The following is a 120,838-nucleotide window of genomic DNA, read 5'->3' as shown; positions in this document are numbered from 1 at the left end:
TTCACTGGGGTCTTTGACTCTTGGAGAGAGAAACACTTCAGAGCTGATACAGGCACAGACATTTGGAGCTCAAAACAGAAAAAGACTGAGTGCTAAGCAAGAACTCACAGAAATAGCCAGAACCTGAAAAGAAGAGGTCTCCAGCCCCAGGAGATATTAAGATAAGATATGAAACCCAGAGTTTTGCCCCAGAGCAGCTAAGTGAGGGCCCACAGACGTTTAAAGTGGAAATCATTGGAATCTGTAGTTGGAAGCAACTGAACCGGGAACAAAGACCAGCAGAACCCAGCTAGGTGACTTTCCACGTGACGCATATTGGTCTTTCTTTGGAGTCAAGGTATCTTTCTTTGGATACCTTAGTCTAGACATTTTTTAGGCCTTAGAACTGCAAATTTGTAACTTAGTAAATCCCCTTTATAAAATCTGTCCCATTTCTGGTACATTGCATTCAAGCAGCATTAGCGAAAGGAAACACCTTCATCTCCCAAATATTCCTACACTCTCACTGTCATAGAGAAGTCCTTATAGAAAATAGATCTCTACGAACTTGGAGTAAAATGAGAATGGGGTTAGAATAAATGATGTTGATTATAATGATGTTGATACCATTTAAAATTTTACTATGTGCCAGGCAATAGGTTAGGGATTTTCTTTGTATTGGCTAATTTAATCTCAAGAATACACCTGCAATAAGTAGTTTTACTGTACCCATTTTACAAAGGAAGAAAAAGCCTAAAAAGAAGTTAACACACTTGTTTGACTTCAAAGCTAAATATCTTAACCATAATATCATATAATTTTCCCAAGATTAGGAATGAAAACGCATAATAATTTTTTTCAATTTTAATCTGATATAGTATATTACAAACCTTCTACAGGTATGTTTACCAAGCTTATATAATAACATGGATAAATGCTTGTGATATAATAAAGTTTAAAGGAAGGTATACATATTTAAATGTACCATATTATTACAGCTATGTAAATACATACCTAATGAAGAACTAGAGGAAATATATGTGGTAGGTAGAATTCCAAAATGACCTCCAATGATCCATGCCTTTGGCAAAACCTGTATATATATATGTGACAGATGTCACTCTATGATTTTTATGTCATATGGTCAGGGGATTTTTGCAGGAGTGATTAAGGCCCCTAATCAGTTGAGTTCATCAAAAGGGAGATTATTTTTGGTGGGCATTACTTAATCAGATGAGGTCTTAAGTGGAGGTGTAGAGGTTAGAGACAGAAGAAATCAGAGAGATGTTCCTGATGGCATGGAAGTTAGCAAACATCCATGTCGTAAACTGCCTATGGGGTAACAGCACTCAGAAATAAATATCTGAATGTGATTAAAAGGGGAAATGTTACATTGTATATAGGTAACAGAATAAAATTTTTATAAAAATTTATAGAAGTGTACTATACAAACAATGACTCCCCCCCCCCCCCAGTTTAACCATGGACTATAACTGATAGTAAAATTATAAAAATCTGTTTTTATCAATCACTACTAATGTTCCATCCCAAAGCAAGGTGTTAATTACAGGCTGGTATGTGGGAATCCTATTTTTTATGCATGATTATTCTGTAAAACCACAACTTCCCTAATTATAAAAAAGAAAAAAAGATGCTATAGTTCAAATGGCATTAAATTAACGGAGACAGCAAATTTATTGCTATGACACTTGTGGATATTAGGTTATCAAAACTACGATTCAAAATGATATAAGTGGGCTGGCCACGGTGACTCAGTGGCAGAGTTCTCACCTGCCATGCCAGAGACCGGTGTTCAATTCCAGTGACTGCCCATGTTAAAAAAAAAAATGATACAAGTGGAAATTTGGGAGCTGTGGTGGTTTAGAGCTGTATGTACCCCAGAAAAACATATTCTTAAACCTAATACATTCCTGTGGGTGTGAACCAATTGTAGATTGAACCTTTAATAAAGTTACTTCAGTTACCTGAGGTGGTCCACCTCAATCAGAATGGATCTTTTATAATGGAATTAAATTTAGACAAAGAAACAGGAAGCTTCCAGAAGCTAAACATCACAGAACTCAGAAGGTAATGGAGAGACCAGGAGATGCCACCACGAGCCTTGACATGTGACAAGCTAAGGACCAAAGATTGCCAACAGCCGGCCCCAGAGCACCACTGTCTTCAGGAAGAAAACACAGCCTTGATGATTCCTTGATTTGGACATTTTCCCAGCCTCACACCATGAGCAAATAAATTCCCATTATTTAAGTTGGGGTAGGGGCATGCTATGGGGGCCACATGGCAAGGAACTGTGGGCAGCCTTCAGTAGCTGTGAGCAGTCCCCAGCTGATAGCTAGCAAGAAAATGGGGACCTTAGTCCTACAGACACAAAAAACTGAATTCTGATAACAACCTGAATGAGCTTGGAAGAGAACCCTGAGTCCCAGGTGAGAATTGTAGCCCTGACCTCTTTTGCTGGGAAGCTCATCAGTGTTGGCAGAATTCATTTCCTCTCAGAGTGTTGAACTGAAGACTTCAGTTCAATGCTGGATGTTGGCTGGAGGCCTTCCTTAGTTGGACCTTGCCATGAGGGCCTCTCCACAGAGCAATTCAACAACTTGGAAGCCTGCTTCATTAGAGCCAATGAGCAGAAGAGTGAGAGAGAGTGGGAGTAAGACAGAAATTACAGTATCTTTAACCTAATCTCAGAGGTGACATCCCATCACATTTCCTGTATTCTGTTCATTAGAAGCAAAGCATGAGGGCCAATTCATACCCAGGGGAGGGGATTACTCAGGACAGGATTACCAGGAGGTAGAGAATATTGGGCACCACTTTCGAAGGCTGCTGACCACCAGATGCCAGAAACAATAGCTCTCAATAAATGCTAGCCATTATTGTTACATTAAGTACTTTCAAGAATAAGCTAAGCACAAAAACAAAATAGTAAGAGAGCATTGGGTAGGTATAAGAAACCACATATTAGAATACTATGTGCCAGACACTATCCTGAAAAGTAAAGACATGAAGATGAATAGAGTATGGATCCTTACTTTCAGGAAGCTCATTGTCTGAGGGGGTATAAATATAGACCCTCAAAAATAAAATAAGATTCAATGAGGGGTACACAGAAGAGAGTGAATGGTCATCTTATGGAGGAAGTGATAATGTTTAAACTATGTCTTGAGCAATAAATATGTATTCACAAATGGGGAAAGCACTCCAGGCAGAGAAAAGCATGAATAAAGTTCAGAATGGGCAAATGAGCATGACATATTTGAGAAAATACTGAGATCAGTATGGCTGGAAAGCAACCATGACTCAGTCTAGAAGAAAGGTTCAGATTTCTGGCAGTGAGAGAATTAGGATTTAGTGTTATAAATATGAGTATGGAGACTTGGAGGTGGGACATCAGGAAGCAAGGCTAGGAGGCAGTTGCATACAGGCTTTTAGCTGAAGGGGATATTTGCACTGGAGATGTAGAGTTGAGAATCATCAACATGTAGAGTTGAGAATCATTAACAACCAGGTGTTAATTGAAGTCCTGGGAATAGATTAAGTAATCTGGAGAAGTATCTAGGATAATGAAAGAGACCTATGTTAGGAGCCTTAGCAAACCAATATTTAAGGCTCAGGAGAGGAGGAGTCCAAGGAAAAGAAACAACAGTCAGAGGGGATAGGAGAACAATCAGGAAAGTGTGATGTCTTGGAAGATAAGAGAGTAAAGACCTTCAAGAAGGAAGTAGTCAACAGTGCCAAATGACCCAGAGATTTCAAGTAAGAGCGACCACCATGTAAGAAGCAAATGGCCAAAAGAAATCCAATTTAGTACACTTGAGGGTAAGGGTCAATTATCAGTTCATACTAAAGTCCCTGTGTCTGTTAACCCTCTGGGATAAGTATTATTATCTTTAGTTTCCAAATGCACATAATGAGTTTAGCAAGCTTAAGTGACTTATGTAATGTCATACAACTAGGGAGTGGTAGATCTCCAATATGACAGATCTTGACTTTACATATTCAGAGCCCCAAAACCCATTCTTGAACTTTGAACACAAACTAAAGTTTGGGTAAATTTGGTAGTTTTTTTTTCACCACATTTTGGGCAAAAGAATCATTCTAAATTAAAATAGTTGAATCAGATTAATTAGATGAACCATTGTTAAATAAAAACTTGATTGTTGCTATTTAAAGGACCATTACCATGTACAGTTTTTAGAGGATTCAAAGATGCATTTATCATTTTGTACTTAATATCTACACTGGTGTAACAAAACCTCATAATAAACCATCAAAACAATGACTTTCAATTAAAGCTTCTGATTGCAATTAATTACAAATATTTTTGAAAAAGCAGAATTTGAAAAAATATTTCAGCACTTTATAGGAGTAACTGTCTTTTTTATTGTATCTAACAAAGGTTTTTTTCAAAAGAATCATTTTATTCAACAATATTGAAATGTTTTATCATGTGAAACTGATTTGAATTTGGCTTTTAGAAAGAATGTTGATGATCCAAATTGAGAAATAGTAAGTGATGATCCCCAACCACTATTTTCCAATGAGTCAAATTAAAAATTCTTAGTAAGTTCCACTTTGGTATTTTTAAGTTTGTCATAACAATTTCTCCTCTATTTCAATATGTACATTTTCATTGATATGGTACAAAAGATAATATGAATTCATCACCAAAGGTATTTTATAGGTCTTTATCAACAGATTCATAAAAAATAAATGATTTTGGCATTGTATATATGTTATCATCCCCTTATTCTAAGTTACTCAACATAGTCATGCATTATTTCATAGCTTGCTATGTTGTATTTGAAAAGTGTGTTATTTATTGTGATTGTAACTTATTCATAAGACAAATGTGAATGTCTTAAGTAGTTAACATTGCCTCAAGCAAAGTACAAATAATATGAAAATTGATATTCTCTTTGACTCTCGGCAGCATACACATTATGGCAAATATATAAGAAATGACAAACTTAGAAGGTCAGTCATATTGTACTAGTATCTAACAAACAGTGAGGGTGATATCAGAAAATAGACTTTTATCTTAAGGTGACATAAAGTGAAAAAAGAATAGGAACTGGGCATGAAAAATGAGTACATTATTACTCTTTAAGGCAATTTCAAGATAGTGTAATGTTAATGGGAAGACTATGAATTTTGTACGCAAGCAGATATGATTTTCAATTACTGCTCCACCAGATAATATTGTAATTAACCTCACTGCTTTTATTTGTACCTGCATAACGGGAGAATACCTATTATGTTTCTGGGCTATTATGAAGATTAAATGAAATAATTGAGTTAGGCATCTGCTGATGATTGGCGGACAGTAAAAAATAATCACAATGTGAACACTGGTGGTGGTGGTGTAACTGTCTTTAGGATTTGAAGTGTTGAAAGGACAAATTCATGACTTGAGAGTCTTCTCTGATGTGGTATCAGTCATTTCCTCAATTCCTCTTCTCAGACTCTACCATTTCTTTGTAAACATGCCTCTTGCTCATAGGTTCTATGATCGGAAGAAATCGGATCTTAAGAAAAAATGCCACAGATATTTTACTTTTACATGATGCGAGACAATGATAAATTTTCGAGTCTTCATTGTGTACAACAGGACAAGAAAACAGAGGGCAAGACAAAACCTCAGCGGTAGATTAAGTCACATTAGCACCTCTCCTTTAAAACTGGTAACTAAGATGGAAATTTTAAATGTTTGTGGATTTCCTTCTTTTATTTTCATATGCTTAAATATTATTCTTTAAAAATACCCAATAATGTGGTATTAGTCTAAAGGTGGTACTTATCTTATCACACAAAAACCCAGGCAAAGTCATTGTGATATCATCTTTTCAGGTGCATTACCTATGATCACATTATAATATTGGCAAAGGTCCAGATTTCTCTTTTGAAAATAAGAGAAGGCAGTGTTCAATCTGGGATGGGGTTCTGGGAGACCAGCCTGGATGAGGAGATAGGTGGGGCCAGCCCTCCTATGCAGCAAGGAGCCCAGGTAGAGGTGGAGGAAAACCTTGATGATCCAGGGGAGAGCTCAGGAGCCAAATAAACTACCCACAGAGAAAATCAATCTGAAGAGGGCTAGGCGGAGTTCCAGGGCAGTAGGTCTATAACTAGAGCAACATACATGAAGACTGACATATATAAGATGACCCTGAAAAGATTAAAGTAGGTGGGTCCAGGAACCATTTTTCAGTTGCCTGGAAGGGAGCCATTCAAGATGTCAAATCAATCCAGAGAATATAATCAGAAGAGACCATCACCCTGCAACAGTTCATTTCTCAAATATTAGTTTAAAAGAGGGTCCTCAGTTCTATATTTCTTCACCAAACGTTCTTCGAGCACTCGTATTGCAGGATAATCAATTGAGTTGCATAAGTCACTTCAAGATGACACTGAAACTTTTCTTTATTAGAACATAATTCATCGTCATATCTGGGGCTGAAAGCATAATAAACAAGCCTAGAACGTTACTTCTTGTCACACTAAATGCTAGAAAGCTACTGAAGACTACTAGGGGTTGTGTCAAAAGACTTGGGGTGCCCTGTCAAGACAGCTAATGAGATGCTTCAAGAAGAAGCAAGAACTTGCAGAAACATCTTTCTCAGAGCTCCAGAAAATAGTTAAAGGAATGCAGTAAGAGGGTGAATGCTGAATCAAGAAAAAGGCTACTTGAAAGTGGTAGGACCTCCTAGAGCCCTGCTGGCCCTTCCCCCACTCCTCACCAGCTTGGTCCAAAGCATCTGTGCTCCCAGTGCAATTCCTGGTCTTGGTTCCAGAGGAAGCAAACTAACCCTCATGGACATATTGGAAGCATGTATGTCCGACACAATCTGTCTGGTAGTGGGATGAAGGACTCACTGTCTAAGAACTTACCCTGCGTGTAGAAGGCGGCTCACCAAGCTCTCCTACAGAACACTGGGAGAGCAGTTAAGTCGTGCTCCCTGGGATAAGAGATGCTGGTTATAGGACACATAGTGCAGTGTCTGGGACCATGAGGAAACTGCTTCCTAGAGAAGAGGAGATATTCGGAACTATGGTAAGGGGAGAGTTCCTAGGGAAACACGTGCATGTGTGTTGGAAGGACCAGGGTAGCCCCTAAGCCCTGGCCTAGAGCTAGTCTCCAAACTCATTGTAATGGATAAGCTCTGAGGCAGAACACTCACAGGGATCAATCTGCAAAGACTGGGAAAGGTGTTTTCTTTTTCCTTCTTTCTTCCCTTCCTTCCTTCCTTTCTCTCCCTTTCTTTCTTTTAGCTCCTGGCATTTAAAGAGAGCTCTGTCATAATACTAGCTTAAGGAATAGATGTCTCAGAGTCTAAATTACAGTCCTAATTTTGGGGGGTGTATTTATGATAATATTAGGATATCACTTAAAATGTTATCCACTAATTCATATGGTGACATTTTACTCAATTTATAAGAATTGGCTTATTTTCAAATTAAGATTGGAAGGAAGATGATGATTTTTTTTTTTTGCATGGGCAGGCACCCGGGTCACCGGCATGGCAAGTAAGAACTCTGCCTGCTGAGCCACTGTGGCCCAATGATGCATTTTTTTTTAAATCAATTTGAAACCTTAAATAAATTGTTGTAAAATCTTTCTGACCCTAAAATGAATCACTATTACATATAACACAAATCTCTGCCTACAAATTTAGTTTAGATTTAGGCAATAACTTAAATTTATGAAGGTCAATGTTACCCTAACAATACTGAATCCACAGTTTTTATAAAGTCAAAAAAAAAAAAAGGCTGAAAACAGAATTCTCCAGTTTTCTCCATGTGGTGGACATTTGGATTTACTGCCCAGCATCTGTTCCCCTACTTTGTGGTAAAGCATTTTTATTTTCCTTTTCCTTTTGGAGAAACATTTTCCCTTATGTGGAATTCATTATCTTTTATGTGCAGCGATGGCAGTAGCGTCAATCAAGGTGCCCCACTATTCATTAGCCCGGGGGTAGGTGTGTGGTCCAAGCTAAACCCATTGACCACTTTTTGCTGTAATTTTGAAACCTGAGAAAGCAAATGGTTGAAGCCAATTCACCTGAATGGCAGTGCTCAGAGTTGGATAATCAGTGGCTTACAAATGCCATCACGGATCTAAGGTCTTCCTTGTGTTAGGTCCACCATCACCAGTGTATAGGCTTTTGTTTATAGGCGGGTTCCACTTGGAGTCTCAAGATGCTCATGCATCCAGATGTCACAAGCAATGTCTAAATGCAAAAAAGTGAAGTTTCTCTTGTAGGATCGAAGAAAACCTTTTATGAAAATCCCACCACTTGATTTTTTTGTCATATCTTATTGGCCAGAATTGCCTTATAGTTTCATTCCTAAACCACTCATGGGCAAGGCAAATAGGATTACTATGATTGGGCTTGTTTGACATCACACAGGATTCTAATGTAGCCTCAGTGGTTTCTACTACCTTTCTGCTATGTTGAGAAAACATCCAAATCTTAACACTGAAATAATTTTTTATTTTAATTCAGTTGTTTTCCAGTTTCATCAGTTATGTTGTCATAGCTAGAGAAGCAATTGAGTCCAAGGCTAAGAACATAAACTCTAGAGTCAAACAGCCTGTCTCTATAGCTCTTCTCTTTATTTGTTCACAGCGTTTCTGCGTTCTTAACTTTTTAAAAAGGGACTATAAATTTAACTCTTTAATTTGTACATAGGGTTGTTGTGAGGGCTAAGTGAATCAATGTAACTTTTGTTAGGGCAGGAGTCTTGGCAGCATTCTTTCTCATATTGTTGCTTTTAGTAGCTTTAATCATGTTTAACATTGTGATTCTAAACATAAAAATTCATTCAAAAGAATGTTACCAAGATCAAGGATTAAAAAAACAACACTGCTTATTATACATTTCAAAGTAGAGAGCCTAGTATAACGAACAACCACCCATCTCTAACAATGAATGACTCAGGACCAAACTTGCTTCATCCATGCCCTCTATTTCCCACCAGATTATTTTGATGCAAATCATAAATCTAAAAGATATTAATAAATATTTGTAACATCAAGTATCAAAACTGGATTCATATTTCTCCAATTGCCTCAACTTTCCTCCCTGCCACCCTCCTCCCCCCTTCCTTTCTCCCTCCCTTCCTTCATTTCTTCTTTCCTTCCTTCCCTCTACAGTCATTAGCTTGGCACAGTCCTTGGGGTTCCTTAACTTACATCTCTTCTTCCTTTCACATGGCAACTTCCTCTTCTTTCTCTTCCAACTTACTGACTTCTGACTTCTCGCTCCTTCCCCTTTCCCTTTATAAGACCTCCAGGAGTAGCATTAAAACCATCCTGATTCAGCTGGCCACAGTAACTGTGCTGGTTTGGAAGGTTTTATGTACCCTAGAAAACCGTGTTTTAACCCTAGTCAATCTTGTGAGAGCAATGTATTATAGGTTGGAAACTTGATAAGGTTATCTCCACAGAGATATGACTCCATCGATCATGGTTATTAAGCTTGATTAGATGGAGATATGTCTCCACCCATTCTATGCGGGTCTTGATTAGTTTATTGGAATCCTATAAAAGAGGGGACATTTAGAGAGAGCTCCTTTTGAGAACCAGAAGAGAGTCACAGAACCACAGCAGAAAGACGAGAGAACCACAAAGTCCATCAGCCAACGACCTTTGGAGAAGACGAAAGAAAACACCTCCTGGGGAGCTTCTTGTAGCAAGAGGCCTGAAGTGAAAGCTAGTAGACTGTGTTTACTGTGTGCCCTTCCAGCTGAGAGAGATACTCTGAACATCATCAGCCCTCTTGAACCAAGGTATCTTTCCCTGATGCCTTAGATTGGACATTTTTATAGCCTTGCTTTAATTGAGACATTTTCATGGACTTAGAATTACAAACTAGCAACTTATTAAATTCCCCCCTTTTAAAAGCCATTCAATTTCTGGTGTATGGCACTCTGGCAGCTAGCAAACCAGAATAGTAACTAAAAATAACATCTTCAAAAGTCCTATTTACAATAGGTTCACACAAACAGGAATGGCATGAAGATTAAAACCTGTTTTTGTTGGGTACATAAATCAATCTACCATAGTTATAACTATTCTCACTGCTTTTATTCTCTGAATCTTTTATAAGCTAATCTCTAGAAGCTCTGCTGTCTTCCTGTTCTCCTCTATTTTTTTAATACTACAAGTAGAATTCATCTATTCTCCCTTTTCCTTGATTCCTCATCCTTTAATGTAAGGGTTAAAATCACAGACTTTCTGGGATAAAATCCTACTTTCACTACTTGTTAGCTCTCTGAGTTTAGATCATTTATTTCCTCTCTGTGCCTCAGTTTTTTTCATATTTACATGGGAATAACAATAAAATCTACCTCAGGGTTGATCTGAGAATCGAGTTAATAACTGTAAAGTCTTTGCTTGGTGCCTGGTAAATGCCATCGTAAATGCTTGTTAAATAAAATCTGTACTTCTTCTCTTGGCTGTATGTATAAAAAGGTATAATTAACATAGATCATTCAGTGTGAACCAAGAGGTCATTCAAGGATTCCCTAATATCAGCTAGGCTTTTGTATCACTTGTGCCCCCTGGTAACACAAGCTGCATTATCACCCCCTATAATTAGACTGCCAGCTCCTTGAAGACATGGACCATGGCTTATTCATCATTGCACCCTCACTTTTTAGCACAATGTCTGGCACATGGTAATTTCTCAGTAAATGTTTGTTGAATAAACAAACTAATAATAGATTATTCATTTCCTTCATTCATTTTTATTCTGCAGGAAACATAATATTCCATACATCTCCAAAGAAGCATACAAACGGTTTTGGGATGGTGATTTAAGCCAAAGCCATCCCCCACCACCACCACCCCGCCTCTACCACAGCAGATGGAGATGAAAGATCTTAACTAATTCAGAATTAAACAGAATCAGGTTTGTCACGGCTTATGGAAGGCTCTACCAGAAAGATACAGAGACAAGGCAAGGAGGTTGGAACTGACGCTAGGAGTAGAAGCAACAGTTTAAGACCTGGAACAACAGAAGGTCATTTTTGAAGCACTACCATCAACATTGCAAAGGAGTAGGGAAGGTCCCTAATTCCAAAAATGCTGCCAAAGAAATTGAAGCATTAATTAGGGTTTGATGGACTTGGAATTAGGTCCAGCTCTACCGTTAGCTATCTCCTCAGATCATCCTTGGATGATCTTGTGTGAGTCATCCAAGATCTCAGGGTCTCAGTTTCATCCTCTCCAAAATAAAGCATTGACTGATGATCAATAAAGTCCCTTTCAGCTCTTTCAGCCTTTGATTCTAATGGCAGATTGAGAATTTAAGCTCTGCCAAGGAAAAATAAAATATTTTCTTTTAAACCACTGAATGGTTGCAGAGTCTCTGTCTCATTAGGTATACAATAATCCTGTCTCCTTTTAAAATTCATTCTGTTTTAGACTTTTATTTACAGTGATATGGATGAGACTGGGTATAGGGTGCCTGAAAATATTATATCTATTTAGTTTTTGAACAATTTATTAGTAAAATTTAAAAGGCTACACCCATCAACAGGCTTATAGTGGCTTTCTAGACTTAAAAAATAAAAACAAACAAAATCACTAACTCTGATGTGGGTAAGTAAGAACAATGAGTCATAGTTCTTTGACTTTTACGTTTAGATGCAAATTGCACATCTCACATCTAGGAATTTGCGTCAAACTTAGGTTTAAGAAGTAGAAATTGATTTATCTGTATACTTGATTCACGGAGGCTCACTGCCTCTAGGCAATCAATTTAACACTTTGTAGAAAGACATCAGTGATTTGAATTCTTACTACAAAACTTATGATATCTCAAGGTGCTGTCTTTGATTATTCTTATGTGAAATCTCTGTTGGCAGAAAAGTACATTGTATTAAGGCTCTTAATAGCTTTTATGAAATATTTCATTAGATTCTAAAGCATTCATGCCATACCCCCAGAGCCTCTTTCAAAGATTTCTCCAGCTTAGATACTATGGGGCCCTAAAAGGTGAAGCGAGAACCACAGACTTAAAGCAGAAATCAGTTTTTTATTCTTCTGACTCCACAGGAAATATTTTTCATGTTGTCAGAAATCTTTAAAGCTCCATAAAATATCATGTTTCCGCAAACATCAAATTTAGATAAGCATTCCAAACCTGAAAGTATTTCCCAGCAACTGAAAGTCAGTTCTTTTCTTTGACATACAGCTGGGTCTTGGCATTCCCCAGGTAACATTCATCACATTAAGTATTTCTAAGCATTCCATAAAATTTGTGCCATGTATTAATTTATCAATAGTGGCCAATTTGTACACGATGTATCTGTACTAGTGAGTACATCTAGCTGAACACACAACATCTCAAACTCCACAACAGTTTAGTTGTTTTCAACTTGTAATTCTCATTAAATCATAAAACTGTTGTTATTTATTCAAAATGGCCCTTAAAATAGAATCAAATGTTATTGATGGTGACTAAAATGCAGAGAATCATAAGTTTCCCATAAAGGGATGGTTCTTGACCAGAAGACATTCTTAGGGGAAACCATACGTTTTAGTAAACTACTGTATTGTTGACACTTAAAATTTTGAAATGTAGCATATTCATATGTTAAAGGTCTGTTGTCATATGCAAAAGGCAAATGAAAGTAAGCTGGCAAATAGTGAACACTATGAAATAGTTGTTAAATCAACCATACTATAGTAAAAGTAAATATGATCATAAGACAGGCAAAATGCTTAGTATGCAGTTTATCACTTTACAAATAGAAACAATTGTTGACAGTTGTACAGGCAAAATTACAAAGATCATCACTTAAGGGATCTGGGTTTTAATGAAAGTTGAGATCATTTTTGTAATCTTTCTGAGAAATCAAAAAGTTAGTTATACTTTGTTCTGTGCCAATCAGGTTTTCACAGCTTCCCAACAGGGAACTGTATTTTTGGGAAAACTACATAAGACAAAAAAGAGAGAGAGAGAGAAAATCTAGGCCAAAGAGACATAGGACCCTTATTACATGCACTTAATTGTGGACAAGTGGAACTATAAAAAGAACATTTTATAGTCCCATAGCCTGCTTGTCATCTTTTCAAAAACTGGTGGAAGTTGTATGTTGGGTATTAGCTATGCTGACAGCAAAGTAAAACTCTGTTCAGAGAATATGTTTAAGAGTGATGAGTATATTTTGCTTTTTTAATCAGATATTAACCTTGTGATAGTTAGATTCAGTTGTCAACTTGGCCGCGTGAAGGTGCCTGGTTCTGTTGCTGTGGACATGAGCCAATGGTACGTGAACCTTATCTGCTGCTGATTACATTTGCAGTCGGCTAGGAGGCATGCCTGTTGCAAGGAATGATGTTTGACTTAATTGGCTGGTGCTTAAATGAGAGAGCTCAAAGTAGCACAGCCCAAGCATCTCAGCATACCTCATCTCAGCACTCGCAGCTTAGCCCAGGCCTTTGGAGATGCAGAAAGGAATCGCCCTGGGGAAAGTTGTTGGAACCCAGAGGCCTGGAGAGAAGGCCAGCAGAGATTACCCTGAGCCTTCCCACGTAAGAAAGAAACTCAAATGAAAGTTAGCTGCCTTTCCTCTGAAGAACTAACAAAATAAACCCCCTTTTATTAAAAGCCAATCTGTCTCTGGTGTGTTGTATTCTGGTAACTAGCAAACTAGAACAAACCTTCAACTTTATTACTTTATTATGTGTCCTAAAATCCTATTGCTGTCTGGTGATAACTTCAACATCTCAATATTGAAAGTCTATAGTTTTGTTTCTAAAGATATGTTAGTTTCTTTAAAGAAATCCAAGAAATGGATTCTAGAATCATAAAATCTCAGAGTTAGAAGATACCTATATAACAGTCTAACCTTAAGCCAAAATCATGAATTATCTCTATATTTTTTTAGGCCAATAGTGACACAGATGCTGTTTGGATACTTCACGTGTAAGGGAACCTCCTCATTTGAATTTCAAGAGTTTTATTTTTTTTTAATCCATATATTCACTTTAAATCTGCCTCTTTCTAATTTTTACAACTTAGTCCTAATTTCTCCATCTGGAGAATCAAAGAATAAACCAAATCCCACTTCCATGTGAAATTTCTATAAATGTTTGGAGATGGCTTTCATAAGCAAAAGGCTCTAGCTTTTGAAAAAGGTCTAGCACATAGTAACCATTCAAAAAATAAAGAGTCTTATCATTTTTGTCATAAAAACCATATTTTTTCCTTTCACAGACTAAGAATACCCATTTTTTTCAAGATCCCATCATTTAGAATCTTTTAAGTCCTTCATTGCCTCCTCTCTTGTTTGGATTAAGCCACATTAAGACATTCAAATTGTTCAAGCCATGTTCAAGACATTCAAATTCTGTTTATCCATTACCAATAATACATTAAAATCTATTTTCATAACCTGCTCACATGGAAAAATTATTGGCTTGAAAGAATTGTCCCAATCAAAAATAATCAGAAAGCTACTGGCATGGGACTTAAGCAAACATAATGCAAGATTAAAAGGCCAAAAGGAATCAAATAAACGATGGCACTCTTGTTAGACATAGGGATGGTGTGCTGGTTTGAGGGGATGTATGTCTCCTAGAAAGGCCATGTTTTCTTCTAAATCCCATTTCATAAGGGCAGAACAATCTCTATTCAGTACTGTATGTTTGAAACTGTAATCAGATCATCTCCCTGGAGATGTGATTTAATCAAGAGTGGTTGTTAAGCTGGATTCGATGACAACGTGTGTCTACCCTTTCAGGTGGGTCCTAATTAGTTTATGAAGTCCCATAAAAGAGGAAACATTTTGGAGAATGAGAGATTCAGAGAGAGCAGAGCAGAACAACATAGCCACAAGAAGCACAGTCCGCCAGCCAGCGTCCTCTGGAGATGAAGAAGGAAAATGCCTCCCGGGGAGCTTCATAGAACAGGAAGCCAGGAGAAGAAGCTAGCAGATGATGCCGTGTTCTCCATGTGCCCTTCCAGATGAGAGAGGAACCTGACTGTGTTCACCATGTGCCCTTCCACTTGAGAGAGAAATTCTGAACTTTATTGGCCTTCTTGAACCAAGGTATCTTTCCCTGGATGCCTTAGATTGGACATTTCTATAGACTTGTTTAATTGGGACATTTTCTCGGCCTTAGAACTATAAACTAGCAACTTATTAAATTCCCCCTTTTAAAAGCCATTCTGTTTCTAGTATATTGCATTCTGGTAGCTAGCAAACTAGAACAGATGGGGATATGATTTTCCAGGTAAAGAAAATTCACATAAATAAGAGAAATAGGAATAACTTAGGACCTGTTGATTGCAGGCTATGAAAAAAATATAGAGAATTAACCAAGTTATCAGAAATGCTTTATTAAGCATGCTTTGTTTTCTTGAAGATCCATAGCAAAATCAAATTTAGTGATCTCCTGTCTTAAAACAGCACAAATACACTGATTTTAATTAACTTTGTATTTAGAGTTCATATTTCATTCCTACCAATTTCTCAAAAATATTAATAATCTCAAAATCACTGAAAGCTTTCTGATAAGAGATCCTTGATGTGATTTGCTTAAGATGATACACGTTTATTATTAATCAGTTCTTCTACCAACTGATACTATTCATGGTTTTATTTAACTGCAATATTTATAAGGTGTGCTTGCTCATTTTTTATAGGACAAATTCCATTACAACCATACTCTCAATAAAACAGAAAATAATAAAAGTTTCTTTCTAAGACCTATTTCAAGAAATCTGCAGGACATAATAACTTCATTAAAAAGAAGAGGAATGAGGAAGTGAGTATATTAAAAAAGATTCTTAGTTTAGAACATGACTTCTTCAGAGCATAGGCTCCTTGCTTTAAGTTGAAGCAAATAAATTCTTGAGTTCAAGATGTTTAACATGGACTTTATTAGCATTCACATCAAATGGTACTTCAAAATCAAAGATAATGGTGAAGAGATATTTCTACTCAGACCTCCCTCTCAAGAGAGAACCCCTACCACCAAAAAGAAAAATGAGAAATGGAGAAGAAAATTCCATCTTTCCAATGCAGTGAATTTTGTGCTGAAGTTAGTGGAAGGATGACAAGAGCAAACACATGTCTTTTATGTTATAGGTTGAATTGTGTCTCTCAAAAAGATATGTTCAAATCCTAACCCCCCGTCCTGTGAATGTGACCTTATTTGGAAAGAGGATCTTTGAAGATATTAGTTAAAATGAGGCCAACCTGGATGAGGATGAGCCCTAATCCAATATGATTGGTGCACTTATAAGGAAAGGGAATTTGGACATACATAGATAAAGAGATGGCCATGTGGCAGAGCCAGAGACTGAGCTCTGCCAAAGCCAGGGAGCATCATGGATCACTGACTATCTCCAGAACCGTACAGACTTTAGAGGAAGCATGGCCTTGCTGATATCCTTTATTATTATTATTATTCTTATTTTGTATGCTACATGGCAGGGTCACAATTCAATCTTTTCCTATGTGACTGTCCCATTATTGCAGCACCATTTATTGAATTGTTTGTTTGTTTTGTTGGTTTCTTTGTTTGTTTGGGAAGTACATGGGCCAGGAATCGAACCTGGGTCTCCTGCATGGTGGGCGAGAATTCTACCACTGGGCTACCCTCACAACCCCCCTGATGATATCCTGATTTGAACTTCTACCCTCAAAAACTGTGAGACAATAAACTGCTGTTGTTTAAGCCAACTAGTCTATGGTACTTTGTTATAAAAAAACTGGCAATCTAAGACACTGTTGTTGTCTAACAGTAGTTATCCAAAAAGTTAATGTCAAATGCTGTGTCTTAAAACAGAGACTATATCTCTTTTTCCTTTTCAAGTGCTTGTGGATGTTTCATAAAAAATGAGCCAAATGTTAGATCATCAAGAAAACCTAAACTCATTCCAAAATTTAAAAATAGTGTGGGTCACGTGCTTTCATCCACTATAATAAAACAAGAAGCTATGCTTCAAATTTGAAAAGCAAAATCCTCCTACCTGTAATTTAGAATGAAAACTGTCTTAAATAATTTGGGGTTAAAGAGAAACAGCCAAAATTTCACATAATTAAAAAATAATAATGATTAAAGCAAGAGAGATTTGCTACCCCTGTATAGTTCATTCTATTCAAATCTGGCATCTCTTTTATGAGGAGTTATTTAAGGAGACAGCAAAGGAAAAAGTTCAAGGAACCAATCAAAAGTAAAAGCAAAAACATATGCATTATTAAGCAGCAGACAAGTTCTATCATGAAAGACAGGATTTGTCATTGAGGCCAATAAGATTTTAATTTGATGGTCATTCAATAAAATTAATGCAGTCATATAGCTGGAAATGGAGATACAAGATTCATTTGAGCTTAAAAAAGATAAACTGCTATTTTACTGCAGTACTGTTATCATATAGACAACAAAATATTCACAACTTGAAAATATGGTTTGGTCCCAGCAATACACATTAACATAGGAAAAAATTATATCTATATCTATATCTATAGATATAGATATAGATATAGATATAGATATAGATATAGATATATACAGGGGAGGGTAGCCTTAAGCATTCACATTGCTAAACAAGAACAAATGGATTTAACCAATTAAATACACAATTCAAAAAGTTAAAAATAAAAATAAATAGATTTTAATATAATGCATTTAAAAGAAAAACAGGAAATCGGTAAGTAAAATCCAAAGGCTGCTGATTTGAATAAAGCAATAAAACAGATTACTCACAACAATCAAATCAAGAAAAAGAAAAGTGCCAAAATACAAATATTCAAAATTAGAACTTAAAAGGAGAGATATAGCCAAGATGCAGGAAAATGGTAAGAATGATTTGTTCAATCTTTTCTTTTTTGAAGTTGATGTTTTTTTAATTTATTAATTTAAAAAATTAACAACAAAAACAAAACATTAAGATATCATTCCATTCTACATATATAATCAGTAATTCTTAATATCATGACATAGTTGCATATTCATCATTTCTTAGAACATTTGCATCGATTTAGAAAAAGAAATAAAAAGACAACAGAAAAAGAAATAAAATGATAACAGAGAAAAAAAAAGATTATACATACCATACCCCTTACCCCTCACTTTCATTTATCACTAGCATTTCAAACTAAATTTATTTTAACATTTGTTCCCCCTATTATTTATTTTTATTCCATATGTTCTACTCTTCTGTTGATATGGTAGATAAAAGGAGCATCAGACACAAGGTTTTCACAATCACAGAGTCACATTGTGAAAGCTATATCATTGTTCAATCATCATCAAGAAACAGGGCTACTGGAACACAGCTCTACATTTTCAGGCAGTTCCCTCCAGCCTCTCCACTACATCTTGAACAACAAGGTGATATCTACTTAATGTGTAAGATTAACCTCCAGGATAACCTCTCGACTCTGTTTGGAATCTCTCAGCCATTGACCCTTAGTCTCATTTCACTATTCCCCCCTTATGGTTGAAAATGTTTTCTCAATCCCTTGATGCCGAGTCTCAGCTCATCCCAGGATCTCTGTCCCACGTTGCCAGGAAGGTCCACACCCATGGGAGTCATGTCCCACGCAGAGAGGGGGAGGGTGGTGAGACTGCTTGTCGTGTTGGCTGGAGAGAGAGGCCACATCTGAGCAACAAAAGAGGCTCTCTTGGGGGTCACTCTTAGGCCTAAATTTTAAATAGACTTGACCTATCCTTTGTGAGGTTAAGTTTCATATGCACAAACCCCAAGACTAGGGGCTCAACCTATAACTTTGGTTGTCCACACTGCTTGTGAGAATATCAACTTGGGGAAGTTGCATTTCTCCCCGCTCTCACCATTTCCTGAAGGGGGTTTTGCAAATACTTTTCCACTCCCTGATTGAATCACTCTGGGATTCATCGGGGCATCACTCTGGACAAACCAACAAAATCTCATGTCCTACCTGAGATTCCAAGTACTTATGGCATTCAATCAAACTATCTACATAAGTTATATTAGGAAATGCACTAGTCAATATATAAATTTTGTAACAAATAAACATTTTTTGCTTTAGTCTTACACAGAAGGTGACATTTTAAAATATTAATTACCATCTATTTTCAGCACCCTGCAATAATGGCATTCCTTTGTTCTTCCTCATGCAAAAACATTTTTAAAAATTGTACATTGTACATTTCACTATTATTATACACTCTAGGCATTCCTAGATTATACCATCTCAATCTTTAGCATCTATCTTTCTTTCTGATTTCATTTATTTCCCCAGCCCTCCTCCCTCTATCATTCTCACATGCAGCTTCATTCAGTGTTTTAACATAATTATATTACAGTTAAGAAGTATTGTGCTGTCCATTTCTGAGTTTTTGTATCCAGTCTTGTTGCACAGTCTGTATCCCTCCAGCTCCAATTACCCAATATCTTATGCTGTTTCTATCTCCTGATGGTCTCTGTTACCAACGACATATTCCAAGTTTATTCACTAATGTCAGTCCATATCAGTGAGACCATACAGTATTTGTCCTTTAGTTTTTGGCTAGTCTCACTCAGCATAATGTTCTCAAGGTCCATCCATGTTGTTACATATTTCATAAGTTTATTCTGTCTTAAAGCTGCATAATATTCCATCGTATGTATATACCACAGTTTGTTTAGCCACTCGTCTGTTGATGGACATTTTGGCTGTTTCCATCTCTTTGCAATTGTAAATAATGCTGCTATAAACATTGGTGTGCAAGTGTCCGTTTGTGTCTTTGCCCTTAAGTCCTCTGAGTAGATACCTAGCAATGGTATTGCTGGGTCATATGGCAATTCTATGTTCAGCTTTTTGAGGAACCGCCAAACTGCCTTCCACAGCAGTTGAACCATTTGTTCAATCTTAAGGAAATATATTTGAAAATCTAGATGAAATGGACAAGTTTTTTTCTCTGTCATCTTTTTTTCCTCTTTATTCCCATAGCCCATTCCCATTTCTCTTACCCTTATGCATCCAGTCAATTGTGTGTGATATTTACGCTTTTGTTTGTATATACTTAGAAAATATGAATTAAGGGGGTGCAGTGGTAATTCAGTGGTAGAATTCTTGCCAGCCATGCCAGAGACCTGGGTTTGATTCCTGGTCCATGCATTTCTCAAAAAAAAAAAAAAACAGACAAACAAAAATTCAACAAAATGGTGCTGCAATAATGGGATACACACATGGAAAAACAATGAAATGTGACCCCACCATACAGCATACAACAACAAAATAACAACAACAAATGTGAATTGATGTTTCATGCTCATATATTTCTAACATATGTACATAGTGTTGTGCTATATATTTAGTTCTGTCTCTTTTAAGTGTTTTTTTTAATGTCAGGGTTTCTAAGATCCATCCATACAGCTCAGCTTACCAGTGCTTTTCACTGCTGCACTGTGTACCCACCACATTTCACCCATTCTCTCTCTTGGTTATGAGCACCCAACTTACCAACACAAGTAAGGTTATAATAAACACCCAGTAATATCTTCGCTTATGAATCTGTGTGAGAACTTAATTGGTGTAAGTATTCACAGACCAACCTACTGGTTATAGGTATGAATTTCTTTAATTTCCATAAGGAGTGTTTTCCCAGAATGGTTGAATCACTCTACACTCCCACCAGCAATGCAATAATGTTCCTATATTTCCATATCCCTACTAAATCTTGAAGTTATTTGGATTTCTTATTTTTGTTAATCAAATACATATAAAAATGATATCTCATCATTGTTTTAATTTGCATTTCTCTATATTTAACATCTTTTCTATGCTTCTTGACTTTTGGGTTTCCTTTTCTGTAAATGGCCTGTTCATACCCTTTGCCCATTTTTCTGTATGAATTATTTTCTTCCATGTGTTGATTTAAAGCTATTCCTTTTACTAAATACTAATCATCTTTTGGTTTTCTTTGGCTTTAGCAATTACAAAAACATTCTCCCTTTTTGTTATTGCTTCTTAAACCTTGTCCTTGGTGTTTATATTTTTTGAGCAGTAATTCTTAATTTGGATGTTTAAAAAGTCACCAATTTTTTTGCCTTCTGGTTTGTGCGTTTAGGTTTTAATTAACAAAACCTTCACGGCCTTGAGTTACAAAGAGCTTCATAGTTTTGCTTTTTATATTTAGGTCTTTAACCCATCTAAAATTCACCCTTGTATGTGATGTTAGGTTAGAATCCATTTCATTTTTCTCCCTAGCATAAGATTTCCCATCATCATCTACACATAACATACCTCTGCATGTTATATTTGTCACATAATAAATTCCATATGTACACAGGCCTGTTCCTGAGCTCTCTGCTCTAATCTATTGGGACTTCATGCATTCTTGTACTCATATCACACTACCTTTATAATAATGACTTGGAAGACAATTTTCCATGGGATTCTCATGAGTCCGCATGTCTTGCAAGCCAAGACCCTAACTGCCTTTGTTCTGGATTCTCTTTTCAATGGTGTTTTATAGCGAACACACTTGGAAGATAAAGATCCTATTTCTTTCCAGAGTAAAGAGCAGGACTGCTTATAATCTTGAAAGATAGGGATAATGTTTCTCTCCAGAGTAAAAGGAAGACATGCTTACCACCTATTATAAAATATTTGCATTCCCTAAGCTTAGGGTTTCTTTCTCACAGCACAGCCCATTGTGTGTGCAGGTGTCACCTGGACCTCTTCATGTCGCCATGCAGGAATCCGGGTTTGGAGAACTGGCGTAAGAAAATACTGCCCTGCTGGACATAGCTATTGCTGTTAATAATAATATTCTTTGTTTCTGGACTGAACATCTCATGTCTTTTGCCATGACATTATTGTAGGTTAACTTCCTGGATTGCTAGTAGGGTAAAATCTGACCTTTCATGTTTCTTAACACTTACTCTATGAAACAGAAACACCACGTCTAGGTATATAATGATAGAAATGTATATTCAGTAGAACCTATTTACAGGAACTCAACATTCATGAATTCAGGTATTTGTGTGTTCTAGTTTGTTAGCTGCTGGAATGCAACACACCAGAGAAGGGTTAGCTTTTAACAAAAGGGGATTTATTTCATTAGTTCTTCAGAAGAAAGACAGCTAACTGTCCACTGAGTTTCTTTCTTATGTGGGAAGGCACAGGGTCCAACAACTTTCCCTGGGGTGATTTCTTTCTGCATCTCCAAGAGCCTGGGCTGAGCTGTGAGTGCTAAGATGAGGTATGCTGAGATGCTTGGGTTGTGCTACATTGAGTCTCTCATTCAAGCACCAACCAATTAAATCAAACGTCATTCAACGCAGCTGGCACACCTCTTAGCCGACTGCAGATGTAATCAGCAACAGATGAGGTTCACATGCCATTGGCTCATGTCCACAGCAATATAACTAGGCACCTTCACCTGGCCAAGTTGACAACTGAATCTAACTACCACAATGTAATTGGCAATTGAAAAAAAAATAAAGGCAAAGAGAGAGAATTAAAATTTTTAAAAATTCCCTATGATTTTGTTTTCTTATTGTTATTAGGGTGTTTATTTGCCTAACTTATAAAAAATGAGTAATGGGTATGTTTGTTTAAGAACTAGTTGTTAAAAAATGGGATTCGCTACTATGCATGATTTTCAACTTAACGCTTAGGGTCTTGGAATGATTGGTTGCATAAAATGAGGCGCTTTTGTACATGTTCACCAGAAGATTTGCACAAGAAAACTCATAGCAGCATTTGTGCATAATAGCCCCCAAACCAGTTATAATGCAAATCTCCTTCTATTTTGGAATTGATAGATATATTTTATAGTATTCATACATTGTGTTCTAGTTTGCTAGCTGCCGGAATGCAACACACCAGAGACGGATTGGCTTTTAATAAAAGGGGATTTATTTTGTTGGTTCTTCAGAGGAAAGGCAGCTAACTTTCCACTGAGGTTCTTTCTTACGTGGAAGGCACAAGATGGTCTCTGCTGGTCTTCTCTCCAGGCCCCTGGGTTCCAACAACTTTCCCTGGGGTGACTTCTTTCTGTATCTCCAAAGGCCTGGGCTGAGCTGCAAGTGCTGAGATGAGGAATACCGAGCTACTAGGCTGTGCTACGTTGCGATCTCTCATTTAAGCACCAGCCAATTAAGTCAAACGTCACTCATTGCAGCAGACACGCCTCCTAGCCGACTGCAGATGTAATTGGCAACAGATGAGGTTCACGTACCATTGGCTTATGTCTGCAGCAACAAGATTAGGTATGCTCACCTGGCCAAGTTGACAACCGAATCTAACTAACACACATTGGAATACCATACACCAAAGGCAAAGAAAAACATTCAAAAACAGGGATGAAGCTCACAATATTTTTGTTTCAAAAATAATGAAACAAAAGGAGTTAGGTGCAAAAGAGTGCATACTTTATCTTTCCTAGGAAAATTGATCTTTGATTATAGAAGTCGAGATAGTGGTTAACTTTAGGAGAAAGATAGTAACAAGAAAGGGCCAATGGGCTGCCTGACATTCTGGAAATGTTGTATCTTCACCTAGGTGCTATTTATGTGTGCAGATTCATTTTGTCAATATTCATTGTGTTGTACACTTATTTCTGCATTTTTTTCATGCATGCTATACTTCCACAGATTTTATCAAAAATACTATTTCACTGGAAAAGAATGAATAGAAAACTATCCATGGGCCACAGTAGAAAATAGGCAATAGCTATAATTCATATGAGAAATTATTATATCTGCATAGTAAAGGTGTCATATAAATCAGTTGTGAATAATATAGATTGCACAAAATTATGTTGGAGCAACTGGACAGCTACTTGGGAAAAAATAACAGGCGCCTTTCCAAAATTCTTACACCAAAATAAATTCAACAGGTGAAAATTTAAATTAAAAAAAATGGTAATGCAGTATTGAGGGAAAAAATATCAGTATTTTATGATTTTGATGTGAACTATTTTCTGTGTGTGACACAAAGGAAAAGATACACTAATTAGACTTGAAAACAACAAAAAATGTTCTCTAAAAAAGAAACCATATAAAAGACCAAAAAGAGTTCTCAAGAGACTATTTCTCAGACCCTGCTTCTCCCCACTCATAAGGTGTATAAAATTCAATGAAGTTCTCCTTGAACAAAATGAAAGGTTCATGATGTTAAACTTTATCTGACTCCTTGTGCTTCCAGAAAGGAAGTGGCTGAGATATTCCCCACTCTTTACGTTCCAGAAAATGAATAGCCCCAAAAGACCAACATATTCTACCACATTCCCAGATAAGACCTACCTCTGCCCTTCTAAATAGTTGTCTTATTTACTTGTCCCCTTCCTTTGAGTTGTTTCTCATTAATAGATGTTCTTGATATTGCAATAGTCTATATAAAATCATCTCCTTAAAAAATAAAAATGAAAAACAAAATCATAATGTAATTCACAATTAGAATAAATACTTGGACATATAACAAAGTTCTCATTTTCTTAACAGACAACAGCATTTATAAATCAATACATGGTTAACCTCGCAAATTGTTATAAAAAATAAAAAGCTTTGCTAATGCTCAGTATCAGTGAGAATGGGAGAGAACTAGGCAGTCAACACACTTGGATTTGTGCTACTGTAATTAGTACAACTTCTTGGTAGGCATTGAGCCAAAGCTGTAAAAATTTAAAGCAGCTTTGATGCTGTGGTTCCAACGATAAGATTTTGCCTTGTGCATGTACTAAAAAATATATACCTTGATAAATGTACAAGAATATTCACTCACCATTGCTTTTTATAACAGTAGGGGAAAAGACTTACATGTCATTAAATAAGGAACTAATTAAATAAACCATAGTTCAAGTAAATACAAACAGCCATACAAAAAGAATGAAGTGCTTATATGTAGTGATCTCCAAGATTAATTGATCCATGAAGAAAACAAGATGCTGAAGCATATGGTGTGGAGACTCTATTTGTGTGTACACAACACTGCCACTAGTGATTACTTCTGCACAGCGAGAGCAGAGCTTTCTTCTGTAGAGTTGTCTTGTTTCTATTTTTGCTTTTATCCATACCTTTGCAATTATATCTAAACCATTTGCAAGTCTGATTTAATGACATTTATCCCAAACCCTTCCTGGAGCAAAATCAATGTCAAAATATAGAATCTATAGCTATCAATTTATTTACATCGCTTCTCCCTGACCTCACCAGGCTGGCCATCTACCCTCAAGCCCCCACCCCTCACCACCACCAGGACCACACTATATCATTGCAGATATTTCATCTACTATATGTTTCACCAGCCCCTTCACTCATCTGTCCCCACTTCCTTTTCCTTGCACAATTAATGAATCTGAGCATCATAGACGAAGTGGGTTAGTGTGTACAGTGACTTTTGTGGTTCAAATCATCATCAGAAGTGGAAAGGAGAGGAAAAAGATACCTCACCACAACTGATTCTCCCCTTACTGCCTCTCAGAGAGCCCAGAGCTTATGATGATGCCGTGTTTCACTAAGGGAATCTGCCAGTTATGGAGACAAATCCACCAAAATTCATCATTACTTAGTCTCAGCCCTTACGATGGCTTTCATCTGAACTTTTAAAGTTCTTCAGGATCAGCATTATTATCCTGTCTGTGAATACAGAGGAACTGAGCCATAGGTGAGATTGAATGACTTGTTAAAGGGCTCAAAGCAGGTCATGGTGACAGTTATAAATCACCTTCATGTCGTCAGATTCTGGTGTCTCTGCCAGTGCCGAGAGAATCGATATCACTTTTCACCTCTACAGCACTCTTATTTCTAAGCTCTTACTGTGCATTTCATTCAAGATTTTAAAAGTTCTTCATAAATAAATAACCTTTTCCTTTCAAACATACTCCAAATTCTGAGGCATTTCTCACTACAAAGCTCCAAGACATCTCTGCCCTTGTGAGCCTACAAGGAATGAGGGAAAGAAGGGAGGTCAATTTAATTTCCACCTCAGTCACTGAATTGCATTATCATCCAGGAAAAATGATTTTATTTATAAGCCCTGACTTAACTGTAGAGTTTAGATAAACCTTCACTTCTCCTTAGGGATATAAGAGTACCGAGGTAATTTCTTTAAAACCCTTGGAGCACAATGATACTAAATGAAAAGAAAGAACAGGTGGCCCTCTGCATTATTCCATAACTGATTTAGGGGTTAACAAATTTGTATTGCCTTGGGAAATTCTCTACCCCAGCAATGACTCTGATTTCACTTATTCTGATAGACTAAATCTCATAGGGTATTTACAAAATCAAGAAATCCAGATAATAGTAGAGAAAAATAAAGCACTTACCATCCTTCCTCTATAAGGTTCTGTTGCTAAATAACCAAGGTTCCTTCACACAATCAGGGTGAGACTAGGTGGTTTATTTATTAGTTTGTGCTGAAAGTAATACCCATATTATATGACTGTGAAATTAAATTAGTTGATATATGTAAATAACAGAAGAATGTGCAGCACATGATAAGAACTAAGTAAATGTTAACTACTATTATTGTTGTTATTATTATATGTTTAGATTAGACAAGGGTATGTATGTGTGTCTTAATCTCAAAATTGACTCAAACATTTTATCAAAGATCAATGTCCATTAAATACTCCTCTTTAAGATAAACCAGAGATCAATAATTTTTTTCTGTAAATACTTTCAGCATTGTGTGTCACACAGACTCTGTTGTAACTACTCAGAGATCGATTCTGTCATTGTATCTTGAAAGCAGCCATAAAAAGACACAAATGAATGGGCATGACGATATTCCAATAAAACTTTATCTAAAAAAATAGGCACTGGCCTGCAGAAAGCAGTTTGTCAACCCTTATAATAAGCCAAGAAATCTTTGAAAGTCATTGTTTTTGCTGATGGAAGGAAGTTTGGCCAAAGGCATGAGATAAAGCATCACTGTAGACCACGTGTCACCTCAAAGGAAGATGATGATGTTTGCAGAGTGCTCAGTTTAGAAAACAAAGCTATAGCACTGAGCACAAAGAGAGAGAAGCCACTTCCAGGGCAATAAGTGGCATTCATTTTGCAAAGGATTGGAAAGAACAGTCATCTTTGAGAATACGGTTGATGATGTTTTGGTTGTTAAAGTGAACTTTGAACAATTAGAGATACAGAAACTAAGAAAGTCCTGAAAATACCAAAAAAAGACTTTATTTAAAAAGAAGCAATATCCCACACTGGTGTGGAACATGAATAAGGTAGGGTATTACATAATAATTGAGACTTAGCAAAACATGGACCATGCAAGATGAGGAGAAATCAGGATGAGACCAGGCCAGATGACTGTTTTCATAGCTACTGAAGGACTTTCACCAGTTCTCTAGTGAAGGGAAACTAGAAATCAACATCATGATCCCTCTGTCTATCACTTAAAGTGACAGTAATTAACTTAGGAAATGTTCTATCCTTGAAGACTGAGAAGATGCTGAAACAATTACTTGGAAGCTTTGTGGTTCAAATGGACCTTATGTAAATAAGGTACTAGAGTTCCTTTGCTAAGTTCATTACTAAGTTACAGTGTGGGCAATTAATTTTGCATTATGACATTCCCATCTCAAGTATTAAATACTTGTTTTATTGAATCCCTTGGAATGGGAGGTTATTCTCAAAGAGAAGAATTCAAGGAAGAAGATGGTACAAAAATGATTAGACTATAAGCGTCACAAAGGCAAGGATCACAATATTCTGTCTGCCACCAGCGCATATGGCCTGAGACTTAGACTCTCAAATATTTGTTGAATGAATAAATGTTTTCTGTCTGTAATTATGTCTAATGAAGGTAAGTAGTAAAGTATTATTTTTCTTCCATGAAATGTGTTCAGTCATTCTCAATCCACTCAACAGTTTCATGAATCTTTATATAAAAACTCTCCTCCAGATACTATCTTGTTTTATATAGTTAATTGGGCTTTATATAACTACTGTAGTCAAGATACATTGTCCAGATAGAGTAAAACTGAATAAGCCGTGACTATTAATGAAAAATCCTATTTCTTTTTAATTGTTCTACATTTACATACATACATATACACTTTGAAGTTTTTCTCTCTTATATTATCCATAGAATAGATTTAAAATATCATAATCATGGACTTTCCCATTTAAGACACCTTTGAAACATAACACCTACAAATGTCAGGGAGCATCTTGAGGTTGACAGTGTGTTTATCAGGTTTCTAAAGATTGGGTTCTTAGAGTTAGTCCAAATGAAATTGTGCCCTTACTCATAATTATAAGACAGTATTATGAAATGGTAGGTTTCTGATGAGACATTGAAAAAGAAGATAATTCATAGCAGTTGAGCTCTCCTATGATGCCAAATTGCCAATCGCTTTTTTTGAAAACCATCTACTGAACTAGAGTAAGTGTGCATTTGATATAATCTGGATATTACTTATGTATAGTCATATATATTATGAATTTATATATTCATTATTTGTGTTTTTATTTATAAAATCCAGGTTTTAATTATATGTTATATATGTATGTTTACAACACTGGGATAATTTATGAGCTCTTTCATTTGAGCTTACTATTATGTCAGACACAGACTTAAACTGAGCCAGTCATCAAAAATATTTTGGCTTCATACCACTATATTTCCAAAAACAGAGCAGTAGTATATCCTCATGAATAATTTTTATGTGTAATACTTTTGTTTTCATTAAAAAAAAAGACTAAACAGTTCCACTTGGTCCTGTGGTTAGTTTTATTGCCAAAATCCTACATTGCTAAGAATTTTATTTTAAATACTCAACTATAACATTTCACGCTCTTTCCTGGTCTTTGAGGATTTTTAGATATACTGTGTACTTTTAGAGAAATGAATTGCCTGCAGCACTTTGCAAAGGTATAATTATATCAAGGACTTCATAAACTACAAGCCTAATGAAATTATTGTCATGTAATTCTCTGTAGGTTGTTTTAGAGTCTGTAATGCTATATTTGGTATATGCTTTTAAGTAACTAAAGAAGCAGTGGACCACAATAAGTAAATCTTCACCCAAACTGCTCTGGTGTAACCATAATTTCCATTTAAATAAATATAAATTCACATTATTGATTAATTTGAAATAAATTTAAAGAGAATTTAAAATAAATAGAGATAGAACATTTTAATATAGGTGAGATAAAGAAACAAGGCTCACTTATAAGAACTGAGTGATTTTCTTTGAACTACAAAAAGGTTTCTTAGAAATCTTTCTTCTTGTCTCCTAAAAGTTATCTTCATTATATGAAAGTGATTTAGAGTGATATTTTTTAAACTAAGGCATACATTGTAAAGAAAATAAGATTATGTCTAAGAAGAAGGTTTACAACTTTCAAGAAACACTTATACATATATTTATACACACACATACATGTTATAAAATATAAAGGTTGGTAAAACGTTGTAAATTAAAATTTTGAAAAATTAGACATTTAAATCATAGTTTGGGAGAAAAGAAAGTGGAAAAGCATTTTATCATTATCAACATTGGTTGGAAGTATTCCCAAGGATGGGGTGCTGAGAAAAGGTTACTAGAAAATGTGTGTCTGTTCTGATTAAGAATCCCTAGAACCAGACTACAGTTTTAAAATCTGACTTCTGTACTTATTAGCTGTGTTACTTTTGGGCAAATCAATTAACCTTTCTACCCCTCTGTTTCCTCTCCTATATGAAATGGGGATAAAACGTAACTCTATTAGGATGAGCTACGTTATGCAATAATAACCAACCCCCATATCTCAGTGACTTACACAAGGAACAGCTATTTCTTATTCATACAAAGTGTGCTGTGGCTTCGCACAGATCTGCAAGGCAGCCATAATCACTCAGTTAGCTCAACAGTCCAGTCTGCTTGAATCTTATGCCATTCTCATATTGACAAGGGCTCTCAGAGGGCTGTCATAGCAGGGAAAGGGCATGAAGAATCCAAACATCAACTCTTACATGCTTTTGCATACTATATTGATAACAATGTTGATTATTGCAAAGTAGGCAGAAAATAACAATAAGATTAAATTAACCTGCTGTTTCAGCCAAAGCAATTATACAAGAAAAATAAATAAAAGGCATTCAAATTGTAAAGGAAGAAGTAAAATTCTCACTGTTTGCAAAGGACATGATACTATGTGTTGAAAATTCCAAAAAATCTACAGCAAAGCTACTAGAGTTAATAAATGAGTACAGCCAAGTGGCAGGATACAAGATCAATACTGAAAAATTAATAGATTTTATACATTAGTAATGTGCAGTCCAAGGAGGAAATAAAGAAAAAAAATCCCATCTACAATAGTAGCCAAAACAATAAAATATTTAGGGACAAATACAACTAATGACACAAAAGACCTATACACAGAAAACTACAAGAAATTGCTAAAAAAAAAAAAAGTCATGGAAGATATTAATAAATGGAAGGGCATATTGTGTTCATGGATTGGAAGACTAAATATAGTTAAGATGTCAGTTCTACCCAAATTGATTTATAGATCCAATACAATACCAATTAAAATCCCAACAACTTATTTTGCAATAATAGAAAACCAATAACCAAATTTATTTGGAAGGGCAGTGTGCCCCAAATAGCTAAAAAATATCTTGAGAAAGAAAAAAGAAGTGGGAGGTCTCACACTACCTGACAATAAAGCATATTACAGAACTACAGTGGTCAAAATAGCATGGCACTGGCATAAAGATAGATATACTGATTAATGGAATTGAATTGAATGTTCAGAAATATACCCCCTCATGTACTGACAATTGATCTGTGATAAGGCGGTCAAACCAACCCAGCTGGGACAGAGCAGCCTCTTAACATAAATAAATGGTGTTTGGAGAACTGGATATCCACATGCAAAAGAATGAAAGAGGATCCATATCTCACTCCTTATTCAAAAATTAACTCAAAATGGTCACAGACCTAAACATTAAAGTTAAGACCATAAAACTTTTAGAAGAAAAAGTAGGGAAATACCTTATAAATCTTGTGAGTGAAGATGGTTTCCTAGACCTTATACCCAAAGCATGAACAATGAAAACAGAAATAGATAAATGGGATCTCCTCAAAATTAAACACTTTTGTGCATCAAAGAATCTTGCCAGGAAAGTAAAAAGGCAGCCCACGCAACGGGAGACAATATTTCAAAACCACATATCAGATAAGGATTTAATATCCAGAATCTATAAAGAAAGTCTACAACTCAACAACAAAAAGACAAATGACCCGATTGAAAATGGGCAAAAGATAAACACCCCTAAAGAGAGGGATGCAAAGGTCAAAGGTGATGGTGAAGTTATACAGGGAAGATAGGATTTAACAAATATGAATGTGGAATCATTACATCAATATCTCTTTTAGTCTCCAGTATCTAAGAGCAGCTAGAAGTAAAAGCCTAAAATTGTGGAGTTGTAACCTATATCAAACTCTGAAATATGTTCTACAACTAATTATTGTCCTGTCCTTTGAAATTTATTGCTTTTTGTATGTATGTTATTTTTCACAAAAAAAGAAGCAAAGAAGTCGACTGTGATAATAAAAAAATATTTAAGCCTTCTAGCCTCCTATATTCTGGAGTAGCTAGAAGGAAAAACCTGAGAGGACTGTATGGTAGCCCATGACAAACTCTGGGATCTGTCTTGTAACAACTTGTTGAAGAGTGCTTTGAAAACTATTGTTTTTTTATTTCTTTGCTTTGTATACATGTTATACTATACAGTAAAAAAGTTTTAAAAAATGGGCAAAAGACATGAACAGACACTTTTCATAAGAAGAAATACAAACGTCTAAAAGGCATATAAAATGATGCTCAACTTCACTGGCTATTAAGGAAATGTAAATCAAAACCATAATAAGGCATCATCTCACCCCCACTAGAATGGCCATTATAAAAAAAACAGAAAATGACAAGTGCTGAGTGGATGTGGAGAAAAAGGCACACTTCTCTACTGTTGGTGGGAATGTAAAATGATGCAACCACTTTGGAAGGCAGTTTGGTGATTCCTCAGGAAGCTAAGCATAGAATTGCCATATGATCCAGCAATCCCATTACTAGGTATATATTCAGAGGAACTGAAGGCAAGGGTACAAATGGACATTTGCACACCAATGTTTATAGTAGTATTATTTATGATTGCCAAAAATTGGAAACAGCCCAAAGGTCCATCAACAAATAAGTGTGTATAAACTCTGGTATATACATACAATGGAATGTTATGCAGCTGTAAGACAGAATAAAGTCATGAAGCATGTAACTATGTGGATGAACCTTGAGGACATTATGCTGAGTGAAATTAGCCAGAATAAATACGTATAGTCTCACTGATATGAACTAGTATTAATGAGTAAACTTTGAGAGTTAAAGTTAAGAACATAGGTTATCAGGAGATAGAAAGAGAGTAGAGATTGGCATTTGGTGCTGAAGGAGTACAGAATGTGCAAAGGGACTGATTGCAAAAAATCAGAAATGGTTAGCATAATATGATCTGATGATAGCACAATAATATAAGTTCATTGAATGAAGTGGAATGTAAGCATGCTTGATGGTGAAGGACTGGGGCACATATGACACCTGAAGGAAAGATAGAGGATAAAGACTGAGATGGTATAACTTAGGAATGCCTAGAGTGGACAACGATGGTGATTAAGTGTACAAATATAAGAATACTTTTGCATAAGGGACAGCAAATGAATGTTAACATTGCAAGGTGTTGAAAATGGGATAATATAGAGGAAAAAATACAATCAATGCAAGCTAAGTTCTGTAGTCAACAGTAACATTATAATATGCGTCCCTTGAATATTGTTAACAAAGGCATTATGCCAAAATTAAACATCAACCAGCAGGAGATATGGGGGAAGGGTATGTAATTCTTTGTGGAAGAAAAGGAAATGTCTTCACACAGATTGTGGTTGCAAAGGCATAGTTATGTGATTATACCACTGATTTTTTACTTAGGGTAGGATTGTATGATGTGTGAATAAAACTGTTTAAAAATTAACAGAGAGAAACAAGTGCTGGAGAAAATGTGGGGAAAGAGATGTACTTATTCACTGTTGGTAGGGAAGCTGAGAGGTGCATCCCCTCTGGAGGACAGCTTCGTGGTTCCACAGGAAGCTAAGGGTGGGGTGGGCATATGATCCTGCAACCCTGTTGCTAGGTATACATTTGGAGGAACTGAGTGTGGGGACACGAATGGACATATGAACACTGGTGTTTATGGGATAGTGGTTCGCATTGGATGGAGGTGGCCTAAGGGTGCAATAACTGAGGAATGGAAGGGGGAACTGTGATGTATATATATAATGGACTACTGAGTAGCTGCAAGAAGGAATGAAGTTGAGGCCTGCAGCTAGGCGTATGAACCTTAAGGACTGTATGCTGAATAAAATGTCAGAAACAAAAGGATAAATATTATCATGCCTCACTCGTGTGGACTAACTATAATATACAGACTCAGAGAAATGAAGTTGACAGAATGGAAAATCATGTTGAGGCTTATTGTAAAGAATCCTAGATTGTAAGCTTTGGCAGTCACTTCTATTCTAGCATTGTAACTATTATTTCTAAATTCTAAGATACTGAGCTATTTGTGTATAACCTGGTCATTTTCTGAAACTTATATGTACTTATGTGAAACCTGAGACTTAGAGATAGAACTCTGAAGTTATGAACGTTAGCAGTACCCCATATAGAAACTGTTAAAAGGTTGAAAAAGTGATTAGACTTTGACTAGAGATATGAATAAAATTGAATTGGATAGGACTAAGGTAAATCAGAATGCTGTGTAAAGGATGATATGGTCTACATTTTAAAACTTAACTTCTGTATGAGACTAAAGGAGGAGTTGTTTATTTGAAGTAAAATTTATATTTTGGGTAGCATGTTATCTAATTTAACATAATTACATGGACTCTTGCATAGGACATGAGATCTTGTTGATTTGAACAGCGTAGTGTGATGCACCAATACATCCCAAAGTAATTTGGGCAGGGAATGAAAAAGTTTTTGTAAAGTCCCCTAGAGGGGCTGGGGAGAAAGAAGGAAATTTTAAACTTCCCCATCTGGGGGATTCCTGATACTTTAGCAAGCAACCAATTCAATAGGCTGAACTCACGATCTTGGTGCTCACCCTGTGAAACATTCCTGCAAAGGAGAAGCTAAGCCTGCTGATAATTATGCCTAAGACTCACCCTCAGAGAACATTTTTTTTGCTCAAATGTGGCCTTTCGAAGTCAACTGGGCAGGTGAACTCACTGACCTCTTTGCCCTCTTCCCCTAAGTGGGACATGACTCTCAAGAATGTAACTCTCCCTGGCAATGTGGGACATGACTCCTGGTATGAACTTGGACCCAGCATCATGGGATTGAGAAAGCTTTCTTGACCAAAAGGGGGAAGAGAGAAATGAGACAAAATAAGTTTTCAGTGGCTGCGAAATTTCGGACAGAGTCAAGAGGTTATCCTGGAGCTTATTCTTATGCATTATATAGATACCCTTTTTAGTTTATGGTGTATCAGAGTGACTAGAGGGAAGTACCAAAACTGTTGAAGTGGATTCCAGTAGCCTTGATTCCTGAAGACGATTGTATAACTATATAGCTTTTACAATGTGACCATGTGATTGTGAAAGCCTTGTGGCTGATGCACCATGGATAAAGGTGAACAGATAAGTAAAATACTAATTAAAAATGTAAAATAGATAAATAAATAATGAAAAAATTATATCGTCGAGTTTTAGAACTGGGAATGACCTTTAAAATAATCCAGTCAAGACTCCTTATTTTACAGATACCCAGAAAATAAACGCTTTTTTGTCTTAGGTTACACATCCAGCAATGGCAGTCTCAAGTGGAATTCAAATTTCTCTCCTTGCATCTACTGGTAGTAATTTCTACCAATCCTTGAAATTGCACTGAATGCTATTCTTCTCTGCAACATCTTAGAGTTCAGAGCAACACTATATTAGGTGTTATTTTTCCAAATTTACATTTAATGAAAAATTCAAAAATGATGATAGTGTTGGGGGAATGTCCCCAGTCCTGAAACAGTATCACAACAGATATTTATTAATATCTGTTACTCTTTTCTTAACAAAGTAATACTTATTACCCAATCCAGTTAAATATCCAAGCTTAAATACTATATCGACAATTAATGTTCTTGCTTACGGAAGGAAGGATTGAAATCTGATAAAAGAAGCAGAATGGCATGACAGAGATTTCTGAAAGTGATAAAAAAAAGGGTCTACTTATGATTTTGTGCTTCCCAAAGCAACATCATTTTTAAAGGAATTTACTCTCAGACCCTTCTTCTTCTCACAGAACTGTAGGGTCTAATACCATCAGTAGGGAGAGGTAGAGGGCTGAGCCAGCTGTTACATGTGATTTTTGTTTCTATTTGCTAAGTGAAAGGGAAAATCAAACAATCAACATGCAGAGATAAGTGAAAAGCCTACTGTGTTTATTGAAGGGTATGGCTGGCAATGACTAATACAATCATTTGCCATTTGAATAGATTCGGGTTCAAAATGTGGCTTCTGTGTTTTCTAGAATGAAACAAATGATCACAGTTCTATAAGCACTTACATTCATGTAGGTCATTAGCATGCCAACTCACCCTTCACCTTCCCCAGCTTCCTTTCAGACATCCAGTACCGGATGGGGTGGGTGGAGGTGTGGGTGGGGGGACATCAGGGGTGCAGAGGGGTAGGGTGACATCAAGAGACTGACCTGAAGAAGGCATGCTACCCCAAAGCAGCCTAGGAAATGCCTGACTAGAATTATGCTGTCAGTTACTCCTTTGCTAAGCCACTCATCTTGCCAACTGACGATTCTTTCAAAAAGTTCAAAGATGCAGTTATTGTACTTTGGTTAAAAAATGTTTTGTGGAATGACCTTCCTGGTAAGCCCTATATGTCATCTGACTTGAATAACAATTAGCAGTATCACTTCTTCAAATGGCAGCCTGCTTACTTGATATTGGCAGAAAACAAATAGCTACCGGCCTAAAGCTAATTTGGCTCTGCCCAAAGATTCTGAATAATCTTGTTGCAATGTAATGAGAACCATTATGACATCCTTATTATGAAGTAGAACATTTTTAAGAAAAAGAATAAAGCTGACACAATTTATTATTGTATAAGTAGTATTGATAATACTTTGCCCCAATGGATTATGAAGCAGGGAAGCCCAGTTTAAGAATAAAAGCAGCCCCTTAGTTAGTGGTGTAACTTGGACTTCTCAAAGGTGGTATTTGTTCACATCAAGCCTGAGCAAGTATTTGGGTTAATTTTGCATGTCATAGCAAAGGGGAAAGCTTAATAAGCATACTGCTTCTTGCTTTAGATGAGGCAGGCTGAAAAGATACACAACCTTTCACTCATACACTGAGCTCCCCTCCCTTTTGTTCCTGCTTTTCTCCAGTTTAGAGCTGACTCCTCCTTCCTGCAGCTCTGAGGATCACAAGCTGATTGAAAAACACAGCAGTTCAGACTCTAGCTTGTGCTCAGGCGCCCTCTGACTGGCGCTTTCTCTCTCTCTTTCTCTCTCTCTCTCTCTCTCTCTCTCTCTCTCTCACTCAGCCCGAAGAGCTGAAACCTACCTGACAATCTGCCTGCCTTTGAATCCAGCTCTGGAACCAAATGCATCATTTCAATGCTTTTAAAAGTGCATAGAGTTTGATTACCTCAAGCTACAAACTGCTTTGCTCCATAAGAAGAATCCAAAAGGAACCAGACATCATTGTTTTTCAATCTACCTGAGGAGCTTCTGCTTTCTTGACTGAAACTTGATCGTGGGAGGGAGTTTTTTTTTTTGGTTTGTTTGCTTCTACCTGGAAGATTCAAAAGTTTCTTACAAATGTTTTAAATGGAATCCAGTTTTAAAATATGGTCTGAATCAGATCTAAAGGAGTCATGCCTGACCATTTCCTGCAGGACTAACCGAGGGAATAAATTGAGGAAAACTTGGGAGGAGAAAAATGAAATCTGATTTGCAACTAAAAGTCATGCTTTGTTTGGGGGAAAAATGACAGACTCATTGAAAAGGGAAATTAAATATTGACCAAGGACAATGTCTGTGTTTCTCAGTAACCTGCCAACCAATGACTCTAGCCTGTGGAAGGAAAATCATAATTCTACGGAACTTTCAAACCGGCCAAGAACTCTGAATATCTTTCTTTTTTGCCTGACATGTTTAATGACTCTTGCTGCCCTGGCGGGCAGTGTTTTCTCACTAGTTTCCCTACTAAAAATGCAGAAGCGAACAGTTGTCTCCATGCTGGTAGCCTCCTGGTCTGGTGATGATCTCATGAGCGTCCTGTCGGTGACAATCTTCATGTTCCTGCAATGGTCAAATGAGGTTCCCGGCTACTTCCAGTCTCTGTGCGCTACCTCTGCCCTACTGTATTTATGCCAGGGCCTCTCGAGCAACTTGAAGGCGGCTCTTTTGGTCTCCTACAACTTTTACTCGATGCACAAGGCTGTGCGAAGCCAGGCAGCCTCCAGAAGATCCGGCCAGGTGCTCGGCGTGGCGCTGACCGTGTGGGCAGCCAGTCTGCTGCTCTCCGCGCTCCCGCTGTGCGGCTGGGGCGCCTTTGTGCGCACGCCCTGGGGTTGCCTGGCCGACTGCTCCAGCTCCTACGTGCTGCTCCTCTTTGCCGTGTACACTTCGGCTTTTGGACTCCTCGCTGGCCTCTCGGTGCCGCTCACTCACCAATTGCTGTGTTCCGAGGAGCCGCCGAGACGACACGCCAACTACCAGGAAATTTCCCGCGGAGCTTCCACTCCCGGAACCCCTCCAACCAGTGGAAGAGTGATTTCTCTGTCCCCAGAGGATGCCCCCGGCCCGAGCCTGCGGTGGTCTAAAGCATGCTCCCCGAGTTCAGACACCGTGTTCGGCCCAGGCCAGCCGGCGAGGGAAGGGCCTGGGCGGGGGCTGGGGCGCGGCGCTGCCCCTGCCGCCGGGGCTGAAACCTGCAGGCGCGAGAACCCGGGGATTCTCTATGGCACCAGGAGCTTCACCGTGAGCGTAGCGCAGAAGCGCTTCTCTCTGATCCTTGCGCTGACAAAAGTCATCCTCTGGCTGCCCATGATGGTAAAAGTGCAGTTGCTCAGAGAGCGCGCGTGTGTGCCAGTGTGAATGGGTGTAGGAACGGCGTCTCTGCTTTGGAGAGTCTCAAAGAGACGCGCAGTCGGCTTCCAGATGCGTCTCGCGGGGTTTTGGAGATGCACTTGGTGGCAACCAATTCCCGGGTAGGGCTAGTTGGCTCCGAAACCTTTGCCCTCAGATGTTTCTCATTTCAAAATCGGGATGGGAGGGAGGGGCCCCCGTGGAGGGGGAGTGCTGCTTTCGGGCACGGAAGAGTTAGTTTTCCCAGATCTGTCGTGACTAACTGTGCTCTCGTTTTTTACGGTGTAATCTAGGGATATTTAGAAAAGGAGGGAGGGAGTAAAAAGGTTACTTTTTGATTTTCGTTGTCCCCCAATTTAGTGCCATCCCCTTATCACCGCTCGGTTCCTGCCTGGTGAGGACACCGCCCATCTCCAGCGGGGGAGAGAGGAAGGGCGTGATCAGATGAAGTGAAACGAGAGGAGGGGACAAAACAGGCTTTTGTTCAGGCCTCTTGGAGGGAGCCCAGTTGAGAGGTGGCAGGAATACCAGATGAAGGTCCCACGGGCGCCCGCCTGAGTCCTCAGTTTCTGTCCCAGGTTCAAGTCCCTAGTGGCAATCTGAATTGACTGAGGACACACACCGTGCTCCCAGGAGCGGGAACCCCCAAAGCCCTGTATAGCCTCGTGCAACGGGGTGCATCCCTCGGCTCCCAGGGACCCATCAAAGTCGAAGGCACCAGTCCAGGGCTTCTTGTTCTCAGGGAGAAAAGGGGCCTGGAGAAGGGGACTGGGAAAGCGTGCTGGGGGAAAAGGCTTGAGGAAGTGAAAAATGTGATTCCGAGTTAGGGCTGAAGCTCTCTCGCCTTTGCAGATCCACATGGTGGCCCAGCACGTGGTGGGATTTCAGAGCCTTCCCTTCGAGACACTCAGCTTTCTACTAACTTTGCTGGCTACCACTGTAACCCCAGTATTTGTCTTATCCAAACGCTGGACCCACCTGCCCTGTGGCTGCATCATCAACTGCAGGCAGAACTCATATGCAGTGGCAACCGATGAGAAAAAAAGTAAGTTTTCGGCAGTGCAGTGGGTGGAAGCAGGGTGCTTCCAGTCAGGTAAGTAAAGTGGTCTGTTAAGAAAGGAGATGAGCAGTCCAAGGACAAATGTAAATGGTAAATAACCAGAAGAAATTATAACGTGAAACAATTTTTAGCTTAGTGTTGGAGTAGCTTTCAAATGACCCAAGTTTAAAACTTAACCGTAGGTAGTATTTTTGCATTGAATAATTATTTTAGATATGAAAGCAAGAGACTAGAGTTCATTCAACACAGCATGAAATCAACAAAGGCCTTTAAATTTATATCCACCATAACTCTAGCCCAGAGAAGAAAATAACTCCCCATCCCAATTCTGCATATAAAATTTGCTGTGAAAAGCCTACATATGAAATTAGCTGTGAGAAATCTGCTTCTAAAAAAAGTTTAAAACTCAAGTTATATTACAGCCCATAAATTATTTAATGGAACAGAAAATAAAAGCATTTTCTTTTTGCAGTTTATATCCTTCCAGGGTTTGGGAAACTTTTCAGACTAAGCATTGGAATACCTGAAAACAATTTTTAAAATGTTTTAAATGTACACCTCTGCTGTAAAAATTAAAAACAAAACAAAACATAGTTCCAAGAAAGAATAAAGGTGATAGAGTTTGTCGATGCCTGTTCACATATGAATTTAGCCATGCTATTTGCCTAAAAAAAAAAAAAAGTTCTAGGTGCTAAAGAGCACACCTAAAATGGAGATGGGGAGGCAGGCTAAGCTACATAATTCTCTAGAGTATAATTGTTCCCATATTCTAAAACAGGAGAAGTTGAGGAATAATCTGTATACTTTGACTCTGCCAGGAAGGACAAGATATTATTACTTTGTCATTGAAGACAAAAAATAATAAGGTGTTCTAATTAATAAATCTCATTATTCTAAGCTGAATTAACTGTTCCATTACCCATGAAAAATCCTTTGCTCATAATAGTCAACAGTATGTTATTCTTTAACAGAGAAGAAGGACTAAATAAAGGTAGTTCATCTTAGGATATTTTAGGGTTGTAAAAACTGAAGGGTATCAAAATATATTCTGTAATCTATTCAACAACAGGGTTGTTTAATAAATAGTAATTAGTCATGATCTGGGTATTTGCCCATGTGTTGATGCCTTAAAATTTAGTGTGCTTAGAAACTTTTTTTATTGTTAAATATACCATGAAGATTTATTGTTAATAAATGCCAAATTCATCTATGTCTTTAAAATGAAATAACCATGCAACATATGACGTGCTTCTGGGGATTAATATAATAGTGCTGGTGATACAAATAACCTTCATGGGGCACTGTTATGGAACACATGGGAAATAATTTACAAGCCTGGAGGTTCTAACATCCTGACAAATATTAACATTTTGTCGCTAAATAAGCGTACCAGTCTTGTCTTATAACATTTAAGATTGTGAGAAAGGCAAGAAGAGTCAAGTGCCAGTGAGAATGAAAAATCTTATGGAAGTGATTTAGGGCGGTGATTTTTAAGGAGTGGAGACACCTAGACCAGAAGCAAAAAAAGCAAAGCAATGCAACAGGATTATCATTGCAAATGATCAAGGACGTATTTTTTTCTGTACCACACAAGATAAAAAGCCTACAAGTAGGTTAGCAGAGTCAACAATTGAGTTAATATCACATGCCTGAAATTAAAGCCAGGCCTTTCAAGAGAAAAATAATGTTTTCTGTAAAGTTACCATTGTTTTATTTGCATTTATTCTTAAATTCAAAAGAAGACCTTGAAATATGTTGTATATAAAAAGGAACATGGGTACAAAAGTAAAAAAGGAGGGGTGTGAGAAACATTAGTTTAAGATTCCTATAGTTCAAATGATTCCACTTTTCTTATGCTCCCAAGCTCTGCCATAGGTGAATTTTGAGAACAAGATTGGGGCGTTGTCACCATCTGAGAGCCACCATCAATCTTCCTATTGCTGGGATGACACAGCAGCAGAGTTTGGAAATCCCAAAGATGGCTGGTTTAGGTGGGCCAGGTGCTTGATCAGCTGTAATATTTTGTTTGGGAGTATTATTGGAATTTCACATTTAAGCTCTTTTTCTTTGGCAAACTAAGATATCCCCCTTTACATTCTTTATCAGTAAACTTCAGAAGCAAGGAAGGGAAAATATTTTTTCCTAATTTATGTTTACCATATATTCATGATTCTACATCTCAGCTTCACTGAATGGGAACTGAGTGACGTGCAACTAGAAAATGACTCAGTCCTGGAAAAGAATTTTCAGAAATAGTAATTTTTCCTGTTTCTAACAAAAATCTTTATTTACCAACATCTCAAAAGTGTCAAAAAATGTTAAGGTGGCAGACATATGGGCTGGATATGGCTTTCAGATTCATTTTGTTGCCTGACACACTGTTGGTTTTTTTTATATTGGGAAAAAAACAGTTAAATTACTTTATATAAAAAGTCAGACGTCCAATTTTATTTTCAGCAAAATCATAGTACTTGATTAGTGACACATTATTCTGAAGAATTATTCATTTTTATTAGCTGATATAATTATTTTATAAATTCTAAATAAATAAATAAAATTCTAATTGGCAAGATGTGACTAAAAACAAAAGACTAGAGCTGACTCATATTTTACATATTTTATTCTGAGTTTTGGAACCATGAAACTTTTGCTTTTCAGAGAAAATAGAACCTCTTATTTATTTTCAGAACTATAGTACAGATTTGAAAATATCCTGAGCTATGACTTCTGATTGTCTTTAAGGTTCTTGCAAGTTACTAATCAATGAAAGACTATTGTCTACATGAAAAAAAAATTAAAAGCAATTCAGCCAAGTTTTCAGTAGCATAAAAGTAGAAGTGAGGAGCTATAATACCTTTGACTCCCAGCTTTCTATAAATAAATCATTTTTAAAGTTATTGTTTCTCTTGGAATCATATTCCATTCATCCAGGTTTTTAAGTCAAGGCCATCCTGTCACAAATCCTCCCTCTCAAACTAGGCACGATTCTTACAGCTTGCTTCATTCAGCCAGTCACTCACTCATTCAATAAGCATTTATTAGGGGAGTAGTCCCTTTAAGTCTGGCCCTGGGTTACATGTTTGATACAGACCACAGGTTCCCAACTCATGACCCATGAGCTGAATTTGATTCAAAGACATGGTTTTATAGCTTTCCCAGGTATTTTTATTTATTTTTTATACATGCTCCACAACCACCAAGTATAAATTCTCCTTTCCCCCTCCTCCATCTTCTGCTTACCTCTAATCTTCTTTCTATCTCTGTGTATTTGCTATTTCTAGACATCTCTTGTAAGTTGCATCATATATTTGCCCTTGGGTGTCTTGCTTATTTCAATAAGCATGTTTTCAAAGTTCTTCCATATTGCAGTATGTCTCAGAACTTCATTCTTTCTTAGACCAAATTATGTTCCATTTTGTATATCTACCACATTTTGTTTACCCCTTCATTTGCTGATGAACACTTGAATTATTTTCACCTTTTGGCTATTGTGAAGAATGCTTCTATAAATATTGGTGTACACTTATCTGTTTGAGATCTTGTTTTCCCTTTCTTTGGGAATATACCTATAAGTGAAATTGCTGAGTGATATGGTAGTTCTATATTTAAATTTTTGAGAAATTGTTATAACTGCTTTCTACAATGACTGCACTATTTTACATTCCCATTAACAATACACTGGAGTTCCAATTTCTCTGCATCCTCTCTAATACTTGTTATATTCCATTTTTAAAATAATAGCCATCTGTGGGTATGAAGTGATGTTTCATTGTGGTTTTGACTTGCGTCTCCCACTGTACATGCGTACATGTACTTTTTATTAATTCTAATTAGGTGCAAAGCTTTTAAGATCAGGAGATTTTATGTCAAAATCTACATATATGGATTGTCTTGAAATATCAGAATAGATGACAACACAGCTCCTCCATCTCACAAAATTGGCTGACCCTAAGGCATCTGCTTGACATGGGAAGGAAGTGCTCCCATTTGCCACAATAAATGTGTAGACTTATTAATTATTGGTGTTATTTAACTGGCACCTACGAACATTTTTTTTTTTACTCTTGATTCATAAAAATGAATAAGACATACACTTTGTCTTCAAGGAACTTATCTGATCAATTTGGACTCTGATGCTAAGATTTTTCTTCAACATAGTTATGATTATTAATTACATTAAAAATGATTTTTAGCAAAAACAGAGGGTTTTACCCCTTATAATGAGCCTCTGGTCAAGTGTTATCAACTATGAGTGATATTGCTATAACCCATTATCTCTCTTAGTAACCTCAGTCATAATTTACCTTAAGTGCCAAGGGAACTCACTAATATGAAACGTTTTCTTTGGCTACACATTATAGTTAATATATTGCCTCTCACTTAAGGGGAGCACATTCAAGTCATTCATATCCTTTTCACTGATTAGGGTTGTTGATGTGTTAAGTGAAATTATCTGTGCGCAGTACCTGGCCCTGGCATGCTCTATCTCCTGATGGCCTTTTTGGCAATTTCCCTTTCTTCTCATAAGCTGCATCAGACCCTTTTCCACACCATAAAGTGAAAGGAGAGTGATGCTTTCTGCACATTCCTTCAAAAACTTTATTTTTATTTTATGGATTTCATAGTTATAATATGTAGCTAATAAATATATAGTTATAAACAGTGATTTTATCATATTATACCAGAAAATTGAGATTTTATGATAGTTTTCATATCTATCATGTTATGTCTTTTTTGTTAAGAGAAAGATGAATTCAAACAATAATTAAAACATCCTTTTAATTTCCTCACTTTCATGCTGTTAAATTAGGATTAAAAATACTAATTTAATTTTAATGGACTATATTACTAGAAAAAGTAAGTAGAAACATAAATTAGATTGTATATAAAATATTAACACATCTGTTTCTATTTTTCTGTCTTGAATAAAAATTCTTTTTTTTTGTATCCTGGCTCAAACAACAATGAATGATGCCTATGAACTGTATTTTCAGACAGAACTGGCTTATAAATCTTCAGTTCTGGGGACATTTCAGTAATAGAATCAGCATGTGAATCACTAGGGTGTACTACAAAATGAATCAAATTTTACCTATTTTTCCCATAGAAACGTCATAATTTTTTATACCTTTTTTCACCAAAGATAACTAAGTATCTGACTGTAAAACAGAGATATCAAAGTAGAAAATTTGCTTAAAATAAACCATATTTCAAAATATGAAAACAAAATATTATTTTGCATTTTTCTCTACTATTATGATGTAACTCCAATCTTATTTATAAAACTTGTGCGGTATTTAGTGACATTCACACATACACACAAAAGGTATCACTTTTGGTCATATCATCACTTGTTATTCTAATAAAACTTTGTGCCATTTCCACTAACTAATAGTACCATATTTAGGATACTATCACATTTCATCTGATTTAAATCCTAAAAAGTTTTATGAATTCCTACTAAACTCCCCTTGTAATTAATCAGCTTTACAAACATGTCATAAAGTGCTTCAGCTCACAGGAATATAAATCTATTCACATTTTTTACCTATTCATTCCAAATTTATTAGTACCAGAAAGGAACTTTTTGTTTTAAAAAGTTCTATATTGTAGTATGATCTATTTTTTAACGTATGCATTTGTAAACATATGTCTATCAGAAATAATATACATCAAATTGTTCCAAGAAGTTATATCTGTTAATAGTATTGTCAACTAAATAACTTATATAATATTAAAGTTATTTGCAAATTAATTACTAGCAAAATAAACTTTTTAAACACTATATGTTTATCCCAAAATAAAGGTACAGAAAAATTGGTTAGACTGAAAAGAATAGTAATAAAAATAAAATTGAATATATTTGGGAGTTTCGTTATTGATGGTTTAAATTTTTGTGTCATAAAATTGCTTTAAAGACTGAAAGGGTCCATGGGTATTGTATGTGTTCCAAGGTCCTCATTGTATAAAAGAAAAAGTAGGCCCAAGGTGATGAGATGATTTGAGCTTGTAGACCCAAATTGCTTTGCATAATTGACAACAAGTAAATAGAGGCTGCTTTTTAATTCATAGTGATCAGGTTGAATGCAGTTTCCTATTTTTATTCACTTTGTATATGCAGCTGTTATATCTATCATATTAACCATGGGATTTTGTTTTGTTTTAACTTAGACAAGAGAAGAGGCTTTGAATTCAATCTATCCTTCCAGCGAAGTTATGGAATTTATAAAATAGCACATGGAGATTACTATGATGATGATGAAAATTCTATATCCTATCACAACCTGATGAACTATGACTGTGAGACTACAAAAGACTCTCAGAGAGAAACCCAGAATTTCTTCAATACCATTAAAGTGGAAATCAGCACCACACCCTCTCCGGACAGCTCCATACTGAAAGGCATCAACAAATGCACCAATACTGATAGTTCAGAGGCTAAACATGGTTCTGACAAAGACAAGCGCATTCACCTACTGTGCTCGGACAAAACAGCAGCTGACAGTAACTATGAAGAAACTACATTTTTGGAAGGACCAGAAAGAAGACTTTCTCAGGAGGAGAGTCAGAAACCAGATCTTTCAGACTGGGAGTGGTGTAGGAGTAAATCAGAAAGAACCCCTCGTCAGGTACAGTAAAGGTTGTTCTAACTATGAAATTGAAAGTGGAATTAAATATGATAATCATGAAAAAAAATCATCTGTTGCTTATTTTATTCAATTAAGTTCAAGCTTAATGTCCCTTGCCTTAATTCCTATAATTAATTTTATTTTAAGCTGTTTTTTGGAGGACTTTTAATTTTTTTAATGAACTATACATTTTCATCCAAAATCTAAATGTTTTGGAATCAGAAGAGTTAAGTGGGCTCTTTGAGAATAGTAAAGCATTCTACTTTAACCTAAGAAGACTGGTTAAACTCAGACTCTTGATATATATGTTTTAAAGTAGTTGATTTGTGTGTTTTATTTTCCCCTCTTCCATGCAAAAAAATATCCCACAAGTCCCAAGAGAAGTTTTCTTTTTAAAATAAAGGAATATATTTATACAGCCTGCAGCGAGGGAGATTGTCCTGGGGCAGGTATACTAGATAGCTTGCCTATCAGTCTTGCTAAGGTCCAGTCCCTCCGGGACAACCAGGAAACAAAAGTTCTATTCCAGAACACACTGCTTGATGAGGCTGTCAGAGCCCTGCTGAATGTTCTATCTCTTTAAGGATGGTGGAATGGTTTTTATAATGTCTTGAAAACTAAACATTTGCACTTGAATCTTACTTCATTCTCTCTCAGATTCCAGCCTGCCTAGAATGATGAGGGATCCTACTTATTTTATTGAAACAGCAGTGTGACATTGATATTGGATTGTTCTTTCTGCCAAGCTCTCATTTCTGATAATTAAAGTTGCCTTACTTTCTACACTATTGATTTACTAGGAAGAAGGAGCCTTTTCTATATAATTTAATGCATGTCAGAAGACATTTGCATGTAGGCTATGGACTAAAAAACATAATTCTAGAAATATTATACTATAATATTTACAGATTTTTGGATCAAAATATGAAATATATAACACCAGCCATGAAGATAAGAGGAATAATCTGAGACTTTCTTTACTCTAGTTGATTAATTGAAACTTCTAAGCTCCCTATGATAGCAGCATTTTAAAAGTAAGTTGAATAGTACACTCAAGAATGCAAAATATATTATTAGAAAAGATAATTGTGCTTTTGTTTAGTAATTAGGAATATCATAGAAATAATCATTAAGTATTTGCAACAAATTCAATAATACAATGAAAGGTAGAGGTGAAATACATAGTGCATAGTAACTTTTAAATAATATGTACCCAGCTAAGAGGGAAATCTCTACAATTTCATTATTGATTTGTTCCAGAAAATATAAACTTCCTAGTTTCTTTCAGTTAAAAATTAAGTAATAGTCATGATGAAGCATTATGTATTCAATGTTTCCATACACACACACACACACACACATATATATATCCAAAAAACTTTCAATTACTCTATGTGCTCCTCCCCTGTCTCATCTTACCCCTAATCTCATGCTCTTCTCTTAGAGGTTACAGCTATCATAAATCTTGTGGGATTTTTATTTTCATCTTTTTTATTTATTATTTTAGCACAAATGTATGTACTGCTAAACTAGATGTTTTTTAGTTTTGCTTGTTTTGAGCTATCTAAAGATGATATTATACTATATTATATGTAGTCTCTGGGATTTGTTTTTTTTTTCACTCAACATTACTTTAATTGACTCCATTTTCTTGTATATTTTGTCAAAATATTTGGAAGGATCATCAAAAAAATCAGTGTGAAGCCCTCATTTGAAAGTCTTGGTTTTAGTTTGGAGATTTCATCTTTAACTACAGCTAGAAACATGGACAAAATAAGTGTTTATATATGCATATATCATCTATTAGAACAATGAAACACAATTTACCCACAAACCTCAATAAATCAAATAGCAAAATAATATATGGAAAGCACAAAAGCTTGATTAACCTACATATCTTTCAATTACAAAGACTTGCTTGCTAAATATTAATGTTCTAAGGCATCTGTGATGAGCAAGTAGTTCAGGAAACTGATCTGAAAAGGTGGCTGTGAAAAATAATGATTAGTGGGAAAACAGCTATTACAGTAATCGGAAAAAGTCAAGCATAGTATTTCCAGACAGTAATTGAAATTAAATGAAACAGTCATAAATGATATCACAAATATAAAGAAAACATTCAACTGTATAATGATGTTGCTATGGCTTTCCCTTAGCAAAATTGTTTATGGTCTATAACATTAACATTGTAAGAAAAGCTTATGGAGCATATGAAGACTGTTCTTATGACTGGAGATAGGTTTTAAGTCTTATCCTATTCTTCAGTGGCAGATATTTCACGAGAGTAGATGGTAGTTTAGAAAGCACTTACATTTTCAGCTTTTTCTTCCAAGTGCCTTCACGCATCTTAAAGCAATATTAACTTAGTATCTTACAGCAACACACTAAGAAAGCATAATAGACACTGAAGTAACTCTAAAACATTTCCTCTTTTGATTTTCTGTAATCCGACTGTGAAAAATTTAGGACCAATTTATCAGCATATATCTAATGGTACTTTGTTGACTAGTGTGCATTCATTGTTCCTGGGCTGTTTTGCTTTGTTTTTTCAAGCAAGTTTGATTTTCAAATATATTTCATGAGCCTTACTTTATTCTTACATACACTTGGCTTTAATTTTTTATTAGATTTTTATGTTGATTCTTAGCATATCTTGTTGAGAATCTGGCCCTAGTAGAAGTGAAAGCGTTAGATCAAGTTTAGGGTATAAAGCAGATGGCAGAATGGCTTCAGTGAGTTTAAATGTGACCCAATGATATTGATGGGAGTTGAGAGTGTGTGTGGGACTGACAGTCAGCCCTAAGCCTAGTCACACAACAACCTCCTTTTGGAACTCTAGAGGTAGAATCCTAAGGAGTCCACTGTTAAAATGTTCATAAGTGATACTCAGAACTACCAGAGTTCTTCAGTTGCAAAGTTTTAATATAGTAACTATGGCATGATTTTGTTTTTGAACTGAAATGATGATTTTCCAGAACCCAAAAGTTCTGTCATATGTGAATAAGGGAAACTAGATTTAGAAAATAATTTGGTGACTTCTGGGTGATCATTCTATTTTTCTTTTGTGATCATTCTATTTTTCTTCTGTAACACTAAGCTCATAAAATTACCTACAGATTCATTTATTTTTTTCTCATAATGTCTATTTTCTCTTAATGTGACTTCTGGAAACTCATTCATTTAATATTGCATCTCAGAAATTATATGCTGTAATCATGGTGCTTGAACCTATTCATAATCCTATCATAACATCTGATAGGTGAAATTGTCTTCCACTATGTCAGTACAACATAGAAAGCACATTCTGAAGAGTTATAGGAGAGACAAAGCAGAAAGAAGTGCTTTTGTTTGAATTTGCTACACAGCTACTTCACGTAAAGGATGAATGAAGCCAACGAGAACTAATTTTAAAGTTACCTGAGAATTAAGAAAATTTCACTTTAATTTTAACGGAAATGTTTTAACTATATTAAAAGAGTTTTACAAATCAAATAAAGTTCAGTGGCATTATCACTTTCTATAACCTATTTTTAATATTATTACTGTTTAAATTATTTTCATAGAAAATTGCAGAGACAGAGACCAACTTAGCGAGATTATTTCAGGTCCCTTGGACCAGAATTCTCAAATTTTAATGTGCATATAGATCAATTGGAAATCTTGTTAAAGTGCAGACCATGATTTGGTAGGCCTGGGGTCCAAGATTCTGCTAATTTGACAATCAGGCAATTTACATGGTAATATTAGGTGAAATAGTGCCCTCACCCCTGACTTTTACAGACTCAGAATCTCCTGGATGGTTAATATGCACACTAAAATGTGAGAAGTTCTGCTTTAGGTAATAGTCACTAGAGAAAAGATATTAGTTTTAAAAGCAGGGTAAATTTGATTCTTTCTCTTTAATATGCCCCATAAAGTGAAATAAGATGAGAAGAAAATACCCCCAATAAATATAATCTCTTTCCTCTCTCCAAAAAAGAGTGTGTCTTCCCTTTTCACTTTTTAAAAATAAACTTAGAAAATCAAATCGGGTACAGGATGTTAGTGTTTCCTGTGGCATCATTAGCTTAATAATTGCAGGTGCTTAAACGTATTCTCTGAGTAATTTTTGACATTTTTAACTGAAGTGACCATAGTAGAAAAATCCACTTATCACCTCCTATTTTAGCCTCCAGGAAGTCGTTCTAACACAAATGACTGTCTGGAGTGCAGGCTCCCTCCATCTGTTTGGAGTGGTTAGTTCATTGCTCATCTGGGTTTAGAGACCCAGATATTGTTACATTGCTTTTTTTAAAAAAACAATTATAATCTTTATCTTTATGATGATAAAGGTAATAAGTAATTATTGTAGAAAAATTAGAAATTGTTGAGACTCAAAGAGAAAGCACCCACTTCCAACCCCCCCCCGATTAAAGAAATCTATATTTTGTCATCTTGCACTTTAGACTCTTCCCTATACATATATATTTTTATTTTAGACAAAAAAAAAATGGGATCATGTACAGTGTTGAAATCTGCTTTTCTCCACTTAACAGTATAATTTTCATCTGATCTAAAGTGCTGGAATCCTTTATACGATTATCGGTATAGTTTAGGATAACTGTTTCTGGTGTGGCTGAAAACTCATCTATAAATATAGATTTATTTTTCAAGTATTTAAAATCTTGGAGGTTGACGCTAGGAAATTTAATTGTGAACTAGTTAAAATTTTTCATAATACATTTTTTGGTGCTAACGGTATGCATCATTTGTTGCAATAAAGTAAAAATGGAGCTAATTTCTCACTTTCTACAAATTCAGGGGAATTACCACCAAATTAAGGCTTGTATGGAATCTTGTAATTCACCTCATAAACTAAGAATTCCAATTTCATTCTCAGGAAATGGCTTGAAGGGACCTAAGGCTCTGCATTATCGTCACCTATTTATGGAATGAATCCTTTCTAAAACCTCCTGTTAAGTGCTTATCCTTTACTTGAACTTACTTGGAAAGTCACTAATTAAAACAAAAATTATTTTGAATTCATTTAGACTTACAAAACTGTTGCAGAGATAGTACAGAATTCCAACATATCCTTCATCCCCCTTCCGTTGATGTTAACATATTACATTAAAATAATGCAAGGAAATTGATAATTCTACAGACCTTATTTAAATTGTGTCACTAGTCCTACCGATGTACTTTTTGTGTTTCGGGATCACACACTGCATTTGTTGTCAGGTCTCCTTCAATCTGTAACTGTTCTTCAGTTTTCTTTGTCTTTTGTGACTTTGACACTTCTCATGAGCAAGGCTGGTTTTGCCTTATTTTGTTTTTATGATATTCCTTAATTTGTGATTATCTAATGCTTTCTAATTATTGGATTGAGCGTATACATTTTTGCTAAGAATACCTCAGAAGTTACGCTTGCCTTCCCTACTGCATCACATCAAGAGATACATGATGTCACTATGTCTTATCATGGTGATGGGAACTTTCAGCACGAGGTAAAGGTGGTATCTGCCAGATTTCTCCATGTAAAGTTTCTATTTTCCCCTTTGTAATTTCTAAGTATCTTGTGAGAAGACATTGTTTCTCATACATTTGTCAACTAATTTTAACAGTCATTTATGATTCTTGCCTGCAACAATTATTATGTGATATTTGCCTAGTGGTGAACTTCTGTTTCTGCCATCCCTTCTTTATTTATTATTCGAATTCTCCCTAAGGAAAATTTATCTCTTCTCCATTTATTTATTTATATTTGTCAGTATGGGCTAATAGATATTTGTTTTATTCTATAGGTTATAAGCCTTACTGTCTTTATTTATTTTGTTAATCCAGTTGTCCTAGATTTGGTATTGGGAGTTTCTACAGTTTAGTTTCTATATCCTTTTAATATGCTACATCATCTTTTTAAATATTTCCTTACTTTCTGTCAACACAAGGTATTCCAGCTTCACCTTATATTTTCCTTCATCCAACCCAGAGTCAAGGACCTCTGGTTCCTTTTACTGGAGAACAGTATTTAGAAACCATGATCTGGAAACCAGGTCAGCTCATTGCTCCTTGGATGTCTTGCTTCAAGACCCCATCATGGGTCAGAGCTAGGAAATATGTATAAATATGCTCACATGCATATCTATATTATTTCTGTATCAATTGCTGTGTATAAATTATTTTAAACCATGAGTTTATACTGATACCAATCAAATACCACAGGACTCATGTAAGACATCCTCCTTTTCCTTCTTTGTAATTTCTTTCTCTGACAGTGAGAAAACTTGCTCCCATTATCAACAATATATTTATTTACTAGCCCAATCCTGGTATATGCAGAGTAGTTTTAGAATTTCTAACCCATACCCCTGGGGAAAAAGTATTAACTGGAGTACAATAGTTATGCACAGTTTTCTCCTTAGCCTAGAGCATATAGTCAAAATACAGTTTTCCAAAGTTACTTAAGTTGGTTCTTTCTTCTCTATGCCCTACTTTTTAGGGTTTTTAGCAATACTGACATGATAAACCTGTGCACGTGTATTTTCACATTGTTGGAGGTGTAACTATAGGATAAATTCCTAGAATTAGAACTGCTTAGTTGAGAGGAGAGACTAAATTTTAGGTGTTGCCAAACTACCTTTCAGAAGGGACACACCCTGTTTGCATTCCAACCAGCAATGTATGAGATAATGCCCTTTTTCCTACTGCCTCAATAACAGAATTTTATTATATTTAAAAAATTTTTAGTCTAATAGGAGACATATGATAATTCAGCATTGTTTTAAATTTTATTCTTCTAATTGTAAGTATGTTTGAATATTTTTTGTATGTTTAAGGATCTTTTAAAGATATTTTTAATTAACTATCTTTTCTTGTCTTTCTCTAATTTTTCTATCAAGTTTTTTGGTCTTTTATCTCTACATTTTTAAGAGTTCTTTATATATTAAAGATATTAACCCATTTTTTCCCTAGTTTGCCAGTTTTTATTTGGCTTTATTTAGTGTTTTTCAATGTTACACTTTTTTTTTTTACATAGTGAAATTTATCAATCATTTTTTAATTAATTCTGGATTTTGAGTCATAGTTAGAAAGTCTTTCCCTATACCCAGATTAAAATGGAATGACCCATGGTTTCTTTTAGTACTTGTATGGGTCTCATTGTTTACATTTATATATCAGAGCCAAGCCACATGAAGCTTAATATTTTTTTTTCATTTTTAAACAGGTTTATTCACATCATACAATGCCAACCTAAGAAGCCATATACATGCCTTTGCCACCATATCTACATGAAGACATTTCCTTTTCTTCCACAAAGCACATACACCCCTCTCCCATGACTCCCACTTGTTGACATTTAGTTTTGGCATAATGCCTTTGTTACATTCAGTGGAAGCATATTACAGTGTTACTGTTGACTGTAGACCCTAGTTTGCACCAATTGCAATTTATTTGTGCATTTTCTCATCATCATTGCCCACTCTAGGCATTCCTAAGTTATACCATCTCAATCTTTACCCTCTATCTTTCCTTCTGGTTTCATACATGCCCCCAGCCCTTCTCCATCAATCATACTCACATTCAGCTTCATTCAGTATACATATGTTATTGTGCTACAATCAACCTACTACTATTATTTTTTTCATTGTATAGTATAGCACATATTCAAAGCGAAGAAATAAAAAAGCAATAGTTTTCAAAGCACTCTTCAACAAGTAGTTACAGGAGAGATCCCAGAGTTTGTCATGGGCTACCATATGATCCTCTCATATTTTCCATTCAAGCTGCTCCAAAATATAGGAAGCCAGAGGGCTTAAATATTTTTTTATCATCACAGTCGAGTTTTTTTTTTCCTTCTTTTTTTGTGAAAAATAAGATATACACAAAAAAGCTATAAATTTCAAAGAACAGCACCACAATTAGTTATAGAATATATTTCAGACTTTGACATGGGTTACAATTCCATAATTTTAGGTTTTACTTCTAGCTCTCTAAAATACTAGAGACTAAAAGAGATATCAATTTAATGATTCAGCATTCATATTCATTTGTTAAATCCTATCTTCTCTGAGTAACTCCAACATCACCTTTGTTCTTTCCATCCCTCTCTTTAGAGGGGTTTGGGCTATGGCAATTCTAAATTTTTCATTTTGGAAGGGTCTGTTACTAATATGGGGTAGGGAGATGGAACTATCTGATGTTCCAGAGTGGCTGGGGTAGCTTTCAGGACTTATCTGGACCAGGGACCTATCTGGAGGTTGTAGGTTTCTGAAAAGTTACTCTAGTGAATGGAACCCTTGTGGAATCTTATGTATTGCCCTAGGTGTTCTTCAGGATTGACTGGAATGGTCCTGATTGGGGGTTGGCAGGTTATGATAGGTAGCAAGGTCTAACTGAAGCTTGAGTAAGAGCAACCTCCAGAGTATTCTTTTAACTCTACTTGAATTCTCTCTGCCACCGATACTTCATTTCTTAAACTTCTTTTCCCACTTTTGATCAGGATGGAATTGTTGATCCCATGGTACCAGGTCTGAATTCATTCCTGGGAGTCCTCTCCCACATCACCAGGGACACTTCAAACCTGGATGTCATGTCCCATGAAGGGGGGGGGGGGGGGCAATGATTTCATTTGCAGAATTGGGCTTAGAGAGAGTGAGGTTACATCTGAGCAACAAAAGAGGTCCTCCAGAAGTAAATCTTAGGCATGCCTATAGGTAGACTAAACTTCTCTGCTACCTACATAAGCTTCACAAGAGTAAGCCTCATGATCAAGGGCATGGCCTATTGATTTGGGTGGCTCTAACGCTTGACACAGTATCAGGGGATTCTCTGATGGTAAGGTTTAATAGTTCCATATTCCTTCTCCCATCTTCAGGGGACTTTGCCAATACTTTCTGATTATCTGCTTAATATACTCTAGGATGTATCCAGGCATTACAATAATCTATACAGGATTAAAGGACCTCTTTCTTATTCTGGGCTCCCTGTGTTTAAATTGTTCAAATGAAGTATACCAATAGGTTAAATTAGATTATTTACTACAGAACATTTCTTTCCAGACCAAATAAACCTTTCTTCCATTGGTCTCAAAGAGTATGTGTGGTTCTAAAATATAGACACTGTCTTCCTTACCCCTACATTTTGAATTACTTTAACCCCAAACTGTTCGGCTTCATTCTTATTTCTAAATATCAGATTATATATATAAAACAGCCTGTCAAAATCGAGAAATAATAAGCACCACTCCAGACTCAATGTGTCTGCTCTAAAAGCTTACAATCTAGAGGCCCCTGTTTTCTTATAAGCATTTTCTAAAGGTGACCATACTATTCTTGTTCTTTTGTTTTTGGCTTACTTTGTCTCACCAAATGCCCCACATGTTCATTCACACGGTTGCATGCCTCATGACTTTGTTGCTTTTTGTAGCAGCACAACCTTTGTTCATAACTGTACCCCATTGTTCACCAATCTACTTCTCCATCAGTGCATCCTTTATGCACTTTATGCTGGTCATAAAAGTGGAATCATACAGTATTTATCCTTTTGTGCTGGATAATTTCACTCAGCGTCATGCCATATGCTTCAGGACGTCATTTTGTCTCACTACCTCATAATATTCCATCGCATGTATATACCATATTTTGTTGATTCACTCGTCTGTGGATGGGCATTTGATTTGTTTCCATCTTTTGGTGATTGTGAATTATGCTTCTGTGAACATCAGTGTGCAAATGTCTGTTTGTGCCATGGCTTTCAGCTCTTCTGGGTATATACTATATAGTGTTATTGCTGGGTCATAGGGCAACGCAATATTTAGTTTCCTAAGGAACCACCAAACAGTCTTCCATAGTGGCTGCACCATTGTACATTCCCACCAGCAGTGCATAAATGTCCCAGTTTCTCCACATCCTCTCCAACATTTATAGCTTCCTGTTTGTTTAACAGCAGCCATTCTTATAGGTGTGAGGTGGTATCTCATTGTAGTCTTGATTTGCATTTCCCTTATAACCAATGAAAATGAACATCTCTTCATGTGCTTTTGAGCCATCTGTATTTGCTAATAATATCTTAGCCCATTTTATAATTGAGTTGTTTGTTATTTTGCTGTTGAATTGTATGATTTCTTTGTATATACAGGAAATCAAACCTTTGTCCGATTTGAGATTTCCAAATATTTTCTCCCATTGAGTTGGCTGCTTCTTCAACTTTTTGACAAAGTCTTTGGAGGTGCAGAAGTATTTGATTTTGAGGAGTTCCCATTTATCAATTTTCTCTTTTGTTGCTTGTGCTTTGGGTGTAAAGGAAACTACCTCCTATTACTAAGTCTTAAAGATGTTTCCCTACATTTTCTTCTAGAAGCTTTGTGGTGCTAGTTTTTATATTTAGGTGTTTGATCTACTTTGAGTTAATTTTTGTGTAGGGTGTAAGATAGAGGTCCTCTTTCATTCTCTTGGCTATTGATATCCAGTTCTTTCATGCCCAATTATCGAAAAGACTATTTCGTCCCAGTTCAGAGGATTTGGGGGCCTTGTGAAAAATCAGTTGACCATAGATTTCGTGGTCTGTTTCTACACTCTCGCTTTGATTCCATTGGTCAATGCTTCTATCTTTGTGCAAGTACCATGCTGTTTCGACCATTGTGGCTCTATAATAGGTTTTAAAGTTAGGGAATATTAATCCTCCCACTTCGTTCTTCTTTTTTAGAATGCTTTTAGCTATTCAGGGTTGCTTTCCCTTACAGATGAATTTGGTAATTAGCTTTTCTAAATCTTCAAAGTAAGTTGTTGGAATTTTGATTGGAACTGTCTTGAATCTGTAGATCAATTCGGGGTGAATTGACATCTTAGTTATATTTAGCCTTCCTATCCATGAGCAGGGAATCTCTTTCCACCTATATAGATCTTCTTTGATTTCTTTTAGCAATGGTATGTAGTTTTCTGTGTACAAGTCCTTTACATCCCTAGTTAAGTTCATTCCTAAGTACTTGATTTTTTTAGTTGCTATTTTGAATGGAATTCTTTCCTTAACTGACTCCTCAGCTAGCTCATTGCTTGTGTATAGAAATGCTGCTGATTTTTGCACATTAGTTTTATATCCTGCCACCTTGTTGAATTTGTTTATTAGCTCAAGTAACTTTCCTGTAGATTTCTCACAATCTTCCAAGTATAGTATCATATCATCTGCAAATAATGAGAGTTTTACTTCTTCTTTTCCAATTTGGGTGCCCTTTATTTCTTTGTCCTGTCTGATTGCTCTAGCTAGAACTTCTAGCACAATGTTGAATAATAGTGGTGACAGTTGGCATTCTTGTCTTGTTCCTGAATTTAGGGGAAAGCTTTCAGTCTCTCTTCATTGAGTATGATGCTGGCTATCAGTTTTTCATATATTCTCTTTATCATATAGAGGTAGTTACCTTTGCTTCCTGTCTTTCGGAGTGTTTTTATCAGAAAAGGATGCTGAATTTTGTTGAATCCTTTTTCAGCATTAAACGAGATGATTGTGTGATCTTTCCCTTTCAATTTGTTAATGTGCTGTATTACATTAATTGTTTTTCTTGTGTTGAACCATCCTTGCATTCCTGGTATAAATTCCACTTGGCCATAGTGTATAATTCTTTTAATGTGTTGTTGGATTCGATTTGCTAATATTTTATGGAGAATTTTTGCATCTGTGTTCATTAGGGAGATTGGCCTATGGTTTTCCTTTCTTATAGCATCTTTACCCGATTTTGGTATTAAAATGATATTTGCTTCATAAAATGAGATAGGTAGAGTTCTTTTTCCTCAATTTTTTGGAAAAATTTGAGCATGATTGGTGTTTGTTCTTTCTGAAATGTTTGGTAAAATTTCCCCATGAAGCCATCTGGCCCTGGGTTTTTCTTTGTAGGAAGATTTTTTTTTTTAATAATTTTTTATTAATAAAAAAATTACAAGAAAGAAACACAAACATCCTTAATATATGCTCATTCCATTCTACATATATAATCAGTAATTCACAATATCATCACATAGTTGCATATTCATCATCATGATCATTTCTTAGAACATTTGTATCAATTCAGAAAAAGAAATAAAAACACAACAGAAAAATAAAACAAAAACAGAAAAAGAAAAAAAAATTTTACATACCATACCCCTTACCCCTGTAGGAAGATTTTTGATGACTGATTGTATCTCCTTCCTTGTGACTGGTTTGTTGAGATCTTCTGTTTCTTCCTGAGTCAGTGTAGCTTGCTTGCATGTTTCCAGGAATTTGTCCATTTCATCTAAGTTGTCTAGTTTGTTGGCATATAGTTGTTCATAGTATCTTCTTGTGATTTCTTTTATTTCTTCAGGGTCTGTAGTAACACAACCCTTTTCATTTCTGATTTTATTTGTATCCTCTCTCTTTTTAAATATGTCAGTCTTGCTAGTGGCCTGTCAATTTCATTGATACTCTCAAAGAACCAACTTTTGGTTTTATTGATTCCTTCTTTTGTTCTCCCATTCATTTATCTCTGCTTTAATCTTTGTTATTTCTATTCTATTTACTTTGTGGTTAGTTTGCTGTTCTTTCTCATGTTCCTCCAGGTGTGTTGTTAAGTCCTCAATTTTTGCTCTTTCTTGTTTTTTGATATAGGCATTTAGGACAATAAATTTCCCTCTCAGCACAGCCTTTGCCATATCCTATAAGTTCTGATAGGTTGTATTCTCATTTTCATTCATCTCCAGATAGCTACTGATTTATATAGCAATTTCTTCTTTGACCCACTGGTTGTTTAAGAGTGTGTTATTCAATCTTCATATATTTGTGAATGTTCTCGTTCTCAGGTGGTTATTGAGATCCAGTTTCATCCCATTGTGATCAGAGAAAGTACTTTGAATAATTTCAATGTTTTTAAATTAATAAAGACCTGTTTTGTGGCCCAGCATATGATCTATCCTGGAGAATGTTCCATGAGCACTACAGAAGAATGTATATCCTTGTGCTTTGGGGTACAATGACCTATATATGTCTGTAAGGTCTAATCATTTATCAAGCTATTTAACTTCTCTATTTCTTTGTTGACATTTTATCTGGTTGCTCTTTCTATAGAGGACAGTGGTGTATTGAAGTCTCCTACTATTACTGTTGAAACATCTATCACTCCCTTTAGTTTTCCAATGTCTGTCTCATGTACCTTGGAGCTCCTTGATTGGGAGCATAAACATTTATGATTGTTATATCTTCTTGGTGAATTGATCCTTTAATTGGTATATAGTGTCCTTCTTTGTCTATGATGTCTTTACATTTAAAGTCTATTTTGTCCAATATTAGTATAGCTATTCCTGCTTTCTTTTGGTTACAACTTGTGTGGAAGATCTTTTTCCATCCTTTCACTTTCATTCTGTTTGTATCCTTGTGTCTAAGATGAGTCTCCTGCAAGCAGCTTATAGCTGGATTATGTGTCTTCATTCATTCTTCCAATCTGTGTCTTTTAATTGGTAAGTTTAGTTCATTAACATTCAAAGTTATTACTGAAAAGTCATTTCTTCAGTCCACCATCTTACCTTTTTAATTTTATTTGTCAGATCTATATAGTCTTTTCCATCTTTCTCCTTGTATTCTTTAAATTACCCTTAGTGATGCTCTTCAGTTCTGTGCCCTCCTCCAGACTTCCCTCTCCTGTATTTTTTTTTTTCAGTTGGAAGGACTCCTTTTAGTATTTCTTGTAGGGTTGGTCTCTTGTTGACAAATTGTTTCAGGACTTCTTTGTCTGTGAAAACTTTAATTTCTCCCGCAGTTTTGATGGACAATTTGGTTGAGTACAGAACTCTTGGCTGGAAATCTTTCTCTTTCAGGATCTTGAATATATCATACCACTGCCTTCTCACTTCCAGGGTGCTAGACGAGTAGTCTGAACTCAGTCTTATTTGGTTCCCCTTGTATGTAGTAGATTTTTTTTCTCTTGCCACTTTCAGGATTTTCTGCTTCTCTTCAACATTTGACAGACTGATTGGTGTGTGTCCAGGGAAGACCTATTTGGATTTATTCTGTTTGGAGTTCTTTGGGCTTCTTTGACTTGTACATCATTTATGTCCTTTATGAGGTTTGGGAATTTCCCCCCCATTATATCTTCAACTATGCTTCCTAGCCCTTTACTCCTGTCTTCTCCTTCTGGGACACCAGTGATTCCTATATTTGTGCACTTTGTTTTGTCTATCATTTCCCTGAGAGCCAACTCAAATTTTCCCACATTTTTTTGGTATTTGCTGTTTTGAGTCTTTGAAGTCAGTTATCCTGTCCTCTATATCACTTATTCTTTCTTCTATCTCTTCAAATATGATGTTGTGTGCCTCTAGTAGGTTTTGTTATTTGGTCAACAAAGTCTTTAATCTCTGTGATATCCACTATTTTTCTATTTATTCTTTCAAATTCCTCTTTATGCTCTTCTGCTGTCTTCTTGATCTCCCTTATGTCATTTGCTATCCCACTTATTTTATTAACTTTACATCTTTGATTAGTTGTTCCAACGTCTGTGTCTCCTCAAGTGTTTTAATTTGGTCATTAGGCAGGGCTATATCTGTCCGCATTCTGATATGCTTAGTGATCTTCTGCTGTCTTTGTGGCATGTAAAGATCTTGACTGATTTACTTTGGAGTTGATTTCTTTCAGCATTCTAAAGCTTTGTGTTGTGGGGTGGTTGTACAGCAGGGAGCAGGGTATAGGGTGGGGCACTCAGTGCAGTGATTTTTTTCAGGGCAGGTATAGGTGCAGGTTGGGGATGTTATGCTGATGCTTGTGAACATGGGCGCCCAGTGGCCAGGGAGGATGTAGCTACGCAGGTGCACCAGTTGCAGGGCACAACCCTGGTATGCCCTGGTCTAAGGCACAGGGCCCTTTGTGTGCATGCATAGAGCTGTGGCAGCAGGTCCACGTTAGGCCTTTATTAATTGGGGGCAGATGTAATCTGGCTGCTCTGGTAAGCACTTTCTTAGAGCTGGAAAAAGAAAAAGAAAAGCCTTAGTGTGGCTGAGGGCCATGCGCATGCACAGTTCTAGGACTGCTGTAAACTTCCCAGAGCTGAATGATGTGATTGGAGGCCCGTGCACATGCATGGGCCTAGAAGTGCCCTAAACTGATGTGCAGAGCTTGGAGGGGGGCAGGGTGTGGTTGTATGACACTATGGGCAGGGGGGCAGGGGACAGCAGTAGCCTGGGTATAGAGGTATGCACCCACAGCCTTTATGCACTGGAAACAGTCTTCAGGGAACAAGGAGGGGGAGGTAGTGCCCAGGAGGGGTGCAGGAAAGGTGGGTTGGGCTGCACTTGGGGAAGGGGTATGGGGCAAGTACATGCACTGGGGGCTGGTGGAGTGGTAGTACCTGGAGGGCAGGGAATGGGAACAGATGACGGGGTTCAGGTGGGTTGGGTGAATCACTGGTCACAGGGCTGCACTGGTGAGGGTAGAGTAGCCTGGCTTACTTCCTAGTCCCTGGCACCCGTCCCTGTACTCCCGCAGGGCCTGCACCTCCGCGCCAGGCTCCAGCTTTCTGCGTCTCAGTTCCTTGGTCTCTGCAGGTAGGGCCACCCTGTGTGGTGGAGAAGGCTCTCCCAGGTCAGCCACACTCCTGAATTGCTGCCTCAGTCACCCTCCTGCCCCTTCTCTAACTTTTCCCTGGAGCAGGGCTAATCTCCAGCTATCCTATTGGACCGTCTTCCCAAAAGTCCTCCTACTGTTCTGCACTTCTAGTTTTCTCAATTTCATCCCATACTGGGCTTGATCCAAGTGTTCCTCGGAAATTCCTTGCTCACGTTCCCCATCTGTGAAGGCTCACATCTGTGGGGGCAGAACAGACTCCGCACGGGTGCCTCCAACACGTGTTACTTGTGCTCCCTGAGGCTTACAATATGAACATTGCTTAAGTGTCCCTTATAAGGGGTCTGTACCAACACCAAAGCCCACCCAGGACTTCCCCATTTCATAAATGACCCCAAGGAGACCTATCACAAAACACCTCCAGTCCAAGCCAGGATAGCTCAGAGGCAAACCCTTGGAGCTTACTTTTTTATATGGTGGGTGATAGGTATCTAATTTTATGTTTTTCCAAATAGCTACCCATAATTTTTTTTTAAAAACACCATTTATTAAAAAGTTCATCATTATCCACAGTGATTTGAGATGTCATCATTATCTTATACTTAAAAGTCCTTATCCGCTTGGCTGTATTTCTGGGATTTGTCATATACCACTGTTTTGTCTATTTGTGCACCAGCACCTCCCTGTTTATTTTAGAGGTTTCATAGTGTGTTTTCATGACCGGTACAGTTTGTTCTTTGCATTTTTTTTTCAGTGTTTTTATGGTTATTCTTTGTTTTTCATTGTGAAGATAGGATTTATAGTCTGTATATATGAAGGAAATAAATTTCTAATACCAAAAAGTAAAGAGAATTTTTTTAAAAACCAGCTTTGTCTCTAATGTCAGATAGACATAAGTTTAAATTTCGGCTAATGTCAGATAGACGTAGGTTCAAACTTCAAAGGTCATTAGCTGGGTGACCTTTGGCAAGTTCTTTCATGTTGTTGAACTTTAGTTTTCTTATCTGGAATATGGAGGTGATAATATGTCCTTCATAGGGTTGCCTGAGGATTAAATGAGATAATGTCCATAATAAGAGCCCACTGAATGTATTGTTTCCTTGGGTCTGGGTAGAGTCAATGGAGCTATTTCTGGGAATTGCTTTTGATGAAGTAAGTGGCAGAGATACAGTGTCGGAGGTTGCATTCCAGGTGGAGGAGACAGAATAGCAAAGGCTGGAAGATTGTGCTAGAACCAAATATTCCAGTCCCCTCTAGGGGGCTGCTTTCTTCCAACTAGAGCCAGTTTAGTAGAGACAAGCTCAGTGATTGCCAGAGGAGCAGGTGAGAAGACTTGAGAACAATATCTCTTCCATCAAATGGCTTAAAAGTGATGAAGACTTTCTAGGCAGGTTAGCAGGAAGAATCCACACAGAACACCTACAATCCCCAAGCCTCAGTGAGATGCAGCACAGGATCAAACACTAAGCATCTTGAGGGCCAGGACTTCAGCTGTCTCATCTGGCACTGTACCCTCCTGCCTACCATGGCATCTCATCCAGGGAAGCAGTCCATAACTTCTCTTTTTAAAAAATTTATTAACTTTTCTTTTTTTTTTTTTTTTTGCATGAGCAGGCACTGGGAATCGAACCCAGGTCTCTGGCATGGCAGGCGAGAACTCTGCCTACTGAGCCACCATAGCCCACCCTAATTTATTAACTTTTAATTGTATTTACTAACACTTTGCTAAAACAGATGAGGGTGTAGTTTACTTCCATTACCCTTTTTATCTCCTCCTCCTAACTTTAATTAAATATTTGAAGCAGTTTTATTGAGATGTACTCACATACCATATAATCCATCCAAAGTGGACAATCAGTGACTTTAAGTGCAGCCACAGAGTTGTGCATTCATCACCACAATCAATTTTAGAACAAAGGTACTAAACTAACGCAAAGTGTCAATGGTAGGGGGTATATGAGAATGTTCTATTTTTTTACACGACTTTTTTGTAAACCTACAACTTTTCTAATTAAAAAAATAGTAGTTAATAGTACCACAGTCCATAGTCCAAAATGGGGCTCATTGCATTACACAGTCCCATATTTTATCATCTAACTTCCCTTCTAGTAACATACATGACCCCAAATATCCCCTATCTGGCACATTCACAAACATAATTAATCGTTATTAATTACACTCACAATGATGTGTGTCCATCACCATTATTTCCTAACATTTACCATCAAACTAAATAGAAATTCTGCACAAATTAAGCATCAGCTCCCCATTCTCCACCCATTCTATCCCCTGGTAACCTCTATTCTAGATCCCAACTCTAAGCTTGCTTATATAATTAGTTTATATGAGTGAGATCATACAATACTTCTTGTTTTGTCTTTGGCTTATTTCATGCAACATAATGTCCTCAGGGTGAACTGGTGGCCCTTCCAGCTGAGAGAGAAACATTGAACGTCATTGGCCTTCGTAAACCAAGGTATCTTTCCCTGGGTGCATCAAATTGGACATTTCTATAGACTTGTTTTAATCGGGACATTTTCTCAGCCTTAGAACTGTAAACTAGCAACTTATTAAATTCCCCTTATTAAAAGCCATTTTGTTTCTGGTATATTGCATCCCAGCAGCTAGCAATCTAGAACACTTCATCTTTTGGCAACTGTGAATAATGTTCATATATATGAAAAACAGTGTACAGATATCTGTTTGAGTCCCTGCTTTCAGTTCTTCTGAGTGTATATAGCTTGTAGCTAGGTAGCCGTATCTTACACCAATTCTATACTGAGCTTCCCAAAGAGCTACTGAACTGTCTTCTACAGCAGCTGCACCATTTTACATTTCCGAGCAGCAATGAATGAGTGTTCCTATCTCTCCACATCCTCTAACACTTGTAGTTTTTTGCTTCTGTAATAGTAGTGATTCTAATAGGTGTGAAATGATATTTCATTGTGGTTTTGATTTGCATTTCCCTAATAGCACATCTTTTCATGTGCTTTTTGGTCATTTGTATTTCTGTTTTGGAAAAATGTTTATTCAAGTCCTTTGCCCATTTTCAAATTGATTTATTTATCTTTTCGTCATTTGGCTGCATTATTTATTTATATTTTCTGGATATTAAACCCTTATCAGATTTGTGATTTCTGAATATTTTCTCCCATTGAGTGGGTTGCTTTATCACTTTCTTTTTTTATTTTAACATGGGCAGGAACCGGGAATTGAACCTGGGTCTTCTGGCATGGCAGGCAAGCGTCCTTGCCTGCTGAGCCACCGTGGCCCGCCCAGCTTTATCACTTTCTTGACGAAGTCCTTTGAAGCACAAAGTTTTTAATTTTGAGGATGTCCATTTATCTATTTTTCTCTTTCATGCCTGTGCTTTGGATGCAAAGTCTAAGAAACTATTGCCTACATAAGATCTTGAAGATGCTTCCCTACATTTTCTCCAGGGAGTTTTATGGTCCTGCTTCTTATATTTAGGTCTTTGATCCATTTGAGTTAATTTCTGCATAAGGTCTCAGTTAGACGTCCCCTTTCATTCTTTTGCATATGGATATCCAGTTCCCCCAGCCAATTTGTTGAAGAGACTGTTCTTGTCACAGTTGAATGGACTTGGCAGCCTTGTCAAATATCAATTGGCCATAGATGTGAGGGTCTATTTTTGAACTCCCAATTCAATTCTGTTGGTCAATATAGCTATCTTCATGGCAGTATCATGCTGTTTTGACCACTGTAGCTTTGTAATATACATTAAAAGTCAGAAAGTGTGAGTTCTCCAATTTTGTTGCTATTTTTCAAGATGTTTTTGGCTACTCAGAGCCCCTTCCAAATAAATTTGATAATTGATTTTTCCATTTATGTTAAGTAGACTGTTGGAATTTTTATTGATATTGCACTGAACCTGTAAATTAATTTTGGTAGAATTTACATCTTAATGACATTTAGTCTTCCAGTACAACCACAGACTTTTCCCCCATTTATTTAGATCTTCATTGATTTCTTTTAGCAGTGTTTTGTAATTTTCTGTGAACAAATCCTTTACTTCTTTGGTTAAATTAATTTCTAGGTGTTTGAGTCTAAGTCATCTAATTTGTTGAAATTCAGTTGTCCATAGTACCCTCTCATGATCCTTTTTATTTCTGTGAGGTCAGTACTAATGTCCCCCATCCCAGTTCTGATTTTATTTATTGGTCAGAATAGCCAAAGTTTGGTCTATTTTATTGATCTTCTCAAAGAACCAACTTTTGGTTTGAATTTTCTCTATTGTTTTGTCATTCTCAATTTCATTTATTTATGTTCTAATCTTTGTTATTTCTTTTGTTCTGCTTGTTTTTGGATTAATTTGTTGTTCTTTTCCAAGTTCCTCCACGTGTGAAGTTAGGTCTTCGATTTTAACTCTTACTTCTTTTTTGATGTTGGTATCTAGAGCTATAAGTTTCCCTCTCAGCAGTGCCTTCCCTGCATCCCATAAGTTTTGATATGTTGTGTTCTTATTTTCATTTGCCTCGAGATATTTACTGATTTCTCATGTGATTTCTTCCTTGACCCACTGATTGTTTGAGTGTGTTGTTTAACTTCTATGTATTTGTGAATTTTCCAGTGCTTCACCTATTATTGATTTCCAGTGCCATTCCATTGTGGGCATAGAAAGAGAATTGTATAATTTCAATCTTTTTAAATTTATTGAAACTTCTTTTGTGACCCAAAAGAAGTGTTCTATCCTGGAGAATGACTGTGCTGGTTTGAAGCTATTATGCGCCTCAGAAAAGCCATGTCCTTTAATCCTCATTCATTATTGCTGGGTGGAATCTTTTTTATTGTTACCATGGAGATATGACCCACCCTTTGTGACTGGTAACTTTTGATTAGATGGTTTCCGTGGAGATGTGTCTCCATTTATTCAAGTTGAGGTTGCTTACTGGAGGGGAGCATTTTGGAGAGAGCCAACAGAGCCCACCCAGCCAGAGACCTTTGGAGATGCATAAAGAAAAGCTCCTGGGGAAGCTATTGAAGAAGTTTGGAGAGAAAGCTAGCAGACATTGCCATGTGCCTTTCCAGCTGAGAGAGAAATCCCAAACATCAATGACCTTCTTGAACAGAGGTATCTTTCCCTGGGTGCCTTAGTTTGGACATTTTTATAGCCTTGTCTTAATTGGGACATTTTCACAGCCTTAGAACTGTAAACATGCAACTTAATATATCCCTGTTTTTAAAAGCCATTTCTTTCTGGTATATTGCATTCCAGCAGCTTTTACAAACAAAAACAATGATCATGAGCACTTCAGAATAATATATATTCTGCTGTTTTGGGGTACAGTGTTCAGTATATGTCTGTTAGGTCTAGTCCCTTTATAACATTCAAGTTCTCTGTTTTTTTATTGATTCTCTATCTAGTTGTTCTATGTATTGATGAGAGTAGTGTATTGAAGTTTTGAACTATTATTGTAGAGACACCTATTTCTCCCTACAGTTTTTGCAAGTGCTTGCCTCATGTACTCTGGGACACCATGGTTAGGACATACATATTTACGATTGTTGGAGGATGCCCCTTTTATTAATTTACAATGTTTTTCTTTGTATAACAGTTTGGCATTTAATCTATTTTGTCAGATATTAGTATAGCTACCCCAGATCTCTTTTGGTTATTGTGTGCCGGGGTTATCTTTTTCCAGCCTTTCATTTTCAACTTGTTTGTGCCTTTGGGTCTAAGATGAGTCTCTTGTAGACAGAAGATAGTTGGAACATACTTTTTTATCCTTTTTTGCCAATATATGTCTTTTGACTGGGGAGATTAATCCATTAGCATTTACTACCATAAAGGCAATACTTACTTCAACCATTTTATCCTTTAGTTTTTTATATGTCATATCCTATTGTTTTTCTCTTTTTTCCCTTTTAGTTAACCCTTACTGACAATCTTCATTTCTACACTGTACTCCATTTCTCTGCTGTTGTTTTCCATTCAGCCTGAATAACTCATGTTTATATTTCTTGAAGGGCTGGTCTTTTTTTTTTTTTTTTTTTTAACATGGGCAGGTACCAGGAATCAAACCCAGGTCCTCTGGCATGGCAGGCAAGCATCCTTGCCTGCTGAGCCACCGTGGCCCTCCCAGCTGGTCTCTTTTTGACAGACTCTCAGTTTCTGTTTATCTGTGAATATTTAAAATTCCTCCTCACTTTAGGAGAGTGTTGCTGGATAAACAGTCTTGGCTAACAGTTTTTCTCCTTCTGTACCTTAAATATATCATACCACTGCTTCCTCTATGGTTTCTGATAAGAAATCAGCACTTATTGTAGTTCACCTATATGTGATGAATAGCTTTTGTCTTGCTGCTTTCAAGATTCTCTCTGTCTTTGGCATTTGATATTCTGATTAGAGTGTATCTAACAGTAAGTCTATTAAGGTTTATTTTGTTTAGAGTACATTGCACTTCTTGGACATGTATATTCAGGTCTTCCTTAAAGTTGGGAAAATTTTGGTCATTATTTCCTCAACTATCCTGTCTGACCATTTCCCTTCTCTTCACCTTCTGAAACATCCATGACCTGTATGTTTGTGCACTTTGTGCTGTCATTTACATCCCTGATACCCTGCTCAATTTTTTCCATTCTTTTCTCTATCTGTTCTTCTGTCTGTAAGATTTTGATTGTCCTGTCTTTAAGTTCACTGACTCTTTTTTCAGCCTGTTCAAATCTGCTGTTGTATGCCTCTAGTAGATTTTAATCTCTTCTATTGTGCCTTTCATTCCCATCATTTCTGTTATGTTTCTTTTTATACTTTCAAATTCTTCTCTGTGCTCAGACAGTGTCTTCTTAATACACTTTATCTCCTTACCTATATTTTCCTTCATCTCCTTGAATTGATTTAGGGGTTTGTTTGAACATTTTTGATTACTTAGTCCAAATTCTGTGTTCTTCAAAATTTTAATTTGATCCTTTCACTGGGCCATATCTTCCTTTTCCTTACTGTGGCTTGCAAACTTTTGCTGATGTCTAGGCATCTGATTATCTTGATGAGTTTACTCTGAAAGTCAGTTTCTTTCTTTTGCCTAGGGTTTTATTGTTGATTGGCTTTGTGTTGCCTCTTGACAGTTGGTTCAACTTATTCTTGAACTTTAGAATTTCCTGTGTTAAACTGGTCACATTTTTTCAGACCTTCATCTGATTCCTGCCCTGGATATGTGGTACACTTTTTAAGATTGCACTATTTGTGCAATTGGTTCACCCCCAGAGGGAAACTTTCTTTCCTCTGTTCTACTAGAAATTTTGATCTTCTTTTTGCCTCTATAGGTTTTTTTTGCATGGGCAAGCACCAGGAATCAAACCCAGATCTCCAGCATGGCAGGTGAGAACTCTGCCACTGCACCAGTGTCACCCACCCTATTTTGCTTCTGTAGATTTCTTTACACTCCTTTCATTGCTTCTAGCCAGCGTGCTGGAGGCAAGTTCTGGGAGGACAGTCACCCTGGAGAGGGCTTTTACAAGTCTGTATTTTCCAGCCAAAGAAGGCCAGGGGTCCACAAAAGAGATGCAGACAGACCAGCTCCAAGGAGCTCTGTGGAGAGAGTCAGGAAAGATGAAAAGCTTTGACAACTCTCCAAAGTTACACCTTCCTGGTCTGCCCAACAAGTGCCACCCTTCATCAAACTGTTCCCTGTGCCCCAAAGAAGGCCCTGAGACTTTAAAGCTCCACCACCTTTGCCCCTTTCAGAGTTGAAGCAATGGCTGCACCTGTACCTATCCAGAGCGGGCTGAAACAGCAGCTCAGAGCCAAGATCCAGAAATCTGAATTCACCGATCAAAAGCAGTGATCAATGCTCAGCCATGCCCTCCTGCCCTCCCCCCCCATTCTTAGGGAAGAGGACTTCCAAGTCCCTTTCCATATGCAGCATTCAGCCACAGACTGGACCCCAAATTGGCCCACCCCAAGTGTGAGGAATGGGCACCAACAGCCACCAGGGAGTGAGCTTCTCCAAGTTCTTTATTGCAGTTTCCAGCCTCTTTGTTCTGCACTTCCCTGGATATAGTACAGTCTTCTTCTGGACTCCGGAGCCCCAGAAGAGTTGTTTCAAACAGTTCCTGCCTGTCCACTATCTATTGATGAGGAGAAGTGAGTCTGGAGCTCCCTATTCTGCCATCTTCCCTGGAAACTCTCCTTTTTTACTGGTTATTTTTGCATGTTTCTTTTTTTTTTTCAATTGAAATCTAGTTTCAACTTGCATAATTCCATAGAATAGCTTCATCAGGACTGTGTAAAATTCATAAATTAACTCAGAGAAAACTGACATCTTTATAACATTAAATTGTCCCAACCAAGAATAGCCATTGTTTTTCATTTGTTGTGGTCCAAATTATATCTGTCTCCTGAAAGATTTTTATGTTCCTCATAATGAGTTTCAACATTTTTGTTACGTTTATTCCTAAGCATTCAATCTTGTTCATTTCTATTGTAAATGGAATTTTATCTGCCTCTAGCTAGTTATTGTATGTATATATTAAGGCTATTGATTTTTGCCTGGTAATATATCATTCTGCCTTACTAAATTCTTTTATTGTTTGAATTAGTTTTATCACTGATCATTGATTCTGTAGGGTTTTCTAGGCAAAGTGTCATATTATCTGCAAATAGTAGATAGTTTACTTCTTCCATTTAAATTTTTATACCTCAGTTTTATATCTAATATCTAATTACATTGGCTAGTACCTCTGAACAATGTTGAATACTGAAAAAGATTTTGGCATACATGCTGTGTTCCTGATCTTAATGGAAATGTTGCTAGTGTTTTCCCATTAGGAAAAATACTGGCTCTCACTATTTTCTGAGGCAGCTAATTTACTCTTCTGATAATAATATTTACAACAATGGCAATAATAATAATAGCCAATATTTACTGAGCACTGTTGTCGTACTGGTTCTAATCACTTTGCAAACATTCCTCCTTTGGTATTCCTAAAGATTCGATGTAACAGATGCTATTACAGTATTTTGCACACGAAAAAACTGAAGTACAGAAAATTTAAGCCTAAAGTCTATCAAAGCCTGGGAGCAAACCTAGGCAATCTTGAGTCCAGAGATAGTCTGTATGTCCACTATGATATACTGCTTCTGAGAAACAACTTAGATTGTTAGGAAGCACCTTCTTAACCTGAGTTGAAATCTATTCACCTTTTAGGTTGCAGATTAATCCTGGCGAAACTTTAAGAAATATTGACCCCATGCACAGAAATTCTTATTTAATTGACCTGGAGTGACATTTGAGTATCAATAGTATTTAAAATTCCCTGAATGCAGATATTTGAAATATACATAATCAGTGAAGGATTTATATCTAAAACATAAATAATACCAATAAGTCAATAAGAAAGTGACAGAAAACACAACAGAATATGTGCAAAAGACTTAAACTGGCACTTCTTGTAAGAGGAGATACTAATGGCCAATAAACATATGTAAAGGTACTTCATTAATAATCAGGAAATCCATTGAAATAATGGAAGAGCATTAGACACAAATAGGAATAGCTAAAATACAACAATCTAATGATACCAAGAGTGGATGAGTTTTTGGAGTAACAGGAACTCATATAAACAGTGGGTGGGAATATAAATTGGTAATAACAATTTGGAAAACAGTTTGTCAATATCTACAAAAGTCAAATATATACTGTGGTAGTTAGATTCAGTTGTCAACTTGACCAGGTGAAGGTCCCTAGATCCATTGCTGTGGACATGAGCCAATGGTGTGTGAACCTCGTCTGTTGCTGATTACATCTGCAGGTGGCTAGGAGGCATGCCTGCTGCAATGAAAGATATTTGATTTAATTGGCTAGTGCTTAAATGAGAGAACTCAACATAGCACAGCCCAAGCAGCTCAGCATACCTCACCTCAGCCCTCGCAGCTCAGCCCAGGCTTTTGGAGATGCAGGAAGAAATCACCCCGGGGAAGTTGTTGGAACCCAGAGGCCTGGAGAGAAAGCTAGCAGAGATCACCCTGTGCCTTCCCACGTAAGAAAGAACCTCAGTTGAAAGTTAACTGCCTTTCCTCTGAAGAATGGACAAAATAAATCCCCTTTTATTAAAAGCCAATCCATCTCTGGTGTGTTGCATTCCAGCAGCTAGCAAACTAGAACAGATTTTGGTACTGGAGAGTGGGGTACTGCTGCAGTTTACAAATACCAGATATGTTGGAACGGTTTTTTGGATGGCTAAAGGGAAGATTTTGGAGGAACCGTGAAGAGAATGATGGAGAAGTCCTGGAGTGCTTGAAGAGACTGTTGGTGTAAACGGAACCACTGCCAATCTGGACAAAGGGGGACACAAAAGGGACAAATTGGAGTTTCCAGAGTGAGAAGCATGGAAGCTCAGGTCTGAAGCCAAGAAACCTCAGCCAAGAGAGTGGACCCACCCATATATATGGAGAGGGTGAGTTTACCTTGAGGGCAGAGGATGAGTCTTCCATCTTGTTGCAGTGGAAGAGTTGTGCTGCCTCAGGCCTTTGAGAAGGTATAGCACACTCCTTGGGGACTGGGGAGAGCCTGGCTGCCACCAAATGGGGGAGTTGAGCGTGTGTCCCGGAAATGGCAGAGAGCCCAGGTGTGGCCCTGGTGTTTGGAGAGTGTGGAGCCAAGAAAAAGGTGGTCTCCTCAGTGTTCCCCAAGGTTGATTTGGAAAGAGGCAGGCCACTACATAGGCCCTTGGAAAGGGTGGGGCTGCCACTTTATAAAGCCAAAGGATGAATGACTTTCAGAGTTTGAAATCCAGTGGTATTTGCCCTGCAGGTTTTACATCTGTGTTCCTTCCAGTTTCTCCCTGTGGAAATGAAAACCTGTATCCTGTGAATATCCTCCTTTGCATGCTGGCACCAGATAACTTGTTTTGAGATTCATAGGTCCACAACTAGAAGAGATTTTTTGCACCTTAGTATTGTTTAAGGTAATGCATGTAGTTGCCAAGTTGACAAGGGATGGACATGTGGTAGTTATATTCAGTTGTCAACTTGGCCAGGTGAAGGCACCTAGTTCTGTTGCTGTGGACATGAGCAAATGGTATGTGAACTTCAATTGTTGCTGATTACATCCGCAGTTGACTAGGAGGCATGCCTGCTGCAGTGAATGATGTTTGACTTAATTGGCTGGTGCTTAAATGAGAGAGCTCAACGTAGCACAACCCAAGCATCTCAGCATACCTCATCTCAACACTTGCAACTCAGTCCAGGCCTTTGGAAATGCAAAGAGGAATCACCCCGGGGAAATTTGTTGAAATGCAGAGGCCTGGAGAGAAGGCCAGCAAAGATCGCCCTGTGCCTTTCCACATAAGAAAGGAGCTCAGATGAAATTTAGCTGCCTTTCCTCTGAAGAACTGATGAAATAAATCCCCTTTTATTAAAAGTCAATCCGTCTCTGGTGTGTTGCATTCTGGCAGCTAGCAAACTAGAACATATATTATGCCTCAGCAATTCTGTAGAACTGCACTGTTCAGTATAACAACCACTATCATATGTGGCTATTTAAATCTAAATTAATTTAAAATTAAAAAATTAAATTCCTCGGTTGCACTAGTCACAGTCCAAGTGCTCAGTAGCCACAGGTAGCTAGTGGCTACTGTATTAGCACAAATATAGAACATTTCCATCATCACAGAAAATTCTATTGAGCATTACTGCCCTATAACATGTTTTTAATAGCCCTAAACATTTAGAAACAGCAGCTTTGTTTTTAATAGCTGCACACATTTAGAAATAGCACAAATGCCCATGAACATTAGAATAGATAAATAGGGAATATTTGTATAACATAATTTCACACATAAAAGCATATTTTCCATGATGCCAACAAAACCTTAACTTTAGGCCCTTCACTTGCTCTCAGCCCAAGCAGCTAGTCAGGGCACTTGGAATATGTTCACAAGGACATATCTTTTTATAAAATTAGCGTAAATAAGATTCTTGTATTTTTTCTTAAAGAATGTTATATAAGCTTCAAGTCCTCAAAATATAGTTCTGTCCCCGACTAAAGAGCAATAAAACTGAAACCAGAGCAAAACAAATATGAATGAATTTTGCAAACATGATGAAAGAAACATAACAGAAAAGGACCCCATATACTATGATTGCATTTAATAAAGTTTGAACACAGATACAACTAAATTAAGTGGTTTAGGGATTGTCTTAATTTCCCATCTGCTAAAATAAATACAACACAATGGGCTTTTAATGGCTTAAACAATGAGAATTTATTGTTTTAAATTTAAAAAGCTCACAGTTTTGAGGCTTGGAGAATTCCAAAATCAATGCGTCAGCAAGGAGATGCTTTCTCTCTGAAGGCTGTAGCATTCTGGGACTGGCTGCAAATGACTTTGAGCCTTGACTTTTCTGTCACATGTCAATGTACATGGAGACCTCTTCTCCTTTCACCTCTGGGTTCCATTGATTTCCAGCTTCTTTCCATTGCTTTCTCTATATATACCTGGATATCATTCACTTCTAATGGGCTCCAGTCACCTAGGTCAAAGCCCAACCTGATTCATCTGGGCCACACTTTAACTGAAGTAACATCTTCAAGAGATCTTATTTATAATGGGTCTGCATGCACAGAATGTGGACCAAGACCAGGGGAATATATCTAAATAGTGGTACAAAATTCAGTCCAGAGGGATACATCCATAAATGGTAAAAACATAAAGAAGAGCTTGGAGATGATTACTGTAGAAGCCTGAGCAGGATTTGTCTTTAGAACGAGAAGTATACATGGGATCTTATGGGATGCTACAATATTCTATTTCTCATCTTGGGGAGAGCTTGTACTCTCTTATACTGCATACTTAGGTGTAAGGCTCTCTTAAATGCATATTATGTTTCACAAATTCTTTAAGAAGTTAAGCACAAATAAATAATACTTACCCAGGTAATTCTAACAAGCACCACTACTCTGTATCTCTCACCACGTCCTGCTTCTGCCACTTGGGACCATCCAGAACCATTTTCCAACTTGTTGCTAAGTTAATGGAAGATGGTTATTCAGTTCTTCACATCACTGTTTTTTTGTCATCTGTGCTAAATATTGTTACTTTCCTTACATTTCCTCAGGATAAACTAATTTACAGTAATCCATAGTCCTTTTAATTATGTAAAACCCAGAACAAATGCAGTATTTAGTTGCTTTTCCTCTATAAGCTATATTTCTCTTAGTACATCTTAAGAAATATTGTACTTATTTGGCAGCCATACCACACAGCTGATTCTTGGTATGTTTTTCAGCTAACATCCTCAAGCTCTTTTTGCTCAAATATCATCCTGTTTAGTCCCAAAGCTCCCATTTTGTTCATTTTTAGCCTATTGTATGGACTCAATTATTTCTCTGTCCAATCTAATCTTGTTCCATTTAGCTTACTCTTCCATCCTTTTGACAGCCTTTTGGATACCTGACTTACACACTAGCATTCTCAAATTTATGTCACCCATTGATTTAATAAATTACTCTTCAATTTTTATTCAAATTGTTAATTTAAAATTTGGAGCAAGACAGGGCCAAGACCAGAGACCTGCCAAACACTACTAGAATCAGTTCACCTGGCTCATTTTGATTTATTTAGAAACAACTCTGTTAGTATGCTTCCAGTAGTCATCAGTCTGCTTAATGTCCTTGCAATCAACATATTTTTCCTTCTTTTTGTTCATATTGTTGCTTTATTATTGGATGCTTCAGTTAAACACTAATATAAAAATTTTAATGCCTTTCTTTTTATCTACCATTAATTACTTAATTTATTAAATAAATATGGTTTATAGAAACCCTCTGGATATAAAGATGTAAGATCCATCTCCTCAAGATACTCACAGCTACACGTAAGAAATAGAACTTCAGTCAAGAAGCTGCTGCACTTCAATGAGAAAAGACTAGACAGAATTTATGCAATGTGCTTTGGGACCACAGAGGATGGGGTGGTAAGTCCAACAACCCTGAGGAAGGAAGGAATCGGTTTAGTGTGACATGGTCTTATGAATTAAAATTGCGTCCTAGCCAGATAACTTTTTCCCTTGGTTTTCAAACTCAGTCCCTTCATCAGAAGGTCTTAGAAACATTCAAGGAATTGTTGTAAATATCCATTATCTAGTTTGTTGAATTCATTTCCTCTTTTTGTAAAATTAGGAAGATTTGCATGTTTTCAATGTTCAATTTTCCATTTTCTTAAAGATCATTAACAACAACCTTGTTTATACAGTATCTTTTCACAGTAACTTTGGGTATGATTCTTTTGAGAGAGAAAACTTGCATTCTCTTGCAACTACTAAGGTTCTCTCTTATTATCTCTTGATTTAAATTGGGTTTCCTTTACTCTCACAAATGTTTCCTTTAAGTTTTTAAGTTCCTTTACAAAGGACACATAAGCAACACAGGAGCTGGGGCAACACAGGTTCTGTGCCAGCCCTTGGCTCCATGGCATTGGCTTCAAGCAGTAGGCCTACCCTTTCTTTGATCTCCTGATCTGAATATATATTTCCAAAGGCTCTTTTTTGTTGTCCTTAGTATTTTTACAAGCCACTGCTCATTTTCTTCATTTAAGCTTCCTAACACCAACCTTTCCACATTTGGTGATGAGTATTATGTTCTATAGATCTCCCCTAAACCTGACCTGGATTCTTATGATACAGCCTTCTTTTGTTCCTCTCCTTGATCACTTACCATTACATAGTGAGAACTGCAGTTTTGAGACTCATGTCTAGTTTTTTTCCCCCAATTTGTCCCCTGAAGTTTAAAGGTATATAGTCTTCTATGTCCTGCCTTTTCCTTCCTGGTTATCACTCATTCTAGGAATAAGTAGTCATTTATCTCCTTAGGGTGTCCAACTCCTCTGATTTTGCCAATCATTTTCCCCTTATGATTCTAAGAAACTGTTCCCTTTTGCTTCCTGTGCTCTCTGAAATGAAACTGTCAGCAAAGTGAGGCAAGAACATGTCAGACAATCTGCTTTTTAGTTGAATGAAACCTCAAGCAGAATTTTTGGAGGACACTGCTTTGTCTCTGAGCAAACATAGATGCTCTGCTTTCATGAGTGTATCTCTATTCAAGAATCATCTTTTCTTTATCTTAAGCCATGGTTTAGAAATCTAAATTCAGTTCACTGACAGGCTCTGCAAAGACAGAAAATGTTTAAAAACAAACAAACAAAAAAAAGCAACCAGCAAATTAGTAGCACTCACTAACAATTACCACCAATTGATCATGTCTTAGCTTCCCAGGTTGCTGTGTCAAAGACCATACAATGGGTTGGCTTTAACAATGGAAATTTATTGGCACATAGTTTTGAGGCTAGAGGAAATCCAAAAATCTAGGCATAATTAAGGCAATGCTTTCTCCCCAAAGTCTATTAACATTTGATGCTGGCTGCTGGTGATCCTTTGGGTTCATTGGCTTGTAATCTCTGCCTCAGTTCACAATGGCAGTCTTTCTCTTTCAGGTTCCCCTGACTTCCAGGTTCTAGCTCCTGATTTTCAGAACTTCCTCTTATTCTGGCTTCCAGTGTCTTTCTCTTTATAAAGCCTTTAGAAATCTCTATTAAGACCCAACCTCATTCATTTGCTCCACACCTTAATTTAAAATGACACCTTCAAGAGATTCTATTTATGATGGGTTCACACCACTGGAATGCAGATTAATATTAAGAACATATCTAAGTTGGGTTGTGTAATTAATTCTATCACAAATAATCACCAATTTTAAGCAATTCTAGGAATTAAAAGGGAAAAAAACTTAATTTTTTTAAATGATTTTTTTTGCATTTCATCCTTTAAATTAGGATAACCTTTGAACCAGTGCTCTTCACCCATGAGTTATATAACTATAAGAGAAAACCAGCAGAGTAACACATTTATCTTCCTGTGAAACAATAAACATTCTATGGTATTTTATTGTAAAAGTCCATTATGTCCCTTACCAAAGTCCATTCAATTTGAAGCAAGCATTATTCTAAACAAAATGGTTTTTAATACCTTTTGTTTTAAACACTAATTATGACATATTTTCACTCCAGTAGTGGTCTAGTTTCTGAAAAATGGTGCTGGTAGAACACAGGCTTTGGAAGCAAGCAGGTCTTAGTTTGAGTCCTGGAGCCACCTTTTTATACCTGTTTTCTCATCAATAATATGGTGAAATAATAGAATCTGTTTTTATAAGTTTTTGTGAATTTTAGTTAAGATAATATATGTCAAATACTTATTTCAGTGGGCAATGTGTTATAAGCACACAATGATGGATACCATTATTTCAATCATCTGGCCATCCTCATGGATTTAATTCCTAGCATAGAAGAGATAAATTAAATAAATGAATATTTATTAGTAAAATACAATATAATAAGAGTGTCTAATAAGAAACCTAGCCTGGTCTGGGGGATCACAAAAGGCTCCCTACAGTACAAGGTCATTTAAACTAAGATCTGAAGGGTAAGTTGTATTTAGCCATACAAAATGGAAGAGAACAACATCCAGGAAAAGATCTGCCATACTCCAAAGCCTATTCCTTTTGTGTAATTCCTTCATCTCTATAAGTTTACAATAAAGAAAGGATAATGAACAGCCATCCTAGGATATGTTTTCCTAGAGAATAATTTTAACTCTCCTTCAATGATATTCAAGGTTACCTTTAAAACTCTCATCAGCTGAATATGATTAAATTCCATGACCTGTGGAAAGTGGTTTTACAACTTTTGATTCATTGCAGCAAAAATGAGGCAGGAATCACTTAGAAATTTTGTCACCTTATCCAATATAATATAGCACTGTGTCACCAGGGGAGACTAGGATTTCTATATAGAAAGAGCTTCAGAATGACAATCTAATAGAAGGGAACAGGCAGAGTTATCTTAAAGTGGTGTTGGCATAGAAAACTCACTGGTTTATCTTGTAGAACATGTTTACTGCAGTGACTTTAGGAGTACTCACGAAGATTACTGGGAAGATGCTAAGATCCTCCCAGGTTGACCCTCTGACAGTAAGCTCATAGTACTGCTATGAAGACCTTATATCTTGATATAAATGATGTCAAATATATAAAACTCTTTACACATGTGTATAATTATAGCACTATAGATGCCTCACACAGGAAAACCGTTGGATATGTACATGTGTCATATAGAAGAGACAATAACTTGCTGTGGGTTGAATAAGTGAGTATCAGAGGAAACATCATGTGTTTCAAGCTGGCTGTGCAAGTGACTTAGGTGATCGTAATCATTATTTCCCTGCTTTATGATAAAGAGAACTCAGGATCTAACACATCAAGGGCTCTTCAATGATACTGCCATAAAGATAACCTTAAGCCATATCTTCAGATATTTATAACAGTCTTAGCTATTGTGAGTAAATGGACCATCCATCTCTGGGATAGAGGATAGCTGCCAACAGCCCTAGAGATATTCTGAGGGGATTTTGATTCCAACCTTTAGACTAAAGTACTAGGAGGGATTTGGATTAAAGATAGGATCCAAAGTTATTAGAAAAAAGGATCCCAACCTTATTATGAGGGTAAAATCACAACAATAGTTGTGACTGACAATTTTCAAACATTTGTGGGAAAAGGAAGAGGATGCTCTTATCTTCAAATTATTAACTCTGTGGTATTTAGTTGCTTTTTATGTTCACCTTTTGATTGAGAATTTAATTTTGTAAAATGATGGAAAAATATCATTGTAGCCTAAAATCTTTGGCAAAATGTTTACAATGGAGATATGAACTTTGACTTGTCTTTCATGAGTCTGATATCTGGCAAAGTACCTACTATGAGAAAATATCCTCATGTCAGAGCTTCTCAACCCCAACTAGACATTAAAATCACCTGAGGTGCTTTAAAAAAATATCAATGCCCAGGCTCCACCTCAGATCAATCACATGAGAATATCAGAAGTTTGTCTCTAAACATTGGTATTTTCTTAATACCAGTGCGTCCAAAGAGCCGCCTAGATTGAGGAACATTAGTCCATGCTTTATAAACTAAAGTTATGGAGTAATGAGATCGAATACCCCAATTAAAACTAGGTCTCTTCCTCCTTTTATTTTTATTGGAGCCATGTTCAGATCCATGCGTGGGATGAGACATAATTCCATGCTCTAATCTGAGCAAATGGTGAAAATTAAACAGTGTTGACTTGGCCCAGTCACTCTTCAGTCTGCCAAGACAATTGCTAAACAAATGATACTGTTTCCTCTGAGTCCATCAGGGTGAGGTGAGTCATGATCATTTTTAATTATTTAAGATCCAAGAGCCTGCTTGGAAATAGTTGGGTTTTGAACTTATCTTATTCACATTTTAATTTTTAGTAATTACATTTTGCTTTCCTCATTTCCCCGTGATGTTTCAAGGTTTCATTCTTGCTCACTTGCACGTGCGCTCTCTCTCTCTCTCTCCCTCCTTTCTTCTTAAATTGCACTCAAAGCTTCCTGTTCTCAGCGGTGTGTGTATAATGGGAAATCATAATGGATTCAATAAGCTTAAGGGCCATGAAAATAAGCGAGAAAAATATCAGATCAATGAAATCTGCATAATGTTATTAACTCCCATAAAACAACTTTCTTCCCCAATGAGTCTTTTATTTTAAAGATTCAAGATTTTCCTTAGCCTTAAAGGAAGCCTAGAGCAGGAGAAAAGTGCTTTAACTGTCTATGAACCTAATCTTAATTATTTGTATAGCACTTCACAATGCACAAAGAAACTTTTACATGTATTATCTACTCTTATCCTCCCTTTAGGTATTCAGGGGAGATGTTTTCATCTGTATTGATAGATAAACAAATTGAACTGAGGTTGATATTCTAGTGATAGGCTGATAAATGTTTAAATTTACAATAAGCTTATTGTAAAATTTACTGACACAAAGGATATTTAGCACACAAATTACACAGATATTAAAATAGACAATACTCTATATTGTCAATTGCACAGAATTCTCATGGAATGCTTTCACTGATTTGCAGCAAACTCGTATCTATATAGCCAACTATGATTGCAATTGACAAATGAGTGTAGTTCTAATATGAATGTTGGTTAATCTTTTCATATATTAATGAGTAAGATGAAAGTGGAACAATGAAGATACGTGTTGAATTCATTTGTTAATGATATATGCAACTTCTTTATTGACTCGGATAATAGTTTTTGAGTATTAGAAGACTATTTCTTCAATTTCCTGTCCTATTCACATTGTTACGGCTATAGACATGACACACTTTTAATTCTAATTTGCATTATTAATACTTTATCACTTTCTTAAGTCTAGACAAGCAATAATACAGTAAATTAAGCACTAATTTATAGTATTTGCTGACTTCCATGGTATAAAATACTTCACTATGCCTGATTCAGATACCAATGGGATATCACTGAATGCAGAGTTAGGAAGAGATGTACAGCAACACAACATTATATAGTGTTTCCATCATACACATTCAATGGATGAAAATAACCCTCAGAGCATAATTATAAAATGTAATAAAATAAATAGGAAGTGATGAGTTATTATTTTTACTTTTAATATAATTTATTTTATTATAAGTTTATATGATTTAATTCTTAACAATGACTGTGTTCAACAGCCAGTCCTCAAGATTTCCAAAAATTTCATGAGTCAGTACAAGCCAACTAAGACACAACACTGGCATAGAACGTTCTTTAAGAGAACTCAGCAGAGGGCTGCAGAGGTAGTTCAGCGGTAGAATTTTTTGCCTGCCATGCAGGAGACCCGGGTTCGATTCCTGGCCCGTGCACTTCCCAAAAAACAAACAACAAGCAAAAAGAAACAAACAAAAAAAACTTCAACAAATGGTGCTGCAATAACAGGATATGCTCATGGAAAAATAATAAAATGTGACCCTGCCATATAGCATACAAAAAAAAGAGAGAGAGAACCCAGCATAAAACATATCCACCAATACTTAACGCCTGACCACATGGACCAGTGTCCCTCCAAGCTGATGGTTGTCCAGGATTCCTCCCCACCTCCCTCCCTTCCTTCTCTTAGTATGTGACCTTTTCTGGCCCTACCTCTTCTTAGAATCAGAGTCCTACTTTGTTTTTCCATTTATGAATCTATCTTTTACCAGGCACCTCCTCTCCAGCCTGGGTTTAGGTGTTTAATCATCCTTGCTTGCCTTTCATCTATTCCCAAATAACGGGAATTAGATTTGTTTCCATTTCAACTGCAATCTCTAGTTCAGGAATATTTGCTTCTCTCTCTGCCTTCACTGATCCCAATGAACCCACAAATCAGTGGGAAGGATTCGGACACGTAAGTCTCAAGCTAGTATTATCAGCTTTAAACTCAAATCTGACTCAACATTTAGTACTCTTTTTAAAGAACTTTGTCTTTTTAAAATAACAAGAAACTGATAGAAGAGAACAGCCTCACTTTTTTGTCCCTATCTCCTTCTCTACTGCAAATTGGCAGAAATGATTCATTAATACCTAAAGCATTGACAAAGACAAAGGGAAAAGAGAAAGGATCTTTAGCCCCTACAAAGTTCTCACATATATAATAAAAAACCTGATCTTAATAGTTATGTTCCTAAACTTATTTTTGTTGATAGTAACATTTATTTGCAGTTATGTTTTTAGTATCATGATATTTTGTTTACTTTCAGATACAGTTTAGATTTTTAAACCCTCTGATGACCCTATCCAATTATATGTTTAATAAAGATGGATCATTCTTCTATTGAGTTGCAATAACTTGTAGATTTAGGGAGCCTTTGAAGCAAAAGACGTATAATAAAGTTAACTAACTATAGATGAAACATTTTTAAGACTCTCATTGCACAACTTAAAACTCACAAAACAAAAGAAAAGGTATTTGGCGAGATGTATTGAGAATCAAGAATACTGCTTCTTTAGTAATGTCTTAATAAAGCAAAGCTTGAATTCTTTAATAATAGAAACTACTAACATGTGATACTATTCTTGACAATTAATTAGCATGCTGATTTTATTGCTTAGTGTCTAAGTTACATGTCTTATAAAATGAGGATAGTTATGTTGGTACTAAACAAAACTAAGGTTCCCTAATAAAAAAAAATTGAAGACAGTCTGAATAAAATTTTGAAATGTAATTTATAAGTTGAAGCTCAACTGGGCAACATAAAAAAAAATTCTGCTTGAAGGAAATGTTCCAATAACAATCTGACAGAACTCACATTATCTCAGAACTGTAGATTTATATTCAAAACTAGGCAAAATTAGCACAATTGTAATTCTTGATAACTGATGTCCCTATCTGAGCATAAGGAATAAGGAAAAATATTAAATGGACAAAAAATACATCTTTCAAATATTAAATATTTTGAGGGCCCTGGCTGTGTTTTCCTATCAAGAAATTACTTTTGAATGATTTCTTGCTTTTCTCACATTTGCATTTTGGTATCCTATACATCGAGGTTTGGAAAACATTATCTTTTATTTGGTAGGGTATGTGTATTTTTAAGTTATTGTGTTTTTAAGTGTACTTTTGCATGGTTTTAATCTTGCTCTAGAAATTACTATACAACCCAATTTTAAAAGTATTCTCCTAATCTACCTCTTTACTTTTCTGCTCATAGCCTAAAAATAAGCCAGTCCCTCTTAAGAGAATTATTTACTTGCTTTTATTTGGGGGAGGGTCTCACTATCTCAATCTTCAGGCCTGTTTTGGCTTCCTAGCAGGTTAATATCCCAGGACTCATTTTTCCTTCTAAACCATTCCATTTTCTGAAATTGATTTTCCTCCTTATAGTTTTTCACATATTCCAACCGTAGACTTGCTGCTTTATGGCAGTATACCTCAACCTTACAATCTGTAAGAAAGCAATTACTCTTTACAAAGCCAGAAGGGAGAAATCAGCTTGAATGATAAGGAGCAGACAGATCTATTAAGTGAAGAGTTGAAATGCCAGAAGACAATTATCGTAAGGCCTCAGGTAGCTGGCTGATGGTTGATAGAGCTAGTCAATCAACACCCGCATATCTAAATAATTGAAATGCTTAAAGCAATTATGTTTGGCTTGAAGTCTTATAGTACCTAAAACTCTCTTCTCATTATATTCTAAAATAGCTCATAGTTGTTAATTTTGTCATTAATCTCAATTAACCCTTTATCTCAGTTTTCTGGGACTAAGTCTTCTATATTCTAAAACTGCACTGTCCAATGAGGAATCCATTAGCCACCTGTGGCTACTGAAATTTAAGTTTAAGTAAATTAATTTAAGTTTCAGTAAATTAAAATTTAGTAAAATTCAAAAATCATTTCCTCGGTCTCAAAAGCCACATTTCAGGTGCTCAGCAGCCACATGTGGCTGGTGGATTCCTCATTGGACAATGCAGATCTAGAACATTTCCATCATTGCAAAAATTCTGTTGGAGAGAGCTGCTCTATAGCTTCTATGCTTTAAAGCTCATTTTAGTAGCAGACATGCTTTTTTCCTTATACTCTCTGACTGCCACAAGCAAATTGTCTTAAGATGAAATCAGACTCTGCAACTCCCTATTCAAGTTTAATGCCAACCCAAACTTGGGAGCCTTCAGTCAGGTATAAAGCATCTACAAAACGTGCTTATACATGATGATCCTTGCAGACCCAGTGCTGCCCTTGCTACTCTCTGATCTGGAAGAGTCATAGGGGATAAGGTCATTTCCAAAGGTTATCTGGACTCATTTCAGTAAGTTTAGATGTGCCCTGTCCCCAGCATAAATGACTGTTCTTTCCTCTATGCCTCTTTTTTACACATACCTTTCTGTACCCTTTCTTTAATCACATAATTATGTAATTATGTGTCTAATGCCTCTACTTGGGTGTGAATGACTCTTTTCAATCTTTCCATCTCTTCCTAGAACCTTGTGCAGTGCTTGACATGGACTTAACACATGATGAATGAATGAATGAATGAATGATCTGGAGCTCAACTATTCTGTCCCAGGTTCTCCTACAAAGGGTTCCCTTTTCTTGGAACTCTAAGGAGACCCACTGGTTCTCCCTCCTCTCCCATGTTAACTCCCACTCATTAGAGAGTGTCCTCATATATTTGAATACATGTTTATATTTGTAAAATTCTTAGCACAGCAGTGGTTCTGCTTCTCCCAACAGGAGTCAATTAGTCAGAAAGAACTCTGCCATCCCTCCTTTTGTGTCAAGAATAATACAGTTCTGTGCTAACTTAGTCAACCTCCTGGCCACACAGTTTGTTTGGCCTGCCTGCCTCTCAGCTTCCCAGGCCTTGCTAAGGATAGGAATATGTTTTCTGAATGCTGCCCCCAAGATATAAAAGGCCATTCCTACATTAGCCCTCAAGCAAAAGCACTGTGGCCAGCCTAGTATTTTAGAAATTCAGAAAATTCAGCAGCAGGTATTTGAACAGCAGTGGAAAGCTGGGGAATAGAGAGAGGGAAAAAAGTTGTTTGAGCTTTCCTGAATTTAGAAAGGGAAATTGGGTTCCAAATTGGTACTTTTCCTACAAATTACAGTTGTTCAGAAAAGTACATATATTTTGGAATGTAGCTATTTGCCCAGCGAATTCCAGCTAATTTTTTCACCTCTCTTTTTATATATGAGAAAAACCATAAGTGACATGTATTTTAAATGTAAGGTAACATAGAATTAGTAGGGGTTTTCCAAATATGTCATTAACCAAAATATATTTTTCCAAAATAATCTGAAAAAAGCAGTGCTATTTTTTAAATGCATTTTATTGGAAAGTGTGTATGGTTCACATATCAATATCCTTTCTTCCAACTCAATATATCAGAAATTATTATTTCTATTTTAAATATGTCTGCACCTTGAAGCAGGTTGCAAAAATCAATGGTCCCACATGATGCTATGCTCAGACTTATTTTTCTATTTGTCTTATCCTTTGCTTCAGCTCTCTAAGACCATACCATAAGGTTTCACAGGACGTGCACTGTTTAATAATAGAAAACAGCCCAGGTAGATTGAAATGTTTCCAATTTCTTTTTCTTGTCAGGATAAATTTTTTCAGTGCTCTGGAGAAAATAAGTACTCTCCTTGCCAGGAGCTTGCTTGATGTATTGATAATGTACTCTCTGATAAGAAACCTGGTATTTTAGATATGGTCTCATTTATTTTATAGAATTCCTGTGAGATAGGAGAATGCACAGTTTTGTTTTGTTTTTTTGACATTTAATAAGACACCCAGAGACAGTAGATGATTGAGCTAGTAAAATAATTTAGGCTTACTTCCAAAATTAAAGGAACCGTGAGAACTGACCTACTCTTGGGTCTAAGCAGGACCTAAGCTTGGGTAAAGTAGCTGTATCTCAACCTTAGGCACATTGAGGAGAAAGTAACAATTCTTCTGAATGGGCCCAGGACGTAACGTTCTGCATTCAAAAGCAGATAAGACAGAGCAAAATCAGGATGGGTGGGAGCGCACAGATAATGACAGTTATCTTGATATAATTGATTACTGCCATTTGGGAAAAAAGTGCTACAGGCACAGCTAATTCTGCCTAAGGGAGAACTGAAATCATCACAGCATCACTGTGAGGCTTGAAAAGAATAATAGTTCCTCCTGCAGAAAGGTTGGGATGAAAAGGGCATGCTCCATCATACCGAAGCATAAAAAATCCAGGAACTTTCCTCATTTCATTTTGGCCTAAATTTGCTGTTCAGATGTTGCAGTGGAAATATTCAGTTATTCATTTCAAAGTTTAGCATATGTGGTGAGTATAATCCTGAGGTTCTCTAGGATATTTCCTTTAAAGGGAAACAAAAAGAGAGAAAAATACACTTCAATTCCTTCTTCCAAAAGAGCAAAGATAAATTTATTTCAGGTGAATAGAAAGAAAATGCATAGATAATTCAAATATTTTAAAAATGTTGACTATCCTATTCAGACTTTCTGAACTTTATTCATTAGTAATGTCTTTTTCAAGAAAAATCATAATGTTTTTAAGCCTATCAGTTCTTAAAGTCAACTCCTGATTAAATCTTCACTAACTTTGTTTCTTTTTTAGTGTTGTCTTCAGCGACTACTTTCATGAGGATATAGTGCCCATATTTAACGCACAATTTCTGTATGGCAGTCCTAGGTGGAATTGTCTGGAAGTGGTCTCTCCTAAAGTGATGCATGTTGCTTTAAAGAATTGGTTTACGCTACAAAGGGCTTTCCATGTAATCGGGGAGGTGAATGCAGGTTCCTTTGTGGAACTCTGACCTCCTGTTTTAAAATACCTGAATAGTCTCACTTTGAGGACAGCACCATCCACCTCCCTCAGTAGAGTATTCCTTGAGGTTAGACCCAAATCTCTTTGGTGGGAACTTGCAAGACTGAGGCCTATACCGATGCAAATAAAGATAGACAGGTATTCACAGGTCTTCAGAAATAAAATCTAACTCTCGCAGTTATAGAATTGGCAAATTATAGAAGTTCTATAAGTTTTATAGTTATAGAAAAGTTATATGCGGACTTTGAAGCCAGGCTCAGATGCTTCCCAGCTGCCACTTTCTAGCTCTAACCCACTACTAATGTTTCACCTTATTTAACCATCAGTTTCCTCTACTGAATAAGGGGATAAAAATATCCACCTCCCAGGGTTTCAAGGATTAAACAAGCTAAAAATATATAAGCATCTTTCAAATATTAGGTGTTTGTTGTTCATTAAATATTTACGTTAAATATTTATCCGTTCATGTATTCATTCAACTAGCATTTGTAACAAGCCATTAGTCATTCCCCTATCTGCACATAAAAGAGTCATAAAAAGTGACAACAAGTTAAATTGATTGCATTGACAAGTAGTTAAATTGAATGCATTAGAGGGTTGTCTTTGGATCTATACTCATGCTTTGAACATGAGTAACCTAAGGGTAGACTCCATGCTTAGATTTAATGGCAAACAACACAGAAGGAACTCACCTAAAATCACACAATGGGTAAGCAACCTGTCAAGATTCTATCCACTCTCTCAGTCTGTCATTCTACCCCCTTCTTACCCAATCCAACCCAGTAGCTGTGAGAGGACTAGATAGTAATTCACAAAAAGGACAGTGATCAGTTTATTGAAGTCTCTCAAAATGTTTGTGCCCAGGGGTGTGATGAGTGTAGTAAGACTTCCTCTTCTGAGTGTGTATAGCTGCTTGGTTCTCACAAACATTACAAAAAGTATTCAAGCTCACTCTGGACTCATATCCAAGGGGCCCCCAGGATTTGGGGATGATAACCTGATGAAATTACCCCAAACTCATCTGCCCCCCAACAGGCATACCTCAAAGTCTCTTTTCAGCAAATCACTTCTCTACCTAACACCAAGTCCCCAAAGAAAAACTGACCCAGATACAACCCACAAACTCAGATATGCACAACGTACTTGCATCCTTAAAGAAATTCACTCATAGCATCTGTCAAACACAGACATGCACACAACCAAATTCACAAAGCAAATAATATGCATTTGAGGCCAAAGTTTCTATATAGACATGTCTATTTGGGGGCAGTCCATAGAATGAGTTGTCTTGTAGAAGATGAAGAGACAACAGTTACAAATACACTGTCTCTTATACAATAGCTATTCTATAACCAAATACTTGCTCATTATGATGATGGAATTCCAACATGGGCCCTAAATTAGCTGTACCCTGACTCAGAGTGATTATACATAAAGGCATATAATTTCCAGAACTTTCAATGGCTTTCTTGTTGCTGCACAGAATATGAACTTTAGTCTTGGCTTTGGGATTGATTAATCTCTATGACATTGGGAAAACTCTTTACCTTTGTTTCCTCATCTGAAAAATAAGACAATTGGGGAAACCAAAAGTTGGAACTAGATAACCTAGGATCTTTTCCAGCTCTAAATTCTTTCCTATAACACACAGTCCCCAAATTCCACTTTGCAAACTTCTCTTTCCAAAGTATTAAGGTTTTCCTAATTCCACCCAATTTTAGGTTTCATGACTGCAATATAATTGCCTCAGCTGGTGTCTCTTAATGAAGTTGTGTATATTTCCTACAAAGCTCTGCATTTGTAGGCAGTCATTGATGAGGCAAAGGTTTTGGTTTTGAATATATATATTTTTATGTTTGAGATATTCCTAAGTGCTTTGTATAGAGTCTGGAAACATAGAGGCAGTGAGAAAATGGCTTGACTTTTGTTTTCCTAGTAACAGCTATTTATAACTTTTCTTTTTAAATTTAGTTTACTGGAAATGATATCTCACCTGAGGTTTCTGGAAAATGCCTGGAGCTTTTTAATCTTCACAATTTTCTAAACCTCCTATGAACTTTCCACACTCTCAGTACAAAGAACATTGTGTCAATCCAGTATATTATGTGTAACTTTCTTTTCTCCTCAAAAGTCTAGGGATGACTGTAGCACCTCTGGTTTCTCTAACATATGCCCATAGAATATGGGACTCAAGAGGGTTGGGGAATTGCAACTCAAAGCATAAATCAGAACTTTCTTAAGAGAAAGGTCATAAATGAATGAATCTAAATATAACTATATCAGGTCAATAAGCTTTTTTTAAGTTACTTCAGTGTATGCAGTATTGTGCTTCACACACACTGAGGAATCTGTATGAAATAAAATTGAAAATACTCCTTCCTTTCTGGAGAGAAATATGTATAGAAGCAGGTAGCCACAGCCAAATCTTCACTGAACTGTCTTCTGTCTTGGGACCACCCAAGGTTTCAAATAAGCAGAGGCAATAGTGCGCTGTCTGAGATGGTTTTAACTGACCGGATCCAAGGAACTTCTCAGCCCCATCCCAATTTTCCAAGATTGGGCCTGCTCCAGTTCTCCCACAGCTGGGTCAACTCATTTTGTCTTCTGCAGATCTAGCCTCACAATTTATTTTCAGACCAAATTGGGTTTTAGCAAGATATAAATAAGTAGCCTTGAGCCCCATGCCTCCATTCAGGCTGATTATGACATCTCTTTTCTGGCAGGCTGGCTGCAGATACAGGCATAGGAGCTGTGTCCTGGGTTACCCTCATTGCAATCTAAACAAGAGCCATTCTGTACCCTTCCTAGTTTCACTATACCCATCCCAGCCCTAATCCTGCCCCCAATACCAGCCTAGCTAGAAGACAGGCCAATTCACCAAAAATCAGTTCCCTGAATGAGCAATGTTCTGAATGACTAATTCACTGAGTAGAATAATTTTACCAGTATACCAACAATTTGTTTGAAGGAACATTCCTTTTTGAATATTTTAAATGAGTTAGGATATAATCTTATTGACAATATATTGAAGAATACATTTTTCTAGCATATGATCAAGAATTTTTTAATGTAGTCAATAAATGTGAATATTTTTATGAACCAATTCGTCATGAATATAGTAATAATAAAATAGGTGACTCTTATGACACTCAGTATTTAGGCCCAGACCAAGTTCATGAACAGCACAAGCCAATGCTGCTGTGAGACTTAAGAAAACATGCCAGGCACAGAAGCAGACATAGATTTATTAGGACTTAGAAAGAGGAGATATTCTCTGGTGGCAGCTATCCAGAGGAGTAGTGCCCCCAAAGAGGCAGGAGTGCAAGGGGCGATGTATATATGATTTTAGACAAAGACATTCCACATAGTATGAGGACATCAGGCCTCTAATATAATCATTCAAGGGGCTTAAGACTTGATGTTTACTAAGATTAATGTTTAAGAGCAAGATACAGTCAGTGCCACTTTACTTCTGTGATTACATTCTTCTCCCTCCAGGGAGAATGTTTGCTTTTTTTGACCTTTGTCCTGGTGAAACAGGCTGTTAGGTGCTTGGGGTTTCATTCCCATTTAGGAGGGGATTTTTTTTTACTCATCTGTCCATACCCTGGATAAAAGGAGCATCAGACACAAGGTTTTCACAATCACACAGTCACATTGTAAACACTGTAGAGTCCAATATCCATAGGGCAAGCTGTGAAGCTGACGACTCCGATGGAGGGTCTGGATGAACTCCACAGGAGAGGCTCACTGGCCCAAAACAGGAAGAGAACCTGTCTCTTCGGAATCCTCCTTAAAAGGCTTCCAGTGATTAAATTAAGCATCGTTCATTGCAGAAGACACACCCCTTGGCTGATTACAAATGGAATCAGCTGTGGATGCAGCTGACATGACCATGATTTAATTCTGCGAAATGTCCTCATCGCAACAGACAGGCCAGCATTTGCCCAACCAGACAAACATGTACCACCACTTGGCCAAATTGACACATGAACCTGACCATGACAACCCCCATCACTATCAAATATAATGACTTAATATTAAGTATCTTAAAACAATTTGACATTTAAAAATAATTACTAATTATAGAAAAATCAAACCCTAAATATTTGGAGAACAACAGCTATAGGATTTTAAAAGCAGCAGTTCAAGCAATAAAGCCTTATTTTGTTGGCATTCAAAGAATATGTTAGCTAAAAGTGCTAGATTTCTCATATTAAAATAATGTGGTGGTGGCTCTGCAATATTTATAATATACAGTATTTGAAAAGCAAGCATATAGTAAGTAGCAAGAGCACATCAATTTGCATTGTTTTCTGTTAGACAGTGACAATGTGAATGGAATAGAAACACCCGTATGAGCAGCCTCAGATGCTGAGATCCAGTAGAACACACCTGTGAGAGTTTGTGGTGAATTTCTCCCAGGGCATCCATGTTGTTTTCCGTGTATTTTAACCTGGGGGAAACACATGGCTCTGAGACAACTGAATATCAATATGCAAAAAAATAATAATAATTTAAACACTTATTTCACATCGTATACAAATGTCAGCTCAAATTGAATCAAACACATAAATGTAACAGCTAAAAACAATAAAACTTCCAAAAGAAAACTGGAAAGAAATCTTGTGGCCTTTGGGTCAGTCAAAATTCTCAGATGTAAAACCAAAAACAAACTCCATAAAAGAACAGATTGATGGTGTTGAACATCAAACAATAAATTTTTGTGCTTCAAAAGGTACAATTACAAAAATGAATAGATAAGTCATACACTAGGAGAACATATTATTAAATCATATCTAATAAAGGACTTATATCCAGAATATATAAAGAATTCTTGCAACTCAAGAAGACAAGCTGAATTACTAGAATGGGCAAGAAAAAATCGAACAGATACTTCACCAAAGAAGATATAGAAATGGTTAATAAACACATGAAAATATCCTCAACATCATTAAGGAAATGCAAATTAAAAGCACAATAAGAATACCACTACACATGCACTAGAATGGCTATAATAAAAAGATAGACAGTAATAAGTGTCAGGATGTAAAGAAACTGGAAGCTTCATACAATGCTGGTGAGAATGTAAAATGGTACACCCACTTTGGAAAACCACTTGGTCATTTTCTAAAAAGTTAAACATGAACATATTACACAACCCAGCCATTCTACTCCTGGTATTCTACCCAACAGAAATGAAAGCCTATGTACACACAGACATGTACAGTTCACAGCTGCATTATTCATAATACAAAACTGGGAGCAATCCAAATGTCCACTGACTAGAAGATATACAAAGAAAATATATATCCAGAAAATGGGAGTCAACTCAGCAACAAGAGGGAATGAACTGATACATGCTACCACATAGTTGAGCCTCAAAAACACTATACAAGTGAAAGAAGTCATACCCAAAAGATTACATACTGAATGATCTCATTTATATTAAATGTCAACAAAAGGCAATTCGATAGAGATCAAAAGCAGATCAGTGGTTGCCAGGGGCTGGGAGTCAGAACAGAGATTGACTGTGCGATATACAAGGAACATTTTGGGGGGAAATGGAAATGTTCTAAACCTGGATTTTTGTGAAAGTTGCTCAACTCTATAAACTTACTAGTAAGCACTGAATTGTACATTTACAATTGGTGAATTTAGTGGTATGTAAATTATATCTTAAGAAAACGTTTTAATTTTTAAAATTATCAGAGCAGAGCAAAAAGATGTCCTGGTCCAGAGTGTACCTCTCAATATTGACATATACAGGTTTCCTTTAAAAATTCAAAAACAAAACAACCTTCATAAAAATGCCTCTCCTTTCTTTTAATACTTCATTCTTATTCAAGGGCCATACTATCAAATATTCATTGAATATAACGAGCCATCATCTTTCCTCCCCATCCTCTATAAAGCTGTGTTCCACTGCCAAATCACATCTTTTTTTACTTTCTGAATCCTGCTGTGATTTTCTAGTAACTTCTCCCCCACAAACCTAATGTATTTTATTGATTGCTATCCTTGGTTGGATTTTTTTAAATGCTCAGGACTGTTAGTACTTAGAGCTTTCAATAATACCGAACATTTCCTGACATATGCACTCTTCTAAATACTTTACATGATTATTTAATTTACTTCAAGCCTTATTTCATTTAACCATTGTGCTGGTTTGAAAGGATGTATGTCCCCTAAAAAAGCCATGTTTTAATCTAAGTCCCATTTTGTAAAGGCAGAATAATCCCTATTCAATACTGTATGTTTGAATCTGTAATTAGATCATATTCCTGGAGATATAACCCGATCAAGAGTAGTTGTTAAACTGGATTAGGTAACAACACGCCTCCACCCATTTGGGTGGGTCTTCAGAAGTTTCTGGAGTCCTATAAAAGAGGAAACATTTTGGAGAATGAAGGAGATTCAGAGAGAGCAGAGAAGAATGACATAGCCACAAGAAGCAGAGCCCACCAGCCAGTGACCTTTGGAGATGAAGAAGAAAAACATCTCCTGGGGAGCTTCATGAAACAGGAAGCCAGGAGAGAAAGCTAGCAGATGATGCCTTTCTCGCCATGTGACCTTCCAGCCAAGAGAGAAACTGTGTGACTGTGTTTACCATGTGCCTTCTCACTTGAGAGAGAAACCCTGAACTTCAATGGCCTTCTTGAACCAAGGTATCTTTCCCTGGATGCCTTAGATTGGATGTATCTATAGACTTGTTTTAATTGGGACATTTTCTCGGCCTTAGAACTGTAAACTAGCAACTTATTAAATTCCCCTTTTTAAAAGCCATTCTGTTTCTATTGCATTCCAGTGGCAAGCAAACTAGAACAACCATTAAAAAACAATCCTATATTAGTGTGATGTCCCGATAAATCCCAAAATAATTTGGGCAGTGAATAAAGAAGTATTTGCAAAGTCTCCTTGGGGAAATGGTGAGAAAGAAGGAAATATTCAACTTCGCCATTTGGAGAATTTCTGATATTCTCGCAAGCAGTGGGGATAACAAAATCAACAGGTCAAGCCCTCGATATTGGGGTTTGCCCCTATGAAACATTCCTGCAAAGGATAAGTGTTCTAGTTTGCTAGCTGCTGGAATGCAACACACCAGAGATGAATTGGCTTTTAATAAAAGGGGATTTATTTCATTAGTTCTTCAGAGGAAAGGCAGCTGTCAACTGATGTCCTTTCTTACATGGGAAGGCACAGGGTGATCTCTGCTGGCCTTCTCTCCAGGCCTCTGGGGTCCAACAACTTCCCCTGGGTAATTTCTTTCTGCATCTCCAAAGGCCTGGGCTGAGCTGCTTGGGCTGTGCTATGTTGAGTTCTCTCATTTAGGCACCAGCCAATTAAATCAAACATCATTCATTGCAGCAGGCACGCCTCCTAGCTGACTGCAGATGTAATCAGCAACAGATGAGGTTCACGTACCACTGGCTCATCTCCACAGCAACAGAACTAGGTGCCTTCACCTGGCCAAGTTGACACCTGAACCTAACTACCAAATAGGCTAAGCCTGCTTAAAATTATGCCTTTGAATCACCTCCAGAGAACCTCTTTTGTTTCTCAGATGTGGCCTCTCTCTTCAAGCCATCTTGGCAAGTGAATGTACTGCCCTCTCCCCTACATGGGACATGACTCCCAGAGGTGTAAATCTCCCTGGCATCATGGGACAGAAATCCTGGGATGACCCAGAACCCAGCATCAAGGGATTAAGAAAGCCTTCTTGACCAAAAGGGAGAAGAAAGAAATGAGACAAACTAGAGTTTCTGTGGCTGAGAAATTTCAGTCAAGAGGTTATCTTTGAGGTTAATCTTATGCATTATATAGATATCCCTTTTTACTTTATGGTATATTGGAGGGGACAGAGGGAAGTACCTGAAACTGTTGCACTGTATTCAAGTAGCCTTGATTCTTGAAGACAATTATATAAAGATACAGTGTTTACAATGTGACTGTGTGATTGTGAAAACCTTGTGTTTGATGCTCCTTTTATCTAGGGTATGGACCTATGAGTAAAAAAAATCAATAATAAATAAATAATAGGAACAAAGGGTAAAATAAATTGGGTAGATGGAAACACTAGTGGTCAGTGAAAGGGAGGGGTAAGGTGTATGGTATGTATGAGTTTTTTCTTTTTTCTTTTTATTTATTTTTCTGAAAAATGATCATGGTGATGATACACAACTATGTGATGAAAAAATAGTAATCCTATGAATTGGGCATTATCTTTATACCTATATAAGGAAAAGGAAATTGAGGCACAAAGAACTTGCCCAAGGTCATCCATCTCCAAAGTGGTAGTCAAGATAGGACTCAGGAGCAGACCAAGAGAGTAAGTGTTACATATTAGTCTTCCATTTCTATTATAGTAGCCTTGTTGTCTCGTGATTTTTAGATAAAGCTTTCTAAAGCAGGAATGCCTTCCTAAGTATATGACTGCTCCTTCCCAAAGACAAAACATGAAATATGAATTTGTTGTCCATTCCTTCAAAATAGCATTTGTTTGATAATATAATTGGGAAAAATGGGGAAAATTTTAAATACACATACATACAAAATGAATACACACACACACACACACACACACACAGTCTCACACACTATTTTTTACTTCCTGATTGAATTTTGAATTTAATCCCAATTAATAATCTCTTTAGATATATTGCTTCATCCCAACATGTATTTAAGGTAGAGCAACTTGAACTGAGAAAGAGGATATATAAAATCACATAGCATTTTTAGTAATTTTATTGACATGTAGCACAGAAAATGAGTCTCTTTAAGAAAATTGAAGGTCTGACTATATGACTTCTGATTTCTCTTTTCCCCAGGACTTTTCTTTTCTCTTTTTCGTTAGAGCAGTTGCAGGTTTGCAGAAAAATGATGCAGAAAGAACAGTGTTCCATATAACACTCAGTCACACACACAATACTATTTTGCATTAGTGTGATTCCCTTGTTACAACTGATGAAAATAAGATTATTATAATTACACTATTAACTATAGACGAGTAGGGTTCACTCTTTGTATTGTATACTTCTAATGGTTGTTTTTTTTAAATTTTTGTTCTAACATATATATAACTTAAAAATTCCCATTTTATCCACTTTCAATGATACAATTCAGTGGTATTAATTACATTCACAATGTTGTGCTACCATCACCACCATCTATTACAAAAAATTTCCATCACCCCAAATTTAAACTGAGTATATTTAAGAAAATTGAACATCTGACTAATATGATTTCTTCATAAACAACCAAATGGATATTCTGAGATGCCTCTTCCAGCATCTAAAGTTTGAATAAGTAACAAATGAATAATAAAGACAGAAAATCATTGTATACTTTCCATAATCAGGGACATGATTATGGGTGAACATACATCCAATTTCAGCATAATTAATCTTTTTCCAGTTTTGCTTATACTGACTGCCAATATGGAATATAAATTATGAGAAAATAAAATGTGCTTACTGGTAACTTTCAATATTAGGATTTCTTTAAAAATTAATGTTCTGGCATTCTAGTTCTCTGGTGAAAAATAATGTCCTAGTGTCAAGTTGACAAAATAGCTCAAAAGTATTTTGGACAGGAATTTGTAGAAATTTAATAATGGCAAAGGCCCCCTATGGTGAATTATGTTGATGTCATTGACTAGAGTTCAATGGGAGTAAAAAAATTTTTAATGAAAGCAATTTGAAAGAATACAATATTTACAAAATATAATGTTTTCATCATGGAATAATTGAGGATAAAATGTTCTCAAATCTTTTGCTAATTTTTTAAGGTAATATTTCCTACTTAACCCAAATAAAACTGCATTTTAACACAGATAGTATACCTCTACTAGGAAAAGAAAAAGGAAACAGCCAATATTAAAAAGTGGCTCTTAGGTGAATATTTGGATTAAAATTCCAAATTTAATATTTCTTAAGGAGCATATGATATTTGAATTTCCAGGAAAAAACCTCTGTCAAAAGCTATTATACAGCTAGCTCTACATATTTCTCTTGTCTCAAACTGGACCACTTTGCATAAGACTCAGTAGACTAGACAGAGAAAATGAGAATATTAAATGCATCTGCAGCAGCAGTCTGCTAGAAAGGATGGGTGGATTTGTTGGGAGTGCCAGTGCGATTGCTTCCCTAAGGACCAAAGTCTGTATCTCCAATGATGGCATGACAGAGTAAGCAGAGAAGAGATGGGCACACAGTCAACTGCTTTACAATCTTCCTTAGCTTCCTAATATTTGCCAGGAATGATTTACTAACACATGCCATCTGGGCCTTTAGATGCTCTTTCAGTTTCCTAGGCTGCTTAAAGCAGATACCATGAAATGGGTTGGCTTAAACAATGGGAATTTATTGGCTTACAGTTTGAGACTGCAAAAATGTTCAAATCAAGGCATCATCAAGGCAATGCTTTCTTCCCAAAGACCAGCTGCCAGCGACCCTTGGCTCCTCTGACAGATGGCAAGACACATGGTGGCATCTGCTGATCTCTCCCTTCTCTTCTGAGTTTCATTGTGTTCAGCTTCTTGCTTCTCTCTCTCTCTCTCTCTCTCTCTCTCTCTCTCTCTCTCTCTCTCTCTCTCTCTCTCTCTCTCTCTCTCTCTCTCTCTCCTTCCCTCCCTCCCTCCCTTCTTTCTCTCCCTCTCTCTCTCTCTCTTCCTTCCATTTATAAAAGACTCCAGTAGGAAGATTAAGACCTAGCTCAAATGAGATGGGTCACATCTTGGTTGAAGTAACCTTGTCAAAAGGTACTACTTACAATGGGTTTATACCCACAAGAATGGATTGCCTTTAAGAACTTGTCTTTCTGGGACACATACAGCTTCAAACTATCCAAACAAATATGGTTGTCAATATTCCTCTCCCTTACTATTAAAAATATTGGGATAATTTGTTTTTGAGCAAACCTGGTCTGAGAGTCTGAAATATCCCTCTACTCCTGGGCATCGTGAGGAGTGAGGACCCTCATCCCCAAACACCTGCCACTTGGGAATTCTTGAAAAATGTTAAGACTTTGTGTGACCACTTTGAGCTCTCAAAGAACTCATAACTTTTTTTAATGAGTCAGGCAAACAACTCTAGGTACCCAAAAAGATAAATTTTGTAGCTATTTTTTTTTGTCTTTCATTCTTTCTATTAAAGATGAAGATTAAAATCACTTTATTCATTGTCCTTTCATCAATTCATTTGAAAAATATTAAGAGCTTATAATTGCTAGCCACTGTCATGGGCACTGAGAACATAGTAATAGATAGCTATCTGCCTCTCTTTGCAGTATATTATCTCTGCCTAAAACCCTATACATCAATTTAGTGCAGAAGAGAGTTGAAGTATAGATGCCTCAATAAAGGAGTTATGAGCAAAGCAGAAAACAATATCAGATTCTGGATCCAAGCCACATATGTTCTCATCCAGGCCTTCAGTGGAAGGCAGGATGAGCTGTGTCTCTTGTTCTTATCCTGACTATTCCTCAAATATATGGTAACCATATTTCTTCAAACAAAGGACTCTGGTTACCAGTTCTGACAAATATATAAACACATTTAACATGACATGATTTTGTAAACTGGAATTGTCATAAAATCCAGGATACTGGATCACGAGATACTTGGCAATCAGTAATTGAGGAAAATCAATGATGAATTCCACAAGGGCTTCTCATTTTCATCAAACACTGCCCTGGTCTTGAGGCCTGCGAGGAAAGAATATATATGTATATGTTTGCACTGACTCCATTTATTGCAGCCTGATTCCCTATATCATGTTCCCTACCTCTCCAGGGATCAAATAACTTTTCAGTCCTTATCTTACCTGCCATCTCAGCAACATCCAACACTGTTTCATCTCTGTTCTACTCATCTCCCTGGCTTCCTTGACATGAAATAGTTCTTATTTTCCTCCTACCTTTTAGGTCAACTTCCTTTTGTGGTCTCTCCATCAACTATGCATTCCTTAAATGTTCATGTTTCTCGGCGACCTCTTTTTGGCCCCAGTCTCTTCTCTTTTCACACACTCTGCTGAGTCTATCTCATCTAAATATATACTTCCAGTACAAATCTCTCCTGAGCCACAGACCCCAATATCCAACCTCCTGCTGAATTTCTCCAATTTTACAGTCACAAGTACATCCATTTCAGCTTTCCAATACAGGAGTGTTGAATCCTCTCTGATATTATTAGCCCATCCCTCCAAACTTGCTTCTCTTCTGTGTTCCTTCTCTCTGGAAATAATATTATCACCCATCCAGTTACCCAAGCTAGATATTTGACTCCTTTTCCTTTATTACTCATCTCATCAAATCAGTCTCCAAATACTACCTATGAAATATGTCAACATACCCATATCTCACCATAGCCACTGCTTCTCCCTTAATTCAAGTCACCATGCTTTCTCAATAACCTCCTTATTGGTTCTGCTGCCTCCAGATTTGAACCCCTCCAATCTATTCTACACACATAGCCCAGAAAAAAAATGGCAAAACCATAAGTTTCATCCTGTTAACTCCTGTTTAAAACATTTTGGTTGTTTCTTTCCCGTTCAGGATGGAGTCATGATTCCTTAAGGTGGCTTAAGTGATTGTTCCATCTGGCTTTATCTCTCTTCACTCACCCACCTTGAAATCTTTGCTCCAGTCCAGCAGTCCCTATTAATAATTTTATTTCCTTGAATGTGCCAAGCTTTTCTTTCCACCAGACATTTTTACTCTCTGCCCATATTCCTCTTAGAGAATTCCTCAAAGATTATCTTGTACTGTGGAATATCAGATGGTTTAATGTCTTAACACATCTTGATATTCCAGTCCTGATTTCTTAATATTGACCTAAATGTGACCTTTAAGGAAGTGGTGGATCCAGGTTGTGTGAGGCTGGAATATTATACTTTGGGGAAACTGCTTTAAGAAAAAGTATACAAATAGAAAATTAAGTTTAAAATTAAATATTTATTTGAACAAGAAAACAAATCACAATATGCTAATGTCTTGGAGACTCAAGTCTCAGGTTCTGAAATCTCCGTAGGCCATTTCCCAGTATAGTGTCCATCTAGGACACTCTACAACTTCCAACAATAACCAACATTCAGAGGGTTCATGCACGTGAGTAGCACTGGAGCTTGAGCTTCATTATCTTCATGGAAAATTTGCCTCTGCTGTGAGGTTTCAATATTTTTTAGTAGCTTTTAATTTCTCCTGCTAACATAAATACCCATTTTATTTTTAGTTCTCTTTCTAAAAATGGAGAAAATTGGAAAATATGTACATCTAGCAAGATACTTCTCTAATGGCCTTTTCTAGGGTGTTGAATAAATTGAATAGGAAATGATTCACTCTGTGCAACATGCCACTCTCTTAGTTTTCTAATATCTTGTAAGGCAATGGTTTCAAAATCTGGCAACATTTCAGAATCATCTGGAGGGCTCTTTTGAAATAAAAACTCTTGGTCTCAAATCTGAACCTACTGAGTTAGAATTTCCAAAAGTGGGGCCTATGAATCCATGTTTTTGACAAGCTCTGCTGGTGATTTTTCTGTTATCAGTTCAGTACCAGCCTACAACTGGCATTTAGATATAACTGATCTAAACAATTTGAGAAGTCATGTTGTAGGCCTGACTCTTTGGAGAACAAATAGTCTCAATCAGTGGATTTAATTTATTTCCAACACTTTCTCAATACAGAGAATCATTGACTCAAAGAACCTAGATCCCTATTGCAAATCCTTTCACATTAGGACAGCCAACTTATTCAGAAACATTAACAGTTTTTGACAGAGAAGAGCAAAAAGCCCTATGCACTGGCTCTAATTTAAAAATAAAAAAAAACAGACTTTGTAGCATCACACATTTCCACCCATGTGAAATTAAAATAAGTATTTGTGCATAAGGTTGTACTATCCAATACACACATAACTAATGTAAATTAGGAACAATCCCTCCCCCATTTTTAAATGTAAATGCCTTAGTAATCCCACAGTGAAAGACACTATGAGACATGGCATGAAGAAACATGTAAATGTTATTAAGACAAGGACTTTTGTCTATGCTGTTCTATATGTGCATGCAATTCTCTCCTCAGGAATAAGGATCTCATCAGACATGACATTTTCACCTTCACAGGACTCATTTCCTCTGAAGGCAAATGGTTAATTTCTGAAGAGTATGCAAAAGTGTGATTTTCTATGTATAACTTCATCATTAACATTCTCCTTTTTAGAGATCCAATAATATCACTAGGATTTTCAGTTAACATTTTCTAAAGAACTTTTGTAATAATTTTTTAAAAGCATTGCTTTAGTATTTGTTGTGTGGGATGGGAAGATTTTGGAGACCTTGCCTTCTAACTAGGTTTTGAAAAACATAATTTTCCATGTCACGTCTATTGCTATGTAAATAGTGGGAAGAAAAGAGTGAGAAGAAAGAACAAAGCAGTCTTTTCATAGTCCTCTGAGTTTAAGGTCTGAAATTTTACTTTGTATTTTCTTAAAAAGAGAAATGAGTTGCATTCATTTTGTCTTTAAAATAATGACTTGATTGTTTTTATAAAAATAACATGTGCTCATTGTTTTAAAAATTCAAGCAATACAAAAAAGTTCTAAGAATAGAGGGCAACTAACCTAAAATCATATTATCCAGAAATAACCACAGCTCTTTATGCACATATACAGAGAGAAGGATGGATGGGTGGATGAATAATCATTTTATATTCCCAGTCCCTGAAATAGTGCTTGGCTTCTATCAGCACCCATTAAAAAGATAATAAATGAGTGAAAAGGATTATCTCCTCTGGAGCCCTGCTGCCCAGATTAGACTCCCAGTTCTACCCCTCACTACCTGTTTGACCTTGAAGAAGTTACTTAGCATCTCTGTTTACTGTGTTTCCCTTTCCTTATTGGTAAAACAGGATAATAATAATATTCACCTCCATCAAAGACATTTTTAGGTGAAACTGGATTTTTAAAAAATTATCAGGAGACCCAGGTTCAATTCCCAGCCCATGCACTTCGAAAAAAATGAATAAACCAGCAAAACAAAGAAAGTAAAAGAAACAAACAAAGATTCAACAAATGGTGCTGCAATAATGGGACACACATGGAAAAAGAATGAAATGTGACCCCCATCATACAGCATACAAAAAAATATATGACTACTACAATGAATACAATTAACTACTAGTAGAATTTGATGCTGCTGCCTTGATTCATGGAAGGTACCAACAGTTTTGCCCATCAATGAAAATATTAACACAAAAAATGGCAAATAGAGCCTTAGTATTACTACGAAAATAGATATGACAAAACAGACTGCCTTAGCAACAGTCCCAGGAGACTGCAGACCTCTCTTTGAGAACCACTGCTTAAAATCACCCCATGCCACAATGGAGTTTATACCCATAATTCTCATGATTTTTAAAAGCCTTCTTTCTGCACCACTGCTTATAGAAGAGAATGAATCTCTTTCTCCTTTATTTGGCCACTACTCTTAAAAACTTATGGGACAAGTCTGAGCCCTTTCCTTATCTAGTTGCTGCTAGCAAATCTATGGCTGTTATTTTTTCTTCATTTATTACAAGATGAATGAGATTCCATGATTTGGCTTTACTCCACCACCTTCACCCATAAATGTACTTGTTTTTTTTTTAATTAATTTTAAAATCAGTGCATTTTTAAAATTACGGTTGGTTTGTTTTTCTTTTCCATTGAATAGGAGTTTGTTTCAGGCAGGATTTAAGTCAAGGAAGCAGAATCACTACAAGTGTCATGGGATAAGGGATTTACTCTAGAACTGTGGGAAGAGTTGGGTAAGTGAAGTTCTGGAAGAGAAATTGGGAGAGCAGAGGAATTACCAGCCAGACAACTTGAGAGATCAAAGATATCCCCTCATCTTATTAAGACCATGAAGGAGGATTTCATTAGCTATGCACCTGTGGGCCCATAGCTAAGCATCTGGAGGGGAGTCTGAGGCCACTGTTAATCATCAGGGCCAGTAGAAAGGAAAGAAAGCTGGGTGTGAAAGAGAGGAGAGTGCAGATAAGATGACACCCACTGGGTACCTCTGTATCTGTCTGTCTCTGCATCCTACTTTGAAAAGATCTTCAAAGGGTTGTGCCACTGCCTTGTTTCTACCATCTAAATATTATGCAGCTTTCAATCTTGGCAACTCTAACATGGAAGTAAACAAAGAAAGGTTTCCAGAACATGCAATTCCAGAAAATTCAGCTTAACGACATTGACAGAGCACAAATCACTGCAGTTTTTTAAAAAATGGGAAGAAATCCCACCGATTCAGGTAACTCATAATATTCACATAGGCTCTAGAACTGAATAATTATCATTTTTACAAGGGTCAAAAATTTTAAAATTATGGTTTTGTTATTGAAACATGAAAGCTTATGCTTAATTTGCTATATCCTAAAACTCCTTAGTGATATTTTTCAGGTTCTATTTTAATTATAAAAATTAAGGAGTAATGTATTATTCTTATCATCAGAAAAAAGTTAAATGTAAATGATATATAAGCATATATAAATATATACTACATACACACCCATTCAAGATTCTACATGTTTTCCTACCTATTCAGCACATATAAGTGTTTCCTATTGAGATAGGATTTAAATTGAAAATGCATATGCATTATTAAACCCTCTCATGGGTTTGTTCCTAGATTCAAAAAGGTCTATAAATCATATAAACATTGGTTTATAGTCTGCTTAACTTTCTTTCTATCTTATCTTTTCACCACAGATATTTTTATTGTACTATTATGACATGGTAGCTTAGAGTTTATATATTTTTAAAGTCTGAAAATGTTCCATCAGCAACAATACTTTATTGATAAATGCAATTTCAAGGGTCTTGGGTCTTTCAGTAAGTTTTATTTTTAATGACCTTTGTGATTTTAATTTCTTTCACAAGAGCATCTCTACTTGGATATTTGTTAAGGAACAAAAGTGTTTTTCTTTCAAGCTAACTTTGCCAAAACAGAGTCATAGATTACTTGGATGGGAAGAAACAAAAGATACCTTGGTGTTCACCTAATCCAAACCCCTTTTTTACAGTTAGTGAAACAAGGATCTACGGAGAGTCCATTAGCTGTCTAGAGTCACCCAGCTACTTAGTGACAGAACAAGGGCTATACTTCAGGGTCTCCTGAGTATTAGTCCATTGATCTTTTGTTTGTTTTCTATTATTTTCTCATTAGAGTACTTGTAGGTTTACCGAAAAATCAAGCAGTTAAGTACAGAGTTCCCATGTATACGTCCCACCCCCACCAAACACACAGTTCTCCCTTTTGTCAGTTTGCATTGTTGTGGAACCTTTGTTACAATTAATGAAATATTATTATTATAATTATAATGACTGTAGTTCATAGTTTACATCAGGTTTCACTCAATTCTATTCTGGTAACATATATACTACCTAAAATTAATCACTTTAGTCACTTTCATGTATACAATTCACTGGCATTAAATACATTCACAGTCTTATGCTACCAACACCACCATCCATTACCAAAACTTTCTCATCACCCCAAACAGAAACTTGGTACCAATTAGGCATTAACAAGGGCTGTATCTCAGAGTCTCCTGAATATTAGTTCAGTGATTTTTTTTTTTAATTCTTTGAGGCATATTTTACATATCATATAATTTACCCACTTCAAGTGCATGAGTCAATAATTTCTAATAAATTTATCGAATTATGCAATCATCACCCCAAGTGTGTTTTAGAACATTTTCTTCACATCAATTAAATTCCTAATGCTTTTTCTCTTAATCCATGCCCCTAGTCTCTCCCCAGACCACCATCAATCTACTATCTGCCTCTATCTATTTGATTTTTTTGTCTGGTACACTTTTTACTACACAATGCTGTCTGATAAAAACATTTTGTCTTCTGTAATTTCCAGAATATTGTCAAAATGAAACTTAAAACACTTTTACTGGCGTATAGCAAGTTTACCAAAAACATTAATCCTTTGGAAGTGCCTCACAAGTGAAAATTAAATCTTATATAACTTCATTGCTGACCCAATTCTGGTCAATGAGTTGTGAGAAAAAATTTTCTTGGAGCCGTTTTTAGTAGGATATTCCTGAGGATAATATCTATCATTAAGATAAGGAAATTATCTTTCGATATGTATTTTAGAATAATCTTGTCTATATCTGTGAAAAATCTCACTGGAAATTGCTGATTATATATGTAGAATGGAATGATCATATGTTGGGAATGTTTGTGTTTCCTTCTTGTAATATTTTTTTTAATTTAAAAATTAATAAAAAAAGAATATAAGCATCTTCAGGACGGGAACGTTATATTGTTCACTTCCTCAGTGCTAGTGCTGTACCTGACATACATTAGATGTCAAATAGTTTTTGCTGACTTAGTAAATAAATGAATTTAGATGTGATCCTTAAGGTCATGGTCCTAAATAAATTTTTCCTCTGAGAAAGGTTTAGATTTTGAAAAAAACAACAGGAAAAAAATCTCACTGGGATTTTGATAGGAACTTTATTACACCTGTATCATCAACTTGGGGAGAATTGGTATCTTTATCATGTTGAGCTTCCAACCCATGAACAGAGTATGACTCTTCATTTATTTCAATCTCCTTTGATTTCTTTTATCTGTATTGCGTAGTTTTCACCCTACATGGCATGTACATGTTTTGTTAGATTTGCATCTAAGTATTTTCTTGTTATTGCTAATGTAAATGGAATTGTGTATTTAATTTCAAATTACAATTGTTTGGTATACAGGAATAGTAATTGACTTTTTATGTTACCCTCTATCCTGCAACCTTGCTATGATCACTTAGTTCCAGGAGTTTTTTTTATTGATTCTGTGGGATTTTCAACATACACTCTCATGTCATCTACAAACAAAAACATTGTGCTTCTTCCTTTATGATCTCTATACATTTTATTTCCCTTTCTCGCCTTATTCCATTGATTAGAACCCCCAGAACAATGTTGAATAAGAGTTTGGAGAGCCAACATCCTTTTCTTTCTGATCTTAGGGAGAAAGCATTTAGTTTTTCACCAGTAAGAATAATGTTAGCTGTAGGGTTTTTGTAAATACTCTTTATCAAGGTGAGGAATTTCCCCTCAGTTCCTAGTTTTTCTGAGGGTTTTTATCATGAATGGATTTTGAGTTTTCTCAGATACTTTTCCCTGCATTGGTTGAATGATCATATTCTTTTTCTTCTTCAGTCTGTTAACATGGTGGGTGTTCTAGCTTGCAAGCTGCTAGAATGTGACATACAAGAGAAAGAATGGCTTTTAAAAAGGGGGAAATTTATTAATTTGTAAGTTTACAGTTCTAAGGCCATGAAAATATCCAAATTAAAGCAAGGCTATAGGAACGTCCAATCTAAGGCATCCAGGGAAAGATACCTTGGTTCAAGAAGATTGATGATGTTCAAGGTTTCTCTCTCAACTGGAAAGGCACATGGCGAACACGGAGTCATCTGCTAGCTTTCTCTCCAGGCTTCTTGTTTCATGAAGCTCCCCGGGAGGCATTTTCCTTCTTCATCTCCAAAGGTCTCTGGCTGTGTGGGCTCTAAAGCTTTTTTCCAAAATGATCCCTCTTAAAGGGCACGTAAGCAAACCTACCTTGTATGGGTGGAGACATATCTCCATGGAAATTACTTAATCAAAAGTTACACCCACAATTAGGTGGTTTGCATTTCCATGGAAACAATCAGAAAGGTCCCACCTAGCAATATTGAATGAGGATTAAAGGACATGGCTTTTCTGGGGTACACCACAGATTCATGCTGGCACAGTAGGTCACGTTGATTGATTTTTGAATCACATATCAGCCTTGCACTCCTGGAATAAACCCCATTTAATCACATTTATCATTCTTTTATATATTGCTAAATTCAATTTGTTAAGGATGTTTGCATATATATATTCATGAGGGATATTGAGCTGTACATTTTTTTGTTTTTTTTTTTGGATGCTGTATGGCGGGGTCACATTTAATTCTTTTTCCATGTGAGTAGCCCATTATTGCAGCACCATTTGTTGACTTTTGTTTGTTTGTTTTCATTGGTTTCTTTGTTTTGTTCATTTTGGGGAAGTACATGGGCTGGGAATTAAACCTGGGTTTCCTGCATGGCAGGCAAGAATATTTTTTGTATTGTCTTTGTCTGGTTTTAGTGTCAGGAAAAGACTAGCTTCATAAAGTGAATTGTAAAATGTCCCCTCCTCTTCTATTTTTTGGGAGAGATTGTGTAGAATTGGTATTAATTCTTCTTTAAACATTTGGTAGATTTCACTTAGTGAAGCCATTTGGGCATGGAGATTTCTTTTGGGGGAGTTTGTAAAATGAATTCAATTTCCCTATTAGTTATGGATTATTCAAATTATCCATTTCATGTCATGTGAGTTGTAGCTCAAGTTGTAGCTTGTGTTTATTAGGAATTGGACCATTTACCTAAGTTTTCAAATTTAAATTTGCAGAGTTGTTTTCAGTATTCCCTTACTGTCTTTTTGATGTCTTCAGAGTTTATAGTGATATCCACTGCTTTATTACCATCTGTTCAAAGAATCAGTTCATTCCAAGATTTTTTTCTATTGATTTTGTTTTCAATTTCATTGATTTCTGTTCTTACAGTTATTATTTCCTCCCTTATGCTTGCTTTGAGTTTATTTGGCACTTCTTTTTCTGAGTTCTTGAGGTAGGAAAGAATTTAAGTTATTGATTTGAGACTTTTCCTCTTTTCTAATATATGTATTTAGTGCACTAATTTTCCCTCTCGGTACTTCTTTGGCTGGGTCCCACAAATTTTGATATGTTGTTTTTTCATTCAGTTCAATGTTTTGTTTTGTTTTCTTTCCTTTGAAACTTTCTCTTTGACTCAGGGATTGTTAGAAATGTGTTGTTTTATTTCAAAGATTTTGGGAATCTTCCTGTTATCTTTTTGTTATGCATTTCTACCTTGATTATATTCTGGCTACAGAATACTTTATGTTATGATTCATTTCTTTTACATTTGTTTAGGTTTGTTTTATAGCCCATGATATGAGTCTGTCTTAATATCTACTCCATGAGAAGTTGAAAACAATGTGTATTCTGTTGTTCTGCATGGAGTTTTTGATAAATATTGAATAAATACTTTTGGTTGATGGTGTTGGTGAATTCTCATCCTTGCTGCTTTTCTATCTAGCTGTTCTATTGATTGTTGAGGGGTGGGTATTGAAGTCTCTAACTATGATTGTGATTTGTCTATTTCTCCTTTCATTTCTGTCAGTTTTTTTACATATTTTGCAGCTCTGTTGCTGCATTCATATTTAGTATTGTTATGTCTTGATGGATTGACCTTTTTATTGTTATATAATGTTCCTCTATGTCTCTGTTACTTTTCTTTGCTCTGAATTTCTATTTTATCTGACATTAATGGAGCCACTTTTTCTTTCTTTTTTTTTTCTTTGATGGGAGAGGTGCATGGTCTAGAAATCCACCCTGGGTCTCCTGCATGGAAGGAGAGCCTTCTACCACTGAACCACCTGTGCACCCTTCTTCCTTTCTTTCGATTGACACTTATATGATTTATCTTCTTCCATCCTTTTACTTTCATCATGCCTATATCATTGTATTTGCACTGAGGTTCTTGTTCACAGTATCTATATGCTGAATTGTCATGTTTTTAATCCACTCTGCCAATCTCTGGCTTTTAATCGGTGTATTTAAACCATTAGCATAAACTACTGCAGAGGAATATGCAGCCTAATTAGTAGAGGAAGATTACAAAAATAATATTAAATTATCCACTTCCTCAGTGCCTTTTCTCAATTACTAATACTAGACACTAGGACTGGAAAGCTCAAAAATACCTTGGATTCCTTTTCTTACTTCTCAATAAAGGCTAACATTTATGGAGCAGTTGCCATGTCAGTCACTCTGCTAATCATTTTGCATGCGTTAACTCATTTAATTTTCATATTTTACAAATGAGACAACTGATATTTAGAAAGGTAAGGATGGTATAAATAGTGACTGAACTGTGTTGAAAGCCAAGTATTTGCAATTCCACAGCACACAGCAGTACCTCCCTCTACGCTCACAGCCCAAGAGCTTTGCCTCTACAATATCCCTATAGCCCATCCGCCATTGGCCATTCCTGCTATCAGTAATGAAATTCATATCCCTTTTTCCTGTGTACAGATGACTTTTGGGGGGGTGGGGTGGGGTGCATGGTCCAGGAATCGAACCCGGGTCTCCTGTATGGAAGGCAAGCATTCTACCATTGAACCACCTGTGCACCAATTTTTAAAAACCTCTTAATTGGTCTCCCTGATACCAAAAAAAATTCCAAAAAATAAATTGATTAAAAAAAAATTACTCCACTTTTGTTTTCTCACAAATTTATCATTCCCTCTGCTATTTTTCCTCTTTGTGTCCCTATCCCTTCTCCTCCAAGCCATCTCAGATGATCTTGCTTGATTTAAATTTCTCAAGATCTTTACTTTCAGATACCTAAAGGTCATCTAAATAATCTAAAGATCATCTATATGATTTGAATTTAGATTAAAATTGTCCAGCACTGGTGTCATTCATGTTTTATGACATTCATGTTTAATGACAATGTTCGTATGCTAACTTCGGGGCTGGAAACCATGATCCACTCTTGGCTATAGCAGATATCTTTTAAAGTGGCAATATGTTGCAGTGGAAAGAGCACTTCACCAGGAATTAAACAGCCTGAGTCCTGGTCAATCCCATTACTACTATACGTGTTACGTAGTTTCACCTCTCTAGGTGTCAGGCTTCCCTATATAAAATGAGAAATTAGGACCCGGTGGTCATGAGTAAGCTCTATGATACTATGTGCTGTAAAATATTTTTCTTAAATTGAGTGATTCAGAAAATCAACAGAATACTTCACTTTGTTAGGAGAGAAAGTTGAAGCAACTCCTTTATACTTTCACTTTGAATTCACCTAGAGGCTCAAAGTGAAGAAATAAAAATGTTCATCATGACCAAGGTCAGTAAATATGAATCAATTATTACTGCAGATTATTTGCGCTAATGTGTTTACATGGCATGTTCCTTCTCCTCCTGAAGCACTTGTGAGGTTTAGAGACTGCTTTTCATTTCCAAATAAAAAAGCTCCCTGCCACCTACGCTCAGGAATAGAGCAATAATGGATTATCATTCTTCCTGACAGCATATGCTAATTCATAGACTTTTAAATGGAAAGCAGAGACTATGAAATGAGTTGAATTTTTCTGTTTTCTGAATCTATCACTCTTTATCATGCAATGAAATTTCATGTACAATTCAGCCCTGTAATATTTTATTTTTATAGAAAGAGTGTATTTGAATATGACCTTCTGATGCACTTGTATCATCACTTATTAAATGAGGCTCTTAAAATAAAAAAAATAAAATTTAAACAGCCATATTTTAGAAATATGATACTATTTCTTACACCTTAAAAAGTTAAAATACAGAGTCTAAAAAACCTACAAGGTCAAAGTTGCAGGTTCATTCATGCATACATATATGTATTCATTTAACAAGATTTAATGAATTTGAGGGCCTGCTCTATGCCAGACTCTGCAATAGATGAGAGAAAAGAAAGATCAGCAAGGAAATGCTCCTGCCTTTGAAAAAATTATAGTCTATATGGATTTAACAGAAATGGTCATATATTCCCAGCCTCCAGAAGAAAATGGGTAGTTGTAGGATGTTGTTTAAAAAGTCTATTCACATTTGTATTTTTGCATAAAACATATAAAGCTAGATTAGACCTGTATTAACAGTCTTTTGTGTTATTTCCTACTTCTTACAATTAATGTTTATTTTCTCTTAAGATTATATTGCTTTTCACATTTAGTCTCTTCTTGGAAATTATTTTTGAACTTTTTGAATGCTTTGCAAATCCATGACCTACATTGTGGTTGGAGACTCAAACTCTTCAGTTTTCCTTTCTTGGTATTTCTTTTTTTGAGATGGGTTTCTTTGTTTATTTGAACATAATGTTTACATTGCCAAGTTTGTTAGAGCCAAATATTTATAACACTTTTTCTAGTATAATTAGCCAGAACAATCTGACTAGTTACAGACCCTGCCCACTTTCATGAGATCAGAGGAAAATGTTAACAGCTTTTACCCTCAGATGATTTCAAATTGTTCTTTTTCATGTGGTAAATGCCATTCTCTACCCTTTAAAAATACAAATGGGGGGTGGGCCACAGTGGCTCAATGGGCAGAGTTCTTGCCTGCCATGCTGGAGACCCAGGTACAATTTCCAGTGCCTGCCCAAGCAAAAAAAATAATAAAATAAAATTTAAAAATAAAAAAATACAAATGGGAAATTAGCTGCACCCCAATTGGAACTGTCATTCTAATCAACCACACCATTAGGGCAAACTTTTGATACACGTGCTTCCTAAACTAAATACAATACAAACCCCAAATGCAGCAATTTGATCCAGAATCTTGAGGCCAACTGTCAACAGAGGCAACTTCCAATTAGCACATCACCCCTATGTTAATACTTTCTAAGTTAATACTTAGAAATATTTTGTACTCTCTGCCTCCCCCAGTATCTAATAGACTTCATTGAGAAAAAACATATATATATATATAATTTAGAAATATAGATAATAAAAAGTGTAATTCCCTCTTTAAATCCACTCCCAGAAGAAACAATTGTTTAGAGTGTAGCCTTATAAATTTGTTTGTATGCCAATAAAAAAATATGTGGGTGCTTGTGTATCTGTATATCTATTTTTATTCATTTACGTGTAGAATTTGCTGGGATAATTTCTGGAGGGTGGTTTTCTGCAAGAAAACTGGATCATACTATACATATTACTTTGCAGTTTGCTTAAAAATATATTAAAATTATTTCAGCCAGTCAGAATTTATAGCTTTGCCTTATTTTTTCAACGCAGTTTTCCAACGTAGAGCTATACCATAATTTGTTCAAATGTTTTCCTAATGATAGACACTTAGGCAGTTTCTAATCTGGGGGTTTACACAGTGCTGAAATAAACATTGTTTTTGTTTACAGCTCTTTAATTTTGTGAATTTGGTGAAATTGAACATCTTTCCAAGTATTACTCACCATTTGTATTTCTTGTCTTAAATGCTTTATTTGGCTTATCTTTCCCACATTTTTGCCTAGGGTGTATCCTATTGATTTGGAGGAACTCTTTATATTATGAAGATCAATATTTTATATGCGCTACAAATATTTTTCCCAGGCTACCATGTCTTTTAAGTTTGTTTATAGCATGTATTTCCATGCATAAGGTTTTTAATTTTTCTGCAATCAAATCTGTCCATCTTTTACTTTGTGGTTTCTGGTTTTTATTCCCCATTTGGGAGGACTTTTTCACCCAGTATTTTAAAAGAATCATTAATCATCAAAAAAGTATGCTTAGATATAACATGAACAGAGATCGAATTTAATTTTGTAACGGATAGCCAGTAATATGAAAAAAGTTGGTTTGAAACCTTGATCCACTTATTTTGAATTCTATCTTCATAATAAACCATATCTGGTTTTTTATTGTCTATTCTCTTTCACTGACTGAATTATCAAAACTTGCCATTACCACCTTGTTTAACTACTATAGTTTTATATTATGTTTGAAAATCTACGTTATTAGTTTGTTTCCAAATTTTCGTAGTTACACACAGCATTTATTCTTGAAAAACAGAAAGAACTTTTTTAGTTCCAACATAAAATTTAATTGGGATTTTCATTAAGATTTTATTAAATCTAAAAAATTAAAAGAAAATTGCCATTTTTACAATATAGGATTTTACCATGCAGAAACATTGTTTCTTACATTTATTCAAGATTTCTTTTATTACTGTTGTGTTTTCTTCATACAGCCTCATATATTTTTATAGTTTTGTTGCCATTTGAATGGGGCCTTTTTATATATATATATATATATATTTTTTTTTTTTTTTTTTACATGGGCAGGAACCAGGAATCGAACCCGGGTCCTCCGGCATGGCAGGCAAGCACTCTTACCTGTTGAGCCACTGTGGCCCGCCCTTTCTATATATTTTTGATTGAAAACTGCTATGGATTTTTAAGTATATATCTAGAAGTCATCCCCGTTACTGAACTCTATAATTAGTTCTTTTTAGCATTGGTTATCTAGAATTTTCTAGCTCAACAATATTTTCATCTGCAAATAATGATAATTTTGCCTCTTCCTACTCAAATAGTTGTATTTCTTCTTTCTTTTTCTTTTGCCTAGCTAAGGTGTCTCGAATAATGTTAGACCAAATACATTGCTGACAGGTATTTCTACTCATCTGTAAAAACTGAACCTTGCTCTGGGAAGGATTCTTCATTCTCCTTTACTTTCTTTCCATCCAGGTTAGGTGCTGTGATTCCATATTCCCGTAATATCCTGACCTAGGTCTACTGTAGCACTAATCCCACAGAAATGCAATTGTTTATGAGGCTGAACATCCCTATATTTTATAGGCTCTTAAGACATGAGAGTTTCTTCATTGCTACACTCGTACCCTCTAACCCAGACCTACTACAATAGTGGCTCAATTAATCTAGTCTTCTGGCTTCTGATCTGTCTCCATTCCAGCCCTCCCTCCAAACTCCCCCAAAAGTAGAAAATGACGTTGATTTTACTCAGGTTCTGTCAGCTTCCTCCCTTATCTCTTCCCTGGCTTTGCTTCCTTAGTTTAAGCTTCCTTTTACCTTCATCTAGAGCAGCACTTCTCCAGCTTAAATGATATACAGGTCCCTTTTAAAGGGAATAATTCTATGAACCCCACTATTAAAGAGTCTAATGATTTTGCTTAAAGACATACAAACATAAAAATTGGGTGCAAACTCCTTACATGTATAGTTCTTATACAGTCTAAAACCAACACAAATTTATACAGCAAACAATTTGATGATTGTTTAAATTTTGAATTTAATTTAAAGCAACATTCTGATGAAAGCAGTTTAGCAGGTGTAAACTCAGCTGTATTTCTATATAATGTCTCTGTGTTTTTGTTTCTATGACTCTCAAACAGAAAATATCCATTTAAATAAGAATGTTACACAAAATTATTCTAATGGCTGAAGACTTTGTTTGCTATTTCAGAAAAAATCAAACCTCATGTTTAACCGAAACTCTGGCACTATGCAATTCTCAAGTGCTGCTTGAATAAGGTGTCATTTGCTAACTCAGTAAACTCAGCACTGCTTGTTTGTTCATCTGAAGATAAGGTTAGCATGGGGGAGTTATTATTAACAATATAAATCTGTAATATTTGATATGTAAAACCAGCTGCAGAAAAAAATCTTCATCACATTTGCTTATACATTAATTGCTCATTAGTGATACATGTAGGAACATCTGAAGACAATGGTGTTGATTCTACAGTAAGTGTTCTTTAAAGATAAGCATGACTATATTTCTTGGCACTCACTTCTCTCATCACATTTTTCTGTTTTAAACTAGTATATCACATAGCACTTTTTCAAAACAGTGTACTGTTTCAATGGAAAAATGTATGAAGGTTGTTTTTCCTTCTTGCAATAAAGCATCAAGAAGCTTTCACATTAACTGACTCTCAGAATAAAGAATGCTTTATTAATAATTCACTTTTATAAATGATAGCCAAAGTTTCTGATTGAATAATGTTTCAGTCAGTTTTGATTTTTTTTAAAAAGTAGAATTTTCTCCCTTTAATAACAAAAACAATTTATCAGGATGGTTCTATAAATTCATGACTGATCACTCAGAATGCCACACTTTTGAAAATGTAAATCTTTTCTTGGCCATGAAATGATATGTGCTCTTGTGTCAGACAGAGGTAGGCTCAGCTAAGAGCAAAATGTCAGTTCCAAGTTTTCCAACTATGATGAAAATTTGTCCTTCAAAAAATACAATCTCAATCATAAGCAAAAATATAACGACAAGCAATAAAATTGCATGGCAGTATTCAAGTTTTAAGATGATCATTCAGTTGACTTGATTATGGAAGCTTAATTTGATACATTTCTCATGAAGAATTTGTGGACCCCAAACAATATATCTCAGGACTCTGAATGAGTCTGCTGACTCTAGTTTGTGCAGATTAGCCTCAACCTATTGTTACAATTTTCTAAAATGTCTCACTAATTCCACTCTTCCTTCCTATAGACCTATGACAGTGATTTTTCTAAAACATCTCATTGTCCACTTTTGTATTTTTCTTTGTCCCCAAATTCAAGGAGTGGGACATGAAAGCACCCTAATGAAGCTCATGATTCATCTTCCCATAAAACGTCCCTTAAAAGGGGATCCAAACCATTCTGCAACAGTGAGACCCTGATCTTCGAGTTTTCTCTAGTCACTCTTGGCTCCACTCTTGGATGCAAAAGGCCCATGCCTAGTACAGTGACAAAGCATTCTAGTTTGCCTGAGACTTAGTGGTTCCCTGGGACGCTAGACTCTAAGGGCTAATGTTGGAATAGTCCCAGGCAAACTAGGATAGTTGGTCATCCTAAATTGGCATGGTGAACTGATGGGCAGACACACCATCCAGTTAGGAACTCCAGACTTGACAGGTGGTAAACACATGTATAAAAATGTCTAACTGTCCTGTTTCTTTCTCTAGGCCCAGGGTTCTTCTTTTTTTGTATTTTTTAAAATATATTTTTATTGAGATATCTTCATACACCATTCAGTCCATCCAGTGTATCAATCAGTGGCTTACAATATCATCACATAGTTGTGTATTCATCATCGTCATTTTTAGAACATTCACATCACTCCAGAAAAAAAAAATAAAAATCCATACATCCCATACCCCTTACTGCTCCCTCTCATTGACCATTAGTTTTGCAATCTACTGGGCTTTTTTTTTTTTACCCCTTATTCTCCCCTTCCTATTATTTATTTTTGTCCTTATTTTTTTACTCATCTGTCCATACCCTGGATAAAGGGAGTGTTAGCCTTAAGGGTTTCACAATCTCATGGTCACACTGTAAAAGCTATATAGTTATACGATTGTCTTCAAGAATCAAAGCTACTGTAATGCAGTTCTAGGTATTTCCTTCTAGCTATACACAAAAAGGGATAACTATATAATACATAAGAATAACCTCCAGAATAACCTTTCAACTCTATATGAAACCTCTCAACCACTGAAACTTTTTTATTTATATTTATTTATTTTTCTTTTAGAAACTTTATTTTGTTTCATTTCTCTCCTCCCCCTTTGGTCAAGAAGCCTTTCTCAATCCTACAATGCTGGGTCCTGACTCATCCCTGGGAGTCCTGCCTCATGTTGCCAAGGAGATTTATACACCTTGGAGTCATATCCCAAGTAGGGGCAGGGCAGTGAATTCACCTGCTGAGTTGGCTTAGAGAAACAGGCCACATTTGAGCAACAAAGAGGTTCTCTGGGGGTGACTCTTATGCATAATTATAAGTAGACTTAGCTTTTCCTTTGCAGGAATAAGTTTCATAGGGGTGAGTCTCAATAGGCCCAGGGTTCTTTAGTTAAAACAGTGCTTATCAAATTTACCTTGCATTAGAATCACCTGGTGGGCTTGTTAAACCACAAATTGCTAGATCTTACCCTCAGTTTCTAATTCAGTAAGTCTAGGGTGGAACTCCCAAATCTGAATTTCTAACAAGTTACTAGGTGATGCTGATGCAGGTTGTCCAGGGACACCTGCTTTGAGGACCACTTCGGTAAGGCTTGGAGTATTATTTTCTGAGAGTCATATGCAAACAAACAAAGACCAGTAAATAAACTGAGAACATAAATCAGTAATATGAAGTGTAGACCTTTAAAAGAGAGACCTGATTTTCTTCTTTATTTCTTAAGCACCTCTGATCAGTGATGAGTACATTTTAAAAAGTCTTAATATACTAGGTATAATTTTAAAGGTTCAAACTTTCAGGCAACTTTTTGCAGAGATGTGGGGGAGTTCTGTATTATTGGTTTAACTTTCATGACTGTGATTTCTCTGTAGGAAAGTAAGCACACTTACTTTTTAGCTTTGGTGACATTTGGTTCTTCTTATGTATGCTCCAGACTAACAGCTGAAATTCCTTTGTACTTAGTATGAGCCACCATTTCACGATTATCTCTCTGGCATACTAAGCAGGAAAAAATTTTTGATAAAGCTGTCTGCATTTCTTTTAACCTGTACAAACTTATATAAAAGCATTCTGGATTGTAAATATTTACCCAATTCTTTACCCAAATTCTGCCCTTGAAAACATCCATTGTTTTCCCTCAATACATGAATTCTGCCCTCAACTGTGAAAACATGTTCCTTATTTTCAACGATAAGTTCCTAGCTACCATCACTTAGACATTGCATTTGGCTTATGAGAAATTGAACTATGGGGTTCTGGGGGCAGAATTGAAATCCCGTAACTGTCAAGGATTTCTAGGGAAATAGGTCTGACATAAGAAAAGCCTTATCTAAGTTCTGATGAATAAAATGAATTTCAACATGGCCTAATGTCAGAAGCTAGCTTTCAATAATGATGATTTTGTTTTCATCCCCAGCGCTCTGGTGGTGCCCTTGCCATCCCCCTGTGTGCATTCCAGGGGACTGTGTCTCTCCACGGTCCCACGGGGAAAACCCTCTCTCTTTCCACCTATGAGGTAAGCGCAGAAGGGCAAAAAATAACCCCAGCATCTAAGAAAATAGAAGTCTATCGATCCAAAAGTGTGGGCCATGAACCAAACTCAGAGGATTCTCCCTCCACCTTTGCGGACACCAGTGTGAAAATACACCTGGAGGTTCTTGAAATCTGTGACAATGAAGAGGCCTTGGACACTGTGTCGATCATTAGCAACATCAGCCAGTCCTCCACCCAAGTCCGATCTCCATCCCTTCGTTATTCACGGAAAGAAAACAGATTCGTTTCATGCGATTTAGGAGAAACCGCCTCATTCTCCCTCTTTTTACCCACGAGTCATCCCGATGGTGATATCAACATCTCCATTCCAGACACTGTTGAAGCACATAGACAGAATAGCAAAAGGCAGCATCAAGAGAAGGATGGCTACCAGGAGGAAATTCAGTTGTTAAATAAAGCTTACAGGAAAAGAGAGGAAGAAAGCAAGGGCAGTTAGTAATCATTTGGTTTAAAAAAAACGAGAATGACTCTGCAACTTCAAACTGCTAAACTGATACATTTGTTCTGAAGCAATTATATTTCCTTTTGTATTTATCAGTTTACATACGCTTTTCAGATTTACTGGTTTGTTCTTTTTAGTGCCAACAGCTGGAACTAGCACAAACACTCAATGTGCATTTCATGTGATACTTATAGATCACACACACTGTGGTCATTAAAAGATTTTGTTTCTTATCGAATTTCTGAAAATTCTTTCTAAATCAATCCTTGGCACAGTTTACCAATGGTTTTGCTGTCAACCTCAGAAAAAATAAAAAAATGTATAAACTCAATGAATATATGGTTCCCAGGCACACATCATATCAGCTGGCCTTTATGGTGGGGGTGGGTGGGTGGGGGAGAGATGTTTGGGGAATGGGAGAAAAGTAGCAAGACTCTTAAGTTGTATTTGCCTAAACGGTTAGCAAAACAAGTTTATTAGAGTCACGGCTTTAGCTTTACACCGATATCTAAGAACTACATTCCTGTGTAAAATCACAAATTAGCTTTCAACTTGGAGACATGCATGTCTGTAAATAGTTTTTTTTTTCATTACTATGAAATACTAATTGTTCACTGAGTGTTTTTTTTCTTTTTCTCTTAAATATTACAGTGTTTTCTTTTAGTCTTCACAGTGTGTCAAGATTGACTCAAATATATTGTGTGTCACGGGTAGAATTAGAAGTAGTCTTTAACTCACACATTTTTGGAAAAGGTTGTAAATGTACACCTCATCATTTCTAGAAATATTTTGCTTACTTGAATGCAGCTGCAGGGAAATACGGCAAAATTTATGTACTGAGAGGTACACCTAACCAGAATGTCAAACTCCTGGGTAAAGCAGAGGACAATCTAAATCTAAAACTGAAGTACCTGCTGCTAAAGCTGCAGATTTGCCGAACATTCTTAGCCATTCTTAAAGCAAAGAATATTTTAGTTCAAATTTTATTTCAAATATAGGTGCTTTTAAGAGATTCTTCCTAATAGACATGCATATCTCAAGCACAGAAACAATTCACGGCATTTTAAAAAATGATTGTAAGGTGTACCATTCAAGACTATTTTTAAATGATTAGATTGTATAAATGCAGGGATCATCTTGTTAAGAGTAATAGTAATGCATATCTTAAAAAATATGAAGTGATTAATTTTTAAATTGATTCATTCTTTCTGTAAATATATATTAAATGTATTACTTAAATGTTTAACTGTTTTTCTGAAATTATTAAGGGTCGACATTTTATATGGTCTTAAACCTTGGCATCCCCACCTCATACACTCCTTATTCATTTAAAGATTGAGTGAATTATTTTTTAGAGTGACATATTGAGTTATAACGTTCTAAAACAGAAAGGTGATTCTGCTGCTTTAGAATGCAATTTCTGGCAGCAAGGACATTAGAAACAGGATCATAATATGATCGAAGAGAATAATAAAGAGACAATTTGAATGCAAACAAATCCTTTATAATTGCACAGTACTCAGAATGGGGAGAATGAGATGATGGAAACCAGGCTTTGAAAACCACAAGAATTGGATTGGAAGACATATGCCCCCTTTCCCTCTTGTATTCTGTTTTCTTTTCACTGGATACAGACCTAGTCTGGGGGAACTGAAAAACAAAACAAATAACAATGAGGCAATTTCCAGGATTTCCCTCATAACTGCCCTTCGTTGGTGAGTTAGCTTTATAATGGATTAACTAAAAAGGTGAATACAGTTCCAAGATTATTTGCCTAAAGCAACAGTTTGAGAGATTAATCTGCATCACATTACTAACCACATTACTAACCTGTAACGCTTCAAACTCCACAAGAGGAGCTGAATCCACTAGGCTGTACCTAAGCATGAATGGCTTCCCCAGATCCTTGTGGAAAGAGAAGGTTAAGCGAAGCCAGTATAATTATGTATACTACTCTTTAGAGTGATTCTGATTGTGAAAGTGTGCCTCAGACATAGGAAATGCCCTTAATGATATACTGTGCTGCCCAAATATCTTAGCTTTGCATAATTATATTGTTCTTGTTATTCAAAAATACTATAATTTCTTACAGCTTGCCCTTTTCTCTCTAAATTCATATTTCTGAAGGCAAAACTAGTTACCTAATAAAAAGATCACTATCTGGTGGTGATTCCTATGAACTGCAAACACATAATCCCCAAGTCTCAGAAGTTTCTATATGTTGTGACTGATAGAAGCAACCCATTCTGAAGACATCAAACATCACAGTATTACTTAGAATATAATAAAAGAAAGTTGTCAAAAATCTTTTGATACTTGGTTATGCATTGTTTGGAAACGTCTCTCAACATGGTTCTATGGTATTAGATTTCATAAAGAGATTTTCTCTTAAATTCTTACCAATAGCATTCAGCTACTTTAATTCATTTCTTCATTCTACTGATATTTACTGAATACTTATTACATGCTAGAAATTGTTTGAGGTACTTGGGGTTATATCTGTGAAGAAAAACAAAACAAATATGTATACATATATACATATACATATCAGGTAGTATTAAGGGTGAAAAAATACTAAACAGTGATACAAGGGACAGTGATACAAGGGACAGTGATACAAGGAGTGCTTTTTCAAATACTTTAGCTGGGAAATACCTCACTGATAAGATAACATTGCATCATAGACATGAATAAAGTGAGGGAACATGCTATATGATTAGGGAAATGGCAGTTTCAGCAAAGGGAACAGCAAATTTCCAGAAGTAAGAGTATACTTTTTGCATTTTGTGAAACCATCCAACGTCAGTGTAAATGTAAATGAATGAGAGAGGTAGAAAGTGATTGGAGATAAAGACAAACAGATAAGAGGAGGGAAAGACCAGGTCATTATGCCTTATAGATCAGTCGTGGACTTAGAAACTTATTCTTAAATGAGGTGGGAACCCATTGGAGGGTTCTGAGCAAAGAAGTGGCATGATCTGTGTGTTAGTTTTCAGAAGCTGCCAGAATGTCATATACCAGAAATGGAATGGCTTTTAAAAAGGGGAATTCATTAACTTGCAAGTTAACAGTTCTAAGACTGTGAAAATGGCCAAATTAAGACACCAACAACAGGTGTCTTCACTTAAGAAAGGCCGATGAAGTTCGAGGTTTCTCTCAGCTAGTAGGGCACTCAGTGACATCTGTTAGCTTTCTCTCCTAGCTTCTTGTTTCATGAAGCTCCACAGGGGTCATTTTCCTTG

General features: G+C 36.4%; 1 protein-coding gene across 2 annotated transcripts; it reads left to right on the top strand.

Moving 5' to 3' along the window:
- Positions 1–36,773: 36,773 nt before the first annotated feature.
- GPR149 (G protein-coupled receptor 149) lies at positions 36,774–117,959 on the top strand. Of its 2 annotated transcripts, XM_077159138.1 has the most exons (4): positions 36,774–38,054; positions 38,943–39,135; positions 45,322–45,779; positions 117,018–117,959. In XM_077159138.1, the coding sequence occupies exons 1-4, from the start codon at positions 37,032–37,034 to the stop codon at positions 117,588–117,590; spliced, it is 2,247 nt and encodes a 748-aa protein (XP_077015253.1). In that variant the 5' UTR covers positions 36,774–37,031; the 3' UTR covers positions 117,591–117,959. The 2 variants fall into 2 exon arrangements, 1 of the variants encoding a protein (XP_077015253.1); XR_013175120.1 differs by lacking the exons at positions 36,774–38,054; positions 38,943–39,135; positions 45,322–45,779 and adding an exon at positions 66,226–66,408 and having other exon boundaries at positions 117,018–117,124.
- The last annotated feature ends 2,879 nt before the right edge of the window (positions 117,960–120,838 follow it).

The sequence above is a fragment of the Tamandua tetradactyla genome, chromosome 5 (genome assembly GCF_023851605.1).
Source record: "Tamandua tetradactyla isolate mTamTet1 chromosome 5, mTamTet1.pri, whole genome shotgun sequence".
NCBI classification, from domain to species: domain Eukaryota; kingdom Metazoa; phylum Chordata; class Mammalia; order Pilosa; family Myrmecophagidae; genus Tamandua; species Tamandua tetradactyla.
The sequence above is the reverse complement of the archived record's forward strand: the minus strand, read 5'-3'. Positions and strand labels throughout refer to the sequence as shown.

Excerpts from the sequence above, each read along its gene's own strand:
- GPR149 (XM_077159138.1), top strand. The coding sequence starts at position 37,032 with ATGTCTGTGTTTCTCAGTAACCTGCCAACCAATGACTCTAGCCTGTGG. Across the intron at positions 38,055-38,942 it reads TCCTCTGGCTGCCCATGATG|ATCCACATGGTGGCCCAGCA; the intron begins GTAAAAGTGCAG and ends TCGCCTTTGCAG. Across the intron at positions 39,136-45,321 it reads GGCAACCGATGAGAAAAAAA|ACAAGAGAAGAGGCTTTGAA; the intron begins GTAAGTTTTCGG and ends GTTTTAACTTAG.